Source organism: Castor canadensis, chromosome 9, assembly GCF_047511655.1.
Source record: "Castor canadensis chromosome 9, mCasCan1.hap1v2, whole genome shotgun sequence".
Lineage (NCBI taxonomy): Eukaryota > Metazoa > Chordata > Mammalia > Rodentia > Castoridae > Castor > Castor canadensis.
Window position 1 is genome coordinate 4,320,005 of NC_133394.1, and position 144,179 is coordinate 4,464,183.

Genomic DNA, 144,179 nt, shown 5'->3' on the forward strand with positions numbered 1-144,179 from the left:
AATAAAAAAAAAATCCAAAAAGGTAGAGATATTACATTCCCCCATTTAAAAATATATTATTAAAGTATTGCCATCAAAACAAAATGATACTTACATAAAAATAGACACATCAACCTATGGAATGGGACAGAAGTCCCCCAAATAGATCCAATCATTTATAGGTAATGAATTTGTCAAGAAAACAGAATGGGAATCGGACCATAAAACTTGGTGCTCACAAGCAGAAGAGTGAAGAGGATTGTTGCCTAAAATTACATTCAAAATCACCTGAAAATGAATGAATGCATTTCAGATGTGCATCTGTAACACTACTAGAAAAATGCATTGGATGAGTGCTCCAAGACTCAGGTCTCTACAATTGTTTTGTGGATACCACTCCAAAATCACAGGCACCCAAAGCAAAAATAGACAAAAAGGGACTGTGCTGGATAAACAGCTTCTATACAGCAAAGGAAACAACACATTGGAGGAAAATATTTGCAAATGACCCAATACAAGAAGCTAATATCTAAAATATAACTCAATATGAGAAACAAATATTTCAATTTTTTTAAATATTGGGCAAAGTTTCTGAAATATACTTCATGAAAAGAGATAAGGATGACCAAAATGTGTAAGAAAAAAAGCTCATCGACTTTAGTCATCAGGAAAGTGCAAATTAAAACTATAGTGGGGGTATTTCTCTATGCCTGCTAGAATAGATCTGTCAAGAAGCAGAGGGTGTGGAGCAGAGGGAAGTTTTGCACACTGTAGATGAAAAAGTAAGTTCATAAGACATTCTAGAAATAGTGTGGAAGGTCTTCAATAAACAATAAAAGAACCACTGCGTGATCTGGCAATCCCACTTCAATGAACTGAATGCAGGGTGTTGCATAGATATCTGTGTTCCCATGTTCATTTAAATATTATTCACAATAGTCAGCATATGAAACAAACTCAAGATCCATCAGTGATGAATGAACAAAGAAAATGTATTTTGTCTGTACAATGAAATTTTATATAGTTTTTAAAAAGAAAGAAATTTTGTCACACATGACAGCATTGATGGAAACAGTGGACACTATACTTATGGAAGTAACCCAGACACACAAAGACAAATCTAAAAAAGTCAATCACACAGAATCAGACAGAGGTAGAGAAGGGTGTGGGGGAGAGGAGAGGATGGCAAAAGAAATGGCACTGATTAGCAAGTACAAAGTTTCAGTTAGCCAGGAGTTATATGTTTTAATGACCACAGTTAGTAATGTACATTTATAACTTTCTAAAGTAGGTTTTAACATTCTTCCCACAATTTATCATTTTAAAAAATTGTTAGGTAATGGTATGGTAGTGAGCTCGAGTGATTTTATAATGTATACATAGGTCAAAACATCACATTGTGTCTCATAAATATACACAGTTATAATTTTTCAAGTAAAAATAAATTTTAAAAATTCACACACAACACACACACACACACTCACAAAGAAGTGCAATGTCACAGAGTGGCATGCCACCAACACATGCTATTCAGCACACCCTTCTGTCTATTTCTTAAGCTTGGGGGCTCCCAAGGCATGTTCAGTCACTTTCCCACATCTTGAAATTGCAGCCCGCCATTTAGAGCCCTCACTAGGGAATGGTCCTGTTTCCCCCTTTCCTTTCTCTGTTGCAGTTCCTGCTGCTTTGTTTTTAGGATGTCGGATGGAATGTCATCATGAGCTCTAAGTGTCTTATTTATAAGCCTTGCAATAGCAAGTGCTCAGTAAATATTTTATGAACTATTCAAGTTCAGCTATAATCTCATACAATATATTGTGACTCCCAGGCATCGTGGCACTGACCCAAAATCCCAGCACTGGAGAGATCAAGAAAGGAGAATTGTAAGCCCAAGTTTGGCCTGGCCTCTATAGCAAGACCCTGTCTAAATAAAACAAAGCAGAGCCCAAAACCCCAAATATATATACATGCTTGTTAATATGTATGCATATATAGATACATACATGTATGTATATATGTGTGTATATATATTTACAAATATATATACTTATACCATACCTGAAAGTCACATGTCCATAAAAGACAAGTATATGTCTATAATTTAGACTGTAAATAACCCCGGAAGGTTTGAAGAAGACTAGAATTGTTCAAAATTTTAACTGAATACCTAAGAAATATAAGGTAAACTAAGCTAAATCAAGCTAAGCTATTGTAACACAATTCTATAAGTTAGTATGCTATTTATGTTTCTAACATGTCTATCTGCTAAGTCTTCAGCTCTCAACTCAAGAGATTACTTTTTCTTTTCTTTCTTTTCTTTTGTTATCTTGTTACCCTTCCGTACCCATTTTCCAAGCTCTTCTACTTGGGAGTTTATCTTTTTGCATCAGTGCAAGGACATTTGTGATGATAAAAATCACCGGGTATTTCTTAAGAGAATTTGAATCCTTCAATAATTCTGAGAGGATGGTAGCTATGATTCATTTGTACTTTGTGTAAATATCAATTATAAATTCAAATAATATAATATTCCACCATTAATGATGAAGACTCAATACTTAGAAGCAGCAGTAGATGGTTTTTAAATTGCAAAATATTTATCATGTTTCAAAGATTGAATTCTCATAATAGGTAATAAAAGGATGGCAAACTGCATTGGCATATTTTTATCTATAGGAAGATAAATGTTCGTTTGATGCAAACATTGATTTTTAATTTAGCTTTAGTCACTATGTATACCTGAGTCAAGGAGTCTTGATATTGACCTTAAAAGTAATCAATTCCTATTTCATATTGGCAAACTCATACATCATAGTTATATGACACTCTGTTCTTACTGTTTTCTAATTTCCCACGACATTCTCAGCTCAATACCTCACTATTTACTAAATGAAGAAAACTGTTTATCATGATAACTCATTTGTAGTACACAGCATTGTAAAATCAGGAAACTGATCTGTTAAATTTTATAATCCCTACAAGGCATTTGGAGATAGAATTTGATCAAGTGGACGTATGCTCCTGACATCTTTTCATGTTAGTAATACAGTCTGTAACTGATGATTCAAGCACACTTTTATTTCTGATGGTGAAGCCAACATAAACAAATAGGTAGTACATGATTTTATTCAGAGACATGCCCCTTAAAGCACTATTATAAATGCAAAATACTTGCAACTGAATTATACACGTTAACCGGAGCCAAGAAATTATTTGCTGGAGTGAGGAGTTAGAAGATAATTGTGAGATTTCAGAGTCAGTAGGTACCATTCTCTAAACTTTAGAAGTGTTATGACAGTATTTAAAACATAAAAAGCTGCACCTAGATAAAATTGACTCATCAAAAGAAACACACAGCAAAGACCTGGTGCTCTCCGCCTAAGTCATTGTTACACACTAATTAGTGCTGTGCTCTGATTTGAGGCTTTAAATTTGTTCCTTTGAAGATTTTCTTAAAATTGTATTCAAAGGAAAAGCTTCTCTTTAATAAAACTGTGTAATCCTCCGCTCACTTGGGAAACATCACTTCGCAGCCTAACGCTGGAGAAAACCGGAGCTGACTTCTAACAGAGACGCTAATTACAAGCCTTCCACCATCAGCCAAGGCTGCGTTCTCTCAGATGGAAATAAAATAATAGTGCACAATATTTCTCCTCCATTCCAATAAGCACTTGAAAGATTCAATAATGTTCATTAAATACATAAATGTGAATATTAAAAATAAAGATTTCCCCCCTGTGATTTATTAGGTACTGTCTGAACAGCAGAACTGAAGGAAAGCATCATTACAAGACATCAAAAGGAATTCTTTGAGTTTTAGTTATAATGTAAATTTACCATTATACCTGGAGAAAAATTACTTCATATATAAAATCGTCAGACATAGCTTGGACTCAAAATAGAGACACATTAACCTTCCATAATTCTTACGCTAAGTATGGACAAGGATAATATAAAATAATGAACTGCTTTCAAATGTCGCAAATGAAAATTCTAATAATGGTCTATCAGAAGTGGAAGCTAGACAGAAGAAAAGAGGGTATTTTACATTGTTTCTGTAAGAGACTTTAGTGCCACCATCTGACAAACACCTCATTCGCTACTTTTCTCTGTCACTTTTCTAGCGACATTGACTGGAGTCTTGAGTCCTTTCAAAGCGTACAAAGTTACCATGGCTGAGTTAGAAAGGGAGTTCAAATGATACGTTTGCTTAGACTTTAACTCTGTGCCCTGGGAAATTAACTTACCCTTTTCCAGGACTGTCTTACCGCCTGTGCAGTCTGAGAGTAGAAAAGGTTGATTCTCAAATGTTCACAATCAACACAATTGAAGTCGTAACACAGTTTGGTCTGAAAAGGTGGCAGTTATGGGGGTGGGTGGGTAATTTTGCATAGTGTTAAGTTAGGCTGGAAATGTGTCGTACCTCTCAAGGATTAGTCACAAGAGATATTTCCATGAGAGTGGGGAGAAGAAAAGTGATGCAGTTTTAAAGTCAGTGGGGGACAGGTGCAGGACTGGAGTTTACTCTGTTTCTCCTACTCCAGTCCTGTTCTCAGTGGTTCCTGCTCAGGCTGACCACCCAGAGATGAGAATTCAGAGACCCCGACACAACACGAGCCCACCACACCTGTCGGCTTTGTGGTTCCACTGTAGCAGCTCCCTACAAACTCTGACTTACGTCTACACCAGTGCTGTTTAATAACATTTTCCTTGTTTTTCAGATTCTTTAATGTTTAAATTCCTTCAACAATACTCTCTGACTTAATTTCTGTAAGCTCCTGAAGTCCTACTACCTGTGATGGTCTTGCTCTCCTGGTGGAACTCTAGCTGATGAATGCAGAGAATATGTGTGTTGGAGGAGCTGTGTGTAGAAGCATCATAAATAATGCATGTTAATATTGGAAAAATAAAGAACTGAATTGTTTAATTTTTATAGATAGTAGAAAGACAGAATCCCTACGAATATCTAATCTGAAACTGACTTTAAATCCATGAACTCTGTGTTCTACATTGCTCCACTCTTTGATACTTCATATTTGAATTTCTATACAAATTTATCTGGCCAATATCTTAAGGGAAACTGACAAGGACATAATTTTGACACATATAAGTTAACTATAACTAAAGAAAAACTTTGAAAATAAAAGTTAGAAAACCCAGTTCTGAATGTCTTTATCAGAACTTCCAGGGGATTAATTTGTTGAGAATTTATTTCTCTTGCTTTCTGAACCTCAACTGAAAATTTGTGATTCTGTGCAAAACCATTGTTTGAAGTTTCTTTTGAAGGGCTTTGACTGGTTATTTGAGAGTTTCTTATTCAAACCTTCCCATACTTTAATTCCTTTTCTTTAAAGTGTATTTGAAAAATTCATTTACAGTGAATTGTAATGGGATTCATTCGGTATTTCCCAGGCATTTTGTCAACTATGAAAATTTGGGGACTTATGGAAGCAGTGGGATTGCATGCTGACACACCAGCTTGTGTGTCTGCCTGGACTATGTTTCCATGTCTCCTTTTTAGATGTAAAGTTGCTATTTGCTTTTCATTTGTGACTTGCGGAGAACCTCAAACTCACAAATGAAAATTTCTCAGAGTTAATGTTGGCATAGCAATATGCTGAAATGTTTGAAATGAAGGTGTCACGAGTGCTTATGGTTCATTACCAATCGAGTACAGGTAAGCAGTAGTCAGGAGACTCACTTCAGAGAACAGGATTTTATTGGAACAAATCCCCACAGCGCTCTCCCACGGATCCTAACGTCCCGTCCTCTGCTACCCCAGCCAGCCAGGAACTTACTCGGGCCTTCCCCAAGCCTCGCTCACGTGAGACGTCTTCTTAGCTAATGAGGGGAGGCCAGCCGGCTCCGGGGATCCTTACAGCCGGTCTTCATTGCAGGTCCGGCCTCACGGTCCCCAGCGACACCCGGTCGTCGGGAGAAGCGGTGGTGCTCTACATCACCATGGGCTCTGAGAGCGCGGTCTTGGTGGTGACCTCATAGCTGGTGTTATGGTCCCACCACCTTGGGGTTGGCTCATTTGCATATTGGCCTGTCATTGTCTGGCTTGGTTTCTTAGTCCTAACACACATTAGCTAATGATTCTTATTGCCACAATATTCCATACTGTAACACAATACAATCAATCAATACAACAGCAATCTTATATGTGTTCACCACAGAAGGTCATACCTAGGGGCCTGGATAAATAGAGGAGACAGATAAGTCCAATCAGTACCCTCCCCCAGGAAATGGGGGAAATGAGAGAGGGTGGTTCCCATCCTTTACCATCATAAATGAGAGAAAGGGTACGCAAAAAACTTGAAAGAGTTTTAGACATTCTCAAACTTTATGTGGATTAAACAGAAAATCATTCCAGGAATACAGAAAGTTACACTGGAACTACTTTCTTCCAATAACACTGAAAACTTTTGTGTCCTATCCATTGTGTCAAGTAATCATTTTATTGTCCTTGAATCATGAGCTTACTATGATGCCTAGACTGGGCTCCGACTTGAGAATCTCCTGAGGCCTTCTGAACAGCTGGGATTACAGGCACGTCCCATTGTTCCTGGCTAATAAACTTGTTTTGATTTGATGGGAGATAAAGCAAGCAAGAAAAAAAAAGTTTTTATTAAGTATTTATGATACAAATTTGCCAAATTTTTATAACATACAGCCAAGATGTGGCTAATTATAAAATATTTTATCAAGTTAATTCCTAGTTCAAAATTTTTCCCTAGCCAAGAAGAGAATATTTTATCTATGAATTTTCCAACTCTGATGGGTTATCCAAGGAGTAACCAGCAAAATCAAGGAAAGAGAATGCAAGATAAACAGGGTGAGGGACACTGGGGAAATGAGGAGCCAGAGGTAGGCAGCTTGCTGTGTGGGACTGCTGCTATGCATAGTGAAGTGTGTGGGAACAATCTCTGTGTGGTTAGAATCAGCTTCAACCACAAGTGCTCAGAACACCAGGAGTAAAAATTATTGTTTGTGTACCAGAAACTTAAGTTTTATCAGTCCAGGACCATTCTTCATACCTTGCCCTGTGGTCTCACAAAGTCATGAGTGATATAGCAGAATTCCAGTGTGGCTCTGTGATTCCCACCCTCAGTACACATGCCATACACAGTCCTCAGGTAGGCTGGACTGTGATGTGACTGTAACCTCCCAAATAAGGATAATAATATTTATTAACGAAATTTTGTCAATAAAATTTAGGTATCTAAAATGTTGATTTTGAGTTAGCAAAAGAGAATATAACATTAGTAGGCTGTAATTAATCAGCTGAGATCTTCTAAAGAGATTCCAAATTTACCCCAGATTGGAGCTGTGAAGCATTAGAGTCTGCCCTTGGCTGGGAAGGTAAATTGCCAAGCCTTGGTGAGGGACACAGGCAGGAGACTGCTGGCCAGGCTCTAATAGCTAAGTGCTTTGGTCTGCAACTGCTGGGAGCTGAATTTGGCCTATGATTGCATGAGCCTGACAGAGGACGGTGAGCCCTGCCTGAGCTCACGGCCTCAGTCGACACCCTGACCACAGTCTCATGAAGCTTTGAGCAGAAGTCTACCTAACTCATTTCCAAAGTCCTACCCCCAGAAACTGTGAACAATAAATGGCTTCTATTCCATGATGTAGGTCAACTCCATGAACTTTTACCCTCATTATCTCTTAAGTAAAAAGTAGGATGAAGAAAGAGCTAAAGATGGAAGGTAAGGGAGGGAGAGGAAGGAAGGAGGAGAAGGAAGAGGAGGAGGAGACAGTGCTGCCTTTTCAGAACATATCCTAAATTTCATGCCCGAAATTCTGCTTATATCTCAGTCCCTACAAGATGGTCTCATGAGCGCATTTAGCTGCTGAGTTCTTTGTTCTAGGTAGTTATTGAGAGTTCTGTTACTGATGAAAATGCGAGCATGGAGAGTAGGGGATAACAGAGTTTCTGCCACAAATTTTGAATCATTAAAGTTATTAGGGGAGTAGGCATTGGGATAGATGTGCTCAGTGAGAAGGTTACCAGAAGAGGCGCCCTTCTCTTCCACCAAAGACTTGTGTTCACTGTAGTCTTAAAATAATATGACTTAGAGAAATCGGATATCCTAGGAAATCCTCAATGTCGAATTCTATCTGTGATAATAAATATGACATGAGATGTATAGCTGATTTTCACTTTGAAAGACACATATCTCTGCAACTGCAGTACTTTATTATAACTGTACTCTTGTTCTTATCATTTAAGGCATATATCTTTTTCATGAATTTCAGTAAACTTCGATGGCAACCTGTGGGGCTTATCTTCCTCCACAATCACTTGAGACAATTCCCACAACAAATGGTGGCCTGCTGGTTCTGTTTCTCTAGAGAACCCTAATATACTGTCATTGGCCACTTTTAAAAATTGTCAAATATTAAAAGATTAAATAAATTTGCAATTAGATTTTGAATGCTGCTGTAAGAAATTACCAGAAACTGACGGCTTCAAGGAAAAGACTCGTTTCTCTCACAGTTCTGCTGAAAAATCAAAGATCACGGTGTCGGTGAGGCTGATTCATTCTGTAGGCCCTAAGAGAGAAGATGCTCCTTGTCCCCCTCCCCTGCACAGTGACAGCACAGCCACCTCCATCTCTGTCTCCATTGTCTTATGGCTATCATCCTTCCATGTGTGTATGCATCTAAATCTCTCTCTTTTAAGAACACCCTATTCCAGAATGACATGATTGTAACAGGATTCTATCTGCAAAGATCCTACTTTCAAATATGGTTGCAGTCAGAGGTTTTGGGGGAGACATTACTTTTAGATGGGCACTGTTCACCCAGCATAACATCTTACCAACGAGCACATCAAATGCAGACAAATGACAAAATGTAATGCAGGAGTAAAAGTTGGCAGGAGGATGGCTGGATGGAGAAGTGAGAGAGGCGAGTGTGAAGCACCAAAGAGTGATGGAGGCTGAAGGGATTGAAAGGTGTTTAAATGAATCCTTGAAGAATTATGGGACAATGAAGACCAAATGTGTATCACATTTGGCCTCCTGAATGCGTGGAAAAAGAATGTCCACGCTCTCGGGAGTTGAGTAGTAAGGTAATCTTATGAACATCAACTAAAAACTTTAGCAACTGAAATATTTAAGTGCAGGAAGAGAGAGAGGAGATAAAAATTTGCAGCGGTTTGATAAATGGCGAAAGAACAGGCATTTGTCTAAACCCACTTATTTTCATCATCAGGATTGAAAGCCATTTCAGCTCTTGCAGTTCACAAGAGCTCACTACCCTGAGTTTTTTTCTGGGTATGAGTTTGTTATTTTTATTATACTCCACAATTCTTAGAAAATAATTTGGCTAATTTTTTAAAATAATAGTCGTTATAATGTTCTTGCTTTGCAGAGAAAAGGAAATGTATCCTAAATAGAGGATTTAAGAACCTGCCCAGTTGTATTAAATAGCAAATAAATTAAACAAAGTTTGAGTTTAATTACTTGCTATAAAAATCTCTATGTCAACATTTTTAACCACATCTATACCTCTAAAAGATGTTGTTATCAAATGTAGGTAAGCCATATTTTGACAGAGTTCTATAAAAGCCTGCCAAATATCAATTTATCAGAAATTTGGCAATATGTAATAATTAGAATCATTCACTGGAAGTAACTAAATTTACCAGGAAATTATCAAATATCATCAACATTTTATTGAGAGGAATTTTACTCATAGGATGAAATAGAAAGTTTGGTTTTTATCAGATATTTTACAATGTTTGTAATGAAATGCATCATGGTACTGTAGGAGAGAACTTATAATATTTAAACATTTTATGCATACAACTATCAAGCTCTCTGTTTTTCTTCACTAAATTAGAAAATATTAGATACTTCATCTTTTAACCTCAGAACTACCAGAAATGTTCCCATTGCCATCCACACTCTGTTCATTTTTCACCAAGGTCTTTGATACTTGGTGGTCTGCTACTCATTCAGCCTCCAGGATGAAACAGGGTCCCTAAATAGAGTGACTGTTGAGAGCTCAGATTTCACACTGTAAAACATTCACTCCCTTCCTTTAGATAATATAAGGAAATCCAAATGAAAAACATTTAATGTTTCTTTTTTATATATGGGATCTTCCCTGCCCTCATCATTTCTAACATTTAAAATATCTCCTCTGAGAGACAGTGTGTAGTCTTAGATTGAATCTGTCACTTTATAGTTTCATTACTAATGTGGGTCCACGTTATTTTGTAAATCATATTGTGACTCTTCCTTGAAAGGAAAAGTTACGTGGATTTTTAATGAGATGATATCATACTTGAGAACTGCTACAATTAATTATCTGAAATGTTGAAATGTATTTACTCAGGTATAAAGCATGCACCTGAGACATTGTTTCATTCAGATTTTCCTTATATATGATTCATTCTTGCAACTGTCATGTATGTTGCTCTTTAGTGTTATGTATCCAATACAACGTGCTGTTATCACTTCTGTATATTATAATTATGTTGTTGAGGTGGAAATGTGCATTTGTCTTATATATCAAACATACCTTAGAGTATGTCCTTGGTCCATTTGCATTTATTTTAATTAACGCTGCATATGAAGTTTTTCCTAATATTTTATATCATTTTTATTATTGAGTTTTTAAATTTTTGGTTCTATTAGATACAGTATTTCTATTTATTAGCTTAAAATGGTATTTTTTTTCAATTTTTTCATTTGATTTAACATTAACATTTTATTTTTGGTCAATTGTTCATGTACAAAAGAAATTTGATAGTCATTTTTCTAAATTTGACAGAAACATGAAATTTTACATAGCATTATTAACAAGAGCTTGACACTCAAATATTTTTAATTAAAAAATTAAAGAACCAATGTCAATACATCGTGTTAGAAGAAAAGCTGAGATATTATATTCTATAGGAACAGATATAATAGTATGACCAGAAAAAGATAATCAAGAATTGTTGCCAAGCAAATAAGAAAATAAAACTGCTGGAGTTCAGAAAGCTACACTCAATAAAACTGTAAAGTAAAATATCACATTTTTCAGGTTTTGCACTTAGTGATATTTTTAATTATATGTATTTACTTTAATATCTCATTCGACTTTGTAGTTTTGTGGAAAGAAGGTCCTCAATTTTGAAGAACTCCAACTCCACAGAACATGGATCCATCCCTGATATTCTTGTTGTTTCCGTATTTGAAGGATCCATATTTTGCTTACGCTAATAGGCCTTGTGTAGCAGTTTTTGTTCAAATGATGTATTGCTCTGTCTGTTGGTATTCCTTGTGAAGATGACCCTGCGTGTCCATTTATGGTGATGGTGACATGCAAACTTGCATTACAGTTGGAGTTCCTCAAAACTGCACAGAACCACTGCTGACTGTGCTCTTTTGTTTCTTCAACAGGGCAACATGATAGGGATTCAACCTGTGCTATTAGAGGAAGGATGTGGGGACAGAGCTGTTGACAGCCAGCCTTGGACCTTAAAGGTAAAGTGAGCGGAAGAACCATGCTCAAAACCCCTTCATCCACCTGATCCTCTTCCCTTCCCTCTCCTTCTTGTTCTTTTTTCTCCTCCTCCCTTCCACCTCTTCCTTCTTCTTTCATCTTCTGCTCATTCAGTGTTGCTTTATTTTTAACATTTCCTTTTAAAAGTTTTTAGTATTAGTTTGCTTTGTTTTTGGCAGTACTGGGGTTTGAACTCAGATTCTCATGCTTGCTAGCCAGGCACTCCACCACTAGAGCCACATTCCCAGCCCTTGCTATATTGGTTATTCTTTTAAAAATAAGGTCTTGTTTTATGCCCCAGTTGTCCCAGACTGTGATCCTCCTATTTGTGTTCCCCATAACTGCAGTCACATGCTGCAGAGCCCAGCTACTTGTTTAGATGACATCCTGTGAACTTTTTGCCTAGGTTGGCCTCAAATCACTACCTCCCTAATGTCTGCTTCCTGAGTACCTAGGAATATAGGCATGAGTCACTGTGCCTGGTCTAATTTTATTTCTAACTGAAGAAATAACTTTATATATTTATGGGATGTAGTACAATGTTTCAGATACATGTATGTAACAGTTAATGATTGAATTAGGGAATGGCATATCCATCACCTCAAACATTTATCATTTCTATGTGCTAAGGATATTCAAAATCCTCCTTGTTTGTTTTTTAAGTTTTATTCTTTTTTAATGGTATTGGGTTTGAAATCAGGGTCTCACTCTCGCAATGTAGGTACTGAGCTGGCCTAGAACTGAGATCCTCCCCATTTCTGCCTGGGATCATGTTCATGAATCACTGCATTTGACATGCTTTTTTGTTTGTTTGCTTTTGAGACAGGGTGTCACTATATAGCCCAGGCAGGAAATAGGAGTACAGACTCATAGAATATGTTCTTACCATCAGTGAGACTTGTTTGTTTGTTTGATTGATTTCAATTTGTCAAAATTTCTCTTATGTCTGTTTTTGCTGTTATTATGTACAAGACATTGCTAAGGTAAGAAAGTGTTTGTGTTTAGTAAGATGGAAAATGAACAAGTGAGAGAGTCAAGGAGAAATTAAATTGCCCTAAAATACTTAACCATTTATCTTCCAGTAAATTCAAGAAAAGTCAGATTAAGAGCAGAGTTGTGTCAAAATTTAGATCTATTTTCAAAATTTCATTCTTCTTCAAGTAAAACTTAAACTTAAAAGAAAAAAAAGTCACCCAGTATAGATGTAATAGACATGAAGAATGTGAACTTGGATTCAATGATAATGACAGTTGATAATCATGTGAGTATCAGTAAACTGTTTAATCACTGTGATCCTTTCAATCTTTAAGTGTAAAATATTCATAATTATGTTCATGTGGGGGTTTATAAAATCATAATTGACACTTTAATGCATGGAAATAAGATTGAATAGCTTGAGAAGAGGAAGGCAGGAGATTCCAGGTGTTAGGATAGAATGACATTACATAAAATGATGAGTGGTAAGCCAGGAAAACCACGGAAAAATGTTCCTGTCTGTGCTATTTTTCTCAGAATTTCCAGGGACATTTTCTCAGAATTGAAGAAAGAGAAAGTAAAAATTCTCACCAGTATTTGTGTGGTTGAGATTTGGCCAAAATAATTTCAGTTACATGTAATATGTTTTATATCTTTCCCTTCAGTTTTGATTATAGTGACACCATTAACATTTTTGGACTTGGAACTTGAAGTTTTATATGTGACAGAATTTTTTCTTCAGTCTTTAAGAAAGCCACATTACAACTCTATGGCACATAAATTAGCTATATCAACTGTGAAAATATATTATTCATAGATTTTTAAGTAGTTGATATACACCAAAAAAGCTATCATGGAACTATCAGTTTAAAATGAGTATAATTTGGTATACTGGCTCAATGGATAGAACATTGGTTATTTTTCTGATGTTCTTAAGTTTCCCTGAAGTTTTTCTGATCTAAACAAACTCTTCTCCTTGTTAAAGCTGGAGGACAAAGGGTCACACAGAATGAACTCAATTGGAAAAAAACTAAACTGACTTCAGTTTCAGCTAATATAATGTGGCATGGAGCTGGCATTTAATTCCCATTTGTTTACAAATACCAGACAATATGGAGCTTCTGAAACCTCTGGAGAGACTACTCTTAGAGAAGAGAATAATATTAAAGGGAGAGTAAAAGTCACTTTGATCCTTTTCCATTTCTTTTTTCATACTGTGACATTTGAACTCAAATTCTTAGTGTTGGAAAATAAATTCAAAAGCAAATCATTATTTGACAAATAGGTAACCTGTAGAACTCAGGGACTGTCATTGAGTAAGACTGTATTCATCTGTAATCATTATATGGATATATGGCTGGTATATTGCTCATATTTATTTTAGTAATGAGGCTATCCTTTCCTGAGACAAATGGAAGTGTATATGTGGGACAACAGTTGGAAGAGGGGAAAGATGACCAAAACCCTAAAATGACACTAGCAAACTCTGTTAGGCTGGGCAGAAACAGTTACCCACTGCAAATAAGGAAGAAGCCAGTAATGATGATACCAGTATATTTTGGGTCCTTCTCTGTAGTTCTATGTGGACGTTGAGCAAGCTCGAGCAGTTTCCCGGATAGAATGTTCAGCTTCAAAATTTCCAGATTGGAAAAAGGTTAAATCCTGTGGTGATGGGGTGGCAGGGGGACCATTTCCTAGAGCAGTGAGATAGTTCTGAAATCACTTTGTGACACATCACCACACGACCTTTTGTACTTCAATTTGTCTGTGACAATGTTGGGGAATTTTTTATAACATGCACATTAATAAGCCATAGGATATAATACCAACTTGTAAAGTTAAAATTTAGAAAAAACAGCTTGTCATCTAATTGAGAAAAATAAAACATGTCATGTCACAGAATTTGATTTTTAGCAATGATGCAGATTTATTTTTAGGTATTATTTTAGGAGGCTAGTTTAGTTTAATTTTAGAAAATTTTCTCCTTTGTGACTTTACACAAATCTTACTTTAATCAATAATGATGTTTGTGTCCTGACACTCAAAAACAGTTGTAGTTATTTTGAAACTTCTTTAGAAATTCTTAGGAACCTGAAAAATATTAAAATAATTTTTGATTTTACTTATGTTATCTGGTAAAATACCTCATAAGGAATACTTTTTGATTACCAAAGCTCCCAACGCCTGAAATCTAGACAATGAAAATGTATGAAATCACCAAATTCCATGTACCCCACAAAAGAAGCAATATGTAGAAACCACACACCTTGATTTTGAACTGATGGCAGGTGCTGTTATTCGTCTGGGGACTCTTTTCATTTCACTTTTCACACAATCATTCTTTATATTTGTGCTAAATTTACAATTGAAAGAATTTTCAAATGCAATTTATTTGTCACAATAATAACTGAGATCATCATTATCTCATATACTATAGGAGGAAACTGAGTCAAATCAGGGCTGTGATTTAATCCAGACCCCTTGGGTAGCAAGTACTAGCCGGTGCTCTAAAATGCAGCTCCATCTACTTTTCTGATAGCATGGGTTGGATGCCAAGTCAAAAGAATTGGCCCGTTTCCTTACAACGGTCATCAGACAGGTTGATATTTACAAATAGGGGACCATCCTCCGGAATCCAAAGTCTGGTTGTTGGCCCAGTGCGCTGGGGAGCATCTTTCCAAGAACTCATTGTGTGGTCTTTCAAGCTCCGTTTTATTTCACTACTTGCACTTTGTACAGTGTACGAGGTTGGAGCAATTTGAGTTCACCGTCAGGCACTTAAACTTAATCCTGAAAGCAGGGCATTTTGCAGACAGGTAAGCCTGACACTCTTGCAGGGTTGTCTCTGTGTTGTGGCTGAAACTGTAATGCCCACAAACTCATTGATGCAACTACAGACCACCAGGCTAGCTTACAGCTTCTTTTAGGGGTAGTTTTCCTTTAGGACCCTTGATTTATTTCTATGACAAATGGTCCCTCTATTAGAATCATATTTAGATTTTAAAAAATACCAACTAAATGACTTGTCAGCAGGAAATAGGTCATCATTTCTTTCAATACTTTTTTCTTTATTTCTTTTTTTTTTTTAGTGAGACTGGGGTTTAAACTCAGGGCTTTGTGCTTACAAAGCAGGTATGCTATCTTTTGAGTCACAGCTCTAGGTCGTTTTGCTCTGGTTGTTTTGGAGATTGGGGTCTTGTGAACTATTTGCCTCAAACAGGGATTTGCCCAGTCTCAGCCTCCCAAGTTGCTAGGATTACAGGTGTGAGCCACTGATGCCAGCTCAATAATGTTCGCAATGAAAGTCTCTTAATGCATATCCACATATGTAATTTCTTCCCATATACTAATGCATGCCACAAGGGGAGGGGAGGTGGTGTTAATTTCATCAAATCCTGAAAGATTATGCTATGCAAGACTATTAGCATTTATTGACTTACATTTTGAGAAATGTATGTATTTCCTGCAGTCAACAGAAAAATAAGCTACAGGGACAAGACACCTTGTTTGAGCACTTGCACAGCTATGATTCTACTGCTGCTAATTCAACAGCCTTACACCACTCATTCTTAAAATCCTTTTAAAATTACAAAATCCCTGGCTGTGATAACAAACTGACAACTCATACAAAAATGCTTAATAATTAAATTTCTTACCATATTCTGTTATAAAAATTCAGAGGTGAACAAATTTGACACACATCCTGTATGCGCACCACTTCTACATGTTTCCATTATCATTGCACTGTACATGGTTTATTATACACTTATCCATGCATTCATTCCTTTATTTATCCATTGACCTAACTTATGAGTTTTCTGGTGCATTTCATAGGAAGTTGAGGGAACTTTCTCATTGGGATTCAGGATGTGCATAATTAAATAGACCAGTACTTGCTTGGTTTTCTTTCTCCTTGGATGTAAGTTCCTACAAAATAGAATACATACATTTTAATACATGTTCCCCGATTTGGGCACACACTTACATGGCATAAACCCCAATGATGTGTGGAACGTTATTCTCAGCTCCAGAAACTTGTGTCTTGCCCCTTCCTGCCAACTTTTCTCACACTGGCAAGTAAACATCATCAGGTTATTTTCCTCTATTTATTTCCATAGCATTTTCCAGAAGGTCATTGATCTAATGTTGAGCATGCACAGTGAGCATTTGTGTATAGGCTTCTTTTATCCTGTGGAATATTTTTGAAAATCTTCCCTTTTGTTGTGTGCATGGGCAATGGAACTTATTACTGGATAAAAAATATATCGCTCTGTAAACATACCACTGTTCATTCACACTCTATCCCTGGAATTGTGATTGCTTCCAGTTCTTTGTTCCCAGGGGAAAAAGCTGCTACAAATATTCTTGTGTGACTTTTTCTAGCATGTTATTTCATTTCTCTTAGTAAACACCTAAGATTAGAATTACTGAAACCTAGGGTAGGTATGTTTGTGTAAAACCAAAGTCAAAATGTTTCCCAAGGTAGTTTGGGTATTTTAAAAGTCCTCCAAGAATGGATGCAAGTTCTAGCTGTTTGCCATGTTGGCCAAAGCTTGATTTTGTAGTCTTTCTACTTTCAGTCATCCTGATGGACGTTGTGTGGCTGCTCTTCAGTACTTCAGTTTGCCTTTCTCTGAAGCCAACTAACGTGGCTGATGTTACTCTGATTCGCATATCTATTGGTAACTTGTATATCTCTCCTGATGAAGTGTCTGGTCTAAGCTTTCACCACTCTTTAATATTTCACTGTTTCTCTTTTTCATTATTGAGTTCAGGAGTCTTCATACTATCCTATGATACTTAAATTCTAGTGCCTTGGCAATGATATGTTTTGTGAAGACTTTTAAACAGACTGGGACCTCATTGTTCTCAACGTTTTTCTCCTATGAGCAAGCTTTTAATTTTGATGAACTCTACTTTTTTCTTTTATTTCTGTGACTTGTCTAAGAAATATTTACCAACCTCTTCAGGTCAAGAAAACATCCTCATAAATTTTCCCCTACAAGTATTTTTGTGTTTTACATATAGGCCTCTTTCCATCTCACTTTAGATTTTATATACTAGACATCAGGATATTATTATCATTATTTTCATATACAGTTCCAATTCATCTCTCTGAAGGTGGATGTAGCAGGCTTTACTTGGCCCAAACAGAAGTAGAACTCTCAATATTTTAGAAGCACAAAGTAAACAGATATACAACTATCTGTATTGATAATCTAATTCTCAAGGAAGTATAGTTTTATTTGGAGAAAAATAAAATATACATGGGAAACTTATTCTTAATGAAAACTTTGGTAATCAAACATTTCAGGTATCAAAAGGAAAATAGATATTGTTTAACTATTTAAATGTGACTGAATTAGTCCTTTTCCTTCATGTTTCCTGTGCTTAGAGGATTTTTTTTTAATTTGACAATTTTATACAGAATTACTCAGAACAGGAATTAATAAACTCTGGTCTTGCAGTTAAATCTGACCCAGTAGCTGTATTTGTAAACAAAGTTTAGCCTGAGGACAGATGCACTTATTCGTTTATGTATCTCTATGGGTACATTTTTCTGTATTAGCAGAGCTGAATAGCTGCTTGGAAACTACAGACCTTGCAAAATTCATAAGAAGCCAAAAAATATTTGGTCTTTCTAAAAACTTTGTGTAAAGTAAGTTCTCTGTGCACTTAAGTTCACAGCGTCTTGGATCAGGCTTTCACTGCTTCCTGAGTCTGGCGAGACCAAATTCTCACACACGCAAGTTACATGACACAGGGTTATTCCTTCCCTCTCAGAAGCAGGAGACAACAGAAGCTGAGGATTCAACACAAATCTATCTTCAGGGCTCAGAAATGCATCTATGGAGCAATGGGGCTCTCCTGTACCCATGCCTCATTTACACTATAGGTAAGGGACCCCAAAAAGCACCCATTGGTCACACAGCTTCCTAGGCTGACCCACTGAGGGACATCCTGTTTCTAGGAGGTGCAGGTGTCCAGCCTGGGATATTTCAGAGTATCTTGCTCCTAAAACATTCTATAGAATTTCAGAGAACTAGAATTGAAAACAGAAGTCAGTCAGTCCAAGAACACCAGGAAAAATGCCTTTACTTTATAGGAAAAGTGTGCTACACATAATGTACAACATAGTGAAAACATCCCACGTGTTTCTGTTGGATTTGCTTTGGTTTGTCGTTTGACTGAGAGGTCAGAGCTCATCCAAATTGTTGCATCCTTCTGACTCATGGCATTTAATGCTTTTCTCTCCTTGGAAGACAACTCTTTAAGAATTTATTTGACTTTACGAGCCATTAAATTGTGAGTAGAAGATTGTGGTTATTCTACCAGAATTATTAGCATATTTTGCTGTAATTATTTCTAGTTTTCATAAGATAGGATTGATACCTTCAGCTTCATAGCATGTGTGTGTAAAGGTGTTCAGAATGTATAGCTAGAGAAATTATAACTCAATGTCTTTGTGGTATGGAGTCCATTTATATGAGACAGCAAAGACTTCTGTTTAAATTGTCCTGTATGCATTTATTTTCAGCACGTAACCTTGTTGCCAATATTTCAAAACTGTATGTTTAAAAGTACATCACCTGTAGGTATAAGGAATCCTGCAATGACTTGCTCTTTCTGACAAATGACAAAATCATTGATAAGAATATATCACTCAGACCTAGGTTCTCACGTTTTTCATTAGTCATCAATCAGACAGATGTTCTCAAAACTCCTAGCTATGATTTTATTTTCTTGATAATCCTGTGTCTTTGGGATGAACTGAAGATTTTTTAAGTACAAAGATAATGTAAAGAAGAAGGAAAGGAGAAAATGTATTTTTTATTATCATTATAGTGAAGATTTGGGGTCAACTAGGAAGAAAAAGAAATTTTGAAAATGCATTTGCTCTAGATATCTTGAAGATATTCTAAACTTGGAGAGACAGTCCCTGAAAGCAGGCCTGGTGAGAGCTATGCTGACTGTGGTGAGGGTTGTAGTTTCTCACAGAGGAAACTCACCTTGGCCATTTTCCTTTGGGGCTTTTTATTGTGTCAGTCTATCTTCCTTTTGTCAGGACATGAGGGAATAAGGTGAAAGGCTATCATTCACTTAATATTCTAGTTATTCATGTTTTAGCTTACCTTTGACCTCTCATCTTAAAATACATGTGAATATTAGCGTTTATATGGTCACATTGCTGAATATCTATTTCTTCTGACCAATTTCCTTTCTGAAAAACATTGAATTACCTTTTAGCAGGTCAGCCTAAAAAAAATAAATAAATAACCGAGAATACAAATATCCTTTTAATCTGCCTAGGTCCACCTTTGGTCTTAATCTCTTTGTTCATTTTTTGATACAATATCCAGAACAAAATCTTATTTTCCTCAGAGCAAAGAAACACTTTCTGCAGCTTTCATCTTTAACAACTCAACCAGCTTTGGCTCAAGATTAAACACCTTATTGTGTCTTCAGGCTGCTGCATATTTATTACTCCTGAGGCACTGGGATTTCAAATAGGTGGAATTAGATGACTCTGGGAAACAGTTTTTCAGATCCATATATCTTGAATTTTCCATCTGAAAGGAAAAGAAAGGGCTTCAGATCCCCAAAGAGTAGTCCAAGTGAGATGCACCAAGTTTAGGAAATTGAAGTGCACTCATTGTCATGGCTCAGTTGTGTAGCGCTGCAGTTTTGAATAATAGGAATGGCTCTTTTTGTTTGTTTGTTAGTTTTGTTTTGTTTATTTTTCTTAAAATACAAACATACTCATAAATGGGTGTCTACTCATGTATTTGTGGACATATACTTGACTCATCTATGCTGTTAATGGCTAACCTCCCTCCAAACATGCACACTCCACTCTGTTCTGAGATAAACCCTCGGGTGTTATTACTCTCAATGCCTTTTCTTTTATTCTTCCTCTGCCAAGAATTTTTTGTCATAGGATTTATTTCCTCTTACGGAAAGACTCTGCTGAAATGCCTTCATCAGGAAGCTCGCCTCTGACGGCCCTCCTTCTTGTGTGTTAATAGTCTGCTCACTGCCTACAGACTTCCTTCCCTAGAAAGTTCACCCTGAGAGAACAGGCTACATCTCAGGGGGCGTCAACGTGAGGAACAAAGTTTGTGAGTTGCTCAAATTTCAAACATATCTTGTTTGTTGCATGTTGATCCTCAAATACCCTGACATTGTCTAATCTTATATTTAACTAAATTCATACTTCTAAAAAGTAAACAAATGATAATAATTATTTAAAAAAAACCTTAAAAACCCTTCAATGTGAATTAACTCTCTTTCAAAAAAAGCTTTGAAAGGAATGTCTCAAAAATGAGTCATTGCTGTATGTATGTCTATTGCAACAACTCATGAATCAGGTAATAACTTGTACAACACTACATATCAAATAGTGTACTAATTATGATAATGAGTTCATAGAAATGTTAAATAAAGTCATGGCACGATAAAATGCCAGGGAAGTGGGTACCGTGTATCTAAATGAATAGAGTGAATGAGTAAAATGAATAACCATGTTTTATTGCTAAAATGATGAATTGCCATTATCTGTGAATTTCATGGATATAAATAATAATAACTGATTACTGTTTTGTCTTGTAAGCCAATCAAAAATCCAAGGATAATGGATGTCGGGATAACACTTTACTATGCTCAACTTCCCAAGTCACCACTTTTACTTGTGTTGAGATGCTTTCTCTTTCTCTCAAAGTTATTATTCCTTCACAATGCTAAAATTAAACCGTTTTTAAAAAATGTCCTCTAAGCCAGAACTTCTCAGAGACACTTTTGTTTTAATTGCTGACCATGCTTATTATGGTAACAGTGACTTCTACAATAAAAATGCTTAGCTAATCAGTGGTAAAAATAGAGTGAGAACCATGCTACCTTTCCTGATTTCAGAGGAAATCCTTCTAATTCCACTGCATCTTCCTTTTCGTTTTCACTTGAATCCCACCACACTCAGTGTACGTGTTTCTTAAGCAAACCACATGGCCATTTTACCATGTTCTCAGTGTACCTTTATCTCTGCAACTCCTCCTAATTACGTTTATCTCTTGTGCTGAGAGTGATTTCAACTTCACGTTTTCAGGCTGTTTTCTGGAGATCCTTATACTCTTCATGGATACCTTTCACATTATTTTTTCTTAATCACTGGCTACCACTCCTCTGTTGAATTTTTGTGAGCTGCTATTGACACTGCTCTTTGTGTTTTTGGTAGATTCTTCCATTGGTCTTTTCATCTCTTCCTCTGTGAGTTTGAAATTGAACAAAACAGGATTGGGAAATGAGACTATGGACAAAGTCACCTGGCTATTCCCAACACTTTGGAGTCATGTTGCATCACAAATACTATAATTTTTGACAGCAACTAGAAAAAGATCGCTGGTTTAGTAGTGACTGAAGCAGAATCACTCCGGTAGTGGAGTACAATGTCATATCAATGTGAGTTTGTGTGTGTGTCCAACTTCTGCTATAGTATTACTCATTTGTAATACATGAGTTCAAGTGTGTGTTTTTCTCACCTTTCTTTATTATACATTCACAATACAAAACTGGTTTCCATAACTAGGTTAATTTTTGTATGAGCCTGGTTCTATGCCATATAGTTTTCATTTTATTTTTAATCAGCACACATTAAATTATAACAGTATTTCACTGTGATAATATAACTGTATATATCTGTCAGTGCAACTCAAATGTGCTCAACCCTCCATTATGCTTCCCTTCCCTTCCCTCACCTTCTTTAAGTGTTTGGTGGGTTTCCTCATGCTGTCTTCATTTGTAAATATGCAGCATCCTTCAATCCTCTTCCCCCTCGTGTCCTTTCCTTTCCCACTTCCCATCGTGCTGCTCTCCTTCCCAAAGTCCCCCGTACACATTCAACACCACTATTACTGTTGTTATTACTGTCACCATCATCATCCCTTTAGGTCTAGGTTCCACAAATGATTGAGAACATGCGATGTTTGGCCTTTGAAGCTTGAATGTTCTCACTCATCATGAAGATCTCCAGTTTCATTGTCTTGCAAATGACGTAAATTCATGTAAATTCATTTTTGTTTATGGCTGAGTAATATTCCATGGTGTGTGTGTGTGTGTGTGTGTGTGTGTGTGTGTGTATTTCTTCATCCTTTCTCTGTTGGGCATCTCAGCTATTTCTGCAAGTAGAAAATCCCATTTTTGTGAGTTCTATGGTTTGAACTCAGGACTTTGCACTTGTGAGGTAAGAACTTTACTGCTTGAGCCACACCTCCAGATATGCTATATATTTTCATTTTGACAGTGTATTTTACTTCATTCCATAGGGCATTGCACCATCCACTCAATGCAAAATCCATCTGACACATCTCAGAATGAAAGCTTTAAACTGGATGCTCAGAAGTTGATTTTCCATATGGATATGGTCTTGTTTGCTTGGATGTACTGCATTTCACTAGTATGCATGGCGCAAGAGAACTACTGGTTGGGAACCTTAGCCTTCAAGTCAGTTGTGCCTATTAAGACCTGTCATTTCTAAGTTTAATCCACAATGCTGCAAAAAACAAACAAACAAAAAATCTGCCATTTATCCTCTGTCCTTTGTGAACTTAGCTATTCAGAAAGTGGAGGAAGGAGGATCATGAGTTCAAGGCCAACTCCAGCAAAGTTAACAAGACCCTATCTCAAAAACAAAATAAAAACAAAAGGGTTGGGGAAATAACTCAAGTGTTAGAAGCCTAGCTTGTGTGAGGTACTGGGTTAATCCCCAGTATTGCAAAATAAATAAAAAATAAAAGAAATCCAATGTGGAAAAGATAGTACCTCCTTATTGATGAAGGACATGCTAAATGACTAATATATTTAAATTTTTGCACAGTGAACATTAATAGACGCTAACTTAACATTAGCTATTGTTATTGTAGTTATAACCATTAATTATTATTGTTTTATAGCTCTGAGATTCTGCTGTTACCTGCTGTTTTCCCATTTCCACGAAATGCTCTTCACCCGTTAGCATATGGTATCACTTTGACATCAAAGTCCACGCTATAAAATATGAAAATGAAGTCTTTGAAATCTCTTATGCAGCCACCTGACCATTTCCTAAAACCACCTTATTTCTAAGTTACAGTGTGTCTGTAAGTAACATTGCCTGGATCCCTCATGTTCTTATCTCTGAGCTTTAGAATCTTAAAAGATTTACATTTGCACATCAGAATTTTCAGAGGAGATTCACAAGCCTTTAGTCACAAATTAAAAGAAGATAGAAAGAATGGAAAGAAGAAAGGAAGAAGGGCAAAGAGGGAGGGAGGGAAAAGAAGGAAGAAAATGAAGAGAAGATAGCAAGAGTTATCTAAGGGCTATATGGGTTGTGTGATGATCTCTCCTGTCTTTTTTTTTTTTTGTCATTACTGGGGTTTGAACTCAGAGCCTCATACTTGCTAGGCAGGCGCTCTGCCACCTGAGCAATTATACCAGCTCTGCTTTGTGTTGGGTATTTTTGAGATAGGGTCTCAAGAACTATTTGCCAAGACTGGCTTCGAACTGTGATCTTATTCTCTGCCTTCTGAGTAGCTGGGATTATAGGTGCAAGCATCAACACCCAGAGTGATCTCTTTTCTTATTCATCATAAATATTTTCCAGCTGCTTGGATAGCTTCATGTTTCTTTTATTTTTATTAAAAGAAACATGATTATGAGTCTTTTATCAACAATTGATTCTAAAAGCAGTCTTAGAATGTTTCAACTTTTCATCCATTAGTGAAATTTCAAATTTTATATATTCAAAGAAAAGCTGTTGAATAAATTCAAGTAGCAAAAAAAAAAAAAATGAATGTGCACAACTTGTAAGAACTCTGGGACATGACTGGGAGACTAGATCTAAGAATCCAGGAGTTGCTGAGATATAAACTAAACTCAGAGAAAACCTATTCATGGAAAGTACAGAAGAAAATTTCCCCAAATTTAGAAACAGATATGAACATCAAAATGCAGTAGAAATTTAGAATTCAAGGTAAACATGTCTATAATAAAACCTCCCATGCTCCATTATAGTTAAAAATCTAAGTCTACAGAATAATGAAAGAGTATTAAATCTGCAAGACAGAAGTAACAACATACTTAAAGAGACAAACTTATCAGACTTATTTTAGATCTCTTCACAGAAACCTTATAGCCAGGTAAGCATGGAACAATATATTTCAAGCCCTGAGAGTAAAGAACTGCTAACTGAGGCTACTGTATCCAGCAAAGTTATCCTTTAAAATTGATGGAGAAATAAGAACTTCCAAGACAAACACAAACTAACACAATACATGACAACTAAGTCAGGACTGTAAAAACTACTTAAGAAATCCTTCACATGGATGATGAAGAAAGATAGTCCCAAACACAAGAGTTCAGGAAAGAAGACATTTCACCAGAGGAATAGATCAACAAATGAGTATTAGAAAAGAATAACACATGTTCTACTCAGCAAACCAGCAAACTCCTAAGATGAAAAAGGGAGATAAAAAGAACAAAGAAGATTTAAATCAATGAAGAAAATAAAACATTTATAGGAATTGGAAAATATGTTTCAGTTATAACCCTAAATGTAAATGATCTTAACTTTCCAATTAAAAGACACAGACCAGTTAATTGAATTAAAAATGTGTTCCAATTGTTTATTGTTTGCAAGAAGCACACCTCCTTGGAAAAGAAATACACACAAAACCAAGAGTGAAAGGATACAAAATGATAATACCAAGAAAATGGAAGCTAAAAGCAAATAGCAATGTCTGCATTCATGCCTGACGAAGAACATTTCAAAAAAAAAAATCAAGAAAAGTATTCAGAGTTACACTATATCATTGAATGAATGGACTTAACAGATAATTACAGAATAATCTATCCAACAGCCGAGGAATACCCATTCTTCTCAGCAGCCCATGGAACTTTCTACAAAGTTGATCATATTTGAGGACATAAATCAAGTCTTAAAAATACAAACATTAAAATAAAACAGGGGAACCATTTGTAGGGGAGAGTTGGGTAATGAGAGAGTGGGGAGGAGGATAAGAGGGGTAATGAAGGGTAAGCATGAATGAAGAGCATTGTAGACACATATGGAAATGCTATAGTAAAATCATTTGTATGAGTAATGGATACCAATTGTTAAATTATATGTGAACTCTAAAGAAATTTAACTTCTGAAACTACACAGATCAGCTCTATCAAGGTCAGTACCTTGTTTGGAATGGAGATACCTACATTCAGGTTAAAATCTCAAATCCTAAGTTTCTCTGGAATCTTCTGTGGCTACACAAGACTCTGTCACTTACTGTCTTTAGCTTTTCCTTACTTCCTGAAGACAGTGAATAAGCCTTGCCTCCACTAGACAATACACACCTCCCATGGAGATGTGTCTTCTTAGCCTGTGTAGCAGGGCCAAACCCAGTCTCATAAAACAGGAAACAAGCTGTGTTCAGAGGAGCTTTGTGAACAACTCAGTATATATGGTCAGAATTTGGAAGAGTTTGCATGGCATGAGATTCTGAGTTATGTGACCAAGGGTCAGAACTTATGGTTAAATAAAGGAATTGATTTGGAATCACTATCTGGAGGGAAAGGGTTTAACACCTTGCTACAGCATGAGAGGATGTGTGCTAAAACATAGAAAAATGATGTTTTGGGAGAAGGATGAAGCTTGTTTGTGGAGTGCTTGCTTAGCATGTGCAGGCCCTGGGGTTGATCCCCAGCACAATACACACACAAAAGAAAATTAAATTAAATGTTAAGAAAACATATTCTGCTCAGCATGGTGGCATATGCCTGTAATCTCAGCACTTGGTGACAGATGCAGAACAATTGTGAGTTCAAGATCAGCCTAGGCTAGCTAGAAGGCCCTATCTTGAAAAATAGAGGGGTGGGGAGAGAGAGAGAGAGAGAGACAGAGAAAAGAAGAAGAAAAGAAGAAGAAGAAGAAGAAGAAGAAGAAGAAGAAGAAGAAGAAGAAGAAGAAGAAGAAGAAGAAGAAGAAGAAGAAGGAAGAAGGAAGAAGGAAAAAGGAAGGAAGGAAGAAGAAGAAAGAAGGAAAAAGGAAGGAAGGAAGAAGAAAGAAGGAAAAAGGAAGGAAGGAAGAAGAAGAAAGAAAGAAAGAAAGAAAGAAGAAGAAGAAGAAGAAGAAGAAGAAGAAGAAGAAGAAGAAGAAGAAGAAGAAGAAGAAGAAGAAGAAGAAAAATGATAGTTTAGGGGACACAAAGTGCCAGAATTTTCATAGCAGACAGGTCATTAAAGACTCATGGTTGCATGGCTGTTTAGTGTCCTTGGAAAGGCCAGCAGAGGACTCAATTCCACAGGAGGACACAGAGCATACATCCTTTACCATCTGCAGGTGAGAGGACCACTGAGCATTGGTATGCTCTTAGTTGGATTCACCTTCTACACCAGGGCTGGCAGTAGGAGATGTCTCTATAAAGCTGCCCTTACTCTAAAACTAAAGCCACACAGGTCACACGACAATACATAACTGGCTTTTGTTTTTGTTTTTGTTTTTAACTGAGCTGGGATTTGAACTCAGGGCCTCATGCTTGCTGGGCAGGCAGTCTACCATTGTCTTCCCAACAGCTCTGATAGTGCTTAAGGACTCAAATACAAGGACATCCAGTTTTCATATGCAGGAGTACAATCAGATATAGGCTAGGGAGGCCTGACTTAAAGAGTTACAATGATGGCAAAGAGGCCATGGTGTTTCTAGTATCATAATAGGTTAGCACCCTATATAATTACTATTAATCTAAAATTGAAAATAAAGAAAGAAGAATGAAGGCAGTCTCCCTAAAGAGTCATATTCACCCCCACCATCCTGCCATGTCTCTCTCAGCTCCCACTGGTTTCCCTCCAAAAACATTACCTCCTTTTTGTCATATCATATTATTTCATTAAGTCAAGACTTCACATGAGTGGAAACGTGATATTTGTATTTCTGAACTTGACTTATCTCATTCGACAGAGTGATCTCCATCTATTTTGCTGAAAATGATGCAATTTCATTCTTTGACAATAGCAGAATATTATATATGTATATAAGAAAATAGCAGAAGCACACACACACACACATATCTGTGTGTGTGAAAGTAGCAAAATGAAATCCACTAATGACTATTAAAAAGGTGGAAGAGTGGAAGAGGGGTTAAGCAAGAGTAAAAGGAGATGAATTTGATTAAAATACAATAAATACATGTACGGAAATATCACATTGAGACACCATTGCAGAATTAATTCATGCAAATTTTTTAAGTCATTATTCTTCACTCAGTATCTGGTCTTGAGCAACTTTTCAGACTCTGACATATCAGTTAAACATGAGGTCAGGTTCCCAATGAGAAAACCCTCTCTCTAACACATGGGAAATAAAACTAGTAATTATTTCTCCAGGACCTCTCCAAAGAACGTCTGGTCATATTACTGAATACTTTATGCTGCAAAAGGAGACAATGCAAGCTTTAGAAAAACTGAGATACAGCATCAGACCTGACATTGACACCCTAAGACCTGAAATCTTATTGTGGCTCCTTATTAGAGGGATAGCATATGGAGGCCAGGTAATAAAATACAATCTTTGGACTCATACTAATGATTAATTTGTAAATGTATAATGAGGAATAAAAGATATTTGGCACAAACATGTTCAACTATAGTGAAACATTATCACCTTCAAACAAACACAAGGGAAGATCTTCACGTGTTTTGAGGTCCTAAGAAATGACTGTTAAAATAGAATCTCAAGAGACTATGGAGCCAGACTGGCTCACCGTGAGATGGATTATTTTATAAGGCTGGCCAGGACCAATAGAAATATATTTTATAAGCTGGAATTTCTTGTAATCTTACAGAATCAAATATGGGCAGGGTGTTATAAGTTTTTTTTTTTTTTCATATAGTTGCTGCATCAGCTTTCAATTTTGGGTGTAAGTTCAGTTATTTGAAGCCAGTCATTCCCTATTATCTTCAGTCTAATTAAAATTTCCATTCTGTGTGGTTCCTTTCTCCTCTCCTTGACTCAAAATCTAACAATCTACAACTGGTAATAATGATAAAATCTGATCTACAACCAGTGTTTGAAAGCCTACGTTATACCTATGGACCTTAATAAAGGCAGAGTCTCACAGGGTCTCTCTTTCTTTCTCTTTCTGTTCACTGGGTAAGGGAAACAATGCTTTCTGACATTCTGGGAGAACACCCAGCATCCCTTGTATCTCTGTAATGTGTAAATAATATATTTATTCTGTTTCATGTATTTTGTTTTCACCTCTTCATTGTGCCTCACCTGACTGTCAAACCTCACTGTAGCTCCATTGCCTCCCTTCTGTCAGGAGCCTGTGGCTCTTTAGATTATGACCAATCAATGAACTCAAGATGCAATGAGGAATCATAACAATAGAGATCCCCACACAGGACCAGGAAACATAAGTAAGCTACATAAATAGCTGGCCCCAAACCCATGTCAGAGGTTTGTCTTCAGCTGACACTATGCCTGTGAGGCAGGTGTTTTGATGCAATGATAGTGGGAGAAAATGCTAGAGATTGGTTCACAGGTGGGTTACCAGGACATGGATGGTGAGTACACTGCAGCCCTACTCAGGAGCGGTCATGAAAGACAGAGATGGGGAAAAATTCTCCAGGTGGGCACAGGTTTAGGTGGCATCTCAAGCCAGAAGATTCTGGACTGGCAGAGGTAGTTTGACATGTGCTGGGTTCTGCTGTACATATTAAATCAGTGAACTTTAAATGGCATGAAAAGCCCAATCTGTAGAATCTATTGCTGCCTTTGCATCAAGCGATGTAAACACAAGGAATCTTGCTTCCCAGTGACCCGCTTAGAAAATCCAGCTTTCATATTCCCTCAGCTCCCAAGGGAGAAAATGCTTTTACTGAGAGAAATACCAAGAGTTCCATTGAAATGCAGACTGTAGTGTTTCTGGTGTTTCATCCCAAGGATCTAAGTGAGAGGACATTTACTCTTATAGCTGAGAGAAATGAGTTTTCTATGTTAGGAGGAACTGGGACTCCTGTTATAGAGTAGGACATGGACAAAATATGCTTGGCACAGGGGTAAAGAATTTGTCCTGTGCTTGGTACTCCCTTTCCTTATTTTGGTATTTCCTTATTTCCCAGCCACAGTCTGGGAAGTGTGTGATGGATGTCAGCTCCAGACCCCTTAGAGACTGGGGTATGTGTTCTGACAACAGAAAGCCACCAAATACATGCTGGGGTAAGAGGAATGAGGCAAGGGCAGAGGAGGATAGTGATGGTGAGTTGCATATTGGAAACCAGTTACATAACAGAAGCATTCACTCATCCCACAAACCTAAATGTTCCCCTGAAAAATGGTCACACCCAAATCCTGGAGAAACTACTGTCTGATTGACTCAACATATTATACACACTGAGGAGATGAGAGCATCAAACAGTGGACGTTATGGTGAGTTGGTATGCAATCCCAAATACCCCTAGGGAATGAAGGTCCAAGAATAATGCATCAGGGGACTGAGCTCTCAGCCTCCACTGAGGACAACCTCATTGCTGAAGTTACACTCCCTCCCTGGTGCTGCCACTTATAATTACTGACTGACGTGAGAGTAGAGAGTCCCAGCTTCTCTGAAAGAACACTGCTGCCTGAGAACACAGTGCTGGCTGAGGCTTTCTTTGCAAGTGCTAAACAGCTCAGCTTCCGCCTCTGCCCCATCCTACTTCCTTTTCCCAGGGATGGAGCCCAAAAGAAATCCCTGATAAAAATTCCTGCACATAAAATGTATCCCAAAATGCTTCTGAGAGAATCCAGTGTACCTGCCATTCAACCCATCATCTACTCATGGATGCCTTAAAATCCATCTTCCAATAAAGTTTTTCACAAGCCATAAATTGAAGGATGTAAAAATGTGACTTTCTTCATCTTCCTGCAACTGCCCTTAGTGCATTTTGTTGGAAGGAGGTGGCATGAACCAAAATATCAAAGCACAAAGCTTAATGTAGTCATTTCCATTTAGAAGTCACTGACATTTTTACTAGATTTTCTCCTCCCCTCACTCTTGATATGTTGAATTGATCCTAACTTCCCAGGTTAACAAGAATGGTGCTTTGGGTATTTCTTGAACCCTTCTGGGCGAGTAACTCTTAGTATCATCCTGTTCCCTACAGTGACTTTTGGTTGTATAATACCTGCATATCTGTTGACATTCATCCATTAACTAGAGGTTAGGGATGTGAGGGGTAGGGGTGGGCTGTGTCACCGAAGTCATTGACAACTTTACCTGGCCTCTAGCTCACAGGACTCACTTCAGTATCTTAGGATGTTGTTGCTTTACTACAATCACGAGACCCCTTTGGGCTGCCAGTTTTCTCCTCTAGGGATCATGCTAATTCTTTTCAGGAGCAAGGACCATTTCCATTCTTCTTCTATGTCTTGTACAGGCCCCAGGTCTCAGGCTGGCATGGTGTCCTCCCTGGCACTGATTTCAGATGTACCCTCTCTACTCTCCTTCCATCACCCAGTTCAGGTATCCCTATGTACCAGGTATACCTATGATCACAAGCTAGTCTCCCAGAGCTCCATTCAAAGGGTCGCATTAGTGATGGATATTCAAGGATCCCTAGACTCTGAAGTTTAGGACCATTTAGTTCAGTTGCAGAAGGCACAGGACCTGCTAGGCACAGCTGTAATTCCAGCACTCAGAAGGCTAAGGCAAGAGGATGACAGGTTCAAGGCCAACATGGGCTACACAGATTGCACATAACAGTATCACAAGTGTCTGTTTATTGTCCTGAGTACACAGAAGCTTTATAGAGTTTAGAATGTGAGAATTAGTTCACATTGTCAAGCGTTGTCTCAAATGTATAGTTTATGGCATAAACATCACTTTGGGATTCAAACCCAAATTATGTTTTCTCATAACTTATCATTTCTGTAGAGGGCTTTGAAACATCCTATGTAAAAGTTCAAATTCTTGGCACACAATGCTCCTCTTGAAGGCAATCTGTGCCTTAGCTGCCCCTTGTCCCTCAGGAGACAGCAGGACAAACATGCCAGTGTCTGGCCTTCTCAGTAGATAGTCTCCCCACTGTCCTCACGCTGCTATGAGCAGGAGGATGGCGACTCTGCAGTTATTGGTCTCTGTTGTCTCTAGTTTCCACTTCTGCAGCAGCAGAGGTGCAGGGAAAAGAATTTCCCTAGAATTCTCCCTACAAGGTAAACTGAGGCTGGCTGAGACTAAAGCCACTCTTCTCTCAAGGCCACAAATTCCCCACTAGTCTTCTCTTCCAATTTTTATGAAGAAATTTCTATGTACTTTCTTAGTGCTTGAATTTCTGTCCTAACTGAGCTAAACTCAGGTCCTTGTACCCCGCTGGAAATATTCTCATACCTACTACTCTTCTGTAAAAAATTAGATCTTAACACAAGTACACTCTAAATAATTATTTGTGTATGGTCACAAGGTTCCATGTTATTCATACTGTTTTATATTTATGTGACAGTGTTATAGTGTTGTATCCCATGTATGCTGACAGATACGGAGTGTAGTTGCTGTCTATCATGCCTTGCTTTCTGTTCTAAACCTTCTCTAATTTTCATTCCTCTCCCCTCAGGACATCCTCATCCTTTTTCTTTCTCAGAGGATGGCTGCAGCATTTTGGGAGCAGCCATCGTAGTATTGCGGGTGACACCCATCCCAGCCTAAGATCACTCTGTAGACAGCCCTTCCCAGTGAGGGCAACTGAGGCTGCAGCAGGAACTTACAATTATTGCTCACAGCACTGGGTTCCCTAGGATCCTGTTCAGCACCTTCATTGATCCACATATAACAGGTCTTCACTTTGCACCCCATCCCAATGCAGCAGCTTTCTCTTCTCCCTTTGGTGCTGTCACATAAGATACAGGACAAAGGTAGAAAGAAGAAAAATACAGGAGACAAACTAATTCAGGTTATAATACATATATACATGGAAATCTCACAGGGAAACTTCTTGAATAGTTATCTTAAACAAACAAAAATGTCATTTTTTTTTACACAACAGAGGGCAGAACAGGTCTTGTCTAGGAGTTGGAAGAATGCAGGGAGATGGTGTAAGAGACTGAAGGGTGCAAATAATGTGTACACTGTGTACACATGTACGTAAGTGGAAAAATGAGACCTGTTGAAACTATTTCAGGAATGTGGGGAGGAGGTCTAAAGAAGAATGATGGAGGGAGTGAACTATAATATATTGTAAGAACTTTCATAAATGTCACCATGAACCCCCAGCACAACAATAATAATAAACAGAAGTCACAAGGACTGTTGTTCTCTCCTGTACTTATTGGAACATCAAATTATCTCTGGCTTTTTTAGACCAGCTCTTGCTTTCTCATCTTCTTCCAACAGCCAAGCATGCTTCATCCTTAATTTGTTCTTTCTCAATCCCACTTGGGTTCCTGTTGTTTTCTCTGGGACTTGATACAGGAGAACAACCGCCTCCATTTGCACAAATCTGCCAAATCGTCATTGATTCTGGGAAACATTGTATTTCTCTATGAGCAGTGGTGAGGAAGTATTTTTGCTCAGACATCTTAAAATTTTTCCAGTTCTTAAAGATGGCACATTTCCATACTGGTTTTGCGTTTTCAAAGGGGTCTCTGACTGCTTCCTCCTTGAAATCCTGGAGTGGGAAAAATCAACAACCTCTCCTTTGCTCTGGGACCCAACCTCTTCCAAACATCTGTGAGACCCTTTCAGAGCTGAGGAACACTTGAAGTGTGAATTCTGGAAACACTGTTTCCTCTGCACTGTCAGCCTCTCTAGTGGTAAATCAAATCCTTAGGAGTCTTTTCTTAGCACTTTGCCATCAGAAATCACATCACGTCATCGATCCTGTGTAAAATATCTGAGTGGCTTAGGCTCTGAGGAAACAAAACACATGTACAATATAGATATGTTTAGCTATTGGAAAGGGATTCTTACAGTGAGCTGCATTTGAGCTGTGTCATTAACAAGAAGGGATGGTTGACACATATTCTAATGTTATTTCTTAGGATAATGCAAATAATGATACCATTGTCCAGAAACAGCTCAGGAGCCATGCCATACAACTTGTCATTCTACAAACTTGTAGCCATAGAGAACTTCGTCAGTCCAGTCCAGACATTTCCATTACATCGTGTGAACCCAATTTCTCTGAAGAAGTTATGTCGTTGATGAGATCTTGAAGGCTGACTGACTGACTGGAGTTTTGCCATTGTGAAGAGAGGGAAGGTTGCAGATTGAGAGTCAAAGCAGCCTTGGGGTCTCTTCAGTCCCCTCACACTCTCTGTATCTCATCTGGCATCCTTGTGAGTACTAGGTAAAGCTTTAGGAAAGTACTGGTAAGTTTAGCAGATCACCAGCTTTAAACTCTGACACTGAGGATGCTCACTTTCAGATAGGACAACATCTGAAACTTGTAGAAAAGATTCCCTGCTCTGCTGTAACCCGCCAGCCTGATTTCCCCAACAATGTACTCTTCTGTTCTGTGGTGATAAAGGTTCATGCCACCTCTTCCACAGTGGATCGTGTCATTCAGAGTAACCAATTCCACATTCCCAACACAGGGTCACTCATATTTGGCTCCGGATAAGCTACCTTTTGTTCCCTTTAAAGGAACAGCTGTGGTTTAAGCTGGGTGCAGTGGCTCAGGCCTGTAATCCAAGCTACTCAGGAGGCAGAGAGCAACAAGATCACAGCTAGAATCCAGCCCAGGAAAAGTTAGCGAGAACTCCATCTCCACAAACAATCCAAATGTGTTATAAACCTATAATCCCAGCTATGCAGGAGGCCATAAGGAGGAGGATCTCTATCTGAGTCTGGCCCCAGAAAGAAACAGGAAAAACTACCTGAAAAATAATTAAGTCATAAAAGACCTAGAGGTTTGGGTCAAGTGGTAGAGTGTCTGCCAAACAAGCCCAAGGCCCTGAGTTCAAACCCTCAACCACCAAAAAAACCCCGTAAATATTATGTTGACAGTATTTACTAAACGTGTTACACTCCATGCTCAGGATACTTTGTAGGATGAAGAGAAATATAGAACATATCCTGTGATTTCAAAATGCATGGTTGTACTGATGAAACAATGCAAGCTTTCATTACACAACTGAGGTCTAAAGTTCACAATGCAAAAATACAGAGCTCAGGATGCAGCAATAAAATGTAGGGCTTTAAAAGGCAGATTGATCGCTAGAGGTCAGAAGAGACAAAACAAATCAAGTGCTTTATCCAGGAGAGGACTTGAACTTGTTTCTTAAGCACTGAAAAATATTTGGTACAAAGGAAGAGGAGGATATTGTTCCTGGGTCATACCTACATAATTGTGGTAGACACATGTAAAAATGTCACCTGCAGATGCAGATATGCAAATCCAGGGAAGTTATTTCACCTCGTTGACCCCATTACCCTGCTTTGCATTAAAATTCCAGGTATTGCTTTCTAAAAAAACAAATCAGGATATATTAGAAGAGTAAACGTCATTACGATTGATTGAATCCTATTTCTGTCTCCGACAGCCAGAAGAGAGTACATTATTTATTGATCCCTTACCCACACTCTTCTACTTCACTACTACTAAATAAATTTTGATTTATAAAAAATGACCCTCGGAGTCAAATGTCATCCCATGCTCAATACAGTGCTAGTTCCTGTGACTCAAATGATCTCTTTCTTATCCAAGAAATGTAAAGCACATGTTGCTTATTATGGGATTTCAATAAAATATTAATGTACTAATAATTTACCCACTTACAGGATATGAGGTCAAGAGGTCAGGAAGAAGTGGAGTCTATTCAGAGCTCCATCAAGGAAACTGAAAACGCAGGGCTCTGGGTGGATGGAGGAAGGAATGCCTGCTGTTACCCTGTGTAGGGTTTGGCTGTCCTCAGGTTTGTGCCCTATTGCAGTTCTAGAAGGGGCTCTGTGGGAGCTGGAAGCAACATTTGTAACATTTTGTCGTGATCGCCTTAAATTACTTGAATGTAATTATGTTTTTATGTATATTATAGTATTATTTCTTTAATTTATTCAGTACTTTGTGTGTTCTGGAGTGTAGCACAGTGAGTTTAAAGTCTGCTTTCGATAGCAATTGCTACTTAACTGATTTGCCCTTTGTTAGGTGGGAAAAATCTTTAATTAGAGTGAGACAGAATTCCTTCATCCAAATATCTATGCATAATATTAGCTGAAAGTTAAAATTCATGTAAAAACTGCAAAAGGATTTATTGAAAATGACTGGGTTTGCTATTTGCAATGAGAAAGCCACTCACATCTAACATATTTTTAAAAATGAAGCAGGTGAGTTCTGCAATCATATTCCTGTGTTTCTCCTCACTGTTCTAGAGCACCTGCCCAAATAATTTACTTACTTACTATCTGCTTTTCTTTGTACCATTTCAAGGTCTTGGGCTCTTTCCATGAAGATTCAGGTCAAGTTTGATGCACGGATGACACGCAGGAATTTCAGGTGCTCAGGGTTCTTGAGCCTGCTCTGAGAATGAAAGCACAGACAGACTCTAACAGAAGAAGTTGGAAAGATTTTATTTATAGAGAATTTAGTTGGAGAAAATCGAAGAGAAAGACTGCATATTGGGGAAAGCAGGGGGACCCTGAAACCAGTTATGGGGTGGGAGTGGGGTTTTATAGCCTTTTTGCATTGTCTGATTGTGGAGATGCCTTTCAGATGCAAACAGGCATTTCCTATGGAAGAGAAGTGTCTCCTTGACCTCGTGTGGTCTGTCCTTCAAGTCCTTCCTCTCAGTGACCTCCCTAACTGCTGTTAGGAATAGGGAGGAGGAGTCTGTTCAGTAACTGCTTCCTACTGACAGGGGGCGAGGAAGGGGCCTGCAGCGTCAGGGCTGACCAGGAGAGGGGTTGTCAAGGGGACCACGGTAGTAGGTCATTTTCATCTCTGCCAGAGGCATCTGTAGTTTGATGGATTCTAGGCAAGAAGAAACAAACTTGACAAGTAAATTTAAAATACAAGGCCCAAACACAAGCAAGAGAATAATGGCAACTATAGGCCCCAGAAAGGGAAGGAACCAAGTCCTGGAGGGAAGCCAGGATTTTATTTGTTTCCATACCTGAGTAGAAACCTGAGTTTCAAGAGATTGCTCCCAGAGCCATTTAGCCTGTTGGAGAATGTAACCTGCACATTCCTCTACAATGCCTGAAGTGTTTATATGTGTGCAACAGGAGGTATTGGCAATAGCACATACCCCTCCTTGTTTAGCCAAAAGAAAATCTAGGGCCAGGCGGTGGTCCATGACCATATGGGCAAGGGACGATAAAGACCTTTGCATGTCCTTAATGGCAAGGCCTACCTGGTTTGAGGTGTCCTCTACTCAATCATGCAGTTACATGATTGGCAATTACCCCATAGCTGATTCCAGCAAGGGCTGCAACTTATGCTGTCATCCCTAAAACTATTAAAGTAACCTCTCTTATTTCTCTGGGAAGCTGCTCCTATTGTAGTTAGCATTTTCCTTTCCTTCCAAATGGCTGCATGAGCATGCAGGATCAGGAAGGCATACTTAGAATCTGTATAGATGTTTATTCTCTGTTCTTTTGACAGTTTTAGGGCTTCTGTTAGGGCCACTAATTCTGCCAATTGAGCACTTGTATTAGGAGGAAGAGGACCTGATTTGAGGGTGCCAAATTCTGTCACAACTGCAAACCCTGCATGTCTGACACCATTCTTGACAAAGGAACTGACTGCTATCAGTGTATAATTCTAGATCTAGGTTTTTTAAGGGCCGATCAGTTAAATCAGGTCAGGCAGCAAAACTTTCCATAAGTACCTCCTCACACAAGTGCTCAGGATTTCCCTCTGCTTCTGGTAGAAGGGATGCAGGATTTAGGCTCTGACAGGTCCTTAAAGTTATTTCTGTCCCTCCCAGAAGCTGGGCCTGGTATTTAAGTAGATGGCTGTCAGGTAGCCAAAGTTCTCCTTTTGAGTTTAAAATTCCCCCTAGGTCGTGTGGGGTGTAAACCATTAAGGGGAGGTTTAGGATAAGTTTCTGAGCTTCAGGTACTAGAAGGCTTACTGCGGCCATTGCTCTGAGGCATCCTGGCCATCCCCTGGCTACCGGATCTAACTCTTTGCTTAAGTAACCTACTGGCTGGGGAGTGATGCCCTGGAGCTGAGTCACCACGCCCAAGGCCAGTCCTCCCTTTTCATAGACAAATAATTGAAACTTGTCTTGTATTGGGAGACCCAGGGTGGGAGTTGTCATAAGGGCCTTCTTTAATCTGTGGAATGTATTTTTTGACTTGTCATCCCACTCAATAAAGGGCCAGGTATCCTTTTGTTCTTCCTTAAGGATTTGATATAAGGGCCTGGCTAGGTCTGCATATCCCAGGATCCAAATTCTACAGTATCCAGTGACACCCAAAAAGGCCCTCAATTGCTTTAGAGTTTTAGGTAGAGGAAATGTCAGGATTGGACGGATTCTGTCTTCTCCTAGAGACCTCATTTCTTTCTCCAGGACGAGACATAAATATGTAACCCCAGACTGACACAATTGGGCTTTTCTTTAGAGATTTTATAACCTCTATCTGCTAAGAAGTTTAGTGAGGACTCAGTGGCTCGTGAAATGACAGGCTCATTTGGTCACAGAGCAGGAGGTCATCTACATATTGTAGCAGAGTAGTTTGTGGATATTGCCATTCTGCCAAGTCTTGGGTTAGAGCTAACCCAAAGAGGTGGGGGCTATCTCTGAATCCCTGGGGGAGGACAGTCCAAGTGACCTGTCCAGACTTTCTTGTGGGGTTCTCAAAGGTAAAGATAGCTTGACTTTTATGGTATAAGGGAATGCAAAAGTAGGCATTTTTTAAATGCAGGACAGAGTAGTAAGCAGTACCTGGAAGTATTTGGGCTAAAAGTGTATAGGGATTTGGAACTACAGAGTGGAGAAGCACTACTGCCTCGTTGATCAGGTGGAGATCCTGGACTAGCCTCCATTTGTTAGGTACCTTCCTGACATCAAGGATAGGAGTATTATATGGGCTGGAGCATTCTATTAGTAGTCCCTGTCTCTTTAAGTCTTTGATTATGGGAATTAGCCCTCCTTAACTTCTGGCTTTGAAGGATATTGTTTTTGATGGGGAAACCAGGAGGGGTCCTTGAGATGAATTAGGACTGGGGCAGCTGTTCGTGTCCATCCCACAGTGTGTCCATCCGTCCACACCATGGGGTCTACTTGTTTGTCTATTAGGGGCAAGCGAAAGTACTCTCCTGGGGGTAAAAGGAGCTGTACCCCAATTTGGATAGAAGGTCTCACCCTAACAGAGGAGTAGGAGTTTCTGGGACAATTAAAAAGGAGTGACAGAAATGGAAATCTTGCCAGGAGCAGGCTAAATGCTGAGTGAAATAACGTTCTAGAGGCTGGCCTGATATGCCTAGAGCAGTAATTTTCTTGGAGGACCTGGCCGGGAGAGAAAGGAATAGCTGAGATGCTGGCTCCAGTATTGATAAGGAGGCTGACCTTGTGCTTAACCCAGGGCTCCTCTGCTTTTATGGTGGTTACAGAGCCTGGATGAGAGGCCCCAGGACCCATCATTGGGTGGGAGGCTTTGACCTTGGATCCCCTGGGAACCGGGGACAGTGTGCCTTCCAATGTTTTCCCCGACAAATGGGGCAGGGTCCCAGCGGTAGCTTTCTCCAGGGGCACTCCCTCCTAAAATGGCCTGCCTGTCCACATTGAAAGCATGTCCTTGGTTTGGGCTTTGCCCCAGGGGAGCCTCTCTGAGTGCTGCAATCAAGAGACACCTGCTGTCTACCCTTTCTGTTTTCCTTTTCCAGGTCCTTCCTTTCTTTTTCTAAGTCCCTGTTATAGTATACAGATGTGGCTACACGGACCAGTTGGTCCAGATCTCTGCTCCCTTCAGCCACCAGTTTCTGAAGCTTTTTACAGATATCTGGTGCTGACTGTGTTAGGAATTTATCTTTTAGGACGATTTCCTCTAGCTGTGACTCTGGTGTAATGTTGGTATGCTGTTGTAAAGCATCCTTAAGTCTCTGTAGGAAAGCTACTGGGGTTTCTAAGGGTCCTTGCTGCACAGCTGTGACATGGGAGTAATTAAGAAGTTTTACCTTGGCTCTCCTTAGACCCTCAAGAATGCAGTGGATGAAATGGTTACAACTCCATTCATCTTTGTCATTTTCAGGGTCCCACTTAGGGTGTCATACCTAGGTACTGCCAGATCTTCTGTTGGAACTGGGAATTGAGGCTCCCTCCTAGGTATCCAGTGTCTTTTTCTTTCTTCTATCTCCACCTCCTGTGAGGGCCCAGCCTGAGACATGCTTGTAGGGCCACTTTTATCTAAGTGATAATTGTCTCCAGCTTTGATTGCCTGATCTAGAACCCGCTGTTTCTCCAGAGAAGTGAGGGTCTGAGATAGCAATAGCAGTACATCTTTCCAGCTCAGTTCAAAGTTTTGGCTGACTTCTCTAAATGCCTGGATGTACTGATCTGTGTTTTCTGTGTAATTTCCTAAGTCCTTTTTTATTTCTTTAAGTTCACTCACTCTAAAAGGAATGTGAGCCCTATTCCCTCCAGGAATTAACTGGAGGGGATAGAGTCCTGTGGGACAATGTCTGGTGTGTGAGGTAGCTGGGTAAGGGGGAAGAGGGGGAGCTGATGGAGCATTAGATGGGTTTTTTGGTTCAAGGGAGTTTGGGGGCTTTTTGCAAAAGATTACCATGGTCTGGGTATCTAGCCTGCATTTTTTTAGCCATTCTGGGTGGTCTCTTAGGAAAAAGAGCAGTTGAATGTATGGAACTTTGGTCCACTTTCCCTCCTTTTTACAGAACATATCTAATTAAAGAATGGTATTACAATTAATGCTCCCTCCTTCTGGCCATCTTTCCTCATCTCCCAGAGGATACTGTGGCCAAGGCTGGGTACAATAAAACTTGAGTCACTTTTGCTGAAAGCTTTCTGGATCAAGATCTTTCCAATGTTATAATAAGCAGGCAAGAGGGGATCCTTCCTGGATCCTTGAGGCTTGATTCCCCATGTAAAAAGGGAAACAAGGGGAAAATGGTCACCTTAACAGAGGTTTCTCCTTTTATCTAGGTGTCCCCAGATGGGGAGAAACTCTAGTGGGAGAGGGTGTCCTGCTCTCCCTTGCTCCTTCCATTGCCACTCGTGGGTAGTCATGGAGGATTTACAGATAGATATCTCAGTTGCACCACTCCCCGAGATGATCTTTGACCAATCTCTCATCTATTTTGACTTGCCTGTTTGCCCTGTGACCCAGGTAGGCTTGTTCTCCTCTACCAGCTGAATGCTTGTAATTAAGAAAATAACTCTATCAAAGTAACCAAGAGGGCTTGCATGGCCAGAAGGAGGACGCCTGTAGAGGCATGGATGGGGACTCCTGATGTAGACTTTTGTCCCCCTACACATTCTATGAGGCATATGTGCTTTTTATGAAAAGAGGGAGTGAGAGCATCTGAGGGCTTTTGCTCTGGTAAGGGCAAAAAAACGGAGACCTGAGGTTTTTGCCTTTTAACTGTTTTCTTTTTTTTTTTTTCTTTCCCTGAGGGTAGGCTGTGGAACCTGTTTAACCAGTTAACTTGATGCTTGACAAAGACAGTTAAGGGTAAGTTGGAGATTATCACTTTCTGGTGCTTGTAGGGATTTTTCCCAAACTCCCTGAAGAAAGAAGCTCACTGCTATTTAGAGCAAAGTGGGGAGGGGGACACTCATCCTGAACTGCCTGGGAAAGGGGAAGGAGAGGCTGAGGGTTGGGGAAAAGAGAGTTTCCAGGCTCAATGCATGAGGGATTATTGATCATCCCTGCTGTCCAGGTCGATCCTGCCCAAAGGCAGTACTGGAGCACTGGAAGCAAGAGGTGACCTCCACTCTCGGATCATGGAAACCATGAAAGAAGCATAAGAGATCTGGTTGTCTGTTTGCTGTGGACATGGCTGGAGGAGTCTGAGACTTAGTCACCTTTGGAGCCTCAGGGTGCGTCAGGAAGTTGCGTCTCCAGCCTTTGGGTGACACCAGGGAGTGCCCTGGCCAGAACACCTTTTTTGTCTTAAAGACAAACTTTCCTTTCCACTGGCTGTTTTCGGGCCTCCTCTTAAGCTGGTCAGATCTTGAAAGAGAGAGTTAGACTTTAAGGAGAGGAAAAAAGAAAAAGCTTTGGTGCACTGGAGTTGGGTTCCACCCACATAGCATTGGCAGTGTGGTAAAATCCCCCACCTGGCATCTGAGTGTCCTCAGACTGCTGGCTGTACAACTGTAGTGGGCGCAGAGGTTTTCCTCAGTTTCCCAAGGGAGAAACCCTCCTTAACAAAACAGAGAGAGAGAGAGAGAGAGAGAGAAGGTCGACCTGAGAGTTCCACCATCGGTAGGCCATGGTGGAGGGTCTGTCCTGGAAAACAGACTCCACCGGAGTGCCGGACGCTCACGGTCACATTCCTAGGCAGTCTTTCCCAGTTTGGCACAACCTATACTGACCTCAGGTGATGGCTGGTCCCTTCGTGTGTCACCAAATATGATGCACAGATGACATGCACAGGGATTTCAGGTGCTTAGAGTTCTTGAGCCTGCTCTGAGAATGAAAGCACAGACAGACTCTAACAGAGGTCTGAATGATTTTATTTGTAGAGAATTTAGTTGGAGAAAAGAGAAGAGAAAGACTGCATATTGGGGAATGCAGGGGGACCTGGAATCCAGTGATCCTGTGGGTCGGGGTGGGGAGTGCATTGCCTGATGGTGGAGATGCCTTTCAGATGCAAACAGGCATTTCCTAGGGAGGAGAAATGTCTCCTTGACCTCACGCAGTCTGTCCTTCAAGTTCATGTGCTTTGCTTTTAGGACTGATAACTGCCGCAAGGGTCTTAGACATTGCTTATGCACTGGGTCAAAGCACAGTCTATAAAATACTCCATCTCAATCAATTGCCTTCTGCCCATGATTTTCCTTTTTCTTCGATACATGCTGCACAGTTCTGGCTTCCTGTTGGACTAGGTAATGGTGAGGCTGTGTCCCAGCCTCTGTCTCTATGGCACCTTCTGAATCATTGTTATTGACTCAGTTCTATCTGTTAGCTGCATTCTTACTTCCAAAACTTCCCTTTTTCTTTTTTATGGAAATGAGAGCTGGGAGCAAGTTTTTGTTTAATGTAATAGCTCAAAATAGGACATGCTTTGCAGAATCTCCTTTCCAGTAACTAACCCATCATGGGAAATGGTGGCTATTGGTCCTACTATTTAATCATTTCATGAACATGTTTATATAGGCTGCCTTTTCATGCAAGTCATGTCACTTGATCTTTATCTGATGTGTTAGGAAAAAAGAAAAAATACACACAAAAAAATGCTTATTTTTTTATCTGTTGCCTCCACTCTCTATCAACTATACCTTAAGCCAAGATGTTCAGGGATTATTACCTTAAAGGGGAAATGATGTCTTTAAATACCAAGAATAGAGTCAAATTTTACATTCTTAAGTATTTAAGTACTCTTGCAGGAGCAGGGTTTTGCTTTGCAAGGACAAGTCTTTTTGAGAGAAAAGGTTTTAGAAATCAGAAAACCTATTTTGCATATCAAAAGCAAAATCCAAAGGAATCAAGGCTTAGGGCTTTTTTTTTTCTTTTTAAAGCCAGACTCCTACTTTTTTAGCAAGTAGGACCAGAAAAAAAAAAAAAAAATATATATATATATATATATACAGAGAGAGAGAGACAGAGAGAGAGAGAGACAAAGTAAGGGAAATAAATGAATAATTAGCTGCTATGAGTCTTGGGAAGTGGACCAAGCATATCAGTCATCCTCTTTCTCAAGCAGTAGGGAACAGTGAAACACCAGACAGGAATTGCTTTGTGTAAAAAATTGAGACAACACTGTATCTCACTTGCCACTGGTATTCAGAAAAGGATGAAACTTGTACAAAAATCTGTTATAAGCACCCTGTAGTAGGGAATATCCTTGAAAAAAATGCCAGGAAAAATTTAAGAAGAAAGGGTCAGAAAAAGCTCACAGTCAATGTGGCACAAAAGAACTTCAGGAGAAGTTTCAAATGATATGGTGACCATTTACCATCAAAACTGCAAAAACTTTTAGAGTGAAAAGGTAAATGATTAATTAATACAAACTAGCAGAGCAGGACAAACCAGGGAGACAGAAATATACTCAATATGAAACTGAGTGCATAAAATATAGAGAAATGTGATGCTGGAACCATGGACATCTCATCAGGTGTCAGAAGGAATTGGTAATAGCAATGAAAGAACACTGAGAGAACACAGATGTCTTAACATGTAACATCATTGGACATATTTAGAGCTTTCTATGATTTATGGAAGACTAGAGAATGTAGTAGGTACACACCCAAAGGAAAAAAAATAGAAAAAATATTAGGAAAATAATTTAGAGCCTGGTCTTAAATTATGAGCCAACAGTTGTATGTTGATGGCAAGTTCTAGGAAAATAAAATCTTGTCTTTTGAAATAAAAATTTTGGCTTGAAAATAAATTGCACAAACTAAACAGGTTTAGAAACCTTGCTTCTATTTCTTTAGATGAAGAAATTGGGGCAAACCCAACACCATTTGGCTCTTCATGCAATAATTACTTTAATTTGTCTTTTTTAATCCCTCCTTTGCTAATGTAGAGTTATGGCTTACTCTATACACCTCTCATAAATATATCACCTTTTCCTGGAGAATAGGGTGAGGTTCAGAGGTCAGGGAAGGGTGCTAGGTGGGTGAGGAGGCAGTGCATCATCTTTTGGGCTGTTTTCTACTCTTTTATGTTAGATGTGGTCTAGCAAGGGTTGTCGTGTTGTATTTCCTGCTATTAATGTCCTTTATAATTCTTATCAATCGCCACCAAAAGCTAGTTGTTTTGTACATGTTTATTTATCACATTTTTTCTCACCATTAAAATCTAACTTCCAGGACAATAGGAAAATTGTCTGTTCTGTTCACTTTTATTCTATTGTGGTTAAAAAATTGCCACACACATTGTCTGTGAAACAAATATTTGCTTAAACCACTCAGTAGTGAAGAGATGGAGTCTCATGAAGTATGGCTCTAGAATACCTTGAAAACTGGCTAATGACTTCTAAGTTCCATTTTAATGAGAACCATTAAATCAATTGTTCTACATGAGAAACCCCCTGTAATGACCACTCCAGAGGGTCATTCTCAAACCCTATTATACACCAGAATCACCATCTACTGAACTTGTTCAAAATGCAGGTGGTCAGCTCCCATCATTAACAATTCTCTTCTGCAGGCCTGGAAGAGAGCATCCTCTAACTCACTTAGCCATTGGTTAATGTCTGCCACTCATACTTCACTATTTTATATTCTGCTTTCAACCTCCAGTCTAAGTACTTCTCACATGGTAGACAAAGTTTTGGAAATCAGAGAACCATTTAGTCAATTGAAATGCCTGAGACAGTAATTTTAGTCCCATCAATAACCTTTGGTGACAACATATTTTTAACTCTTAGGTTATACTTTCAACTCAGAATTCTGCCTTTCCACTTGAAAAAAGTTCAGAAAGCAAACTTTGAATAACTGCAAGCATTTTCTTCTCACTACTAAATACTGGTTTTCATAAATATGTACCTCAAAAATATATGCCTATTCCATACTATATTAAAAAATATGGACTATCACACAGTTTTGAGGAAAAAAGTTGCATATTCAAGCCAGACATTGCATGCATGTGAATATGGATCTTCATTTTAAACATGTTCAACTGGTCAACTCATCAGATAGACTTAATAATTTGCTCATAGGACAAGTCTTACACTTTCAAATATAGCATATATTTACAACCAAAAGTCAGGTCTTCGTGGGTATATCTTCTTGCGAGAACTGGTACCTGAAATCTACTTATTAGCATAAAGAAAATAAAGGGTCAGTGATGTTGATTTTGTGTTTAAAATGTGGGGCATTTCATCAAGTGAACATTTTGTATATGAATAGAACAAACTTTTAGTGGATATTTTGATGACTTTATTTGATACAAATAAAGAAAATAAAAGAAAAAATGTGAATTTTTATTGCTTATGAAACATTTACCTTGTGGTCATGGGAAATTTGCTGGGCTGTTACCACTGTCCCAATATCAAGGGACATTCAAAATACATGAGAGTCATAACAAGGCCTGTGGTCTGCCATCTGTTGTCAGGAGGACGTAGCATAATGAATTCTGAACACTAGCTATGGTATGCCTTACATGTCCTTCTTGAATTTAGTCCAACAAATATTTAGATTCCAAGAACATGAAAGGATGTAATTATAATGTTCACACCCATATGGCATAGTGAATCCTGACATCAGTGATTGACTCCCTGCCCTCATTTTACTAAGCCCAGGATGAGCTTCTGTACACAGTAAGTCCTTTAATTATAGCTAGATATTGGCAATACACAAATCTCTGAGTCAGAATTCCTATAATCAACTCCCTATTCGATCTATATATGCAGGTGAAGTCAGATTCCATTGTCTTAATTTGAAGTCCATTTTAAACAGCAAAAATACTTATGTTTTATTTATTTGAAAGATTGTATTCATCTATCACTGATACTTACACAACATTTTAAAAGCAACTGGAAGATAAAATAATGACATGTAATTTGTGTAGAATACGTTATGTGGGTAAGCAACTTGGGGAAATAAAGTTCAAATTTTTTTTAGCTTTTTTATTATTGTCATACTTGGGTTACATTGTGACATTTAGAAAAGTTCTTACAATATATCTTAGTTGAATTCACCCTCTCCATCATTTTCCTTTATTCTCCCATCCCTTATTCTTGGAATAGTTTCAACATGTCTCATTTTTCCATTTGCATACATTTGTACAGAATATTTCCACCATATTCACTTTCCTATACCCTCTCCTTACATCCTCTCCCCTCCTACTAGTACCAACCTCCTAGACAGGACTCCAATTGTTTTGGTGACCTAAATATACCACACAAAATTGAAAAATTTGGTGAGAATTATTTAGAAGTCATACATCAAATCTAACAGTGAAGTAGTAAATGTTAATAATACAAATGCAATGTTTTAAGTTTGCCAATACCTAACAAACATCCTATATAATACCCTCATAAAATAAAATAAAATAGGGAATTTTTTTTCTGCCTAGTCATGGACAACAGGTATCATAGACATGAAACACTTAAATTTGTAACTTTGATTTTTCTTGGGTTGTATTGTGCTGAAAGGATTTGATAATTCAAGAGAATTGAATTATCAAGTTATTAATGGTTTGTATGACACACGTTTAATTAACTGAATTAATAATGAACAGTGACATTACAGAAGCTAGCCAATTAATTTGCTATATAATAATATGCTAGTTAGCACTTAAGAAAAGTGGCCAGTCATTATCAATGTATCATTGTACATGGTGTGAATGCTAAACGGATCAAATTAATGTAGTGTTACTTTTAAGTGAAACAGGCGTTTATGAACACTTCATTATTTTAAGATGTTGCCCTGTTGTATTATCAAAATATCAAAAGCTTCACTTAATGTTTAACATAAAAAAGTTCATTTAGTAGTCATGTTAATGAAAGCTTTGTTTTTTCTTATTATAGATATAAAGATCAGTATTATAAAGGCTTTTGAAAGTTATTTAAATGTGTAACAGGACCAGATAAAAAGTTGCATTTTATGAGGAATAATTCTACATTTTAAAATTCTTTTTCGCCTTCTATTTTTGGCCAGTAGATCAGTTCATTTCTATTAAGAGACAGAAATATGACATCATATTAATGATGGAATCAAAACAGATGGAACTATCTAATGGTTCAGGCAGGAAATTATAGCAGAAATTATAGCTTCTTACCTTTATATCTACCACTGATCCACTGACTGACCTTGGGCAAATTACTTAAGCTGTCAGGTCAAATTTTCTAAGAGCACATCTTTTTTTTTTTTTAATGCCCAGAGCTCATATTAACAGAAAAGGAAATTCTAGAGATATATAAAAAGGAAATGATATAATATAGAGTGGAACAAAAAGCCCCTGGCATAAAAGAGATTAGGCTCACCCAAAGTTTCACAGCTAGTGTGAACTCCAGGGATTCAAAGCCACACATGTGACTGTGACTCCTTGGCCCTCTCTACATCTTTAAAATCAGTGTAACAGCAGTTAACCTGAATATTGTGAAAATAATATGTTAGAATTTGCCTGACAAATTAAAGATATTTAATAAATATGATTATTTTAAGTCTCTTCTGTAATAACAAATGCTACCAACTTCTATTCTTAAACTAACTCAAATATTTAAGTGATTATTTAATCTAATGTCATGATTCTCTTTATTCAGCAGTAGACACTCAGCAATCTAAAATTTGTTCTCAATGATTCCACTGTCTTCCCACATTCATTTCATTCTTGGTGCTTTGTAAGACATATTCCTTGTGTGTGGTTTAGATCACAGAGGCAAAGCATGAGGAAATCAGCTGAGGGGCTCCCTGACCTTCTTCTTTGTAATGTGAATGTTTACTAGTCATGCAAGAATGGATGTTGAGAAGGAGTCAGGCATCCTTCTCGCTGTTCTGCTTTCCTCTATCTTCTCAATGCCCAGATATACAGTGTCAACCCAGAACTCTATTCAAGCAGGCACTCATTTCATTAGGCTTATGCCTAGAAGTTTTTGACCAGTCCCTTGATCTAAATATTTCCTCCTCATATTCCTTGGCTCTTCTACATGATATGTACCTGTGATCCTTTTAATCTCAATTTCAGTCTTGTGTATTAATCTCAAGCAAGTCTGAAGTAATTTCCAGACGGCACATAGCTCCCCTATATCTTTGCCTGTGCTTTCTCCCCTGCTGAGTGGCCACACTCTAAAACTTGACTTCCAGCTTCAGAAAGTCTTTATGTTTTGTTCATAACAATTATTATGCATTTTATAGATCACTACAACTTGATTTATTCCATTGTTGTTCAATGATGAGCTTTTCATGTATATTTTCTGTCACTTTTCACTTTTAGAAACAATACATAACATGTTCTAAAATTCAAAGGAAAATTGTTTCTGATGTACTTAGGTCATAAAGGAAGACCATAGCTCAAGACCAAGCAGTAGGTTTGAGATGGAGCTCAATTTTCAAAATGTGTGAGATTTGTAATCACTGGGCGATATGTTCCCTCACTTTCTCCTTGCTGCCTTCTTTATAGGGCCCAGCTCTTTACTGCCCTGACTTCTTGCCTAGGCTAAATAGACCCATAACTTCTTCATCTGAGTGCCAAACCTATTCTATCAACACAGGTCAGGAGCAATTCTTACTTTAGATTAAATAGAACCTCTTAGTGAAAAGGAGGCCACTACCATGCTAACACCGATCACCACTCATGGTGTAAGTGTGATGACACAGTTTAACCACATGCACAGGTACGGAGACATCCACACATGTGGCACATGACAGGTTAGGATGGGAAGAGCTGGAGAGAAAGGGGGATGTCCTCTCCTGTGACATACATAGATATCAACTAATGAGTGCTTGAATACTGATAGTTGATTGCTTCATAATTGCTTCCACACACTACGTATAATACATAACTTTTCCAAGCATATAGGAAAAATGTTCCAACAACAAATGTCCTAATCTTCTGAAAAGTATCATGGGGAGAATTCTCAATGACTTCTGTGTAACTAATAAAAAGTTCCTTTAGCCACATTTGCAAACTCATAATTCTTTACTTTAGGGATAGGAGGAAAGACAAAAGGTAGAAATATGTAAATACATTCAAGCTTTAAATTACTTATTCATGTAGTAACCTTTGCTCTAAAAAGTGGGTAGGAGGCTCTCTGGTTCATGTTCTCAGGAAAGAGCTTGAAAATCATTACTCTCAATCTTATAGCAAGAAGACACAGAATGGAAGTGAGTAACTTGTCCATCAGGGAATGACGATCACAGGGCTAACTGTGAGGTACAGAAGAATCCAAAGAACGACAACGGGGAGCTGAGAGTCTGGAGAAAAGCTGACAGAGCCACAAAATGGTAGGACAGACCATGCACCTGTGTCTCAGGCCTGTAATCCTAGCTACTCGGGAGGCTGAGGTCAAGGGGATCGCAGTTCGAGGCACATTGTTCCAGAGACCCCATCTCCAAAATAACCAGAGCAAAATGTACTGGAGGAGTGGCTCAAATAGTAGAGAACCTGCTCTGCGAGTGTGAAGCCCTGAGCTCAAACCCCAGTCTCACCAAACAAAAAAAAAAAGAAAGAAAAGTGGAAAACTCAAATGACGTTCTGAGGACTTACTGAAGTCTGAGTTTGAATTATAGTGATGAAATGAGAAATGAGTGGAGGATCAACAATTTTTTGAGTTATGCAACCAGAAACTCTATCATATTATTCTCACAGTGATAAAGAAAACTCCTTCTTGAGTCTGATGAGGGAAAAGTTTAATCATGCTGAAATATGCCCAGTGTGTTTGCCATAAAATAAAAACCATGCTATTTGTTTCTCTCCAGATCCCTCTGACTTTCTTTCTCATCCCACCTGAGAGGGAAAAACTTGTGGGGGCCACAGAAAGGGGATAGAGGAACACTAAAAGACTGAAACTTATCCCTATGATTATGGAAACCTTCTACTCCCCCAAACCTCATGCCCACACCCACAGAGTTCAAGTCAATAAGAGTGGATTACAGTGGAGTGCTGCAAGGCACAGACTCTCTAAAGGACTATACTTATTTTAAAAGCAATAGAGGAGCAAAATCACAGTATAGTATTGCATGAGTTTTCAGGTAACTAGAATTACGGCAAAATAAAATACACTGGACTCCCTGCCAGATTAATTTAAAAAATCCTGAACTAAAGGATTCTATGCTAAAATTTCTATTTACTGATTCAGTATGTCTAACTTCCAGCAGAAAAAAATCCCAAGTCATATGAAAATGCAATAAAAAGCAGTCTGAAGAATGCCTCAGATATGACAGAGATTTTGGAGTTATCAAATAGATATTCAATAACTATGATGATATTAATGGCACCAATGTAAAAGGTAGATAATTTTTTCTATCAAGGACAGATGGGTAATATATATAGAGAGATGGAATCTTTAAGAAAGACTCAAAAGGAAATGCTAGAAATAAAAAACACTTTGATAACAATGATGAATGCCTTCCACAGGCTCATTCTAGTGGACTTGATGCAACCATAAATATCAGTATGATTAAAGACAGGCTAATACACACTTCCCAAATTAAAATGCAAAGGGAAGTAAAGAGTGCAGAGAAAAGCAGAATCAAACATGCACGAACAGTGTGGCATGTCACTTGTAGAGATGGAATGGCACAGTAGAAGAAAGATAGTAACAGAAATGTTAACATAATAATTGCTGATAACTTATTTGTAATAGACATCAAACCAGACACGAGGAAGCCCAGAGAACATGAACCCAGATGATGACGAAAAGTACACCAAGGCATGGAGTATCTGAGTATGAGAAAAAGAGAAATGAGGAAACTTGAAAGGAGCCAGAGGCAGGATGAGAGAACCTTCTCCTTAGAGAAAAAAAGATAAGAAGAGAGTTTTCAAGTATTTAAGTTGGAAAAATTACAACCTAAAATTCTGTATCTAGCAAAAACACCTTTTAGAATGAAAAACATAAAAATGCTATCAGACAAAAATTGACCTCCCCTGTAAGACATGCTGAAAGTTCTTTGATGAAAAGGAGAGTGATGTAGGTGACATTCAGAAATGAAGAGCACTGGGGAAGGAGTGAAGATCAGTGTGAGGGGAGCAATGCACATGGTACCTTTCCCTCTGAAATGCCTTATGAATGACCCCAAATATCTGCTCCTCAGCTATAAAAGGCTGCTAGCCAAACTTTTTACCATAGGACAAGACAGAGCAGCAAAACAAATCTGTTTTTTCAGAAAAAGTAGTGAGTATTCACACTTAGAATTCTGTTTATTTACAAGAGTTGAATCAAAGTAATCCCACAGATGTGGTTACTACAATGAAAACACATGAAATTTGCATAATGTCAATTAATATATGTGTATGTACATGTGTGCATATATATATATATATTTATGTATGTGTATATACATATTTCAAGGCAATTCCTAACCAAAGTAAAATTTCATAACATACAAACACAGAAGATGGTATATGAAGGAGTAGTCACTAAACAAAGGTGGCAAAAAGTTGCTTATCATCACATAGAACCCTTCATAGAATTACAGTATTCTGTGCCAATTACACAATTGTAGTGATAAAGCAACAAATGAGAATTCAGGAAGAGCTTAGCTATCATGTTGTCAAAATGGTTTGTGAATTTACCGATTCTTCCTTTCACTCAATTTAAACACAGACAATTTTCTGTGAACAACTTTTTCCCCAAATTGTATTATCTTCCTGTGTTTATGAAAAGAACAGGAGGAATTAATGCCTAATACTGAGTTTTTATTTTGCATTTCAAGTTGGAGTAATTTCCAATTTTGTCACTTGTTTGTTTTGATGTTATTATTTCCATTTAAGTATGAACAGAGAGGGGTCTACTCATTGAATATTTTATGGCTTAATGTAGGAAATTAGAAAATAATAGAAAGAAAAAAATAAATGCAAAACCATGTTCTTTAAACTGAAAACTGGAATGAATAAAACCCTCAAAAGCCTAACCATAGAAAAATAAAAAATAGGGAAAAATTAGAAAAGAGAAAGTTGGAATGAGATCAAATAAAAGGAAATACAAAATCACAAGAGAAACAGCGTGCAATTCTAACCAAAAAACTGAATAAATTGAATGCACAGTTTTAATACAAATGTGAACTGACGAAATGTCCTTAAAAAGACACAAGCCAGTGTGGTATTTCAACTGTCTTAAAAATTGCATGAGCTGATTCAAGTTAAAAATAATTAAAAAATATTCACAACTGAATGCAATCTTTTTCAAAATATTATATTCTGTACTCTGAATCACTGAAGATCTATAACACTGAAATTTTACCAACTCATTTTATGAAGCTAGCATAATATATTATTGTATCAGTTGAAGAGAAAAGGCATTTAATAAAATTCAAATGTCATTTCTAATAAAAGCGCTAAATAAAATAAGAACAAATGTTATGTTATTTAAATGCAATAAAGTCTATTTAGCAAATCGAATATTAAATATCATTTTAAATAGAGAAACACTAAAATAATTATGTTAGTACAATATTGACCTTTACCGTCTTCATTAGTACTACTTTTTTGGAGATTCTAATAAATGCTTAAGGTAAACAAAATAACTGGAGCAAATAGTAGAAAAAGTAGATAAATTATCTTCCTCTGCCCATATAATTTTATATTTTGAGAGCCCAAGAATTGCTTTAAAATGTATATAAACAATGAGATTTTGTGTAGGCATCTGGATCTATTATTTTTTCTCCATTTATACTAATAAGGACCTAGAAATATGAGAAAAAAATATGTCACTCAACATAGAAACCAAAAACATATATGTATATTACACTTTCAAAAACAATCTTTTAAAAAGACATAGCTTTTGTATAAATAAAATTATATTTGCTGAATACCCTTGTGTTAGTCAGCTTTCTGTTGCCATGACAAAGCACCAGAGATAAATAACTTGCCAAGAAGAAAGATTCTGGCTCATGTCTCAGAGGTTTCATTCTTGGTCTGTTGGCTCTGTGTCTGGGGGCTCAGAACATCATGGTGGGGAGTACATAGCAGAGTCAGGGAGATCCCAAACTCCGATCTAGAGCACACTCACTGACCTATCTTCCTCCCACGAGGCCCCATCTCCTAAAGATTCCACACCTGTCAGGGTGGAACCAAGCCTTTTACCCAGATTGTTAGGGCTATTCAAGATCTAAATCATCATACTTTAAACCTGCTTTTTTTCTATATCTGGTGTCATTAGAGCTCTGTTCTATCTAGTGTAAGTTGTTTACATGCTGTCTAACTTGTCTAGAGGTTATATTCTCTACAGATAGTTAATTGACTCTGGAGTTAGGAGTTTCCTTATCTGGTAAGATGCAAATGGTGAGTGGCTATAGTCTAGGTCCTGTGTTTTAGTTAGGGAGTTAGAGAAGGAAATGATGAAACCAGGCATGGAGAAGGACAGGTAACCCAGAACTACTACTGTGGGCCCTCGTGTGCCACCCTTCACCAGCAACTCCTCTTTTCAAAGTTGATTAAAAATCTCTAGGTTGAGGGAGTGGTTCAAGTGGTAGAGCACCTGACTACCAGGTTCAAGGCTCTGAATTCAAAACCTATGGTGGCCACAAATTAATAAATAAAATTAAACACAAGAATAAAAATCTTTGAAGGGAGTAGTATGGAGTGGAAAAATGACTTTCAGAATACAATCTGTCAGTCCCAAGTGTTTGGTGAGAGAATAAGAAGAGGATGCTTAGGGCAGCTGGCCAAGCCATGTCTTTCATCAACTTACCTGAGCAGGTGTAGAACTGTCATATCATCCCATGGGTGCCCAGTGTTCTGTAGCCTGAATGTTGTTTCATACTTTATAGTGACCAAGGGAACAGACAGTGACTCTCCAGGTCAATGAGGAGATGAGATAAAACAGCCAAAATCACTCCTTAGTATCTGAGTTTTCCCACAGCTGTGACCTACTTCTCCTCTCCCCCCACAAAAGAAGTGCAAACTAGATCCTCACTAGCCAGAGTTTCACTTGCGGTTGGCCAGTATGTATTTGTTTTATACATTTCTTAGGCCACCTTCTCCCTTTCCAGCTTTATATTTTCTTGAGGTTGAGTTTATTTTTCTAAAATAGAAAACAAAATGTAAAATATTCTTATTATGAATATCCAGTGTTTGTAATAAGCACTGAGTGTTTTGAATAATGGGGATAAATTTAGAATGTAGAAAACGCCTTGGTCACTCACTGCAAAACACTTGGACATGAATATCACTCTTGTCAGTTTCAACCACAGATTTGAGTATGGGGTATTGTTTTGATGCTTTGCACAACTGCAGCGTTTGCAAAAGAGAAATAGTCAATGTTTTGTACAGTGGTCATCATTGGTTATCGTTTGAGGTAGCTTTTGTTTTTACCTGGATTTTTATATTGCTTTCATTTTTTTTCTGCTTGTCCCATGTTGATGGACCCCAATGTAGCCCCTTCTGGAATTTTACTCTAAATGCCCAATTTTTGCTCATTCTACTGATGCCACACCAATGTTAGGAATCTCCTATTAGTCTCACTCACCACTTCAGGACAGGCTTTGGCTGTGTCATTTGAGAGACCAGTGTCCACGCACTGGCATTAATGTGTGATGCAGTCTGTTGGATTCACGTCTTTCTGAGGCTGGCTCAGTCTTCTGGGCAGACTTTAACCAAAACAAATCTACTGACTTAGTGCAGAACTTCATTGCCTGAAGCACTGGTGGACTGTCTTTGAACATTTTTATCTGCTAGTGCATTTGTTCATTTTTACTCTTTATATACCTATGGATTTCAGAACATTTTAGTGCCTGTGAATATATCTGGCTATTTAGTGTTCTCATTTATAAAATAGCCTGTATTAAATAAGATTGGAACTTACTGAATGCTATGCTTATCATCTTCCTTTAATGTAGAAACACAGAAACTTTAGTGAGAGTTTGATAAGAGAAGTGAAACACAAACAGAGTAATTATCAAATTATTTAGCAAGAGACCTCTAAAGTTTAGAAAGAGTATGTGGGGAAGGTAATGTGAAAGTACCCAACTGGTGTCCCCTACAAATGTATAGAGGCAATGCTATTTACTTAATAACCTGAAGGTACTGATGTAATTGGTCCTTGGTTCTATGGTTTTGCAAAGTCTTTTAAAGACATTTACATTTTTGAACCTCTAAAAGGACTTTCTAGTGTAATGGTCTCTGCCTAAATAGCAGTCTGAAAATCAGATCTTTCAGAAGGGAAAATAAGACCACTTAAAACCAAAAATCAATTCAGTTTTACTATAAAAGTCAGAGATGGCACAAGTTACAAACTGTTTCCATTAGCAAGTGAAAACATTCCGTTTCATTAGATTCATCTTTGGATCCTCACAGGAGCCAGGTGGACACCACACAAAAAAAGAAAACATTTATACAGCCCCTAAACATGCTAAAACACAGGCAAAATCCCCTTCAGGATGAAGGAGCCTCAGCCTGTGTGAACACTGAGAATGGGTCTGAGGTAAGGTGCTTTGCTAACTAGGATGCTGAGGAGTTGAAAGACAAGAACAGGATAAAATCGTTGAGTAGCAGGTGTCTGGGGAGGACCACTGCTGGGCGAGAGGACAGTGACTTAGACGGAAAAGCAACCCTGTAGCTAGGTGGCAGGATGGAAATAACCACCACATTTTCGTGATGGGTATTTTTTGGGTAAAGTCTCTGTTTTGCCCAGGGCCACTTCATTTCATGACATTCCTACTTATGCCTCCTGTGTAGCTGGGATAGCAGTCATACAACCACCATCCCAGCAACTGGAGAAAGAATGGTAATAATTAATGAATCTACAGTAAAGAGTATGTTACTACACTTAACCGTCTTCTAACAGTTCTGTAAATTTAAAAAACCTCTGTGTGAATCATATAAACATTCTCAAAAATATTTGTCTAGACAAGCTGGACTTGGTGGTGCATGCCTGGACTCCTACCTAATTAGGACGTAGAGATTGGGAGATCACAGTTCAAGGCCAGCTAGGGGAAAAAGTTAGTGAAATCCTATCTCAACAAACAAGCCAAGTGCAGTGGGATGCATATCAAATTCCAGATACACAGCAGGAGGCCTTAGGTAGGTGGATTGCAATTCCAAGCCATTTGGGCAAAAGCAATACCCTATCTGAAAAATAAAGAAAAAGAAAAAAAGAGCTGGGGTGCATGACTCAAGTGGTAGAGCATCTACCTAACAAGCACAGACCCCTCTGAGATGAAATCCTAGTGCCATGAAAAGATATAGGCCTACTTTTGAAGAAACACTTGAGTTCCAGAAAAAATTGTAGAAAATAACTTTTTCTTGTAAATTGGTGAAAAATTAATGCAATCAGTGGGACTGAGAAGCACATTGTCTGAAAGATTTTCAGTCTATCAGTTTTTGGACATTACAGAACTTCACAGTAAATTATACTAACCGTAAGACTGACACATTCAGCTGGGGTTTGAACCCAAAGCCTTGACACTATGCAAGTGTTCTACAATTTGGGCTATACCAGTCCTTTTATTTGTATTATGTTTTTGAACTGGGACCCTGGGATTATAGGCATGTACCATGCTTGGATGACTCCAGCTAGCACTCTTGAATAAACAGTTAATACTGAAAACCAATATTCTTTACATTCCTTGTGAGACAACTTACCATGTGTTCTATCCTAACTTACTCTGCTCCAATTGTGGTTGGGAATAAGAACTATATATTTTAACCAAAAAAGAATTGCAGTTTAGAAAGATAACTAATAAAATACAGATATGAGACTGTACATTGTACTAATTCAATGTAGGATAATGTCACAAATGGAAGGTGTTTGTATTTTGTTGTATCAGTAGGCCCAAGTGATTTGTGAAGCAAAATCTCATATATTTTGAATTTTAGAGTTGCAATTCAAGAAACACAAATTAGCCAGGCACTGGTGACTCACATCTATAATCTTAGCTACTCAGGAAGCAGAGATCTGGAAAATCACAGTTTGAAGCCAGACCCTGCAAATAGTTCATGAGACCCTATCTCGAAAAAAGCCATCACACAAAAGGGATGTGGAGTGGCTCGAGGTGTAGACCCTAAGTTCAAGCCCTAGTACTGCAAAAAAAAAAAAAAAGGGACACAGATTGCAGAAGAAACCCGAACCTGCTCTTAGAGGTTTTGAAGGGCTTTGAGAACCTTTTTAAGAGTAAAAGAAAAAGTTTAAGTGAGTTACATAAGTTTTTTGTCAAGAATTATGATTGGAAGACAAATTTAATTCTAGAATTCATTACTGCAGCATACACTTGCTCTGATCCTATAATTTTTGAGGAGAGTTTAGTTTATTCAGCCCTTGAAATTTTCTTTCTCACACATACCTTTATTTTGGTACATCAGCAAGTCCACAACTCAAGGAGTCTGCGTCACACAGTAGAGTCAGTGTTGGGGTCCAGAGTTGACCACCCCTCAGAGGAACAAAAAGACACTCACGATAATGTAAGCCACAAAGCGAGGTTTATTTCTAGCCAGCTGGGGTCCGGGTATCCACCCGATGCAGTGAGTTTCAACACTGACCCCGAATACAAAATTCAGGCTGCTTTTATATTTTTTTAGACATTAGTCACAGTTACACAGCAATTTTTATGGCCCCTGGGGTCACATATTTCTGATATCTCCCACATCCTGGTGGTGGGGACAGATTACTTGAAGATTATTTATCAGGAACTTGGTAAACACCAGGTGTCTCAACTCATTGACTCACATAGCGTTTTAGCAAGATTAACCAGGAACAGTCCCTGTTCCCAGAAACCGTCCCACCTCCCTTTGTTCCAGTAAGTGGTGGCTTGGGTCATGTTAGCCATGGCCGGTTTCAGGCTGAGTGGGCTGCAAGCCTCAAAGGTACCCTAACGTTTGTACCCTAACATCAGTATTGTCAACTTTCTTGTGCAAATTCAAAAATTTCTAGAACAAGAAGTAGAGATCACAATAACTGAAGTAACAATGTTATGAAGTATTGTTTTAGTCACATTTTTTAAGCTAACATGTCTTTACTGCCTTAAGATTATTTTGTTATTATTTGATTCATTGGGATTTTATGGCAAGACAACAAGATTGGGAGTTACAGGACCAAGTGGCAAGTTCTGGCCCTGAAATGGTATAATTATCAATAGGCACACAGTCATGTGACTTCTTCAGCTTTGCTTACATCTGATAGAATTTAAAGTAGAGGATGATGAAGGAGATTGTATGCACATTTGGTTCCAATAAAAACAATTCAATTATTTCAAAAGAAGTAAATTTTCAGTTAAGGTTAAGGTTTTAAAACATATAAAACACTGGCTAAATATCTAGTGTGTGTGTATAAAATTTGCTAGGAAACTGAATTGCTTACCTTTATGAGTATTTTATAGCTTATTTATGCACTAATTTTGAAAAGGAACAGAAAAGGAAGTAAGACATATAATTTTGGTTATTTCCGTGAATAAAAGGCAAAATTTACAGTGAATGATTACTTACATTGGTAAAATATATGATTTAAAATATAAATTTTTTATTGAATGCTATTATGAAATGGTGAAATTTACTGACTTCATTATCTTGTGATTTATTGGAACAATAAAAAAAGTATCATGTTTAATGGAAGATAAAAGAAAAGGAAGCATAAAACAGAAAGAATAAAAATAAATCCATACATTTTGGTTTAGGAATCGCTGAACTGAATCTTTCTGCCATTTAATTACATCTTTCAAAGGAGCATAACCTCTTAATCACTGTGAGCTTCTCCTTTATCCCCATAATTGGCATCCGAGCCTATAGCATTCATGTTACACTTTTCATGTGAGGAAGCACGGCCGACTGCAGAATTAGAGTCTTTTCAGAAGTAAAGCTTCTGCTCTTTAGTTGGTGATTAGGAACCACTTTGAATATCCCATCAAATATCACCTTTTGATGGGGTTAATATGTGTGTTCATGCTTTCTCTATTTTTTGTGGAATTTCTTGGCCTTATATTTATTGTATACACTGTGTTTGTGCAGTGTATATTGTTTAAGGAGAAAATTTGCAAGTCAGTGAAGAGGGCAGCTCTGATGACAGGGAAATTGCATTCTATTTAAATGACATATTCAAATTAGGTTAAAAGCTCCTTTGAAAAGGATTTGTTTGCAATAGAAAAACTGTGTAGAACTTGCAAACAGATCATGATGGGGGCAGAAGGAAGAAAAGGTGCACTGCAGGAAACTACCTCAGTAAGAATCCTGCAAGCTCTGGTCTAGTTTAGCATCCAGAGAAAGACATGAACTCGAAGATTTTACATGAGATATAGAGCTGGTAGGTTACAATGAGAATAAAATTCAACATCCAAAATACTGAAGCTTCTGGAATTGTCTAAAACCTCCCCACAACTGGACAGAAGCAAAGAAGGTACTCAGGTGTGATTCCTAGTAATAAAACAACAGATAATAATAAAGGGGGTCGAAGGAGATCAACTGAGTCCTAGGACTTCTCAGAAATGCAGTTGTTGTAACATAAACAGCTCTTTATCTTAGAAATAAACAGTGTGCTCTATAAGTTAAATTTAACTTGTATCTACTTAGGTATACTCAGTTGAACTTTTCCAGTTTTCTACCTTCGTTTCCTTATATATAAAAGGAGAATAGTACATGTGTATGCAGTAAACTTTCATGTATGCGAAGAGTAAGTGAGATGATACCTATGAAGTGCTTAACAATTCTTGTAGCATGAATAACATTTGATGTCATCATTATCAAGCTAACTTCTGGGTCAACTACAAGCTTAACAATATGCCAAGAGTGTTGGGTATTGAAACAGCTGGGTGAAATCTCATTTTACTTGCCAAAATTAAATGCACATAACTACAAATATTTGATTGCTTTGGCCTGTTCACAATTTGTAGAATGAGTAGCTAATTCATTCCAGAAGTGTAGTCACCATACTTTTACTTTAAATTTTTCTAGAAGAATACTGTATAATTGACTATATCTTCATTTAATAAGTTAAAACATATTAACCGAGGCTAAGACTCATTTGAATTTGTTCCTTTCTGCTTCTCTGGAAGAGGATCCACCATATTAACCAGATGGATGGCTTCCTTCCAAGATTTTTGCTATACATTTGCATTTAACATGTAGGGGGGTTCTTCACATAAAAATTATCATACTCCTTCAACCATTCTGCTTCCTTTATTGCTTGAAATATTTCTTTATTTGTACATACACATCTACCTCTCTTGAAGTTACTCCAAAATTCTTAGCTCACAATATACCTTTGCTGTGTAGACTAATGTAATGACATTTTACTTTTTTTTCTTCATGTGTGGTCCTGGGACTTGAACTCAGAACCTTGGACTTGCCAGGCAGTTGCTCTACAACTTGAGTGTCAACTCCAGGCTATTTTATTTGATGACTTTCTGATGCTTAAATTGTTCCGTCCAGTCCAAAAGTTAGTCCAAAAATGCCTCTGAAATCATGTTTGGTTTTGTAGACTCAGTCTTTGAGATATCCTGCTACTTACTCCTTGAGTATCTCTTGACAAACTGTGATAGGACCTGGGAATGGATCAAGAAAGGTCATGACCCTTAGGAATCCGTATGATAAAGAATTCTGGTCTCTGGGCATAAAACTTTCTGTGTTCCTCTGACGTCTGCAGCATTGTCCATGTTTATCTGGGTTCTATTTGCCTTGGAGCCACTCAAGCCAAAAACCAAGAAGGAGTTAACTTTTCATGTTTCCTCACCTTGCTCAGAGTCATTAGCACTGTGCCTTTGTACTTTCTTCTGAATGCACCTTGACTGTCCACCTCTTCATTGATTCAGCGTGTTGATGGAGGTATCCAGTGCTTTTTTCTGTAGGTTCACTTCTTCCAGCTGTGAACAGGAGCTATGATGGGTCCACTGACTTTATTTGTGATGTCCACAATTCAAATACACTTAGGGTGCTATATGTGGGAGAAACTTACGACCTTTCCCGGCAGCATCCTGTGGTGCCCAATGCACATAAACACATAGTACATGCTTCCTGCTGTATGACCTACCTCACGTGTGTAGAGGGGGGCAGACCTGGGGAAAATCCTCAACAGTCCCTGGCACTTGCACTTGTCTAATCTTTTTCTTCCTTTCTAAACCAAAGCCCTGAGAAAAAGTGGCTTTTCATTCTACTCTCTCCAGTTTCCCTTTTGCCTCTCTCTTTTTGTCTTTTCCAGATTGTTACTGTCTGTAACAAGACCAGTTTTTCTTTTATCTGCCTCAGGTCTTAACATTAACAGCAACTCAGAACCACCTGGCTGCCATCAGTGGAAGTTGTTTATTCTTCACACTACAGCAGAACTTGGAACAGACACTAGAAACCCCTAACTCACGAAGGGGAGAAAAGGAAGAATGTGATTTCTTTCTCTCAACAAACTCTTGATAGATAATTTTATTCTAATACTTCAGAAGCAATTATTACCTTCATGCTTGAAGTTTGTGTCATTTTCTACTTTTTACCAAAATGATGGAAGCTTTCAATGAGTTAGGGTGATGTGGCCAGAAGAAAAAAGAAAAAATATATATAGTTTTCCAAAGCAGTATTGACTCTTACCACCATTCTCTTAATATTTTAAGAAAATATTTTTATTTTATAATAAACACTCTAGACTAAATATCCTAACAAATGCCTTCTGAATGTATGTGATAGTTTCTTTAAGGTAGACAAATGAGTGACAGAATTGTATTGGAAATGCATTTTTAAATTTTATGAATAAAGCAAAATCCTCCCTAAGAGACTGAGCTCTTCTACAGTCCACTGAGTAAAACTGGAGAGTATCATTTTCCTTGCCTCTTTACAACATTCAATATCAGTAAATTTAAAAAAAAACAAAAGAACCCATTATATTAACATATTTTATCTCATTGGTAGGTTTTCTGTCAAATTTTTGTTTACAAGTAGTAAGCATTACCACTACTCAGCTGAACTAGAGGAATTCTATCACTTAAGTAGCATCAAAAAAAGGGACTTCTTCAAATGTGGGGGGACCAGGGCTGCAGCTGCAGCTCCATGCCTCGGCATCCTCCGCATTTCCCCGAGTTCGATCTGGCCCTGGTGTGGGCTTTGTCCTCCGGCTAGATCTCATCCTGGTCATTTGACAGCACTAGCAATTTCACTTCTTGTGCTTGATACAACATTGTTCAGAGGCAAAACTGTTAAGAGTAAATGCAGAAAGAAGTTTCCAGGAGCCACTCCCGGCCCTCAATGATGTTTCAACAAACAATGGGAAAAATACACTAATGCCTGAACTTGTCACTGGCAAGTAGTTAGTTTATACTTTACAGACACAGGTCTGCTTTCTTTCTATGCAAAAGAAGCAAACTGTCTTGTTCAGGAGTGACTAGCCTCTCTGGAGATGCATGGCCACAAGGAAGACACGGAAAGCTGGACTATGGAAGGACTCCAGGGACAGTTGGTGAATGCTGTCTTGCCATGCAACAATTTTGTTTTTGCATGAAATTAGTCTTCTATTTTAAAGACATCTTGAACAAAGAATAAAAAATATTAAAATGGAAATGTATTTAGTGAGTGTATAAAGAGAACTGAACATAACTTAGGAGAGAGTCCATGAAACTTTCTGACACAGAAATTAAATTTAAAAACTGTTATGTTTTACAAATAGGGCTGTGCACTTAGCAGTACATTTTCTGACCACATTCTCTATAAGGCAGTCACTGAAACAAATATTGATTGCAATAAGATAGGAAAATCAGAATATCAACATTTACTTGCCAATTTCTGGTAACAAAATGGATCATTCAGTAGTTTTTCTTTTCACCACTGAGAACAGACTAGAAGGCAAGTCAAATAATTTCACTCATCATTAGGAGAGATAGTAAATACATATTCGAGTACGTGTATTGTGAACTGAGTGGTGATAAGTACGGATATGAGGGGGTCGAGGTTAGGTACTTATATTTCATATATGATGGTTGGTTAAAGCCCCCACTGAGAGATGAAGGTTGAGCAGAGATCTGGAGGGAGTGACAGAATGAGTCACAAGAAAAACAATCAAGTGACACTTTCTAGATAAGATTTTTAAAAAGGAGAATACCACAATGTTAGAAGTATTCACTTTGGAAATGTTATTTTTACTTTTCCTTAACATTTTTAAGTAAAAATCCAGTTGTAAGAGCATGAAATAACATATAAAACCTCACTACTTATTGGAACTCCAGCTACACTCCTACTGCATTTCCCCAGGATATTGCAGCAATGGAAAAATAATGGATACATCTGGATATACATTTTTATTAAACGCAATTTCTGTCTATATTATGATCACTACCACTAGCTTGTCTTAGGGCCATCTTCAGATTTGCTGCAAACTGTACCATTTTCAATGACAGCTTGTGAACGTTAAATTCTGGAGATACAGGTAAAAATGTGTCAGGGCTTATAAAACATTCTCTAAGGAAAGACATAGTATGTCTGTCATAATTGAGTCACTAGAAACAGAGATCTTACAACAGGCAGAGATAATTATCCAAGTTCTAGTATAATATCTTAGATGTAACTCCTCATATGATTACATTTCCTTTGAATAATTCATAAGGTCAGTTCAATAAGATAATTTGTATTAAGCTTTTATAATATGATATGTGCCGAATCAATGTTGCCACTTTCACTGTGATGTCTTTCATTCTGTTTCACTCTCACCACTTATTTTAAATCACTTTGTTTCCCTTGTAGACTGGGATGCTAAGAATAAGGTTTCCAGAAGTATGCTTATCAACCAGAATTAAAATTTCTTCTAACAATGCCAAGACATAGAAGGTGCAAAGGGCTGGGTTTATTCATACTCTTCTACTCTTGGAACAACATTCTCACAAGTCCAAATGAATTTTCTGTTATTTAAGAAGCACTCTTGATTCCCGTTTTTCTTCTCAAGTATTTCCACCTGCATAGACTTTAACTCTAGTGTGCCTGAGTGAGGTGAATGTGTATTTTTGCCCCGTGGGATATGCATATTTGTGTGTGTGTGTATGTGTGTGTGTATGTGTACATGTATGGCAGTAGCGTTTACAGTTATTCCAATTAAATGTTGCTGTAGATGGTGTAGCAAAGATTCTGACTCTATGCTTTGATGTTTGCAGCAGCTTCTCTAGTCCTCTCTCCACCAATTTACAGTGTAAATTGGTAAAAAGTCATGTGTTCTTTCCATCGTTACTGCTGATGGGAGTTCCAGACCATGCAAGCTCCTCCTGTACATGCTAGTGCTCACTTTTCTGACTACCACAAAAACTCAAAGCTAGGCTCCTTATTTTATCATTTCATCATATTCTTGGGTGAGCTTGTGAGCCACCCTGGTATACCCAGAATGCATTGTTAGTATGCCATCATCTGTGTTCACATTGCACTAGATAGTGGTCAAAACACGTCTCCTTCTGTCTCTTACTTATTCTACTCAGAAAAAAGATTTTTTAAATACATACCCAGCATTGCATAAGTCTTTCTACATTGAGGTTTTTGCATCTAACCAGTATACAGTATTCTACAGTGTGCAGTAAAATTGATCACATTTCTTTTTTTCTGAATCATTGCTGGTGGACACTGGGTTATAACTGATTCTTAACTACTACAAAGAATATTGGATAAATATTTATATGTTCCTTCCAAAAATCTCAATAATGCTCTCTGAAATGTACATCCAGGACTGATGGTGACTGTTTACATCTTTTGAGAGTTTTTCTGTTTTGGTCTCTTGTTTGCATGTGTTAAATATGACATCTTACTTCACTATGTTCATATATCTTCTCCCAGGCTTACTCCTCTATTACCCTTAGCTCTGTACATCTTCTGTGCCAAAGTCTTCATTTTAATGTAAATAAAGTCACACTTTCCTTTCTGTTCAAACTAAATGGGTCTTTTAAAAGAGGTACTTCACCAAGCTTAGTTAATTAAGATATTCTCAAATTTTTTCCCATTTGGAGTCCATATTTTTGCTTAGAAAAGGTTAAGGAGCTAGGTTTGTTTGTGTTCCGAATGATGATCCTAATTTACTAAGATCCTTCATGAACATAAACCATTTTCAATGATCTTGATAACTTCATTATTTGATAACTTCATTATCATATATATCAGGTTACCATGGGTCAGTTATTTTTCTACTCTTAAGTCTTTGCTCTGTAATCTGCGGTTCCACACTGCTTACTAATACTTACTAGAATGTATTTTTTTTAACAATATACTTTCTCCTTTGAGAAACAAATACTAGGAATCTAAATCATTAATATATATTAAATATTTCCTCTTGCTTCAGAATATTTCTCGTATCATGGTGGTTGTAAATATGTACATATGGTCAAGAGTTGTAAAATTTCCATCATGATGACGCCAGTTATTTCCTAAGACCCTAGAGCTCTTACTGATATTTTGAGTAGGATATTTTATTCTGCAATACAAGAAAATCCCCATGCAATCAATGTACCAAAAAAATTGGATGACTGGATGTTTGTTTTTATCAATCTCATCCACAAATCATGATGAGATAAAAAAATTCATGCTTATTATTGCAGGAAGAAGGGAACATGTAGAGATGGGAATGTCTCTGGAGAAATGCTAAGTAACTCAAGAGACCATTCTCCCTATCCTCTTTCCATGAACTTGATGAAATATAGGTAACATGAAGTTGAATGGTCTTTGAGTGATTACTATCTTTCCTTTTGGAAGCCCTGCCCAAGCAGTTGTTCTTGTAAAATTTAAAGTCTGAGCCAACAAAGATCTGCAGGTAATATTTATTGCAGGTAGCAGATTCCTGAAAGACCAGTAGCCTGAAAGTCTGGCCTGCCTGCCAAGATTGGTCAAGCAATTTCATTAACTGGTGATAACACAATACTGAGTTATATGCACTTTACACCCTGCACCTGTTTACTGTATTTTTGTATCTGATAATACTTTCTACATGTTTATTTTGTGCAGAAAATTCTTCCTGTATGTGTGCAAATATTACACAATCTCTGAATCATTTGAGGAGCCTTCAATAAACAAAGGCTTCTTCTATTCCATTCCATTTTTAATTATCTTACATCAGCCAATGTTATCTGAAATAATAGCAGTGAGGTCAAATATCCATGGGCTCTTTTATCTTAAAGTGGATATATCTAAAATTTTCCATTATGTATGATATTTGCTGAATATTTTGTGAACTTGGTCATCCTTAATCTATGACCATTCTTTTCTCTTCCAAGCTTTCTCTTTTCTTCTCCATAAAGGATGTGGGAAATTACGAAGTTTTTTCTGTCTATTACTATCTTCACATTTAAACCCTAAAGCCCTCTCTAATAAGAGATTTTTGGACATCATATCTCTAAATTTTGATAACCAATGAATTTTGTTTCCAAAATATCAAAATTTAAGAAAAATTTTAATTGTAGCAATCAAGCAAAGAGACAGTGTAGGGAACTGGATGAGAAAATCAGCTGTATTTTTCACTACCTTAGTGACCACAGGTAAATTCAAGATGCCTTAGGGCGTACGGATGCACACTGCAAATTTTGTTAAATACATAGCGACTTTTTCTACAAGTCAAGACAATGTAGTACTCTTCACGAAGTCAGTCAAATCACTTGCCACCTCCTTGTGATTACTCATTTATCTGTGACTCATTGCATATATAAAAATTTAATAAAATCCCTTGATAAAGAACATGTCTGAAGTCTTAAAGTCTATTTTTAACTATAAATGCTTATATGGATGTACTTTTAAATGGCCTAACTAGCAGCTTTTATGAATGTCAACTGCAAATGTTCTTGTAAATGTCGATTTCTGAGGTTCATAAAAATAGATTTTGAAATGTTCTTGCAAATATCCCTGTGACTAGTGCTCAGTGATCAGGAGAGTGCAAATGTTTGAACTGCACTTCATTAGGTTTTATCAAATCTTAAATAGGTACAAGCCCTGCTGAGAAAGAAGACCAGTGATTTACGTGGCAAAGAATTTTATATATGACTGTGTGGTTTGTGTTTTCACTCTCCCTGGGAGAAGACATTATTGTGCAATAAATAAAACAAGATAAATATAATAGTATACAATAAATGTAGGTAAATCTGAAGAAGAGACCTGCACACAGAGATCTGGGAGGAAAATGTAGGTGTTGGGTTGAATAGTCAAGGATGTAAAGAATCAGTGAATAGATGAAAGGACAGAATAAATGCACATAATTTTCACAAATTCACACTGCATCAATCCCAGAACATCTTAAAGGCTTAGTAAGTGTTTTTAATCTCTTTCATTTTAGTAATGATATTTTAATTGATACTGATGTTGGAGGAGACAGACATCTCTCTCTTCCTTTCTCTGTTATTTATATGCATAAACATAGATAATCATTTGTTGATATCATTCCATATCAAACATTTGATAAAATCTTAGCTTCATATTCTTCATGTGACTTTTTTATATTCAAATTTAATAGAACCATAACAAAAATATTTAACAACTCCACTTGTGTCAACCCATATTAAGTTAAGCCTTTCATGCTGATTCTGACAGATATCCTTCCGGATTGACTTGTGTTGCTCTGCTTGCCCTCTGATGTGTTTTTCAGATTCATAATGAGTGAGATCTTGACCAATAGAAGACGAGGGATAGCAGAAACAGCACACCTGACTGCTCCTTCAACTGTTCGTCTCTACTTAACACAATGTGTGGCAGTAACAAGACAGAGGGGTTCAAAATTTTCACAAAAACTCAATTTAAGGAATGCTGTTACCACTACCTTTTAAGGAATAATATTTTGTAGCTTATAAATGTTGCAAACACTTAAAAGAAAAGAAAAGCAATGATAGTGAGGGGTGGTGAGTTTGCTCTACACGTCCTGGCACTGCCCTTTACAGCTCATGTTTTAATGTAATGAAATAACACACAGCCTTAATACTGTGATAGGGAAGCTTTTAAGTAGACCTTTCAGACAAAGTAACAAAGTTAACAAGGTCACTTCATCGTCACCAAAGTTTCTAAACTATGGAATCATTAATTGCTTTGGAGGATTTAAAAATAAAGTGATTTATTTTGCTTTCCAGTTTCCTATCTGTTTGTAGTTCAGTTATTAGAAGGTGTGAGCATATTGTTCTCTAATCAAATTTTTTTCAAGCCATCTCTATTAAGAAGTCAGTAAAACAAAGTATTGAAATGCAGATAGCATTGATTTGCTGCAAGTTACTGCAAGGTAAGAGGAAATGGTTATGCTCTGGTGAATCAATATAATCCACATCAAAGTGCATTGTCTCTTTGAGTGCCAGGAAATATTCAGCAATCTCCATTATAAAAGTGGCCATTGTGACCACCTTAAGCTGCCTGTCCTTAAATTCTGAAATTTATATCCCTTGTTCCTCAAAGGAAGCAAGATATGCAAACTATCTCAGAACCTAAATTTAGTTTTCCCCAGATTAGTCTCAGTGCTTATGGATCTGAGAATGTGAATTTAATTTCATCGTAAAGATGAAACAGCCTTCAAAACACTGATGTCTTTATATTACTGTGATCCCAAAGCTTTTACCTTTGTAATTCTGGCTATTGTAAAGTCATGACTTTATCAAGTATTGAGGCAGAAGCAGGTGTAATCAGTCTTGATCAAACTGTGTTCTGGATGATTCTTATGTCAGGATTGGTCAGGAGAGGCCTTGTTACAATAAGAAGAAAATCATCACTGCTTGGTAGGTTTGACTTTTGTCACAAAATGTATATCCATCACCTCTGTCTTTCCCAGAATCCAAGGTGTCTGAAGCAGAGAGTGGCTCAGAGCAAAGGAGAAGATATTGCATGGAGGCAGAGATACCAAGTTTTATCCTGTTTTTAGTTCCCCTTTGTGTATTTGCAGGCCCAAGTGAAGAGTCAGAGCTTTTAGCAGAAGCAGTTCTAAACACCTGTTACACAATGGCAGTAGGAAGATGGGGATCTTTGAGTCACCAGTGTACTAAATATCAACCAATCCCAACTCCCTACCTCCAGTCTTCTGCAATGTGAGGTAAGCAATTGTTTAAAACTACTTTAGTTGTGCACACCAAAGTCTGCAGATGTTTGCCCAAGAATGCCCAACTCTCTGTAACTCTCTGAACCATAAATTCACTGTATTTTCCTAGCTGGCAGCATGAGGGATATTCCTCAAATGACAGTAAAAGCAGCTCAATGTGTTATTCGTTTGCCTCTCTCTTCTTTAAACATTTTCCTTTCACAGTGATTCTCACTTTGAGTCAACCACGTGGATCTTGTGAAGCCACCTACTAATACCTACTAATACATTTTCTTTTGGTTGCTGTGGAGATAAGGCTGTGCCCTGCTGCAAAGTTTCTCCATATTGTACAAATCAGTAGCATTTAAGCTGTGCTTGGACATTTTATAAAATGGCAGTGTGCTCTATTTTGAGTGCAAAGATGCACTGCACATCTTGTCTGCAGGTAAATAGTCACCATCTTTCTAACACACATCATGGATAAAGCTGATAAATAACTTGCTTTTGCAAATAAAAGATGACCACCCATGAACTTAGTGAATTAAATTAAAAACACAAGGACAGGTGGGTTTATCAGAAGCATATCAGAAAAATCAAGCCCATGAGCTTATCAAACACCCAGAGCAAGGAATGATGTGACCCCCTTATCAAGATCATATGAAAGGAATTGCACCAATACTGGGGTGCAGCAACACCCAGCCACCCACTCATCACACCAGCAGGTGGGTAGTGGTGCATGCCTCATGGACTCACAGACTGTGAGCTTCCAGCTCTGTCCCCAGGGCTCCATCTTGGCTCCATCTCCCTGCCTGATGTGACTCACTGGAAGGAATCCCTGTCCATATCAATGCAGTAAGCTGGAAGTACTCTGGGCCTATCTTGGAATAGCTCTGAGGTTTTCTGTTGTTGTTGTTGTAGTTTGTTTGTTTGTTTTTCCATATGGGGGTTTGAACTCAGGACCTACACCTTAAGTCACTCCCCCAGCCTTTTTCTGTGGTGAGTTTTATCGAGATAGGGTCTCAGGAACTATTTGTCCAGCCTGGCTTTGAAACTTGATACTCTTCATCATTGCCTTCTGAGTAGCCAGGATTACAGGCTTGAGCCACCAGAGTCAGGCTTAGCTCTGTGTGTTGAGCTGAACTCAAATTAGGAAGCTGAGGCAAGAGGATGGTGAGTTGAGGCCATCCTGGGCTCCATAGCGAGACTCTGTCTCAAAAACTCCACAAACAGAAAAACAAAACCAAAAAACTCTAGAAAAGGCTTTTTAAAATTGCATTTGTTGTCCTTTTACTTACTTGAAAGAGTACTCAAAGTGAGAACATTTTCTCCCAGTCTCAGACTGGTTTTTCATTGTTATCCTTGTGACCTGTGAGGAACAAAGGTATTTATATTTACATTTGATGACTGTCATTCACCATATAAATTTGAAAAAATTTTCAAAAATTTTCTTTAATATTTTGAGATTTTCTTTTACTTTGTTTCTTTCCCCACCTTTTACTTTGAGGTAGGGTCTCATTGTGCAGATAGCTAGTCAGGTTGGCCTTGAATACCTGGAGATCCACCTCTTTCTCCCAAATGCTGGAATTGTAAGTGTGTACCGCCATGTCAGGTTATGTTTTGTGCTCCTTTTGCCCACCTTAAGCTCACAAAATTTTATTTATGTTTTCTTCTAGAAATATACTTTGGAGTTTTATATTTTAAATATATTCTTTAAAATAATTTCCTTTTTGCATCATATAAACGTTAATATAAGGAGCAAGATACCATTTTTAAAGGTTTTGCCTCTTTTGCTATTCTTTCATAGGTAAAAAACATGATGGAATGGCTAGGTGGATATGAGGAGTCACCATGACCCAGAACCACTGCCTGCCCTGTGAAGTGTAAGAACAGTGACATAGGGTCCATCCTGCTTTTCTCCTTCATGTGAAGATACACGGAAACAGAGGCTGTTCAACCAGAGGCTGTTCATCTCACAGCCACAGAGTCCTTTCAAACAGCAAAATGCCACCTCTCAAATGCATAATTATACCCAATCAGCATTACTTTTACATTTTCCCACTAATTTACAGAAAAAGTATACCTCCAACTTTTGAAGGTCAGCCTTAGACACTCCAATTAAAATATTGTAAAGTTTTTCCTTTGTTAAGCGACTTCCCCATTAAGCTCTTTATTTATTCTGAAGAAGTGAATACACTTATTTTATATTTTGTGTATAATTTTATTTGTGGCAATGTAAATGCAGTATATGTGTTGTTTTAGGTTTTTGCATTATTCTTTCCTTATCTTTTTGAAAGTGTAGCCCTCCAGTGGTGGTCAGGTCTTGTCCTTTCACACTGACCTGGTCCTTTCAGATGGAACTCTGGAGGATGTGAAGAGAACAGTGCAAGTAACCTATTTAAGAAAAGTTTCTCCAAAATTCCCTAGCGATGTACTTACTGTGTTTAAGACAGTTGACTTGTCTCTGTCTTATTTGTGGGACAAATGTCACATATGTATCTGTAAATCCACACATCAGCAGAATTATATATACTCTGTCATTACTCATCCAGTTCTTCTAATTTCCTTGACAGATCACACTGGTTTTGGGGTTTTTCCACTCATTTAAGTGCATTTACATTTATTTTTTCACAATTTCTAGACATGTATCTATACATCTAAGACAAAGATAGATGGAAGTAAAGTAAATGGCTAAGATATATGTCATATAGATCTGAAATGATTTCCATAATAGCATTTTATACTCAAAATAATCTTTAAAACTTTTCTAGGGACTTAGAGGAAATGCTGGAAATATTTTGAAATGTGTTTGCTGAATGGAAAACTTAATAGATTAGCCAAAACAGTGTTCAGTACATATGCACTTGAATATTAGCAATAAAATAACTAGAAATCACCAAGTTATCACATTGAGTTGATAAAGACTGCAGCTCTGGGCCTTGTGTGGGAGCTTACTCCTATAATTCTAGCTACTCAGGAGGCAGAGTTCAGGAAGATCACAGTTCCAGACCAGCCCAGGCAAAAAGTTTGCAGGACCCCATCTCAATCAATGGCTGAATGTAATGGTGCACGCCTGCCATCCCAACTATGCAGGGGAAGCACAAGTAAGATTGTGTCCATGCTGCCCTGGTTATTTTAAAAAGAACCAACACTAAAATGGCTGGGGTGGGACTCCAGTGGTGAAGCTTCTATGTAGCAAGCACAAAGCCCTGAATTCAGTACCCAGTATTGACAAAAACAGAAATAAAATGGGTTTCTGATTATTTCGGGCAAATGAACTAGCCTCTTGTTCTCAATTGACTATTCTATATAAGTAAGGTGGTAGCTTTTGGTTCTCTGAGCAGCACCATGGCAACAGCAAAAACAAGTGCCTTACAAAAGGCTGCAAGAAGGGAGCCAAGAAGAAAATGGTTGACCAATTTTCTAAGAAAGATTGGTAGGATGTGAGAGCACCAGCCATTTCCAAAATAAGGAACCTGGAAAGACACCCATTATGAGGACTCAAGGAGCCAAAATTGATCTGATGGTCCCAAGGGGCGTGTGCTTGAAGTGAGCCTTGTTGAGCTGCAGAATGATGAAGTAACATTTAGAAAATTCAAGCTAATTACTGATGATTTTCAGGGCAAAACCTGTTTGACAAACTTCCATGAAATGGGTCCTACATATGAAAAAATGTGTTCCGTGGTCAAAAAATGGCAGACCATGATTGAAGTTCAAGTTGGTGTTAAGATTACCAATGGTTATTTTCTTCTTCTGTTCTGCTATTTTTACTAAAAAACACAACAATGAGATATGCAAAACCTCCTAGACTGGACACCAGCAAGTCCAGTAATTCCAGAAGAAGATGGTGGAAATGATGACCTGAGAATGCAAATGAATGATTTGAAAGAACTGGTTAATAAATTGATTCCAGACAGCACAGGGAAAGGGATAGAAAGGACTTACCAGTCTATTTTTCCACTTTGTGAGTCTATTAGATAAGTAAAAGTGCTGAAGAAGCCCAAGTTTGAGTTGGGAAAACTCACGGAGCTTCATGGAGAAGGTAGTAGTTTTGGAAAAGCTGCAGGTGAGTACATAGGTGCTAAAGCCAAATGAGCTGATGAATATGGACCCTCAGTCCAAGAATCTGTCTAAAATTCAGGTTTTTAATAGTGGCAATAAAAGAATCCTATTTGTGGAAAAAAGTGGGATAGTAATGAGATGAAACTCACTGGACTGCTGTGATCGTAAATAATTTGCCTATTGAACACTCTAACTAGTATCTGACACATATTAAGGGCTAATTGAATGTTGGCTATTATTTTGATTATAAATTTCACATGTCCTGGAAAAGCAGTAAAAAGCTGTATGTCTTCTTTAGTTAGTACTTATTAACATCACATAGAAGACTGTATGGTCATATTTCATTAGCTCGAAGCATGTTACTTTGCAAATTCCATTTAAAAAAAACCCAAAATTGAAATGCTAGTTCCTAAAATCTTTGCTCAAAAATCAATGACTATTTCTATATATCTGGGTATCTATCTATCTATCTATCTATCTATCTATCTATCTATCTGTTATCTATCCATACCTATCCTCATTATGTCTATCATCTATCATCTATTTGTCTATGTATCTATCATCTATCCATCTATTATCCATCTATCACCTATCTCTCTATCCCTCTACCTATTTCCTATCATCTTTATTACCTATCTATCTAGCATCTATCATCCACACTCTATTTCTCTGTCTTCCAAGTCAGTGTTTCTAAACCATTATCTGACTACAACCACCTGCAGCAAAATCCTCTGGTGGTCAGTTACATGTTGGAAAATCTGAGTTCATAATATTTTCCCACTTGCTTTATGTTTCTTATACAAATGGTTATAATTCAAATTTTGGAATACTGATCTATCATTACTTTACAAATGTTCATTCACCTCAGTTGATATATACCCTATTTAAGAATAAATGACTGTTCCAATAATCATGATCAAATCTCAAAGCACACCATAACCACACTATATTACCTAAATCCAACAGCAGTGCATATATAAAATCGTATTCATCCATCAAATTTTGGTTCACATCTTATCTTTCCATGTCTACTACAACTTCTTCAAACGCCACCCAGTACAACACTGCAGACACGTTTACTACATTACCCAACTTCTTTTTCTTTGAGACCTAAGTCACACTTAGTTAACAAAGTGAAGAAGAGCTGGTCAGACCTGCATGAGAGCTGCAATTACACCATTTACTGCAGGAGGCACTTGCTGCTTGGCTCACTAACCTCACGAGTTCTTCATCTTTGAATATTCACCAATGTCATTCACACACTAAATTGAGTATTATTAAACATAATTTACGTAAGTCACTTTAGTCATGCTTTGCTCATATTAGCAAATGAAATAATAGTTTCTTTCACCACCTTCATTGTTATTTAACAATTGTGTGTGTGAAGATATGTGCATGCTTGTATGTGTGTCCCCAATTAGATGAGACTTTGGCTTGTTAAGTTTGCTTTATCACTTTGCATCTCTAACATATGGCATAAACTTTCTGTAACTACTTTAGTTGTTACTATACTTGTAATATCACTCTGTTAGCATGAGACTTATATGTCCCACACATTAAAACGTATATTGATTACTGGTTTATGTATGTGTTCCCATTATTAACTCAGATGTCTTTGCAGGCTACCACTGTTTTATTTGTGTATCTGGAGGGTTAACTCTAGCACCTGATATAAAATAAGAACTTCTCATGTGCATGTTGAATTAATGAATGAATGAGCTTTGCATTTCTAAAGAAATTAATCTTGGAGCAGAGCGGTCCCTCCATGATTATTAATGCATGCATTGAAAACCACTGAGAACTTTACAGTCTCTGCACTTCAGCTTAGGTCTTGTGGTGTTCACTCTTTGAATGTAGTGCTTGATGCCGAGAACTGCTGGGTTGGTGAATGAATGAACAGGTGACTAAGTTGATGGATGTGTCACAATTTCAACATCCTGGCATTGATTTACAAATTGACATTTACTGTGGGTTTGAAAATAACCAGTTGAAAGGAATTAATTTCCTTTCTTAGAGATGAGACTATTTCAATCCAAGGAGTGAAGACATGTACCCGAGTTACTTGTTTTGAAGAAAAAAATGAAGAAATGACATATATGTGGATAGCTTTTGTCATTTATTAACATGCAAAGATTTCTTATAAGGGGAAGCAGAAATTAAAAGATAAATTACACAATGAATTTGAGTTTGTAAATGCATTTCAAGGAACTATGACAGGAAAGATTATTTTTTTCTCTACAGATGATCATATATAGTTAGTTGTGATCAAGAAAGTGTGAATCAACAGGAAGTAAGATACAAAATGCACAGGAGTTAGCAAAAAGAAGATTCATTAATATTTATTATTCTGGCCAGCAATGTCTCTCACTCTGATTCACAATTGTTGGGTTCTATTTTATGTGACTCTGTAGTAACAGAAATTTCAGTTAAAAGGGTCATGGTGACAACTGAATAGAGATACTGAATTTTGTAAAATTATTTACAAGTAAATCTGGGAACAAAACATATTGATAGTGGTTTAATAGAAGTAAAGAAAAGCAGCTGCCACTCTTTCAGTCAACATAACAATTATTATGTGGAAACCACACACATTAGTAAATTAAAATTTATTAAATCATTTAGATGTGAGAACACCTATCATCACTTCTTTCAATAGTCAAAGAAAATGAGATGATATTTGCCTAACTGAGCTAAGCAAAGACAAGTTTTAGACCTTCAGTGTGACTCACAGGCCATCATGTTTCAAGTATCGTTGCTTGTCTCCTGGGTGCCTTGGGCCCTGACTGTCCTATCCTGAATGAACCTCCAGAGCAGATCCAAAGTTGATTTGAATCCTCACAAGCTCAGAAACACCAGGAATGTTTGTAAATGAATGTTCCTCAAACCCACATACAAAATTTCCAAAGTGTAGGTGCAGAATCATTCCTAAGAATTTGTAGCACAGACCCCCAAAGGGTTCCTACATACATCAAAATTTGAGAATCACTAGAATTGAAAATAGATTATAAATTTTCTTATTATTTCTCATTTAATTAAAGTATTCCATAAGTGGGAATAAACAGCCCCTGCTCTACTTCCTGCTTCCTAAAGTCTGAATATTTTTTTAATTATTGAAGCATAAACATATTTCAAATACTGTACCTTATCTGAGGCAACCAGCTCTACCTTGCTACTAATGGCGCGTATAGTGCCTAAATTACTTGCAAGCTATGAACAGAGATAATTTTGGAGCAGGATACAGGGGCAAATTTCTTCAATTTTTTTTTTGTACTTGAAAGACCAGAAACTTTGTGGAAGTTTTCCTTATTATAAGTATTATCTGATTTTGCTTCTATTGGTTTTGAAAAAAAAAATCAAACAGCACAACTTTGAGAAAAAGAAAAAGAAACGACTTCAAAAAATATTCAAGGGATTTTATTTATTTGTTCCTTTCAAGCCCTCCAATCTGCTGAAAAGCAATGTGGCTGTGCCTCTATGCATAATTCTGGAAGAAAGGTCTGAGGAGCAGGTAACACCATGACTCTTGGTCATCAGTGTTAGAGGCGGTGGTTTTAGCCTTTATTCTAAAGATATGAATAGTTTACACACCATGTTTACAACTTAGAGTACCCTGAACTTGTCTGCATGGCTATTCTTACAGTAACTCTTATAGCTTCTCATGCCATCCTCTTACTCATTCAGGCCTCTTTCCTTCAGTGTAAAGAATGTTCTTTAGTGTTTTTTGTATGACAGTGTTGAAGGAGATTCATTCTTCTATTCTGAGAATGTCTTTAACTTTTTTCTCCTAAAGGGTCACTTTGGGGACAGTATTTCTGGTGGGAAGATTTTTTTTTTTTCTTTTAGTACTATAAAAATCTCATGCTACTCTCTTCTGGCTTGTAAGTTTTCTACTGAGAAGTCTACTGTCAGGCTACTTGGAGCACATTTATACATCAGCTTTTTCTTTTCTGTTAATGTTTTGATAATCCTTATGTCTTTCATCTGGAGAACTTTATTATAAGATTTATTGGGATAGACTTGGTTTAGGTAAACCTCCCTGGTGACATTTCACTTTCCCAGACCTAAATATTTTTATCTTTGCCTAGGGCTCAGGAATTTTCTTTTATGATATCTCTGACTAAACTTTTTACCCACCTGACATGCTTAAGTCCCCCTTGAACCTCTAATCTGAGTGTTTGCTCTAATAATACTGTCTAAAACTTCCTCAGGGTTTTCTTCATTTCTCACTTTCTTTTCTTCTGCAAATGTGTTTTCAACTAGACTATTTTCAAGCTCACTATTTTACTACTTTTCTCTTCTGTTTGTTCTATTTTGCTGTTGATGCATTCCAACATTGTTTTAAATTTGACTAGTGTATTTTTCAGCTTAAGGATTTCTGTTTGATTTTTTAAAAAATGCTTCTATCTCTGCATTAAGTTTCTCTGTTAGAGTGTTGAACTTTTTCTCTGTGTTTGCTTCCACCTTGTTAGGTTTCCTTTAAATAGTTACTTCAACTTCTCTATTTGAATGTTCATCCACACTGGCTACTATCTGGTCAATTTAGGGCACCATGTTTTGACCATGGGGTTAGATAAGAGTTTCCTGAAAGCTCTTGATGCTTGGTATGCAACATTATCTCAGCATCAAAGGAATAGGTAAATATTTATTCTAGGCTTCATAAATTGGGTTTATTTTTGGTGTGTGTGCCTATATGTCCAGAAATTCTAAGCACAGTGATTATTTTCCTCCAAGCTTGTACACGCTTTTTTATTTCATCTCTAGATGATACCTAGAGTCCAGGTTTGCAGTGAATCTATTATGTTATATTGCTACTGTTTCAACAATAGAGGGTAATCCAAGCCCAGGTTTATTTTAAATCTACAGTTGACAGATTGCATGGCATGAACTGGGAGAGTATGAGAAAAGAGAAGTCAATCTCCCCTAAGCCTCTGCTGGAGATTGATAAGGCCCAGGTGACTTCATTCAGTCACTAGCCTTTTGATACTCAGCCCTAGAGACCAGACCAAGGCTTCAATGAATACATGTGATCACCAATGCTATAAAACTATGTCATATCCTGAACATACAATACACACAGAGCAGCACAGTATGCAGAACAGTGCCAAAGCTTACACTGCTTTGTGCTGTCTATAGAGTAGGTGAACCAAGACTGCTGTAACCAGCCATGGTGACAGAAATAGAAATCTGAGAGTGGGGCCCACCTGGCACCAGGGTTCTATCAAAGGTACTAGTTGAGAATGGGGTTGCTATGATCTGCCTGTGGTTAGCTGCAGCCTGCTGCTGTGCTTCAAAGCAAAGTTCTGAGCTAACAACCCTATCTTATCCTCAGTGAAGGTGGCTTGTAGTCTTGCTACCTACAAGCTTGAGTTGGAATTGGTGAAGAATTGCATCATCCCAGGGATACACAGAGTCCATGCTGCAGCTTGTAGTGATGAATCCATCTTAGTAAGATACAGCTCTCTACCTAGTGCTCATTTCAGTTAGAGCCTTCACCTATAAGTACTGGCCTGGTGATAACTGTGCTACCGAAGGTTGGAAGATAAGTGGTAGAGATAGTTCCTGGCTCATCAAACCTATTGCTAAGCTGAGTTACACTTATGTCTCACAGCCACAGGGACTGGCACAGTCATTGTGGGGGCCTTTTACCTTAGATCCACTCAAGGCAATGATGGTGGTAGACGTTCACATTTGTCCAACTGGCCTGCACTTCTCTGAATGGTGCTGGAGTAGGTCTAGGGGCTCCGTCTGCAAGCTCTAGTCTGGGTATAGAGACCTTGGGTTTGTGCCTAATGCCTAGTCTCACCACGGTGTCTGGATCCTAAGTCCTCTGCTAGCTGATTGAGTTTTGCTACTGTCTCTGCTGCTCACAGACTCTACTGACTGCATACACAGCACCCAGTTCAGCCTGGGATTAGGGATCTTGAGGCTGCACTTAGAGCTCAGTTTCTACATTTCAACTCTAAGGCCTGTATAATTCCCTTCCGCTCTTGCAAGGGCAAGGTCAGAGTTAGAAGCATTGCTCTCTAACTTTCTTTCAATGAAAGGAAGCAGTATTGTGCCTAAACATAATTGAAATGATTTTAAAACAAATAAATTTCAAATTTGCACCATAATTATATTTGTATTGCTTTTGAAGAGTTTAAAAGGAAGCAACTTTTTAGTTGTAATATAATTACTAAACAAGCAATTAAATCAATCAATGCACACATAATCATTGTTTGTATTAATTGCCTACAAAGCATTGTTCTTACAGCAATAGAAAATACTAGTCTTGTGAACAATGGAGAATGCAAAGTAAGAATTAGACATAGTTACTACTCCTCGGAGTTTGTACTTAGAGATGGACAAAAATTAAGATGTAAAAATTTGGATTCTTTTTATGGATTAAGAAGTTTCAATGAGTGGAAAGGTGCACTAATTTTAAAAGATAGGGGTGAAAAGAAGAGTCAAGTGACAGGTGAAAGAACCAACAGTGGATAGGATGTCACATGCAAGGACATGTTGAGATCTGAGCACGAGCTCTGAATCATAGCATTAGATGAACTCACAGAGGTCTCCAAATGGACACCTTGATTAGACAACACAAGAATAAGATTCTTGTACATCACTTGGTCACTCACACTCTAAGCTAAATTTCTTTGGTTCTCAAAGGACATAGAAATAATAATCAAATAGTTTAATAAAGTATAGTGTATTAAAAATATACATGACCCTCAGGGGTATCTGTTTCACATGATTTCATCACAAAAAGTGAAAACCTGAGTAAAATTTATTCAAATATGCAGCTAACTTCAATGAAAGCTGAAATATGTAAACCAATATCTATATGGATAAACACATGATCACTCTCCTCTTTTTAAAAAATGCATTCATTTCAAATTGCTCAAAGATTGCATTCTCTAATGGTATTTCTATTTTAGGGAAAACAATAAAAAATTCTGTGGATAATTAAAACTGTATTGCTCCAAAGTCACAGTAAGGATTCAGAAACTTTCGCAAGTGATTTCCCAGTTGCATTTACAAAAGCCTTTAAGATTTGAAAGAGAATTTAGTCACTAAATTATGAATATAATTTAGGACATCAGACATAATACAAATAATCTGTTTATTATTAAAGACACTAATATTGAGCCTAAAAAAGGAATAATTGTCAGCAATAAACTGGTTGGTTTTATCATTTCTGGGCAGAGTTGTGCATCTGGCATGAGTGTAGTTAACATTTTTGCATTTCTCCATAATTTTATTTTGAGTGCTATTGACAGGTTGATCCAGAACCTGTGTAACATTCCTTTAAAAATAGGCTTAACCTGCCTATTCTTTATTCTTTCCTGTGTTTTTAAATCTATGTACAGACAGACACTTTCTTTTCCTTAGTTTATATACATTATGTATATCTTTTAGTGAGAATTTTCATAAACCCCACTTATTTAATATACTCATTTGGATTTTTAGCAGAAATATCAATCTGTTACATAAATTCAGAATAATATTCTTTTAGATAAAAGATATTTTCTCATTATAGTATAAAAACAACTTTGAACAGCTTATTTTCTAAAGAAATATAATGACTTTACTTACATTTTATGGAAATATAAGAAGGGAGACTTTAAAGGAACTTTTTTTGTTAAAATAATTGTTATACTGTAGATAGGATAATTAGCCAGAAATCTAAGCAGATTTTATACAGATACTAATGTTCTTATATGCACTTTAAGCACTTTTACTAGGCAATTATTTGTTTTTTTAATTTGATGATTAATAAAGATAAACTCTTAAAATTAGTATTTCCAATAAAATAAATCAATTCTTTTCACGATTAAGGAAAAACATTTTCAGGGTATCTTGAATGTCTTCAAGAGCAGATCTGTGACCCCAAGCATGATGTCCTGTAAGGAGAGTTCACGAGTAAAGGGAAGAGAGTGGTGGGGACTTTAAAGAGCAGACACTGCTGGGGATGGAATCCTGCAGGTTCACCCTTCGGGATCTGGGGAACATTGAGGACACACCTCAGAGCTGGAGACTTTACTGTCTAAAGCCCCATCGATCACTGTGGGAAGACTGTTGCTGAGGAGGGTAAGTTGGGGTGGAGTGAAGGAGGGAGGACTTAGCTCCACAGCACTTCCAGCCTCCTTTCACATTCCTGTGAGTGAAACTTGTTACGGAGGATGGTAATTGCTAGAAGAAGAAGCCATTTTATCTGTAGGAGGACAGTGAAGGTGAGGAGGTGCAAGAATATCACTGCTTGAGTCTTCTGCACGGGAAAAAGGTGCAATGTCTAGACTGTTAGGCTAAAATCAGAAAAGCTAGGCTAGTCCGTTGTATGCTTGAAATGTCACAAATGTGCAGCAAAGCCCTTTCCTTACATGTCACCTTCTAGATATGAGACCACTGCACTGGCTCTGTGTTAGGCAAATCGATGGAAGTACAAGTGATGTCGGGCAGGAAGTGACTGTGATGCTTAAAATGAAATGAGTAACATGATCTCTTGTTTCTAAAACCTAACAAGGAGCCAGCATCAAGGAAATCTGATCCCAATGACACCAATGACTCCAAGATGGGCACAGGGGCTGAGCAGTCTACCAGCCAGCACTTGCCTCATCTGCTGTTTGTATTACTGGAGTAAAAGTAGGCTTTTACAAATACAAACAGAAATGCTTTGGGGGTTATTCAGTGGTTTTTGTGTTAGAGAGTGCCGGGCATTGTTTTTGCCATAAAGCCAGGATGGCTTTGTAAAGTGAACATTCAAAGTGACATAAATGGAATATTTTGGTGCTACTGAAAAATGTTTGCATTATTTAAAATGGCAAATGGTAATTAAGTGGCTAAGTGATCTGTCATCTGTTTGGGACATAGTCTTGCTGATAGGGGAATCAAACAGAAGCATGACTTACAGAGAGTCATCCTGGAAAAGCCTCTTCTGTATGCACATGACTTTTACTTTGGTTTATGTGAATATTCTAGGAAATGTGTGAGCACTTGGCAGGGACGTGACCATCATTAAGAAGACTTGACCATATCACAGTTACCTCACTAAGGATCAGAAGCAATGGTGCTTGAGGAACCGGCTTGCAGAATAAACATGGAGGGCAATGATTCTTTTCAAGCTTACTATTTCTGCTAGACAGGTCTAATCACAGAGAATTTTCTAACTTATTGCTAGGAATACAGATTTTTGAAGAGCCAGGGTTTCTACATGTGCTAATTATCGGTTTTATTGAAAATTAATTTTTAAATAAGCATAAAACAAAACTATGTTTAAAATAAATGAATAAATTTCATGTATGTTGATTTTTACAAGAACCATTTTTAGTGGTCTTATATTTATCCTAAGTTAATAGCATAATATTATTCTACCGCACAGGTCAGTTTTATAGCTTTTCCTAGGAGTTAGCATGTAGTTCTTATCCATGTGTCAAAAATTTAACATTTCAAGGTATAATTTCAGTTTTTTTAATAATATAAAGGATATGGCATTTCTCAAATTGCCTATTACATGTAATATAATACATCACATGTACATATACATATGTTCATATGATCCTCCAGACTTCAGCCTCTCTCCAGCACTTAAGAGAACAGGCATGTTTAAAAGAATTCTGAGCTTTAGGACTGAAACTCAGAAAGTAAGCATTTCTCAATTTTAAAATTAAAATCCCACTTCCCAATTGCTAATAATAAAACCCTCTTCTGAAAATTTGGTCAAACAGAAAGTTACATAATTGTAGACTAAAATAAAGGTGTAGGCACATGCAAGCACACACACACACACACATACACTCCTAGCATTTTCCTCTGAACTAAAACACCTATCCTCTGAACTATGGAATTAGTTTGAAGTTCTGGAAGTGACTCCAATGCTGCATAGTTACCTCCTTGTTTGATGTGCTCTCATGGTCAAAACAAACCATCATTATCCTTCTTACAGAAAAGTTTATCTCTTGTGTGGGGGTATGCTGAGGTTGTAGGAAAAGAAATACATGATCAAAGGAATCGATAGTGATTCAGCATGACATTAAAAATATAGCCCGCAGCATAAAAATAAATTCCATAGCCATGTTATATTGACATATTTTAAAACACTCAAATTGTTTAACAATGTTGAATTATCACAACTGATAGCCCTTCCTCTGTATAATACAAAATGCTTAAAACCGTGTTTAGCAAAATTACAGAGCAAAATTATTTCATCATTAAACCACCATTTCTAGACACATTTTCCCACTTAAGATTGAAATCCTTTAATATTTTCATTGCCATGGAAACCTTCCCAGCAACCCAGCAGCCTGTCCTACCTAGAATGATACTAATTCACTAACAAGTGGTTTCTCTATTTTATTAGTCATTAAGTCCAGTCAATTTCACTCCAGATTATTTTATTAATCCCATATGTTGGGGTTCTCTGTCCTCTCTTATGTGGATTGCTAACTCTGTCTAGCAGGTGGTCTTTCACCTTTTGCTTATACTGTGTTCTCCAGACTACAGATCAGAATCATGTTTCTGAAATACAAACATGGAAGGCTGCCTGCTTTATGTGGATGGCACACAATCCTCTGATGGCTCCTAGTTTCCTTCATCTTCCCTCTTGCCCTGGTGTCTGTATCCTACCTGCTCTTTCCAACCTCCAGTCCATTGAAGATGCTCTACTTTTAGTCTGGATTAGGTTTTGTTTTCATCATCAAACTGCTATTACATATGTCAGGAATAAATTGTATAACTTTGACAATGTGGCTTATTTATCTCTGCCCTATGTTCTACTCTTTAATTTTGTAAAGGAATAGTGGAAAATTTAAGATGTGTGTTTTTGATGCTAACTTATTTGATTTTTTTAACTTGAAGAGTTCCCAACATAAAATTTCTTTGTCAACAATTATTTTCCAGAATCTTTATCAATTATGAACTTTAATTTAAGATTAATTTGTACATAGAACCATAATCTGAACATTTTTATCCATCTACCACAATGACAATATTTATTTTTGCTTTAGTATATATATATACTGGGTTTGGGATAGGTGGCCAGTTAAAGCATGGGGCAGATTTCAATGAAGAAAAATATCTAGCTCATTCTGTGTTTTCATATCGGTTCCATGCTAGACATTTAATGTAATACATAAATTTATGCTGGGTGGGTTATACTTCTTTACTACAGATGATATATCAAGATATCACTCCAAAACACATGAAAGCCTTCAAGGCAGTAATCATCCCATCTATCTTAAAGTCTAGGAAATTGACATTCATTTGGGGAAGGCTGTTTACCTTGCCCAGTGTCAAACAATAAGTGTGAAAACAGATTGCAAACTCAAGTCTATGGAACTCCAATCCATTGCACCATTCTGTCTTCTGTGATCAATCTAGAATCTTGTCACAAAGTAAACATTCCACTATTAAGCCAAGCTAATTTATTTGTGTCTCAAAAATAATAAGAACTCTCCATTCCGAAGGAAGCTTTGTTTTATCATCCTTCTATCAATATAATACATCAAAAAGAAAAGAGGCAAGGAAGATATTGCTCCATTTCCAATTTATGATTCCAAAGAGCTACCCTTTACAGGGAAGTAATCTCACAATTTTCTAACTAATAAAAATGCCACATCAATAGACAGCTTCAGAAAGAATATCCATAAGGGATTAATGAAAAGAAATGTTTCCTCTGTACACTGTCTATTTTTCCCAGGTATAAAAGTAATTGCAATACAATATAAGCCATATTTGGTGATAACATCATTGAGCATAGACTCACAGTAAAACCTTAGTAAACTAGGAGAAATTGCAATTGATCTGGATGAGCATAACTATTGAAAAAGATGTCAAGAAACTGCCAACTAAAGAAACAGTCATAACTGAAACAACTGTACTTCTAGTTCAGATACACTTTCTTTCTAGACTATGAAGCACTAATCTCTTACAAGTAAGAAAATAATATATTAACTTCCTATTATCAAACAAATTTACCACTAACTTTTCAAGGGTAAAATCATTCTATATGTTTTACAGGTATTTGAAAATGCAGAGCAGTGAAAACTTCTATGCTTAAAGATATTTCCCAATGTTATTGAAATATTTAAGATGGACTTCTGTTTCATTTTGCCCTGATTTCACCCTAAATACCTGATTCTGGAGGATATCCAACTTATCTTTCCTTCCCACCAGCTTTCCCTTTTTCTTTTACCTTTTCTCTGCCTTTTTATTTATTATAAATAGACTCAAGTATTATTCATTTATTAAAAAACTTAGCACACATTAAGAAATGAATAATTTACAATATCTGGTCATAATATATGAAATTCTCACATACTCATCCCAATAACCATTTCTTTACAGTTATTAATCATTTTATTCAGAGATCAAAATTCTCTCTTTGCATCAGAAAAAAAAGATGTATTTTCATCTGACTCACATGGATTGTTTTTGTTTCATTCTTTGTTATAATTCCTCCACAGTATAACACATTGTTTTATTAAATTATTGAAATGAATTTAATCACAGCATGGATAAATAAATAATAATGTAACTGCACAAAGAAGAAAATGTTGGTTTGGGAAAAATAAGATCATTGATGCAGTTTGGTTTTGTAATTTTCCATGTTCTGAAGAATTACAAGGCATTCAGTCCATTAATGGGAAGAAAGAGGCAGCATTTTTGAGCAGCAGGCATGGAATGGCAGCAATTATATGCCTTTGACCTAAGTGGCAGAAATAAATTTGCCAATGCCATAAAATTGGGCATGTTTAAATTAACGTATATAACTAGAAATGCAGGTTCAATATATTTTAGTTTGATGAGACCATTCAACACAAAGCATAAATGAAATTAAGTATGTACATATATCCATGATAGAATTTCTACATGAACACTTACAGAGGGAGGTTAAGGTTTTATTTGCAAACATCCTCAAGTCTGACCTGTTCTTTGCTTAGATTTATCACAAGTCTGCAGGCATAGCTTGCTGCTGGAAATGACTTGAACAATTAAATGTTCAATCTAAAATAAGTGAAAGATTCCACTCCAGCTGCATTTGCTAAGCCAGTTGGTAATGCACTGATAAGGCAAAAAGATGCTGGAGAGTGAGAAATCTGATCTTTAGGGCAGTGGCTGCATTGTTGTCTTAGGATACACAGATCCTCACTGGCCTCAAACCAGCTTCACCAGGAGAGCCAGAAGAACAGAGAAAGAACTTACCATTTATCCTTTCAAAAGTGCCACACATCAGGCTTTTAAATTACACCATGTTACGGTGAAAAGAAATGTATATCATCAGTGTACATTTAAAGTACTTTTGTTTCATAAATTGTTAAAAATAGAGATTGTGAAAATATGCTCCATTTAAATTTCTTGTTGGTGCTCTATGCACAGAGTCACATATCTGTGTCATTTTTCTATGCCTAAGTGGTCTCACATTAGGATTAAACAATCCTTAGACAAATTGGTTGCATAAATGTTGAACTCTATTTTTAAACAAAGTAGGGATATTTTAAAATTTCTGTAATAGTTAGAAACAGCTGATTATTTTAATTTACATGCTGTAAGGATGCTTGGTTCTTAACTAGTATTTATCAAAGTTTAAAAATATACAAATACTCAAAATAGAGCAGGTACTTTTCTGCCAGAGTTGTCATCTGATTCCAGCAGCTTTTTTTCAATAACTGTGCATGGTTACCTTAATATGACCAGACAGACTTCTCGGTGAATTTTAATCTAGCACTTACTCCACTAGGTCAAATGCTGGAACTTCCACCAGTAAGATGAACAATTTAAAAAAATTAAAATATCAGAACAAATATTTTTAAAATTTGAACTTTCTGATCTAAAAAGACATAGCCATAAATGAACAATTGTGTGAGCATATTCAAATCATTTGTGCTTTTTCCCCTATGGATTTGCCTCTATCTTGGTAATATCAACAGGTAATATGGATGTAGAAATAAAGACAAAAGGGCCAGTTCAGTTACTGATTTCTAAGTTTTGCAGTGGGAACACAGTTACATGACATGGAATTTAGAATCTCTTTCCTGAGTAGAACAAGCATATGGGTTGATTGTTTCCATTTGTACAGTGACACCTATCCTAAATCAATAGATGCGTCCTCCATAGTTTTAGGTCTTTTTTAAGTTTGCATGGTAGACTCTGTTTTTCAAAATTAATTTAAATTTATTCTTTCCTTTGTCTTTGACAGCTATTCTTTTTGACAGAAGTAATTTATATGTAAAATGACTAATTAAACAAATGTAATTGAGTTAATTATATATAACATGTACCATCACACATATCTCTGAGCTTAAGAATAAGAATAAAATGCTAAGTGAAATAAAGCATCAGATCTGTTTCTTTGTAATCGTCTCCAAATTATCATCTGGTTTCTTGAGATGGAGTTCTCATCTGAATTTCTTCTTTTTGTTTTTTTTCCCCCTAGTACTGGGGATTGAATCCAGCACAAGCTTAGGAAAGTGCTCCATGTACCAGTTAGCTAACATTCCTAACCTTTTTCACTTATTTTGAGACAGGGTCTTCCTGGGTTCCAAGGCTGACCTTGAACTCTCGGTCTTCCTAGTTGTGCCACCAAGTGTCTGGCATTACAGGCATACAACAATGTACCATCTCTCAATAATTTTCAATACAATATTGTGCCATCTCTCAATAATAAAGTTACAAATGTTTATATTTTCCCTTACTATGTTTTCAGTATGAATTATGTTGCTTTCAATCACTTGGCCTTTTGAAAGAAAGTGCTCTTTTTATGGAAAATTTGCTATTTTAGCATTCTTCAACAAAATATGACTGTTTAAAAGAGGACTACAACTAGCTTTAGTTCTTAAAAACAGTTCCCAATTGCTTTAAGCATATGTTACTTGAGTAAAAACAACTTTATGAGCATTTTCAGCCTCGTACATTATTCTGAGAACAGAAGAAAAAGAAGTGCATACAGTGGTGATCACTAAATATGGATACAATTGGAAGCCAGCAAGTTTATTAGGAAAAGTAAGTACACACATGCACTGAGCACAATAGCACATTTTATACGAAATACTGGGCTGGCAGCGTGACTCAAGTTGTAGAGCACCTGCCTAGCAAGTATAAGGCCCGGAGTTCAAACTCCAGTACTGCAAAAACAAAAAAGGAGAAAGAAAATAAAAGTAATTAGGGCTTCTATAGTGCTTATTGTTGTCCAAAGAAATATTGGGCAAACAGCCAACACTTATAATTCTGTTATATAAGATTATATTTCTCTAAACTCATAATCACAGTGTCATTTTGAAATTAATTTCCTTCTAAGTATGTTTACTAAATAGAGATTGATGACAGGTAGATAGATGGATGGTGTATGGATGGATAGATAGATGCATAGATAGATATATAAATATGAGGTCCAAGTGCAGAATGGCAATAAAGAAAACTCTGTTCCCCAAAGCAATTACACAAAAAAGCCATAGAAAACTTAGATAATAGTTATAAATTTAAGTGCAGAAAACCTTTATAATAATATTTACCTTCATCTATGAATTGCTTCATCTGAAAAGATTTCTCCTTTACTATTCAAAGTTCAGATCAAAGTAAATAGAGTTCCATATTTCCTCCTATTGTTTTCTTAGAGCATTTACTCTTCTTACTACATATGTTGAGACTATAACTAATATGAACGTATTTCTGTAATGATTGTTATTTTCATTCTTTTTGATTCTTCAGATTATAAGAAGTGTGGCACTCTAAAGAGACAGCCAAATAACTGGCATGTAGTAATTACCCTTCAATTTCCTAATGTCCAGTTTGTAGTTTAAAATGAATATTAGCTGAAAGATTGTTTCATAATTTCAAGTGGAAGAAAAATTAAATGGAAATTCTGTTGTGTGGCATTGATTTCAGATTGCATTGACTTCAGATTTAAAAAAATGAAAGGAAATTATATAGACATCTCCAAAAGACAAAATAGAAAAAGAACAAAAATAATCACTGAAAAATTTTGCTGGACTTCAATTATATGCCAGTTTTTACTGATATTTATATCCCAATTCAGATATCACGACTAGTTTCTGAGAGAAAAGTGAAGCTTAGATCTTTGAAGCAATTGACTAAACTTATCAATTCTAAAGCGCTGAACTGAACTCAAAAATTAGGTCAGTGTGGCATCAAAGACTGTCTTCTTGGCTTTATACCTATGGTGTGCTCATTCTGGAAGCTCTCAAAGCAATCTTTTGGGGAATAGAGCGTCATCTTTCTCAATGGCTCACAGGCATTTAGGATGTAGCAAGTACCAATAAACATCTGTTTTTGAAAAGTGTCACAGGTAAACAATAAATACATATATCACAAGTCAAATGATTCCACTAAATACACTTATCACAAGAACAAATGATTTCAGGGAGGCTGCATATCTAATTAATTCATTTATATTTAAGTTGTAATTAAAATATCATTTGTCCTCATCAGGTAAAATGTTAATCAAATCTACGGAATGCAAGGTCTATACAACTTGGTAATTTCAGACCAAATGCTTAAGAAAAGTCATTTTGGTATTGAAATAATATAAACTCTAAGAAGAATTTCTAAATTTTCATATATGGTAACTGACAGAATGCCAGAATCTTTTGTTGACGATATTGCTGTGCACACCAAAAAAACAAATCAACTCTGCACTCAGAAGTGAGCCTACCAAAGAGCTCTCCGTGCCTCTCAGTCAATAAATTGGTGCATTTCCATCCGACAGATTCTGGTGATTATTTAACTCTGTCTCTTAAGGATTCAGTTCTGTGGGGAGGAAAAAAGAAACAATACTTCAGCGTTAATATTGAAATAGTGATGAGGCAGCACGGGCTTGCTCTGTGAACAGGTCTATTAGCTACTTGACTTTTAATTACCTTTTTAAAAAACATATATGTCGTGGGATTTTCCCTTCTTTCATTATACCTGCCAGACCCTGAACTTTTAATTTCAGTCTCTTAATTACAGTGATATCCCCAGGTCTTTTGTACCCTCCATTTTTGCAGCAGTAATATCATTTTAAACATTTACTTTACTGCTCCTGCTCCATTTCCCTAGATGGCCATCTTAACTTTACACAAGCTGAATTCCACATCTCTGTGCTGCTGCCATAACAAATTTCAGTGTCTTTTCTTCTTAACAGTATCCTTCTTAGTGCTAACGATGTTCCCTTCTTTAGCACTAAATTTTATTGTCAGGACATTCTGCTGTGGAAATTCAATTGTCTGTAAATCTGAGCATCAGTAAAGCTGCTAACATCATTGAGAGTCTTATTTAACTGTCTGGCACGTAAATCAGATAAATTTTATTTGATTCCAGTGGGGTGTTTTTCTAGAGCTTAGTACTCTAACACATACAGATATTAACTAACTGCACATTCAAGGGCATATTACGGCTGCAAAGAGGGATTCACCCACTAAGCATAGCCTATCTCTCTAAAAGGCAATCATCAAGAAACATGTCTGGAGTAATGTCGCCCTGGGTCAGTGATATAAAAGGAGCTGGAAATTCAATGCTTTTCATTGCTGTCACTACTGTGCCCTTTCCTTTCGATAGGAGGCTTACCACATTCTTGTTGCACTGTGTCCCAGGCTATCACTCCTTGCATGGATAGTAACATTTTCAAAATGTTATAGTAAGTAATTATTTTTGGCATGTATGTCATCATACGTTACAAGATCCATGTGTAGTAAATATTTTTAACTCATTTCATTTTAAGTGTCTAAAATTGGCATTCTGAATAACAGAAACAACTTCTCTGTAATTGATGTATTCGTATAGGACAGAAGCATGATTTGAACACAGGTCCAAAAATGTCTATGTATGTGTGCTTATGTGTGCATGTATCTGTTTGGGGGTGTATATATATATGGGTGCGTGTATTATTTTAAGATTTCTATTCTAAATGGGCTTCTCTGACTCATTCCTGTAATCCTTGCTACTCAGGAGGCAGAGATCAGGAGAATTATGGTTCAAAGCCATCCTGGGCAAACAGTTCACGAGACCCTATCTTGAAAAGACCCGTGACAAAATGGTCTGGCAGAGTGGCTCCAGGTGAAGGTTCTGAATTCAATCTCCAATAGTGCAAAAACAAACAAAAAGAGATATCTATTTTAATGTATAATAAAACACATGCATATGCATGTACATATTTTAAAGTACTTACTTATATCTTATCAAGGAAAATGCAAATTTAAGTCTCTGCTTAAAAATTTTCACAAAAATGCTACCAGCTCAAGGCAGACATGGTAAAGAAAAATAAATTAACACATACAAACTGGTTTCATTAGAAAAAGGAACTGTATTTAATACTGCAATTCAGATGCCCAGGTAGAGTTTAATAGAGTATTACATCCCCCTCTTTGCTGATTGCTGATTATCTTAGAACGCTATTTAAGAGAGCTATTTCCCAGTGTCCTCCATTTCATAAGCAGCATTCTCTTCCACAGTTAAATTTCACCCTTGCTAACCACACTCAGTCTTCCCCAGCTTTCAGGGCACATGGCTGCCCTCTAAATTGCAGTTACTCTGAATAAGCCAAAGAATAGAACTGAATTAGCTCTCTTCAGTGTTTACTTCCTAAAGGATTGCTTATAATGGCAGCTTGTTTATTTCCATCTATATAAGCATACACACATGTTAATTATGGAAAAGAAATGATCACCTAATGAGGGCTTGTCACCAATAAGGGAAGTCAGTTCTATTACCCAAGTTCTCCTTGTCAGGTTAGAAAGTCAATACCACAGGAAATACTTAACAGATAAATGAATTAAGAGAATAAATAAATTATATTTTTATGTGAAGTGTACATTAAGATTTATTTGAGTCAGACTTGAAGCAGACTTTTATAAAAACAACCTGACAAAAATCTTAAAAGAAAGGTTGTGAGAAGTATTCATACACTTATCCACAGTCATGATCCAAACTACAAATGTGCAATTTAGAAAAGTACCATAAATGAGAGGTCATAGCCACCAGGCTTACACAGTGGATCTAAAATATTGCATATGAAATGATAACATTTCAAATACCTTAATGTAAATAAGAGGAAAATACAAAAAATCATCAAAATTGTTTGGAGGCCTCTGAGCAAGGATTACGTGTAATTTTTAAACATGAAAAATTAGAATTAAACATGTAACTATGTGAAATTAAACATATTACTATATGAAATAGATGAATAATGTCACAGTGAAACCTCTTTGTATGATTAATATTTTAAAAATATGACATAGAAGGAAAGATGAAGAATTTATGAAAAAAGGTAACAGGAATGCCTGTTTTCAGTATTTTTTACCATTTTCTAGATGCCATAGAAAATATTTCAGAAATTAATAAAATTAAGGAAAAATTCTCTTTGTCACCGATGGTATGGTTCCTATTTATTAATCCAGGAAAATTTCTTGAGACATCTAACAGTAGGTGTAAGGTCAGAACAGTGACTCAAAGATTTTAAAATGGCATTTTTGTCTATACAGCTCTTTACAGAATAAGAGTTACAACAGAGATTAATGCATAAAGCAAATGCATGACCACAGATCATTCAACAGAGGTACTATTACACTTGATTTCTCATGTTTTTACACATGAGTGTATATGTGTGTGGACATGTATTTATATATGTATAGATAGGTAGATAGATGAAAGATAGATGATAGATATTCTCCAATATAACCTTACACCATATTGAAATCTATGTCAGGCAAAATTTATAATGAAATACTCAGTGTGAAAATGATAATTAGATTTCACTAAATAAACAGAAAATCTTAGCAATATTTGGGAGAAAAAATATTTTTAAAGTCAGAGTTCATACAAGATTGATTGACACGTTTACAGAATGTTAAAATTTGCAATTCTGTTCATCAAAACAATAAATAGTCAAGAGGCCAACTACAACTACATATTAAAAGAATATTTAGAGATGTATATGTCTAACATAATTTTAAATCCAGAATTTATGCAATATATTTACAAATCAATTATAGAACATAAACCTTAAAGAAGATCTAAAATCTGACTATCTAGTTGGTATCACAAGCTTTAGATAATCTATAAAATTCAGTTATAGTTAGAAACATGTAAATTACAACTCAGCAATGCATTTCATATCAGTAAGAATGTAAAACAATTATAAAATGCATTTAAGTATTAATAAAGATAATCAAAAGAAGTACTTCTATGTGACTTGTGACAAAAATTATTGAAGCAACTTTAGACATTAATTCAACCATATGAAGAAAATTGGACATGTGTGGGGTTACATAACTCAGCAATTGTCCTTCGCCTGTTTGCCAGAGGAACTGCCACAGGTGAACATAACACATGTATAACACAAGTATGCTGCTTCTTACAGAAACATTTTAATTGATTAAAATGGAAACCACCAAATTTTCCATTGAGAAGGTAATAATAAACTAATTTGGGTATAGTCATAAAAATAGAACATGGTAAAGCTGTGGAAAGGAGGTAATTCAACTTACCAATACCAAATGGATGAGCCTCAGAACTTATAGAAGAAAAAAATATCATTGTTGCAGAAAAATACTTAGGTAGGTAGGGCTAGCATTTATATTAATTAAAGTATGAAATAATCTATTATTTGTTTCTTAATAGTATATTCACTTGTAAGAGTGACACTGGTTCTCTGACAGTAGCTTCTTCTGAGATTAAGAAATGTAAAATCTGTGAGGGATACATAGTGCTTTTTAACTACATTATCCCTTCGGAAATTAAGCTGTAGCTGGCTGCAGGAGTATTACTTTTACTATCCTGTGTACACCTGTGTTTGCCAATGAAGTTTTAGACAGATTTACCTATGTAATATGTTTTCATTCCAACTGGCTTCCACAAAGATTTTTCCTTAAAAATCCTATGACATTCCCCTGACTTAGCTTGATTAAGGAAATCTCTTTCTTCTAGCTATGTTTAAATATTAAATTTCGCAATGCTCTACCTCATGTCATTCAATTCTATAAGCTCTTCATGGTCAATTTCCTTGTTTCACACAGATTTTTAAATCTAGCTGTAGTCTTTTGAATCCCGACTTTGTATGAGCAGCACGTATGTTTCTTCTGAGTTCTTGACATAGTATGTAGTTGACTCTACCTAGACATCTCTGTGTAAGTCAACATGCCTGAACCTGGGTTCCGTGTCCTCTGCAACTATCATTATGCCACTAATTCTATAAAAGAGAAAGAAAAGGACTTCTACCTACATCCTGCCTGAAAGAGCTAGATGTCCTGACCTCACAGATTTATAAGTATTGTCCTAGGAAGTTTTAAAATCCATGATTTCTCTTTGTCCTCACAGGCTTCTGCTGTGGGTTTGGTGGTGGTGTCATGCCCGTTGTAATCTATGTGATTGATTCCACTTAGAATTCTGTAAGGCTCTTCTTGTGTAAACTTCTACAACAGTCCTCAACCATGTAAGTCCTCTCCTTGGTCCTCATCTTACCTCTAAATAACACCTCTATTAAGTCAACAGTTCCTGACAGCAACTAGTACAAAATTTGTGACGTTCTCACTATTATGTCACATCTATGCCACCAAAATACTCCCAATTACTCTGACTTTGTGAGAGGTGTGTATTTCTGGGAATGGTGGACCAGGAAGCTGAGGAGGAAGCCAGCACCTGTGATCAACTGCATAACTAGTAGATCTTTTTAACACTGAAGCCAGGGCTAGGGTTAGGGTTAAGGTTGGGGTATAGGTACAAGACCCAAGCTAGGTCTTCCAAAGGCTGTAATTAATAAACTGAGTGCTGAAAGAGATGTTTCAAGAAGTTTGTCAGGCGAGGACAGGAAAGCTAGACACTAGGGCTAACTACAAAGGAAGTTATTCTAGTTAGGCACATTCAAGATACTCAACAAGTCCAATGAATCATAATTATAAAGAAACCTACACACAAAATAAACTCAGTGCTGAAAGTAAGTATAATCTCAGTCTGAGGGAGGCAGAAATGAGAGAATAGCAGTTTAAGGACAGCCCAAGCAGAAAACGTGAGACCTTATCTGAGAAAGACTAAAGGTATGGCCCAAGTGGTCACACTCTCGCCTAGAAAACACAAGAAATTCAAACCCTAATGCCATCAAAGTAAATAAGTTAATTAAATATAAAATTTAAAAACAGGTGGAGTAAAGAACACTGCTTTCAAAGGAGCAATTACAAGCACGACTAATCTTCAAATCCATGATAGCTTCAAAGAATACTAGTGAAACCAATCCTGTTCTAAATTTCAATGAAATTTATTATATAATGAATGAAAAGATGAAAAGGTAAACAGAAACTACAAAGTTTAGGTGCAGCTCGCAAATACTTCATCTTTCACTGTGGAAGCCAGGGTCAGAAAGTAGTGGGTGGACTGGACAGGCAGCAGTCACATGCTGTACATCAGGGATGGCAAGGGCTGTACAGTCAGTGGGGTTGAGAAAACTGATGAAAATAAGAAAAGTGCAGGATCACTTACGGATAAAAAAATCTGCATTGTGCTTTTACCAAGGAAGAAAAATAAGAGCTTTCATTTCTCAATCTAAATACATACTAATTCTGAGTCCTGGCTCCTTTTCTGCTTTGAGGCTGAATATCGAATAGGTGGTGGCTAATTTCACGTGTCCTCTTGGTCTGTTGAGAGCACTGATGTCTCATGACTTATTTAACCGTTCATTCTTACTTCAGCCAGGCAGGAAGTACTTATTGGTGCTGGTATGCTAGACAATGTCCTTATTGTTTTCTTAAAGGAGCTTAAAGTGATAAATAAAGAATCCAAACTTTACTGGGTTTCTAAAAAAGGGATTAATTTGATACAGCTGGCCCTCTGTATCTGCAGGTTCGTACATCTATGAATTCCAAACCAAAAATAGTCAAAAATGTCTCCTTTGAATATGTAGATATTTTTCTTATTGTTTTTCCCTAAACCATATAGCATATATGTTGTATGAAGTATGTAAAATAATCTTAAGAAGGTATGGCAAATGCTTTGTTATTTTATGCGAGACTTGAAGATCTCTGGGTTTTGAAACTCGTCAGGGTTCTGGAACTAGTCCCTTGCAGATATAAATGGACAAAGTATTGATAATCCTGTGAAACTGTGGCTGTAACAAATGCTATTATATGATGGGTACATGGTGCACTGAGCACCAATAATCTACTCATAGACTTAGAGAGATTGAGAAAGTTTTCCTGCAAAGCTTACCCTGAAGCTCATACGTAGTAGATGAGTGGAAGAGAACACTCCCGTGAAGAGAGGAAAGATTAGGATATGCATGGACGAGTATGCATGGAAGGGAAGAGGATGTAGCACCTCTGCATGCAACTAGGGGGGAAACACGGATTACCGAGGATGTTGGGGTGGGTGAAGATTAATCTCTTAAAGGGGTTATAGGCCAAGTTAGCAGTGCTCATAATTCTATTAGAATGGAAAGTTGCTGAAGAATTCTGAATCAACATGTGAAATAACCAGATTTAATTTTTCAGAGAACATCTCTGGAAGTGTTGCAAATAAAGAATTATAGGACAGAAGGAATTACACAATGGGAGGAGGAGATATACCATTCTAGAAGCCTACATTAAGGAGGATATTTCCTGTGACAGTATTGATACAAACCAGGAAAGAGATAATAATAGTTTTAAGAGACGGTTAGAACGATAACTGATAGAATTTGGTGATAAGTGGAGCTAAAGGGGAACCATTGAATCCTGACTTCTTATTTTGTTGCTTAATAAACTTAGTGGGGAATTCTGTGGTTGAACAGGATTAGAGACACGTGGATGACTTTGTTTGTCATTGTGTGTGCGTATGTGTGTGAGAGCGTGTGCCTGTGTACATGTGTGGTGAGCAGCTTGTGCTGCTAGAGGTAGAGGAGGGGGTACATGGTCTAGTCTTTGTCTTTTCCATTTGCATAGACATAAAAAAACCACAAACAGCTGGATGTCTTGTGATCTGTAGAGATTTATTTCTTATGGTCTGGAGGCCAGGAATTCCAAAATCATGCATGAACACATTTAGGATCTTGTTAGAACAACAGAAATTTGTTTTTCATGGTCTGGAGGTCAGGAATTCCAAGATCCTGCATGAGGTATATTCAGTGCCCAGCGAGAACCTGCTTTGCCATAGGCAGTAGTCTCACTGTAACCCTAAGTGGCAGAAAGTGCAGGGATTTCCTGTCTCTCTTATAAGGGTCCTAAAGCCATTTATGAGGACCCCATTCTTTTGACCCAGTCACCTCCTGAGGCCCAACCAATAAGATCATCACTGTGGAATTAGGATTTCAAATATGAGCTTTGGGGAGATATACATAGACCATCTATTGCAAACTTGCATACGCTAAGTTTAAGACATTTGGGTGGTGGGTGATTACATAAGTACACACATCAAAAGAGGAAATTAGGCTTTGTGTGATCCACATATAATTTAAAAACATGGTATGATTGAATTTGTTTGAAGAGCCTGATAAGGAAAGGCATAAATCTGAGTTCTTAAGGAACTCTGAAACTTTGATGGAAGAAGAATAGATTGTGTTTCACTAGACTACATAGGCATAGGTAATGACTTTTTGAACAGAACTCTAATAGCTCAGCAATTAACAGAAAGTATTGACAAAGGAGACTGCATGGCACTGAAAAGCTTCTGCACAGCAAAGGAAATGGTCACCAGAGGGAAGATACAGTGTATAAAATTGGAGAAAATCTTTGTCAGCTCTACATTTGACAAGGGATTAATAACCAGAATATACAGGGAGCTGCAAAAATTAACCTGTCAAAGAACCAACAACCTACTGAAGAAATGGACAAATAAACTGAACTGACAATTCTCAAAAGGACAAGTACAAATGGCCAATGAACATATGAAGAAATGCTCAACAGCTCTGTCCATAAAGGAAATGCAAATCAAAAATACACTGTGATTCCACCTCACCCCAGTCAGAATGGCTGTCAATAACACACACAACAACAAATGCTGGCGAGGATGTGGGGGAAAATGATCCCTTCTACACTGCTGGTGAGAGGGTAAATCAGTGCAACTGCTATGGAAAGCAATATGAAAGTCCCTCAAAAAACTAAAAATAGAACTACCATAAAATTCAGTATACCACTCCTGAGTATATATTCAAAGGAATGTGGTCCAGGATACAATAGAGCCACTTGCACACCCATTTTTATTGCAGCACTATTTAAATAGCCAAGCTTTGGAGGTAGTCCAGATGCCCGACCACTGATGAGTGGATTAAGAACACAGTGGTGTATTATTCAGTCATAAAGAACAATGAAATTATGTTGTTTGCAGATAAATGGATGGAACTGCAGAATATTGTACCCAGCAAAATAAGCCAGCTCAAAAAGTTAAAGTTTGCATGTTTTCCCTCCCATGTGGATGCTAGATTTCTAAGTTAAATGTATATACTGATACACCTTGAACATATATATATATATATATATATATATATATATATATACACACACATACATATATACAGTGAGATAGCAAAGCACTGTATTAGTGAGTCTGTCTGAGGGAACTATGGGAGGCAGGAGAGAGAAACATGTTAGAGAATGAAAAATATTGAAACAGTCCATCTGTATATTAATGTAATGCACTGTACTATAAACTAGTGAATATAAGAGAGCATACTAATAAAGAAGAGTAAGAAACAGAGGGGTTAACTTGATTACTGTGTGATATATACCGACCTGAAGTGCCAAGGTAAAACCTTCTTGGACTATCAATATACAATTAAAAAAATGAGTAGCAGAAGGGTAAAACAGGTCTTTTATGGTTGGATACCAAGGAGAGATGGGTGGGCATAAGGAAAGGATGAATGAGGGCGAACATCACGGATGTATTTTGCATTCATATATGAATATAGAAGAATGAAGGCTGTTGAAATTATTCTAAGGTGGGGGGGTGGCAGAGGGAGAACGATAGAGGGGGTAAATCTAATTATGATTTATTGTAAGCACATATGTAAATATCACAATGTATCCCCTGAACAACTATTATATGCTAACAAAATTTAAAATAAGAAAAGATTGTGCTTGAGAACAAGTGTGCCTAATTGTAACTATGCCTGCACATTTCATTCTGATATGCCCTATTATGAAAAGGAAATGATTAAAAAAGATATTGCTTGTTTTCCACAAGGGGACATAGAAAAAAATCACATAAAGAAAATACGTGTTTCTGCCTTAATTTCATTAGTAAGGGGTAAAATCATGTCATCTAAAACATAGCAAAATAGCTTAAAATTTAATAATGATCATCTTATTCAGGTCATAGTCCTCAACCTTAAAAAGTTAGTGAATATTGTTTTAAAAAGGAACGTGAACTTCTTATCTCTGAGCTCGTCTAAGTTATTTTAAAACCAGCTTAATGTTGTGTAGCTTTTCACTGCCTATCTAGACAACTAGATTTAAATTTAAAGAAAGCATGAAAGCATTAGATTTTTCCAATGAGATGAGTGAGATTTTAAATTAAAAAAGGAAATGCACAATTTAGGTAATTTTTATAAAATCTAATTCAAGATGTGTGTGTGTGTGTGTGTGTGTTACACACATCTGTTTATACCAAATTAACAAGGAAATAAAAAGGTACCATATTCGTGTATGTGCTTCTTCCTGGACTGGTAGACAACACATCTGGCTTTCAAAGAAAAGTAACCAAAAAATATTTAACTAAAACATACATTAAATCAGAAAAGCAGATAATAATTTGATTTATAAAATGCATACATGATTTATAAAATGCATTCAGATATGTTGCAGTCAACCAAAAAATTTCACTTTGTTGAAATACAGAAGTGAACTAAAATTTATTTTTTAAAAACTAATCTACTGAATACCTGTCAAGAACACAGAATATCAATGAATCTATTAGAAAAAGAAGGTAAAGAAGTTTATGTAACACTCTCTAAATATTTTAAAATGCACAATAACTGTTAATCATGTTATGAAATTAAGCACCACAGTGCATCCTCATAATATTTGCTTTTATGACAAAAATAAATAATGGGTTTGGGACTGGTAAATTAGATGCTTAAACTTAGGGTTTGTTTGTTTTTGCAGTGCTGTTGAGCCAACCTCGGGCCTTATACATGCCAGCCAAGTGATCTACCACTGAACTACAGCCCCAGCTAAGGTTAAGGTTTTTATATGAAGATTTAAATAAGTCTGAATTTCAGCTGATTATTATTTTAGTGGCTTTTTTTGCAGCATTTAAATAGAATTCACTCTTCAAAATTATGAGTTCATAAAAAGTACTCCGTGCAATCAACCTGAAATATACAACCTGATTTTGCTTCATTTGTCTTTTATATATACCAAGTATCTTTGCTCTGGACTAAAAATGATATTCTTAGTCCTTATCATGAGTGGGACAAACTCTAACAGCAGGAGAAAATATAAACCAAGTTCAACATTTGACTGTAGTTGAACAACTGGACCAACCCTGTAAAATTAATGATGTTAAATTTCAATCTTGTCCCAGTGTATCTAAAAAGTACTGTACTTCTCCTCTTTTGACAAATGGATCATTGGATGATAGAATAGATGATGCTATAGCTTCCTATCACAAATGAGATATGGACTCTATATTTTTTCTGATATGGTCATAGCACCATTCTCAATTCTGGACTCTTTCCTCTTCCCATGCTTGTGAGCTTGTGTCTTTCCTTATTATATGCTGTTTCTAAGGGTAATTTTGAATTTTACCTCTTGCTGGCTGTAAGATAGTGGCAATCTACTTCTTACCCACTGAATTATGTAGGTGACATGTACTGGAAGACAGAGAAAAAATAGTTTTGAAATTCAGTGTGGTTATAGGGACTAGAATGTTTTCAGAATTTTTATTCAAAATCACTGGGTGGTTCACTCAATGAATTCAATTTTTTTCTATCAATCTGTCCTGCTATTAAAAATTCATCAATTTTCTGTATATTTCTTTCCCTCAAAAGTGTTACTTTGCACTCCTCTAATAATGTTCTATAAGCAGAAGAGTGTCCAAACATATAAATTCCTATTATGAGCATTGGTGTGGTTACTTGTAAATGAAAGAATAAGTAAAATTTAACATTCTGCTCTATTATTAATTTGAATTTAATTGCTTTTTTTGATCAGTGAAAATATTATAAACTCATAGTTTTGATCAGGGAAAATATTAAAAACAGTTTATTTTATATTTTGTGAACATGATATTGATTTGCAAACTTTAATGGACTCACTTTCTTTATAATGGTTAATGATTTGCCTTCAATGAAGAGAGAACAAGTTCATAAGACACAGAGCCTGAATAATCCCAAGGATCAAGAAATTTCTTTTTGTTGTTTCAACAGGTGTGTTGAAGCAAAGTCTACTAGAAAATGCACAGATCTTAAATGTATAGATAAATTAATTTTACATGTACATACTCCAAAGTATGAATCACAGTTATATTCTGCTGTTTGGAATGGGGAGAGCCAGTTGTAAGAGTGGGTCTCCAGCTGAATATCTTATGTTTAACTTTACATCTAAAGTTCATTTTTCTTCTCCGTGGAGGCTATCATCAAATTGATGTGAAGTTTTACATTTGTATTATTGGTTTATTACATTTTACCTTGAAATTCCATCATGTCTGTTTGACCTATACAACATTATTTAAAATAATTAAATAAAAGAAACCAAACACAGTAGAATTCATCTACTCTTTGTCTGAAATGATTCTACTTTTTAAATGCAAACTGCACGGATGAATCCTGATAGTCACATCAGATTCAGACCTGAGAGTTGTTGTATACTTCAGGTGTTTACATGGCAGTCATTCTTTACTTCTTTTTTTTTATGATTTGTGGTATACTTGGAAAAGCAGTCTACTCCTAATTTTTGGTGGACTAGAGCACAAACTAAAGCCAAGATAACTTTAGGAGTCATAATCTTAACAATATATCTGTGAACTTGTAGATTTAAATAAAATGTTGTGTGTTCCAATTGAATTACACACCTTTGTAAGAATCCTGAGTTTTGAGATGTAAATTTAGAGTCCTTTGATTCATAGGCTTTTATACTTGGTCTATCCTTGTTGTCCTTCATACCTGAATTCATCCAATCCCAAAATCACTCTCTTGGGTTTGCTCCTGCATATCACAGGCGGCCTTGTATATCCAAGATCCATCTTCCTAAATGATCAACTGAAAACCAGACCTTAGGCCTCTCTCCAGCCACTCCAGGATGTTATGGTGTCTGGGTCCTCAGGATAAAAGGTGAGAAGAGAAAAGAAACGTGAAAGTAGATTCAGGACAGTTTGGATAGACACTTCTAGTTTCTCAAAATACTTGGAACCAAAAATGGGGGATCGTGTTTCTAATGATAGCTCTTCTCAGCCTAAGTGGGACAAATGAGACTGAATTAGTGTCAAGGCGAGGGTCCAAGGCAGGAGTCTTGATTCCTCAGATCCAGGACTGCATTATAAGTATACATGCTTAAAACATAAATATAAATGAATATAGATGTAAAGGGGTCTGCCAACTTTCCTTCATTATCTAATTGAGTTGTTTGAGACAGGTGAATGTACACACAGAGAACAACCATTTAACAGTATCCATTAATGCTGAACTTACAAATAGGCAATTAATAAGAAGTTCTTTTCTTACATATATATCAACAAAAATGGGCACATATGCACACTGAAAGACATGTACAAGGTTGAGTGCATTACCATGTTTATAAATGCCTATAACTAGAAACAACCAAAATGCACTTAAGTGGAGATGCAAGAGTGTAAGGCAATTGAACAAGCAGAAGAGATGATCTTTGCTGGATATAGTAACATTGATGAGTTGATCCTCGTGCGTGGTATTGATTCAAAGAAGGTAGACACATACACAAAATACATTTTGCATGATTCTATTTATAAAATGCCTCAGATTGGCACTCTAGTCTTTGAAGAAGCAATCAGCATGATGTTTGGTTTTGGGAAGTATAGTAATAGAAGGTGTCTACTAATATTTCAAGCATGGTGCCTGGGTTCCTGGCAATGACTTGCCTCATTTATGAAGCAGTAATGTGGTTATGATAATCTTTTAAAAATTAATCAAGTAGAACATTTGTGATGTGTGCTCTTTTCTCTCATGTGTTTTATTTAAAAGAATTAAAGAAAGTTACTTAGAAACCTGCTTTCGGGACTTGCAAGGTGTTTCAAAAATCTTTTTCATACAATAGAATCAGGAACTTGTAGTGAGTCTCATTAGGGTGTCTTAACAGCAACTTCCGTACCGGGACTTAGACTTTCATGCATACTTTCAGTGGCAGGAGACAATTAACTCCCAAGTTAGTCCATTAGTTTTTGATGGCTGTAGTGGAGAGGCCAGTCTTTTATAAACAGAAACCTGGTCTGCCTTCAATTACCCTCATGTTCACTGTAACCTCTGGAGGTACATGAATTATGAAATCCCCCTTCTACATATTTTGTCACTCTAAATGCATGAAGTGTCAGTGGCTCTTCTGCAAGTCATATATTATCTTGGCTAATAGAACTATTTCTTCCAATTTTCTGTTAAGGTCTATGGTTGCAAAAGATTTTTGGTTACTTCTTGCCAGTTAACTAACTAATAATAATTTAAAGTAGGAGCTTAGTCTCAGTCAAATTCAACTGGTGTGGAGTGTGAGGAACATTCACGTATAATGAAACATTGCCTCCCCTGGTCTGGATGTTGTGGTGACTTCACTTTGCAGTCAATGTGATTTCACTGTGATGTCATTTTCTGAGTCAACAATGACATAGAGCTCCTTACTCTTCTGAAGGTGAACTGTTATTAGAGCTTTTCCATGTGGAGTCTGTTTTCTTAAGTGTGAGTTCAGAGGTTTCCTTCGACTAAAATAAAGCATCCTGTCTTCAACCTGGGACTATCCTTAGATCCTGAGATAATTCACGATCAGATGCTTGCCTCCCAACTTTTCTTCACTGCCTAAAACAATGTAGTATAATTTGTAATGGAAACTGATGTGCAGTCTTTGCAATCTATTCACTCTTTCCCAATGAGTTTGGTTCCAGCCATGTTGAAATATTGCTTCATTAAGTATGTTTTATTAAATGGAATCAGTACTCCCACTGCCTAAAACACTAAACGAACAACAATTGTTTTAAGAGATTCTAGAACATTGAATAACCTATGTGTCTGCAACTAGAATTGTGCAGAACTATAAATATAACTTTATCTAAATATTACAAAAACATTGATGAATTAAAGGTGTGTAGGTCTGATAAAGCAAAACAAGCAGCATGACTCTCTTTTATGAAATATGCATTGTGCCTGGACCTTCAGTGTATAAAAATGATCAGTGAAACTTTTGACATTTCTGCTATTATTCACTTGGGAAAAAAGACATTTGGGCCATTTTGCTGTTTAAAACTTGGTCTATATGCATTTGTTTTGACTAAATGAGAATTTTATTTTTGTATATATGAGATTCACTTGTACATCAGGATATACATAAATTTGTATTGCTATCACAGTATCCTAAACTGGTAAGTGGTTCCAAAAAGGTTGATTTCTGTCATGCTATAGCTGTATTATACAAAGATTCTATTTCACTGCAAAAGTAAAAGCTACAAGAACTTTATTATAGCTGTGAATGCTAATTTTTGCTTGTTCTTTTGTATGTTAAAAGTATTTATGTTCCTTAAATGTTTTGGAATGGATAGTTTATTTACTTAGGGTCTACAGGCTTGCTAGGCAGGTGCTTTACTACTTGACCCACTCTACCAGCCCAGGATGTTCAGTTTAGAATACTTCTCGAAGCTGGTGTCTTTCAAATTGAAATTGTCAGTACTGCTTGCCTTTTACAGGCTTGTCTCATGTGTTCCTAACTATATCATGACTATCATATTTAAGCAAAGATAATTAGATAAGGTCAAATACTGCAACACAAGCAGAGACATGACTCTTAGATAATTAAAAGAATAGAACATGGTTCACCTAAAGAGTATATCTGCAAATAAGTGCACACTACTACTTAAGGGACAAATTCCTTGGGACATATATAAAATTAACCAATTACTTGTGATATATATAAAATGTCATTCTTTACACTAAAAATTTAAGTGTATCTTTGAGGAAATAATGAATGCATGACTATCTGAACACAATGCTGTCAATCACAGTTACTGTAGCACTGCAGCTGATGGAAGTAGACTGTTTCTGTCAATTGCTAAAAAGTTTTATTCAAAATTCCTATCATGACTGTTCTAAGTGTTTTGTCTTTTCCCATTTTGAATCTTCTCTAAAGCATTTGCAATCAAACTCATGGAAAATGACTCTAGTAAATACTTAATTTTCAAATAAATTAATTTTCTTTTACATACTTGCTTTTGTTGTTTTTTTAAATATATTTTCTTATAAAATTTTATGACTGTTGTCCACAGGAGCACAACTTATCTCTATGCAACCTGAGTAGTACTTTGAAATGCTAAGATGTCACCAACAGGACAGACAGAATTAAATTTAAGAATAGACTCCAGGTAAGTTTACCCTAACAGTCATTCCTTCTAAACCTCTTTACAGTGAATTTGGCAAAAAGAACTTGTGGCAGTGACTCCCAGCAATCTGTCACTACTTTCCTAATGAGGGATCTAATCAAATCTGTGGGGGTAAATTTCATCCCACCAACTAGGGGCAATTGAAACCAAACCACAGGATGTCTTCATAGAATTGGTCAGACTTGGGAAGTTGTCAGGGTAAAGTGGGGTGCTGGGTATGAGGAGAATCAGGAGACTAATGCAGGACTACGAGTTGGAGTCACTTGTGCCAACCCTTCCAAAAGTACCTATTCCCAAGAGATTAAGGAAGAAGGATTCTTATGCACACTTACTGGCATTGACAGAAGATGAACTGAGATCTTCTTTGACTCCCTCTCGTGTTTTGTTTTATAATGGTGTGTCTATCTTTCAGGCTTCAACCATGGGTTCTTTTGACTTACATAATTCAACCATGACAGTTTGTCTCCTTTTCATGTAATAGTTTATCATTTACCCAGGAAACCTACTAAGCCAGATTGGAAAACATCCTAATTTCCTCAAAATTGAGAAATGTCCAAACACAAATGGGGAATTACAACAGACACTTAAAACTGCTTTTGCCCACACATTAATTAAAAAGAGGATAAAATCTTTGTATCTTTGCCCCCATGTCACATCCTGTAGTCTTTGATAAGCAAACATATGGTGACCAGAGCTGAATCTCCCTCAGCTAATGGAAACATCACTATTGTGACAAGGTCCTGCCTGACCAGCCTGAGGTGACGGTCAACAGACCACACTTTTGACTGAGACTGCTCAGTTGCACATGCCTCCTGCTCCTTGCAACTAATCTTACTACTAACCTCATTCGAACCTCTAATTTTTTAATATCCTTCTTAAATTCTCTAATTCAGACTCTATAACACCTTTTTGCCCTTAAACACGAAGTCTGCTTCATTTTGTGACAACTACAGTCCTGTTGCAGAAGAAATCATATGGTCAGCATCCCTCACTGTCTGAGCCCAGGCGACTTTCCTGAGTCCTGACAGAGAGCAAGATTCTGTACCTTATCATTCCCACTAACAGGAAGCAGCAAGGTTGATCTCTTTGTCCAAACCCCTGAAAGAATTTAGGGTCCTGAATTCTTCAGGGGAGAATTATAAACATATGCAGATAGGTTGGCATGAGTAGGAAGAAGGAAGTGCTCTGGACTACAAGATTCCATTCTCTACAACCCCAGATGGCTCGCAACCTGGACCGATGATTACAGTAACAGCCTTGTATCCTTATGAAGCCAACTTCCCATATCAAAGTCACACATGTGACTTCTGTATGACCCTCCACTGGAGGCACTAAGCTAGGAAAGGCCAAGAAGTTCAAATGCACCAGTGCCAGCCCTTATCTTTTCAAAAGTTCAGGCATTTGACTTTCTGCACAGTATGGAAAGCATTGGGCGGGAGGCTCTGTTTCTCACCACCTAGTAACCACATCCTATGGACAAGAAGACCTCAAGCCCCAGCCAGATGTGGTAATTCATACCTCTAATTCCATCTGCTTGAGAAGTCAAGATCAGGAAGATCAAGTTTCAAGGCCAGCTCACGCAAAGTTAGTGAAGTCTTATCTCAACAAATAGACTAGGTATGTGTTACATGCCTGTAATCCCAACTATGCTGGAGGAGGTGTAGGTAAGAAAACTGTAGTCTGAAGCTAGCCCTGGGCAAAGACACAAGACTCTATCTAAAAAAATGCAACTAAAGCCAAAAGGGTAGAGGCATGACTCAGGTGGTAAAGCACCTGCCTGCCTAGTTAGCATGAGGCCCTCAATTCAAACCCCAGTGCCAAAAAACAGCACCAAAACACAAGCCCAACAATGTCAATCCATTTGGTCATTATCCAACTACCTGCTCATGTTTCATGGTATACTCACCTAGATAATATATGTCTATTTGGTTTCTTAAAAAAAATACTAAAAAGTATAAATCTAGTCATAGAGACCTATGACAAACATTTGTTGCCAACCAAATGGCTTTTTAAAAAAACTATGTCCTTGATATCACGTTTCTTTTGTTTTTCACCTTCACTCCTTTTACATGTGGCTTATAGGATAACAGCTCTGTGTGGTACCAGTCACCAGGCCCTAGGAAGAAAGAGAAAGACAGAGGAAATAGTGAATTTGCTGACTTTTGCTTACAACTTCTTGTCAATCTCTTATCTGGGATGAGTACTGGAAAGTGCAGTCTTTTCTTGGGTGCTGGAGGTGGTGAGCAAGTCTACCTCCTACGTTATACACAACCCAAGGAGTAAGACAATCTGCAGGAATCCGTGAATCAGACATAGATTTATACCAAATTCTTTATATTCTAGTCATAGTCTATAACTTCCTTTTTTTTTTTAACAAATGAAGTCAATTAGTAAATTCTACTAGTGTTCTCTCCTTAGTAAGGGTGTTGAAATTAATGCTTATCCTAATTTAAGTGCTGGAGGAACACATGTCCTCATCAGAAATTATGCATTTAGCTGGATGCCCATGGCTGATGCCTGTTATCTCCAGCTTTGAGGGAGGCTGAGACTGAGCAAAAAAATTTGTGATACTCCCCTCTCAAGGGAAAAAAAGCTGTGTGTGGCAGCATGTGCTTGTCACCCCAGAGATGGGAGGAAATATAAAGTATTTCCAAAATACCCAGAGCACAAAGGACTTGAGGCATGGCTCAATGGGTAGAACTCTTGCTTAGCAAGTGTGAAGTTCTCAGTTCAAGCCCCAGTACCATCTCCCTTCCCTGCCCCAAATTACATATTTAATTCTAACTGTTCACGCATCTACACCTTCTTCAGAAACATACCTTGCTGGGGTTCGTGGCGATCAAAGGACATTTCCAGGTAGACATGTTAGGAAATTATATGTTAGCAACATGCATATTTCACCATTAAAGAACCTGAAATGAAAAGAATTTCATCATTTCAATGGCCCCAAATATCTGCCTAGGGTACAAAACTGCCTTCCTTTCTGTCAAATTCCTTTGTTTAAATTGCTCTTTTGGGGATTTTATTTTCTATGACAAGAAAATATTGTTGGCAATGAAAACTCTACGAAATGCTTCAGGATGAATTATTTGTAAATCAAGCAAATTGTGTGAGTGACTGAGAAGAAGTTTGTGTTTTATTCTCATTGCATTAATTAAAGCAAAACTTTGAAAAGGAGATGAGTCAAGGCTGTAGCTCTGATGACGACAAAAAGTTTCATCCTGGTATAGAAGACTGCTGGATTAACCCCAAATGTGGATGTACGGGCAGCTTTGTGTGTGTTTTGCCCGTGTGGTAATGTTACTATTTTTGTAGACAGAGCTATGGTAGGTAGAGAGATTTCTGGACTCTCAAAGACTTAGATATGTTTTCAACCTTCAGAAAGAGCCCCATAAATTAGCAATCCTCTTTTTCAATGGGATCTGTATGTGTACAGCAGGAGAAAACCAGAATCCCATAGCCTGGAGGGAAGGCAGGATTTCAATGCACTTGCACAATGACTGGAGATGGCATAGCAGCCATTTTCTTCAAAATATTCATTTCAAATATTGAAGGATATTTCAGTTTCTCTACACCACATAACAAAAATTGGTAGCAGAAATGGCTTTACTTCTCTTTCTTTGCTCTAAGGCTCAAACCAAATCGACCATTCCCAAGTCACATGTGCAAATTAGTGATGTTTCCTGGACAAATGCTTTCATGGGCTTCTCTGCTTCAAGACATTAATAAGCGATATATCAAATCCACTCTATTGAAAAATTTAATGCCCTCCTAGTTGCTTTAATGAGATAAAATATTTAAGATTAAGGGGAAAAACATCCGAGACCACATTGGCATTTTTTTTTTCTTCTTGTCTTTATCCAGGTTTCTATGACAATTTGGTTCACTGAGATTAATCAGGAAGTTCCTGGTTGAAGCATCTACTAAAAACACTCTTCAAAAAATAACCTACTAATTTGAGGTTATTTTGAGAGGGTTTGAGTTGCTTTAAATTTGTTGATTTTGTTTTTTAGGACCTATATGGCAAATATAGGCAAATATATTGCTTCAAATTACAGAAAACTGTGCCCCCAGATTTTCAGAATTGGTTTATTTTATTTTCTTAAAGTTTTCATTTCAGCATGGATTTGGTATCAGAACCACAAAATATACTACTATAAATAAACATAAATACAGTTTTATGTAAATATAAAGAAAATATGAGCTGTAATTTTGTTCTAATTGCATGCTTTAACTTTTTATTTAATGTATTTTATACTAAACTTTACATTATGCTAGTGACCTAACTCATAGCAATTTAACAGTCTCTGATGACAGGCAAGTAGCCAACCAAATAAATACTTCCAGGATATTGGTGTTGAATTCAAGAAAGTTGGTCTGCAGTAGTAATTAATGTGTCTGTCTCCTCATTAACAACAAATGACAATTATGATAACAAAATTGGTTAACTTGATCAACTATCTGTCTTAAGATAACAAATGATTCTTAAGTAAGATGAATCATTTGTTATCTGCATATTCAATCGGATATAAAGAGCAAACTTTCTTTTCTATTGAAAGAGGTCTTCAGTTTAGTAATTTAAAATAGGAAAGTAAATATGAATTCCTCTCATTATGGATGTACACCAATTATACGTTATTTCAACTAGTTAAAAAACATTTCTGTAAATCTACTTGAAACAGACTTAAAATTATATTAACAAAACATACTCATGAGTCAATATAACATTTAATAGATAATATACTCCTTTAAAAATATGTTTGAGAAGAATTTTGGCTTTAAAGTCTCTTTCTATAGCAAATTTATTTTTAGTGGCATTTAGTGTTATTTAACTTAAAGTGAAAAAGTAATTTAAAATGAAATATTTGATGGAGAATAATTGACCAATGTGTTTTATTTGAATTCACTGCATATTTGTCTGTATCATACTGGGGTGTTCCCAATGTGTAATCCCATCAAGGAACTTAGAGTCAAAAAAGAAAAACTGTGCTCATCTTAAAAACAAAGTGGAAGAGTAAACAAAAAATTATCACACAGAGTAAACATGCATAAGTCTTATCTGTACCAGTTGTAACAAGAGTGTCTCAGAGTACAGATGGAGCATGAATCATGTGTCATGGCAAGGTGTGTGTTACTACTGTGTGGAGCAAATACCTGATAGTTCGTATTCATGCCAGCCGGCTGAAACAGGATTTCAGCAGCTTGCTTTGTTGGTCATGTTTATCATTGTGGAACGCACAGCTAATTGCAATAATATTCATGTTTCTCAAGCAATAATTTATGGTCTAATGTTTTCAGATTTATATGTTTGAAATTATCTAGAAAGAAATCCCAGTCATACAAAAACCTCCCCTTTATTAGTTATCTGGCAAAATAAAGATTAAAAATAAATTACATAAACCATAATATAAACAGGTCAAATTTGCTACCTATGGTAATCAGAGTGGGCATCTCCTTAATTGTAGTAATTAAATTTTATTCAATTTTCTTCTAGATTTTTGCAAAATTAATAAAAATAGAAAGTGCATTTGATAGGAGCATTGGGAATCACCAAATAACAATTTCTTTTTTTATATACTTTGTTATTGTTATGCTGGGTGGAGCTACATTGTGGCATTTACAAAAGTTCTTAACAATGTATCAAATATATCATACTTGAATTCACCTCCTCCATCATTATCCTTTGTCTTCCCTTCCCCCCTTCCTGGAACAGTTACAACAGGCATCATTATTGCATTTTCATACATGTGTATACTGTATTTGCACCATATTCACCCTTCGACCCCCTAGAGCAAACTTACTTAGCATATAAACTCTTTGTCATGTGCAAAGTCCTGAGTTCAATTGCCCTCACCAATAATACAAGCAAACACAAGAACTTCTGAGTAGGGCCAAAATCATAATTCTTATGAAGGTAAATAAGGAAAATATTTTTAGGAAATCATTAGCTGCACATACTGTTAGCAACTATGCAAATTATGAAGAGTAATTTGTCAGATGATGGAGAAATTGAAATTAATTTAATTTTTTTCCACAGTTCTGTGAAAGTTGACAGAACTGACTCCATTTTGTGACACAGACTCCTCCTCGTGTTGTGGTTATTTCCTGAAAATGAGCACCCTGATCTGTATATAAATGAAACTCTCTTAAAACAATGATAAGGTCTGAGATGGGCTGGATCCATGATATGTAAAGGTAAATTTATCCTCTACTTGTAATTCTTGACAAACCACCTATGCGGCTCACATAACCTTTGTCTCTTGTATTCTTGAAAGGATCCTCTAAACCCTTCCTGGGGGAACACATTCTGGTTTTTACTGACGTCTGTTCTTCTGGAATTAGAAGTGAGGAAGAAAAATGCCTTTTTGCTTACCACATTGTCTGAGTCTCTTTGGATGGCATGTTATTGTATATTCTGATGAAATAACAAATTCCAAAGTAATGTTGAGAAGGAAAAGACATTTAACAGAATTGCTCTTCCTGTGAAAACCTGGATTCTCCTTAGATAATGTTTTGGGCTCCTGTGAAACCAGAGCCTATGACACAAGCACTAGCTGTTCAGTGATGCTGAGAAACAGGAAAGAGTGAGGAGGGCCTGTAAGATAAATGAAAGAAAGTGCTATGACAGCATGAGCTGCTGACCTTACCAGTGTGAGAAACTGGATTTGGATCTAGCAGAGATCATGGAAGAAAATGTCCATCACCTCAGTCTTATGCTGGTTGAAGGGTTGGGCCATTTTTGCAGTGATTTCTGAATCCTAGTAGACAAAGATTTTGGTGTTAATCTTTGGCATTTTAGCCCCTCACACTTCTGAACTGCTTCAACTTCCCGTAGTTTGGGAGGTAAAACAAATAACAAAAAAAGGCAGGAAATCTGGTAGCAGTCTGAGAATTAAAGTGGATGGGTGCTGAGGTACTGGGGCTGTTTGTCACAGCTTCAGAAGGAGTCAGTAATTTACAAAGATGATGTGGACCCTTGTGCCATAAGCACCTGACACAAACAACTCCTAGTTGCTCTCGCATCTGTTCGTGGACTACATTAAGTGTGCTCCATGTGGTGGCCTGTCACACTCTAAGAACATTTTTTTAAGAGAGGAAGATTACAGTGTGAAATACAGGCCAAACACTGTAGCTTGATTTGAGACGCTGGCTGTTTTAACCCCCTCTACCACGGATACAATATTCATGTAAATCTCAGGCACTTCTCGATCTTCTTTCAGATGCACTCATGGCTTCAACCACTAGATTTCAACTCCAGAGACAACAGAACCTTTAGCGTTTTGCTCTGGTCATGCCATGGTTGCCAAACTTGTCATTCCAATGCTTCACCAGACATGGAAGCAAAGATTCATGCCCTGTGAATTATCTAAGGTCTAGACATGCTCCTATGTGAAGCTAGATAAACACAACCATCAGGAAAGGTGATTCAGTAGGTATACTATGTTGAGTCCAGCTAGTCACTATAAAATAACAACATGTATCACTGTTTTAGTTTATAAACTGCATATAAAAGCACAGCACCCCGGTTGGGACACTGCTCCTACAGTGCTGTTCCAAATTTGCACTTCAGCTAAATGTGTAATGCTCAGTGTCCTGAGAGATTATTCCAGGTCTCATTCTGTCATGCAGGCACTCTGTGTGCTGAGGTCCTCAGGTCATGGCTGTGTCTTATCACAGCCTAACTTCAAGTGATGTACAACTTCACCAACTGTATCAGGACCTTTCAGGACTACACTCCAATTTCTACTTTTTAGACTACACTGTCATTGTCATACATTACACTTACTTATCTGAGAGAAACCCAAAATGTACTGATTTTTTTGTTTGTTTCTTTAAGTGATAAAATATATTTCAAAAGTATATGAAATAAAAAATGTTTACCTGCGGTAGGAGAATAGGGAACTACAATTTGATCAAGTAGGGGTGGAGACTGACCATAAAATGTCATAAAAGTGCAGCCAGGACATGACAAGTCTCATCTGGATTATCTTCTTTAGGAAACATCTTTTTGGGAATTTCTTTGAGACCCCCTTTTTGCAGTTAACTGAATAGCCACTATCTCATGATCAAAGAAGGTGTTTGCACAGAAAGTTCTGGAGCTAGCACATGCACTGAGGGATAAGGACCCTGTCCTCTGATGACCTTTTGAGACACCCCTCCCTACTCGAAGCTCCATACATATGAACTCTATCTCATGCATACAATTATAACAGAATGCATTGTGTGCAGTCAGAAATAAATTATATATATAACATCCTCCTGTCGACTAAACCTGTCAAGCACTCTAGCCCCTCCTGTAAAGACCACCCAGAATTTTGTCCACCGTTTGAACTTACAACCTATAAATTGGCCACAGAGAGCTGTGGCAAGGTGCCACCTTGAGAGAGAACCTCCTGATCAAAGCTGGTGGGGGGTGTCTTTCTTGAAAATAAGGAGCAATTGCTGCTCAGGGTATCTTGACATACAGTGTATGAGAGGGGACAGTCACAGAGGCTCATGGAGAAGGAGAGGTGTTGACCTAGTGAAGCTGAGATGATAAAAGATGCTAGGAAAGGGAAAGACACAGTACTGGTGGCCCAGCCTTACGCAGGTAGAAAATTCCCAAAACAAAGAACTTACCCTTTTCTGGCAGATAATTCAGAACTCTGAGGCTCCTTGCAGACAGGTGAATTTTGGAACTGAACAACTCAGGAGATTTGAAAAAGTCACAGCTCAGAGAGTTCTGGGACTCCAGCCACAGTATCCAGTCCTGCCACAACAGCTCCATTGAATAAGGAAAATCAAAACAGCACTGACTGAGAGAGCAGGTTAGAACAGCTGCCTCCAACCCATCGACAGGCACCCAAGCTTTGAAGCTGAGCAACCCTGGGAATTGAAAAGGTCACAACTTGAGGAGTCCCAAGTCTCTGAACCACAGTGTCTGTGTGGAAGGCTGCCTGCCGAGGCAGGGGTAAAGCGGGAGAGGTTTTGACCCGGGCAGTCTGAAAAGCAGCAAAAGGCCCAGAGGTCAGTAGCCTCACCTTTTTCCTCAACAGTAACTCCATTAACCAAGGCCCTACTCACTAAAGCCCTACTCACAGAATAAGTGGTTTTACCTGCTCAGATCTCTCCATATTTCAACTGAAAGTCTCACCCTCCTATCTACAGAGACCCATCATCCCAAAAAGCTCGAAGGGAATTGCCCTGGGACAGCCACATAGCCCCAGTTGCCTAACATCCCCACCTGCACCTTAAGCTAAAGGCAGCTCTGCTCCCTGAAGCCGTTCCCATAATAACTGAGGCAAGAAGGACTGACTTGCACAAAACAAAGGATTGCCAACACCTCCCCAATGAAAAATATAAACCTTTTCCTCCCTTTTATCTTTTTTTCCTCTTTATCTAATTTGTTTTTCCTTTGTCTTTCACTCTTTCTTTTTCTTTTTGTTTTTTAATTTGGTTTCTGATTGGCAAAATCTTTTTTTTTATATTATTCCTTTTTTCTCTTTGTCTCACAAGTCATTCTCTAGTTCTCTGTAATAACAATATAGTGCTCTCTCATACTGTTATCTCCTATACTATACTTCCCTTCCCTTCATCCTATCCTCCTTCTCCCCCTCCTTCCTCATTCCCATCCCCTATATTACTCAATTTCCAATCCTCATGCCTTTCCTCCAGGGTTAAGCTCCTAGATCATCCTTCCTAGGAACTACAGTTTTGTTAGCATAGAACCTTAGTAGAGTACAGATAAAGGTTCCAATTGTTTCTTACTCATTCAAATTATTGATTTATTGCTGAATTGTTAACCTTATTTCTGCAGTAAGTTCTCTGCTTATGCAAGGAAGGAAAAGAAAAACTTAGCTCAACATAAACACAAATCTCAGTATAGAAATTCAAATATGAAAAATCAAGGCTATGTCTCCCCTCCAAAACTCTGCAAAACAGCATCTGAATCCAAAGATAATTAACATATCTGGGAAGGAATTCTCAACTCTACTGTCAAAAATTATCGGTGACCTTTAAAAGGATACAAATAAGCAGATAAATGAAGCTAAGAAATAATCAATCCATAACCTAGATAAGAAACTCAAAATCATGGAAATAGGTATTATATAACCAAAGCAAACTGGACTGGAGGTGTGGGCCAAGTTGCAGAGTGCCTCCTTTGCAAGCATGAAACCCTGAGTTCAAACCTGAGCCGCACAAACAAAAAAGGTATACATATAGTTACATCATACAAGAAATCTGGGACCCCATCAAATGACAAAACCTAGGACTTCACAAGGTGGAGGAAGGAGCTGAAATACAAATTAAATGCATGGAAAACCTATTCAGTGAAATCATAGCAGAAAATATCACCTTTGTATGTAATACTGTAGATACCCATGCACAGGAGGCATTTCAAACTCCAAATAGACCTAGCTAGGAAAGAACATCTCCATATCATATCATAAGTAAAATACCAAAACTAGAGAAGAAAGGATAGTGTAAACTGCAAGAGAAAAATGTCAGCTTACATGCAAAGGTAAATATATCAGAATCACCTCAGAGCTTTTAGCACAAACCCTAAAATCCAGAAAAGCTTAGAGCAATACAATTCAAGCTGTGAGAGAAAATAACTGACAAACAAAAGGTAAAAATGCTATATTCACAAAGGCTGTCATTCAATCTTGATGGAGATATATGGAGCTTTCAGATAAGGATGAGCTAAAGTGGTTTGTATCCACTGTGTCTTCATTGCAAAGAATTTTCAGGGGATAATTCACATGGAAGAGTATGAAAAATAATCACAAACAAATGAGAAAGAATAAAGCTCATTGATGAATTCATGAGAGCTAGCAAAGTACAAAGCATGATAAAGCCTATAAACCAACAAAACCTGAGAAAAACAGTGCCAAATGTAGAGAACAATCAACAAGATAACTAACCTTGGAAAAAAAAGCAATAGACACACACGAATCATTAAATACCTCTCAATCATAACCTCACAAATAAAACTACACACAAACTAAAAACAAAAGTTTTGAAAATAGGCCAGGTATGTGGAAATTGAAAGAAAGCAGTAGTAGCTATTCTCATATCGGAAGAATCTGATTTTAAGCCAGAATCAGTCAGAAGAGATAAAGAAGGTCATTATATACTAAAAAAGATAGAATAAATCAGCAAGAACATAAAACAATTCTAAATATACATGCACCAAACATCAGACCCCCACATTCCTTAAAACAAAACAAAAAAACAAAAAAAACTTCTGACCACAAAGGAACAAAAACGTCCAGTTACCTTTATAATGGGAAATGTCAACACCCCTCTCTCTTCATAGACAGGACATTCTACATTATACATTTTTAGTATAAAAATTAACAAGATATCCTAGAACTAAACAATAAAGTGAATGAAATGGACTTAAAGATGTTTACAGAATATTTCAACCTATGACAGCAGATTACACATTTTTCTCAGCAGGCCATTGAACTTTCTCCAAAATACATAGCATACTGGATCATAAAGCAAATCTTAACAAATATAAAAAAGTACAAATAGGAGCTACCAGCTTCTGGGCTCTGCTGCATTTCTCTAGCTGTAGCCTTTCCTTTCTCTCTAATAAATCCTACTTCATATACAAAAAAAGTAGAAATAATGCCCTGTGTCCTAACAAACCATAATGAGAATAAAATTAGAGATTGATAACCAGGAAAACCCCAGAAAACATTCAAACTCATGGAGATTGAACAACACATTGTGAACTATCAATGGGTTATTTAAGAAATTAAATTCCTAGAGTCAAACAAAAATGAGAAAACAGTGTCACTAGAACTTGTGGGACACAACACAAGCAGTCTTAAAGAGATGATGGTAGCCATAAACACACACATCAGGAAATCGGAGAGATCTCAAATAAGCAATCTGATGATGCATCTCAAACTCTTATAAAAATATGAACAAGCCAATACCAAAATCAGCAATTGAAAATAAATGGTAAAAATTAGGGCAGAAATCAATGAATTGAGGACCAAAAAGAATGATACAATGAATCAAAAAAACCAAAAAGTTGATTCCTTAAAAAAGTAAACAAGATCAATAAACCTTTAGCTAAATTAAAAATGGGAGGACTCAAATTAATAAAATCAGAGGTGGTAAAGGGGTATTACAACAGGCATCAGTGAAGATCAGAAGATCATATAGGAAAATTTGGAAAACTATATTTTAGCAAACTGGAAAATCAAGAAGAAATAGATAAATATCTTATCATATAAGACCCACAAACATTGAATACAGATTGTTTATGAGGACATAAACAACTTAAACAGATCTGTAGCAATTAATGAGATTGAGACAGTTCTGAAGAACCTCTCAACAAAGAGAAGGTCAGGACTGGATGGATTCACGGTTGAATTCTATCAGAACTTTAACACCAAAGTTCCTCACACTCTTCTGTAAAATAAAAAGGAAGGAATACTGCCAAACTCATTCTGTGAAGCCACTATTACCCTACTACCACAAAAAGATGCATCCAAAAAGAGAGTCTTACGCCAATATCCCGGATGAACATAGATGCAAAAATCCTCAATAGAATATTTTCTATCGAGAATCCAACAACATATTTAAAAGATCTAATACCTTGATCAGTGAGTTTCATTCCTGAAATGCAAGGATTGTATGCAATGATCAAGAAATGCAATACAATGCAAATCAAGAAAGAAAATGCAACATATAATAGAATCAAGGACAAAAACTACATCATCATCTCCATAGATGAAGAATAAAGCCTTCAACAAAATTCAACATCCTTTCATGATAAAGGGTCTGAAGAAACTAGAAATAGAAGGCATATTGCTCCACATTATAAAGGCTATATATGACAAACCTATAGCCAGCATCACACTAAATGAGGAAAAACTGAAACCCTTTTGTCTAAATCTAGAATAAGTTAAGGGTGCCACTTTGACCACTCTTATTCAAAATAGTACTGCAATTCCTTGTGAGGGGAATAAAATAGGAGAAAAAAATATAAGAAACTCAAATAGGAATTTAAGAAGTCCAATTGTCCTTATTTTTAGATGATGTGATCCTATGCCTGAAAGACCCTAAAAACGCAACCATAAAACACTGAGATCATATAAGCACGTTCAACAAAGTAGCAATATTTAACATAAATACACAAAAGTAAGCAGCTTTTCTATTCATGAACAATGAACAGTCTGAGAAAGAAATCAGGAAGACAATCTCATTCACAATAACATCAAAAATTAAATCACTTACGAATGAATTTGATGAAGGAAGTGACAGACCTGTACAATGAAAATTGTATATCACTGAAGAAAAAAAATCAAAATATGGAAGGAGACCCCATGCTCATGGAGCAGCAGAATCAATATTGCAAAAATGACTATATGACCAAAAGCAATCTGTATGTTCAAAGCAATACTCATCAGAATTCCAAAGACATTTTTCACAGAGATAGAAAAATCAGTCCTAAAGTTCATATAGAATCACAAAAGACCTCAAGTAGCCAGATTAAAACAAGCAAAAAGAACAACTGTGGAAGTATCACTACGTCTGACTTCAAAGTACACTACAGAACCATAGTAATAAAAACAGTATGGTACTGGCACAAAAGTAGACTAGACCAATGGACCCAGACAAAACCCATGCAGCATGGTTATTTGATTTCCAACAAAGGAGTCCCAAATTTGTACATATTTATATGTATATGTATGTACGGAAAGAAAGAGAGAACATGGTTATAGTAGTAGTCCTTTCTGAATGGACTTCAGGGACACAGGAAAGGAAAGGAGAATGATAGTCAAGAATATGGAAATATTAGTGTGCTGCATCTAGTTATGAAGATGAAATCCACTGACAGCTATTGAGTGACAGGGGAGCAGGGTGACAGAAGAAGAGTAAGTAGCAGAAGGGGTAAATCTGATTAAAGCAAGGTATATACACATGTGAAACACCAAGGTGCACCCCCCCTTGAAGAATCATTATTCAAAGGTAAAGCAGGTCCTGTCTGGGGTGGGTACCGGTGGGAGGGTGTAGGGTAGACAGAGAGGGTGAAAATAGCACAGTGAAATCTACTGAAATTGTTCGAAGAAGGAGTGGGGGGAGGGAATGAGCAAGAATGATGGAGGGGTGATTTGAATTAAGATACACTGTAAGCACATAATGTAAAACTCACAATAAATCCCTCTGTACAATTACTATATGCTAGTAAACAAAAAAAATAAAATCAATTTGTCTGCTTCTTGGCTATTGGGTTGTACATGTTTTATAAACTTTGAGTATTAACCACTTATCAGATCTTTGGTTTGCAATTAGTTTTCCTCTTTTGTGAATCAACTTTCATCATTTTTTATGGCTTTCTTTGCTATGCAGAAGATTTTCTACAAGAAAAAGTTACTTCTGTACTGTCCTGGGGCAGGACATGAAGAAAAATGGGAGGGATAAAAGATTTTACAGAGACATAAAGAGTTTTTGAACAGTAATTTTACACTTGAATGCAGTGATTTTTCTACGATGGGCTCATGTTGTGAATTTATTAAGTTGTAAACTTTAAAAGTACTGTTTATGACATGTTAATTATACCTAAGTCACACTGTTAAAATTTATTTTATAGGTCTTTGTGAGTTATTTGCCGAGTGAAAATATAAATATTAAAGATGTCTTTACGTAATTTTAAATACCAAATTTTGTATGTACAAGGTTCCAAAAATCTCTCATTAAAATAGCCAGTTTTCTACAAATTTTTCAAACAAAAACTTTTGAAATCAGTAAGCGATGTCCACATTGGTACTTATGGAAGCAGTTTATTTCTGTGATCTTTCTCTTTGCCTTGCTGATCAGTTCATGACGTGATCTAGACCTAGATTCAAAGTCTTGCAGCTCTCCTGCCATCTCTCACCTCACAAACCACAGGAAATGAAACCATTTTGTGCTCTTTTTAAAAATAAACTAACATTATGTTTTTCTCCATAAGCTTGGTTTTGCCTTGAAATTCTATTCTTTTTACCTATTCTGATTAACTCTTAGTTTGTTCATTTAAAGGAACTGAAATGTAAACCATTAGTTATATGCATTACCATTAGTGCTTAGTACAGTAAACACACAAATGTTTGCTGATCGACTGATGATTTCTGTCCATCTATAAATACCCTACTTGCACCTATCATTTTATTAAGCAAACTGAAAAAGTATGTTTAATTCAATTAACAACCACCTTTAAAGTTTCTACTGTAAGCCGTTCATCTCTAGAGACTCAAGGAGAAATTGAAGGAATGTCTTTTGGAGCCGCTTGTCTGATGTCCTCTGACAGTTCTGAGCCTAAGCTTTAATATATTTTAAAAATAGCTAAGTTTGTTATATACATCATTATGTCTTCTATTTACCCATTATGCATAATCTCATGAGATACTTTCATATCCTGTCAAGCCCAAGAGAGTTTTCTGTACAATTAATGACTTCCTTGAATAAGACTAATAAAAAAATAGCTGAATTTTCAGTTTTTAAGACATTGAATATTTCAAAGTTGGTTGTTTTGCAAAACAAGCAGTAAAATTTGTGAACATTAGAGAAATTAGTCAGACCACTTGAATATAGGCATTGTCTTTTAACACACTATCTCATTCTTTTGATATCTGGTATTTGACACTAATTTGAAATTACTACACTACCTCAAGCAAACTTTCTGAACAAAATTTTCATGAATGCTGTTGTCACCTTCTCAGGAGAGTCTTATTTTGTTCTAGTTCTGGAGATAATTACAACAAAATGAAGGCAAAAAAGATGACTGTGAGGAAATTCTTCAGCACATTTGCTCCCAACAGGACATTTTGACATCAAGACTTTTCAGTTGCCTGAGGCAGGCTCAGGCTTGAATTCACTCCACTACAACCCTCAAGGACTATAATTGTTTCTGCAGTAAATGGAAGTGGAGCAACTCTGCATTTTTATCTCAACAGAAAAATGTTTAACAGCTCAAAATGAAATGTCACACCATGTGGTATAAACCCAGTTCAGGTCTGTAAAGATTTAACACATGAAGGACCACGATAGCTTAAATTTCTCAGACGCGGAGGCTGGAACCCTACGTATGACATACATTTCACCAGTGACAGTCACGCATAGAAACACATCATCAGGGTAGCTAAATGTCAGCGGAAGTCAAAATTGTAAGTCACATTGTGACTTCCTGTTTCAGCCTTGATTTTAAATCCGTGTTGGAAGACCCTCTGTTTTGTGCAGTGGATTTGTTGACTCACAGGTAGATCTTAAATGAGAAGCCAAGTTACTTTCCACACACTCACCATGCTTTTATAAGAAATTGACTGTGTAGTGATGTATCTTTTATCTACGATATGATTAGTTTTGAATGAATACAAATCATCTACTTCTTTTATAAGAAAATTATCACATTAGGTCTGTCTAATCTAGATTTGTAAGAAGAAATAAGTTGTTTTTCTGTTCTTAGATTTTCATCAATTACTTGATCCTCAATAATATATTATTTGAATCATCATTGTCACTTCAAGTTGTTGTGACAGGTATGCTTTTTTTTCAATACCTATGGTATATTTATGCAACTTGCACCTGTTTTTTCATGTTGAAAACAGTGACTGGGCTCAATGCTGCCTTAGTTGGATGGTCGAGGTCAACATCAATTCTTAAAAACATGTAAATGTAAGTGTAAATTTCCTGTGTTCTTGAACATACAACTATTTTTCCTTTTATTGATTTTTTACCTTTATTTGTATGACTCAACTGATTGAAATGAATTCTCATAGTTATTAAATATAGGAAGGAAATTTGCTTAAAAGTGAAACTCTCAATACATATTTCTTGTGGGTAGAATCAGAAAGAGTTCAGCAATAATTCAGGAATTCAGGTTTTTTTCATTTTGGAATTTACTTAAATAAATATATGGAAATGCTTTTATAATAAACAGTATATATAAGCTGCTTATTATATCTGTAGCATTATTGAAGGAGTATTATTCAAATATTCTCTCTGCTTATGTGTCAATACAGACATGGAAAATAATAGCTAACTAGCAATAACAACACTGGAAAACTCTATCGTCTTTTTCACCCTTCTGACAGTGTTAGAAACCATCAGACTTACAGTCCAAATCAGAAATGTGTAAGCTAAACTCTTTTTTTTCTGAAAAAAAAAAGAGTCAAATAGGATTAATTCTTTGTAAGAAAAAAGTCTGACATTTTAATTTAAATACAGATTTAAAGACAACTAACTCAAGTGAAGCTTTCCTTTTCTTAATTATAATTTGAGAGAATAGATAAGACAAGATAGTATTGTCTTCATGATTCTCTATAGACCTTTTGTTTGTTTATTTCACTAGAAAGAGATGAGGCAAAATCACTAAAAAGCAGGTGCCATAAATCCTGCTCCGTCCTGTAGGATATACAGATACAGAGTGTCCCAGCATGGGTCAGATGAACGTGCTTCTGCATAACTGCTTCCTGAACCAAGACTTGTGTCAAGTAGAGGAGGCAAATCTTCCATAGGTGACCCAATTAGTGGTGCTCCTCAATATCCCTGGCATCATTTTGCTTGGCATCCAAGTACAGCAAGCTACCAAGATGAAATCTGTCCCTTTATGTTGTGTATGGGAAAAGAGAGAAAGGGCAACAGAGAGGGAAAAGAAAACAGTCAGAACATTCCCATCTCAGCATGTTTTTAGTCAGACAGATTCAGGACAGAGTTCCTATGGAAGCAGAGGTTCTGGAGAGTGATGTTGTACAGACCTTGTGTGTTGACAGAGCCTTTAAAGCAAACTTACAGTTTCCTCAGTAGCTTTATCAGAAGTGGGAAACACCACGACCTTTATTACAGAGACACATGGAAACAGGTTGCCAAGCTTTCTTGTCTATTTTTTCCACATTAAAAAAATGTACGCTTAAAAAAAATGTGCGCTTTTTCTACCCCAAAGAATGTTTGGGTGCATTGAACATTTGCAGAAGCTGTTAAAGCATGAGTATTTTTGATGGTGGGACTGTGGTACCATGTTGAAGCAAGCTGAAGAAGTGAAAGGTCATTAAAGGTCATTATTGCCTGTTGAATTAAAGGCCTAACTTAAATGTATTTCTAAATGTTGACCGGAAATTAAAATTAAGTTTACATCTCATTTTATCTAACAGCAAAAAATTCAGAGAAAGGACATTTTTTCTTCCAGTTGTAACATTTCTCACTGAAGAAAAATAAGTGATGTTTGTTCAAAGTATGTAGTACAAAACATTAACTTTTTCCTGCTAATACATTTTAAGCTTTTAGTTGAAAAAAAATATCAAACTTGTCACCATCCACTCACTGAATATCAGCAGTCTTTTAATTTGAAACCACAAGGCACTTAATTATTTTTGTCAAATTTTCTACTTATGAACATCTAGTACTGTGCAAAACACACAGAAAACTTCTTGCAGTTTTTTCTTATTTAGAACATTGTGGATTATTTTCCTTTCTACTTTAAAAAGAAAAGCTCTCATCAAGCTGTCATGTCAATCTTGGTCCTATTTCATCATTCGCAAATTGCAAACTTGGTAAAAAGTTGTCCCATCTTTTTCCATTGATTTTAAGAGCGATTGAGTTTGAGAATTCTATTGTAGATAATCAAATCCCACTACAGAAAAACTTGTATTTATATTCAATTGTTTCCACTGCTTCTTCCATAATTCAATCCCTTTTTATTTAACTCAGCCATAGGTTAGATTTAATTTGAGAATAAACAAGGCAATTTTCATTTGAGGAATTTGGCCGAAGTGTATGTTTATATGAAACATAATGGATCTGTATAAGGAATTATCTTGATGTCAGCATGAAAACTATTGGTGCTTGATTAAAATTTAGCACAAAATCTAATAAGGAAACAGTGACTGCTGTGGGTTGTATTAAACATTTTCCTTTGTGTATCTATCTAGGAATTAATCTGTTAGTTCTTTTAAGAAAACTCCTGAAGATTAACAGCACAACTTTCTAATATAATGATGGTCTTTGTTGAAGTATGAGTTCATTCAAAAACATTTAGGGTTCTTGTTACTTGTGGTAACTCAAGAGAAACAGAAATGCTGTGTGTGTGTGTGCATATGTGTTTGCACAGATGTGTATTGTGTGCGGGTGTTTGTGTGTGTGTACATGATTGTGTACATTAACAGTGATAGACAGTGATTTCTTTCCAGGGTTTGGCTAATGTAATTATGGGGGGCTGCCATACCCAAACTCTGCAGAGTGAAATAGCAGATGAGTGAGTCAGGGAAGAGTGGAGGCTGAAGTTCACATCAGAAGGCAGTTTGCTGACAGCCTTTCCTCATCAGGTGGGGAGGTTAGTCTTTTCCTTAAGACCTACAACAGATTAAATGAGGCCCACCAACATTAGGAAAAGCAATCTACTTCACTGTCTACTGAATTAAATGTCAGTCCTACCAAAAATACTCACAGAAGCATCTAGACCAATGTTTGGGCACATACCTGGGTACCATGCTTCAGCAAACCTGAAACACATTCACAGCATTTTGTAGAGGTGCTAGTTGCTGCAGTAGTTTATACACATTTTCTCCTTAATAATGAGGCTAGCAAATGTTTGGATTTTTTACTCATTTATTTACTTACTTATTGTGTTGGATAGGGGTACATTGTGGCATTTACAAAATTTCTTATAAGATCAAATATACTATACTTGAAGTACTTGAATTCACCCCCTCCATCCTCTCCCCTCTTTCCTGGAATCTTTTCAACAGGTCTCATTTTTCCATTTACAGACATGTGTACACAGAATGTACATCATATTCACCCTCCTTCACATTTTCCCCATCTCCCCCACCCTTACATGGTACCAGCCCTGTTTGTGTGTATTACACCCTGATTTGGTTCATCTCCTCTATTTTTTTTTCTTTATACCTCAGTCCTTTTCTTATGGTGATTTCAACAGATTTAAAAATTCTGTATTTATTCTTGTACAGAGAGTTCATCAACTATATTCATCTTAACTTCCTTCTTTTACTCTCCCCCTCTCCTAGGTGACCACCCCTTAGAGTGACTGGTTTTTCATAATATTGCTATATTTGTATTAGGTCTATATGTCACATATGAAAGAAAATGTTGCATTTGGCCTTCTGATCCTGGCTGGCTTCACTTAAGATGACGTTCTCCAGTTCCATCCACTTACTTGCAAATGACAAAATTTCATTCTTCTTTGTGGCTGAATAAAATTCCATCGTATATAAATACCACATTTTCTTAATCCATTCGTCAGTTGTGGAGCATTTTGGTTGTTTCCATACTTGGCTATTCTGAATAGTGCTGCAATAAACATGGGTGTGCAGGTGCCTCTGGAGTAACCTGAGTCTCATTCCTTAGGGTATATCACTAAGAGTGGCATTGCTGGATCATATGGCAGATCTATTTTTAGTTTTTTAAGAAGTCTCCTTATTGTTTTCCAGAGTGGTTGTACTAGCTTACGTTCCCACCAGCAGTGTATGAGGGTTCTTTTTCTCCTGCATCCTCACCAACATTTGTTGTTGTTTGTGTTCTTGATGGTAACTATTTTAGCAGGAGGGATGTGGAATTTTATGTGGTTTTGATTTCCATTTTCTTTCTGGCCTGGGATGTTGAGCATTTCATCTTGTGGTTTTTTTAGCTTTTTTGACTTCTTCCTTTGAGAGTGCTTTGTTCAGTTCTTTTTCCCATTTCTTCATTGGGTCATTGAACTTTTTGAAGCTTAGTTTTTTGAGCTGCCTATATATTCTGGTTATCAATCCTTTGTCAGATTTATAGCTGGCAAAGATTTTCTCCCATTCTATGCGAAGCCTCTTCAATTTAGAAGCCATTTCTTTCGTTGTACAGAAGCTTTTAAATTTCATGTAGTCCCATTGGTCAATCCTTTCTCATAGTTGTTGAGCCATTTGAGTTCTGTTGAGGAAATCTTTGCCTATGCCTATTGCTTCCAGTGTATTCCCTGATCTTTCCTGTAAGTACTGGTTTCAAAGTTTCAGGTCTTATATTAATGCATTTAATCCACTTTGAGTTGGTACTTGTACAGGGTGGCAAACATGGATCCAGTTTCAATTTTCTGCAGGCAGATAACCACTTTTCCCTATATTTGTTGAAGAGGCTGTCTTTTCCCCATTGTAAGTTTTTGCCACCTTTTCAAAAACCAGGTGAGCATAGCTACATGGATTAATATCTGGGTCCTCTATTTTGATCCACTGGTCTTCACATCTGTTTTTGTGTCAGTACCATGCTGTTTTTATTGCTATGGCTCTGTAGTACAGTTTGAAGTCGGGTATTGTGATACCTCCAGCATTGATCTTTTTACTCAGCATTGCCTTGGCTATTCACATTCTTTAGTGCTGTGAAATGATTTTAGGGTTGATTTTTCAATCTCTCTAATGAATGTCATTGGGATTTTGATGGGAATTGCATTAAACATGTAGATTGCTTTTGGTAGGATAGCCATTTTTACTATGTTGATTCTGACAATCCGTGAGCATGGGAGGTCTTTCCACCTTCTGTAGTCTTCTTCAATAGTTTATAGTTTTCCTTGTAGATATCATTCGCATCCTTTGTTAAATTTATTCCTAGGTGTTTTTTTTAGTCTATCGTAAGTGGAATTATTTTCCTTTATTCTTTCTCAATCTGTCATTGTTGGTATATAGAGAGGCTATTGATTTGTGTAGATTGAATTGCTGAAGCTATTTACCATGTCGAGCAGTTTTTGGTGGAGTTTTTCGTATCTTTTAGGTATGAGATAATGTCATCTGCAAACAGGGATAGGTTTGCTACTTCTTTTCCAGTTTGTATTCTTTTATTTCTTCTTCCTGTCTTAGTGCTCTGTCTAGAAATTCTAAAACTATGTTGGATAGAAGTGGGGAGAGTGGGCATCCTTATCTTGTTTCTGACTTTAGGGAAAATGGCTTCAGTTTTTCCCAATTTAGTATGATGTTGTCTATAGGTTTGTCACATATAACCTTTATTATGTTGAGATATGTTTCTTCTATTCCTAGTTTCACTAAAGCCTTTACCATGAAAGTCTTTTTCTGAATTTCATCAAAATCTTTTCCTGTATCTGTTGAGATGTTCATATGGTTTTTTGTCTTTGCTTCTGTTAATATGCTATATACATTTAATACTTATGTATGTTGAACCATCCCTGTATCCCTGGTATGAAACCAACTTGGTCATGGTGTATGATATTTCTGATATGCTGTTGAATTTGGTTTGCCAATATTTTATTGAGGAGTTTTGCATCTATGTTCATTAAAGATATCAGCCCACAATTCCCTTTTTTGTTGTGTCCTTTTCCAGTTTTGGGATGAGTATAATGCTGGCTTCATAGAAAAAGTTTGGCAGTGTTCCTTTCCTTTCTATTTCATGGAGAAGTTTGAGATGTGTTTTTCTTAGTTTTTCTTTAAAGATCTGATAGAATTCAGCAGATAATTTGTCAGGTCCTGGACTTTTATTTTTTGAGAGATTTATTATGGTTACTTCAATTTTATTGGGTGCTATAGATCTATTTATGTAGTTAATATCCTCTTGGTTCAGTTTTGGATGGTTGTGTATATCTAGAAATTTGTTTATTTTTTCTAGATTTTCCAATTTATTTGAATATAGGTTTTCCTTTTACAGTAGTCTCTGATGATTCTCTGGATTTCCTTGGTATTTGTTGTTATCTCCCCCTTTTTCTTTTCTAATTTTATTAATTTAAGTCTTTCCCCTCTTCATTCTAGTCAGCTTTGCAGGGGTTTGTGTATCTCATTTATCTTTTCAAAGAACTATCTTTTTGTTTCATTCATTCTTTGTACTTTTTTTTTATTTTGGTCTCTTCTTCATCCCTTTCTTTCCATTATTTCTTTCCTTGTGCTAATTTTGGGTTTAACTTGTTCTTGTTTTTCTAGGAGTTTGAGAAGCAGGATTAAGTGATTTATCTGAGATCTTTCTGTGTTTTTAATATATTCACTCATGGCTATAAACTTTCCCCTTAGGACTGGTTTCTCTTGTCCCATCGTTTCTGTGATTTCATTCTCATTAAGTTCCAGGAACTTTTTAATTTCTTCCCTTATTTCTTCAATGACCCACTCATCATAGAGCAATGTGTTGTTCAGCCTCCAGTTGTGTGAGTATTTTGTGCTGTTTCTTTTATTGTTGAGTTCTAGTTTTATTACATTGTGGACAGGCAGTATGCAGTGGATTATTTCAATTTTCTTTTATTTGTTAAGACTTGCTTTGTGACCTAAAATGTGGTCTGTTTTGGAGAAGGTTCCATGGGCTGCTGAGAACAGCTCATATTGTGCTGTTGCAGGATGGAATACTCTGTAGACATCTGTCAAGTCCACTAGATCTATGATGTCAACTTATTCTAGAATTTCATTATTGATTTTTTGCCTGGATAATCTATCTATTGATAATAAAGGAGTATTGAAGACTCCTACCACCACTGTGTTGAAAATAAAGACATTTATTAAGATGTTAATCTCATGCTGAGATGACCCATGTAACTTTAACCAAGAGATGGCTTCTAGGTTTAGGCACAGGGAGTGAAAAATAGCCTGGACCTCTGGATGAGGTCACTTGTATTTATGGAGCACAGTTGACCTGGTTGTCCTCCCTTGTTGCCTTGTCAGTTCAGAGATGCCAGCCAATGAATCCGAACCCTTAGCTATGCCCACCATGACAGTTATTTCACTGGGACCTGGTTGTTATGTTCCATCATTTTTCTTACTACCCATGCAGGAGAGAGGAAAATGCCCTTCTCTACTCCTGTTCTGTGTTTCAGGATTAGCTATGTGCTCAGAAAGCACAATTTCCTTCATCCAAGCACACCTCCTTGTGAAAAATGAAACTTTGGGGACCAGTAAATGTCAGGAACATCTTCCAACCCAGAGATGAAAAGAAGAATAGAATGTAGTCATGTGCCTCCTTCCCATCCTGTTACTGGGTTGCATGATAGTCCTTGTCACACTATTCTGTCTGTCTAATTGCTCTCTTTATAGGACTAAGAAAAGCAGACTCCACTCTGTCCAGACCTTTCCAACTTAATAAGTCATTCTCTTCTCAGTGGAGATGAGGACACCACCATAATGTATAGGTGGATCTATGGAGAGATTATAGGCAAAGTAAAGCTAATATTTAATAAATTTCATGTCAACCATCTCTACAGTTATCTATAAAATTAAGGCCATAGAAACTGACTTCTGATTGCTACTGCTCTGTGCCCATGTTGTTACAATGCACTAAAGATGTGGTAAACCAATAAGCAGCATGTGACCCATCCCTGAATTCCCTCACTCAGCAGCTGAGATGTACCCAACTATGGGCAATTATTTCCGCACATCTTTCATTTTGGTGAGTGTATGCATAATTAGCTTACACACAGAGTTGAATTTCTTTAAAAATACTTACTTTTGTAAACATTTTCTGTATTTCCTGTATAAGATTAGATATCACTTTATCTTTTCTAAACCTTTTCTCAAACTCATTCTTTCTTTAAACCCCTACATATTATCTGCTAAACTTCTATCAGTCTCAAAGCCAGCATCACAAAGTATCACTGTTCTGTCTGTTGTTATGTTTGCAAGGGGTTCATAGTCTCCTGATTGAGAAACTTAATTCTCAGTTATTTACATTTTACACTCATTTGTATGACATGCTGATCTGTGTTGCTGTTTTTACTTGTGTGCTCTGAGATTTTAGATCTATTTTCCTCTTTCAGCTACTTTTCACCTTTTCTCTTCTTGTTATTTTCTCTCATTTCATGTATTTCTAATTTTTCTCCTTCTCTTCATTTGAGACACAATCAAGCTTTGAAATTCCTCATTTTCATACCCCTCATTTATCTGCTTTCATTTCACACATTAGAAAAACACATTAGTTTTTCTTCAGAAACCAGTTTATTGGACTGGGAAATATCTCACAGCTGGCTAAGCTATCTTCTGGAAGATAATGCTAAATAAAAGACATGATGCAACTTAAACCTTTCAGTTGGTTCCATTAAAAAAGGAAGCTATGGGTTCATTCATGTGAAAGATACTCGGTTTGTACTTGAACACTTGAAAGAATTTGGTACATTTGGATAGGACAAAATACAGGATTAGCTATTCAGGGTTTAGAATTATGATAGCTGAGAACAGAATAGGGAAAATGGAGGGCAGTTTGAGGGGAGGCAAAATAATATTTGCCAAATAGAACTAAGACTTTGAAAAATGCATATTTCAACATAAATTCATTATGAAGGTAATTAAGGAACCCTAACAATTTGCTTTTCCCTTACACTTGCCCATTTTTTTCCACCATTTACCTGTGGTGTACAGGCTAAGACCACTAACATGATGGTTTTCTACTCTTCTCTCCCCTTCAGTGTGATGAGCAGACTGCTGATGACCTCTGCTGACACCCCTGGGTTCAGGGACAAGCAATGTTGGAAGTCATGAGCCAGCGAAGGGAGCAAGGCAGAATACAGACCCTAATACATAAAACATAGTTTAAGGATAGGGTGTCAAGTTTGCAATTCATAATAATATTTAGGAAATTGCTTCAAATTATTTTATAAATGACCCAAAAAGTACAGTCTTTAATAGGGAGAAGAACATTTGTTTTATGTGACAGATTATAAATTTATATGTGTAAAATATAAAAGATAAGAAATGTATTATATGCAATAATATTAATATATTTTGTAATGTTAATAAAATTCTTATGAAAAATGAGAACTGAATAAAATTGAAAAAAGTCTGCTTACTATTATGCATAACTACAAATTAAAAGAGTACATACATTATTCTGTTTTTATACATCTAATTCTAAAAATCATATATATGTATATATTTATGTGCTTGTGCCTGTATTTGTGTGTGTCAGTAAGTATAGTGCAATTATTATCTAAAAATCTTCCAGAATATTATATTAATCTTTTAATTGAAAGCCATCCTTTGGACTGTATGCAAAAGGAAAGTTTCTTCCATAAAAGAGAATGTAAATAGTTTTGTAAGATTTTCTGTGTATCCTTGAAGTCTAGAGTTCATCTGTGGAGGAAATTTGAGTTTTTTATGCTTCTAATGTTGTGTAACAAATTGCACCCCATATGCTTTTCAATGTGCTCATTTATAAAGCAGCTGATTGGATGCTCTTGTCGAATGGAAGCCAGCCAGTGTTTCAATGTAGGAAACAATTCAGTTCTAAACATAGCTCAAATCTAAACAAGATTTCTATATCAAAAAGCCACGGTTGTCCTTAGCAAACCACTGAAGTGAACTTAGTCGCTGGGAAAAGTGCCAAACAGAAATACACACTGAATTCCCTCAAACCTAGAATTATGTCATCAAAGTCAGCACCACTAACACTCCTCTATTCTGTCCTGCTGGCAACTCTGTCACCTGGACAGAAACTAAGTTTTAAATGTGACAAATCCAGGCTGAATTTTGGTTTGAACAAAGTTCAATTTTTTGAATATTTATATCTGGAAATTGAACATCCCACTTACATGACAGTACATTTTTGTGTCATGAAAATGATACTTTAAAAATTGTCACCATCTGGGCACATTTATCACAAGCATATACAAATAAGGAATTGCAAATCAATAAAATTACAAACAGTCATGTCCTCAGGGTGAAAACCTAAAGATATTGAAGTAAAAATTAGAATACTAAGAAGACCTGTCTTTACTAATAATTTTAATATACAGATGAACATAGAAATGCAGGTAAGAAAACATAACACTATGCTGTAGATTAGAAAAGAAGAAGAAGGTTTTATTTTACTTTGTGTTGCTAGAGATGGAACTCAGAGTCTCATGCATGCTAGGCAAGCACTCTACCAGTGAGCTACAAAAACAGTCCTGAAGGGTTTCTTTATCAAAAGAACATAAACATAAAATGATATGCTTAACTGGAATATAAATATTAAATTTTATTAGATAATTAGTAAGTTTTTAAGTTGCAAGCAACAAATCAATGGTTTTCAAATATAAAACATATAAAATATATTTTAAAAACAATGAAATCTCAATGACTTGTGTGTCTCCTGCTTTTTCTCTGCATGCATATGTAAATAATTTGTAATAAGTGTGAAGTGTACAGGGTCTGTAAGAAGAGGAGTAAAAGCTGCTGTTAAAACAGCTGAAATAATGAGTTTGTTTAAATAAAGAGACTGGTGATGGATTACACTATTTGATTTTGTAAGGATATTAATTATCCTTATAATAACAATCATTCATTATAAGATCAAACTCACTCATATTTCTCAACTTTTGGGACAGATTTGTGCACCTGTAGACTATAACTCAAAACTTTATTGCACATAAGATTTGCATGAATATGTGACTTGTTACACGAATATAGGTAGCAATTACCTAAAAGTTATGTGTTAAAAATGTAGATTTTGTTACTTTAATTTATACTATTCCCTTTCACTTATTTTTGTTTCTTTATGTTTTAAAGTAATTTCTCATGGATGTTATAAATAGTGAAATTAGTCATAAAACACACAAAATATCTTCAAAAAGTTTTGATGTGCCAAAGATTAAACTCAATGTTGGTTTCTATGTTTGTGTTTGCATTTCTGAAATCAACAAAGAATAACAGTCTATTAAATAATTGGTATTTTCATATGTGTTGAATTAGTGAACTATAAATTCAGACAAGAAAAAATGTTCTACTTGGCAAAAAATTACAAAAGTAAATGAATTAGGCAAGCAGAAGACTCTTAATTCAAACCCCAGTGATACCAAAATAAATGGATCATTTATGCAATTATAAGTTATTTTGCCTACAAATTTTGAAAATATTCCCAAGTGCTTTAGCCACCCCCTCACTGCTATTGCGTCCTTGAAAGTAGAAAAACCTGTTACACCTCATATTGTACCCAAATTTTACCAAAGGGAAATGAGTTTTTTCAATTACTTTCACTTTATATCAGAAATATACAGGAAACACCTCCCGTGTTTTCTTGTTACCAAATTTTATGATTTTTCATAATCTCAAATACCAAGAATGCCGACCCAAGTGAGTGTTCATTTTATTTTTGTTGGATTTAGCATGAGATGTGATAATCCTCAAACAAATTATATTCTGCACCTACCAAACAGATATTAAAATATTTGCATCATGTTCTGTGAATATGAGAAGTTGCACTTAAAACTAGAGTAATTAAAATTTTATCTATTTCTTTTCTGAAAATTTCTTATAAAACCATTCCTATTATATCACATATATTCATTGTATGATTCTGTTCTCTAGATTTATCTTTGCTCTTTTATTAGAAAAAAGTCATTTTACATTGCTTGCAAGGCAAAATGTGTTACAAATAAGCCATGACACCTTTCATGGTTATTTCATTATTAAAATGTTTAGGATATCTAACTTTTCTCACTTCATTTTGATATGAAATATTTAATTTGACTGGTGCAGATAATATTATCAATACTTCAGACAAGAAGCAGGGTATTTGTAGAGCAGGGTCACAGAAGCTGCTTCTGCACAATACACCATTTTGGCCTAAGGACAGTGTGTGGAAGACCGTGGAAGAAGCAGATACAAGGAAAGGTCTCTGCCCTCCCTCTATTTGCCTAAAAGCAGGACATAAATTTTCAATGTTGTCCTGCCTCCTCTATCTGGAAGGGCAAACATTATTCACTAGAGACAATTAGACCCTTATTAACCTGGAGACAGCACAGAAGAATCTATGTGACAAATTCTTCTACAGGCCCTGCCTTCCCTTGTTACACACACATGTACACGCGCGCACACACAAAGCCTTTTCACAATCTGTCCCCTAGAAACTTAAATTCCTTTCCACTTCTTTTACCATTCCTCTAACAATTTATTATCCCTTGGTTAAAATATTATACAAGCCCAAATTCTAACCAACTTTTCCAATAACATATCTCCAGTTACCTCTGCGTGTGTACCCTATGCACCAACTTCTGTTTATTTTTCTCTTGTCAGGCTGTTTCTTTTTTTCAGCCTAATTTACAAAACCCCAGCCAGAAACCTGGGAGCATAGGAAGAAAAAAAATTTCTACTCTAGCATGGAAAAATAAGGTATTGCTTTCCTCATAGTAGCTCCTCCAAAAAATAGTCTCCTTTTCTATCTGTTTTAGCACACGCCTCTAAAAGAAAGAACAGGTCCTGCACACACAGGTTGCTGTGTTCAGATGGAAGGAAGCACAAATTGAAAATTTCTCCGATCAAAATTAATTTAGTTGTGTAACAGCCAATTTGTAAGCAGGACAATAAATAACTGCTGATGTGAAGTTTGGAAGGGACATAATTTATCAGATAAAAACCATAGGTCAGGATGCATTACAGAGAGCTATTTGCAGAACTGAATTGTCTTGCAAAATAATTTAGCTAGGATTCTTGAAGCAATTAATTCATTAAAGGGTACCATTTATCAACTTAAACAAGACATTTCTCTTCCCCTCAAATAAGAAATAGAACAGTCCCAACTATTAGATGCTCCAAGTATTTCACAGTTTGTAATTTAAGAACAACAACTATGTCAAACACACCCTTGAAAAGGTTTTTAAGAGCTATTTACTGCCTACATCCTTTACCAAAACCGTAGAAAACAAAATTTTAAACTTGAATTAGTCACAAATATATAAGATGTACCTATCTCTACAGAGATTCATGCTTCAGGAAACAAGAATCTTCAGGGTGAGCTTAGTGGTACACACCGTTACTGTCATTACTTGGGAGCCTGAAGCAGGAGGATCTAGAATTCAAGACCAGCCTGCACTATATTGCAAGACCCTGTCTTAAAAAGGAATGAACAAACCAAACCGAACAAAAAACCTTGACAGGTTACTGTGTTTTTCTTTATGAGTCAATTTTAGAAAAATGACTGTTCAGCAAAAAGTAAAATGGATCTTTAAAAAAATTTTTTATTATTTTGGGTGGTCCTGGGGTGGTTTGAACTCAGCATGGAGGCACACGGGGCTTTTTTTTTTTTTTTGCTTTTGTTCTTTTTCAGATAGGGGATCACACTTCTTGGCCAGGCAGTTCATGGAATGTGATTCTCCTGCCTGCATAGCTGGGATTGTATAGTCATTTGTGACCAAATCCTGGTTGTTTGCTGGATGGGGAACTTGCAAATTTTTTGCCTGGGCTGCCCTCAAGCTGCTATCCTCTTGATCTCTACTTCTGGGCATCTGGGATTACAGGTGTGACCATCTGCCCCCAGTTGGATCTTTTAAACTAAATTTACACAGCTTTCTTTAACGTATAGTATTTGCTATATTAATCATTTCTTAGTGACCAGTGTCTACCCCACTATGATGGATTGTTGTCTTTCATAGAAAGTCTACCTGCAAATATGAACTGTGGGTGTGAGTATTAGAGACTGCATAGTATTTTTTAATGTTAGTTGTCTTAAAAATTAATCAATCATTGAAATTTTATAAAATTTAGTAGTAATAGCAATAATAAAAAGGTGTAATTTTAATTAGAAGACAATTAAAAAAATAAAAATAAGTTATAATTTATTATGACTTGAAGTCAGTTATGTCTAAACCTTTGCCTTTCTGGTGACGTTTTATTCGTGCTATAAGTTGTGGTATATATTTGTGGATATTATTATTGATATGAGTGAAGGCTGCTGCAAAGAGGCCGTGGCTCTCCTGTAGTGGAACTGATCTTTTATTTGGAAAAGAAAAAAAAAGCAAATGAACAAACGTGGAAGGAAACATACTAGTGACAAGTGTGCAGGAAAAGGGACTTCCTTCAACTGGTGGGCAAGCAGGCTATTTCTGAGGAGGAGATCGTTGAAGTGATCAAAGAGATGAGATTAACCTGTTCTCAAAATGAGAAAAAAGAAATTCAATTGTAGAGGAAAGAACACAAGAAAGATTCATGAGAGACACAGCTGTGGTGTCACAGGGATTGAAAGCAACTTTGTGGTCGTAGAAGCTGTACATGGGGCAGGGGAAAATGGAGAGGAAGTGGAAAGGAGGCGTCGAACCATCCTGGGTCTTATAGACCATGGTGCTCCTCCTTTTGTATATTGTTTTCTGCTTCAGGTTAACTCTGAAACATGCAGAGTGCACATCCCTTTATTATGGGAAAACTGATGGCATCCTGTGAAATCCTATTCGGTTGTAAAGATGACATTTTTACATACACACAGAAAAACAATTTCCTCAAGCTGTAACTAACACATGACTCTAAACACAATGAGATGTAATGAAGTCCAACGTTTCGTGTGGTAGGATTAAATAAAATGCCCACAGAAGGACTGAGCCACTTCTGTACTTCCTCAAAAAGTTGTTCAAATCCTAAATAGCACATCGTGTGGTGTGTTCACTAAGATCCTTCTCGCAGAGAACAGCAGGTGGAAAACTATTTACTGTCAGAATAAGAGATTCATTATATTGCTTAACATGCAGTATGAAAATATTCCACTAAAGCAAACATATTACAAAGTGGTAAAAAAAAGCAAAATATATATTGGTGGCATTTTTTTACAACTCAGATTATTTTCAAATAAGTCAAAATTTTATTCCTCAGGATCTAGATTGGTTGTCAATAGCACCGAATACAAACAAATTCCCAAATGCAGTTACTTAAGCTTTTTCTATGTAAAATTTGTCCGACAAATGTAGTTCAGGAACAGAATAATAGTTCGGTATTATTTTATCTACCACCACAAAATAAAAATATGAGACATTAAAAAATATAATGTTTGGCATAGTTCAGAACAGTCCATAGAGGCAATGTAACTCGAGGTGGTTCTTGTGTGCAGATCATGCTTAAAACAGAAGTAAACAAATTAAATAATGAAAATGAGAGGATGTGTAAAAGCCTTTGTTTTGACTGCCTGATGCAATGAAGTACAATACTTTTTGAACAGTCTCCAAAAGTTCAATATAAAATATTTCAAAATAGCTTATTGCTATTACATTTTATAGATATGTATACTAGCTAAAAAGTTTTGTGACTTGAAAATTTCTGTTAACAGACATTCCAGATTATGGACATCTATGCATTTCTTTAAACTGAAAAGCCTTTTGTCTTTGTGAAAAACATCAGGTGCTATAAAGTACATGTTATTTAAAAATATAAATATAATTTATCATGAGGTGGCACTGCAGAAATGTGCTGTTGCTTTTGTCTTGATTGTAGTGAGAAAATATGGAATTTCCTTTTTTTGAAAAGCAGTATAGATTGTACTAAGTAGCTCACAGAAATAATGAGAGAATAATTTAAACATCAATTATTCATTGGAAAGGAAGAAAAAAAGAAAATCTGAGTATGTTTCTGAATACAGATCCTTTGCTGTAATTTGGAAAGTTCTGTTTGATATTCTAAATGCACCAACTGGTCCTTCAAGTGACACCAAATCAGTGAAAACTGCTGAGCCAGGGACATGCAATTTCTGAACTTTGCCATTGAAAAGACTCGTAAAATGATGGAAATCAAAATGGTTGAGGTAATTTCAAGAAAAATAACTTATTTCATTTGTTATCTACTTGTAACATATGGTTTTAAAAACATTAAAATGTTTGGCTTAGTTTGTTTCCTTTTTCAATGTCTGACTTACCACTAACAATAAATATTTCATTCCTTAACTTTTTCTCCTTTCATTTGAATTGGCTGGAAGTCTGTCTTGACCTCATTTGTTATTTTTATTTCAATACTATTCTATTAGCACAGGTTTTCCTCGTCTCCTGATATATTTTCCCTCCCTGCGCCTTCCCAGAGAACCCCAAGGCAGTGCTCTGAAGACAAGCCCTTTTGTCTTCTAAAGAGCCAGGCCTTGTTACAGGAAAGAGTAGGAAATACTCTGGAGTTAGTAGGTATAGGTAAGAACTTTCTCAACGAAACCCCAGCAGCACAGCAACTAAGAGATAGCATAGATAAATGGGACCTCATAAAGCTAAAAAGCTTCTGCTCAACAAAAGAAGTGGTCTCTAAACTGAAGAGAACACCCACAGAGTGGGAGAAAATATTTGCCAGCTACACATCAGACAAAGGACTGATAACCAGAATATATAGGGAACTTAAAAAACTAAATTCACCAAAACTAATGAACCAATAAAGAAATGGGCACGTGAACTAAACAGAACTTTCTCAAAAGAAGCAAATGGCCAAAAAACACATGAAAAAATGCTCACCATCTCTAGCAATAAAGGAAATGCAAATTAAAACCACACTAAGATTCCACCTCACCCCTGTTAGAATAGCCATCATCAGCAACACCACCAACAACAGGTGTTGGCGAGGATGCGGGAAAAAGGAACCCTCTTACACTGTTGGTGGGAATGTAGACTAGTACAACCACTCTGGAAAAAAATTTGGAGGCTACTTAAAAAGCTAGACATTGATCTACCATTTGATCCAGCAATACCACTCTTGGGGATATACCCAAAAGACTGTTACTCCAGAGGCACCTGCACACCCATGTTTATTGCGGCACTATTCACAATAGCCAAGTTATGGAAACAGCCAAGATGCCCCACCACTGACGAATGGATTAAGAAAATGTGGTATCTATACACAATGGAATTTTATGCAGCCATGAAGAAGAACGAAATGTTATCATTCGCTGGTAAATGGGGGGGGAGAGGGAGGGGGCAGAGTGGGTGGTTAGGGAGGGGGTGGGGGCAGGGGGGAGAAATGAACTAAACATTGTATGCACATATGAATAATAAAAAAATAAAAATTAAAAAAATAAATAAATAAAATAAAGAGTCAGGCCTGGCCTTTCATCCTAGCAGCCCTCATCTACCACAAAAACATAGAGAAAAGATGGAACTCTCAATTTAAATACAAAACTACTCCAACCCTTCAGAAACTCCTGCCTCCCTTATTTCTGGATCCTTTTAGGCACACTCAGGACAGGCTGCCTAACATTTTTTTTTGTTCAGTTTCCTTTCTGATTGAAGTTGGTATTGAGACATCACTTGTGCTTTCCATGTCTGCAGAGCTTCTTATCTGATGGTGAAACTTGGTCTTGTTATTGTGCTAAAGAAATTGGTTGTAGTGCCACATTTAAAAGGAAGGTGATAGATAACTTGGGGTTAAGGGTATTAACAGATGTAAAATTTAGTTAGATTTCATACTTTTTTGTGTTGCTTTTTCTTGGTAAGGGGAGTAATCAGAATTTCTTCAATACTTCCCCATCACTCTCAGTCTTTTACTGTTTTTCCTCTTTTGCTCAGTCTCTGATTTTTTAGGTTTTTGGAGAACAATGCAAACATGTGATTAAATGTTATTGTTGTGTAAGATATGGAGAATAATACATGTCAAATATTCACTTAACACTGGAGCAAAGGTAAACAAAACCACAATCACTGATTAAAACCTCACATGACCCTAAACCTTCACTTGTTGGGATGTACTTAAGGAGATATCTATGCATTTAATCTAAACATGGACAGGAATAATGTAATTGTAACATAGGCAACCAAACTGTTTTAATGGTCCTAATCAACCCATCACTAAAGTTGAGATAGCGAAAGATGAAGGTACTGTAGTGCCCTTGACTTTGTGTAACACCGTGTTTAGCAGCACAGACGCTGCAGGTGAGTTGGTGTGTAATATTTGTGGTCATCTGGCCCACTGGCAGTCACTCCTGCCCACAATTTCAAGACAGCATTTGCTACTTACCACCAGCCTACAGAAAAACCACAATTCAAATTCAAGGTTCAGCTTCTGCCACTCGCCCATCACGTTCACATCACAGTAAAGTAAAAAAGACCCTATGTTGTATCACCCTACACTGGAGACCACCTGCACTATTAAATACTTTGTGTAATACTTAAACTCATTTTGCTTTAGCTTCTTAATCTATGAAATACAGGCAAGGAATTTTAACTCCCATGCTCAGCTGCAATGCAGATTAACTGAGATAATCACACCGGAGGAATTAAAAAGCAATAGTCATTACAAACTTCATTACTACTATCAGAATAATATTTCTAACTTAGAATGTTTATCCAAACTGCTTAGAAGAATGCCTGGCACACAATAGTAATCAATTTAGCCTAGTGTCTATTATTATCAGAGGTTCTAGTTTTTAATGCGATAACATGGGAACCAACATAGGTTGGACCTCCTGGATCGAGTACAGGTGGGTTATCAAGGAGATGTGGCTAGAGAGAAAGCTAAATAGGAGTGAGAACTGCATGACAGGGAGGAACAAGAACCAAGTAAGAATGTGGGTTCTGGTGCCATGTAGACTGAGCCCTCCCATGAGAGCTCCAGAACACAGCTTGAACTTCTGAGTTCATCCTCATTCTCTCTCTTTTTTTTCCTAAAAGAGCTGAGTTCTTGTTGCTAAGCCTGTTCACCATTAGCTGTGCCATTGAAGAAGAAGAAGAGAAATTCAATGAAAGATGATTTTCATGGACACTCTGGGCACTGCACTCAACTCCCTCATGGGCAGCCTCTCCAGGAAAGTTTCAGTTGTTAGCAGCAATTGGGGTTGCAGCTCTCGTAGTGGTCACTGTATCCCAGGAGAACTAAAGCAAGGACCAACAGAGTCAGCTATGAGGACTCTTTGTTTCTCCTTCCACTGATGTCTGAGCAACTCATTAAGTCTTTATTCTTTTATTTCATTTTAATTATTATGCAATTAAGCAACAATGCCAAGAATATTGCACTTTTTTATTGTGATGAGTAAAGGGAATAACCGTAAGACATGAATAAATGAGTAGCAAATTAATGATAGAAATAAAGGAAAACATTTTGCCCCAAAATAGGGAAAATACTACATGTGTGTGGGATATAATAGCACGTGGATCATATTCAGAAGCTTTATGAGTACTTTGGAATATTTTCTAATGTTTGCTTTTCATATGAATGTACTTCCTATAGAGAAAGTGACACTCTGAAATGTACTTCTCACATGCAGTGTTAGAGAATTCCTGATGCAGAGTTTGAAAATGTTATGGTTCTAATAGCGTGACAATATCCCTGATGAAGCCCTGACTCCTCTCCTTTGGCTCAATGGTAATTAATATTTGTCTGTGAGAAAAGGAGGTTTGATTGACTAATTGCAAAATAATTTAATTATAGGTCTTTTAGTAATTCATTTTACCTGGTTTTCCTATTTGGCATTATCAACCAGTATCTTGAAAATTCAGAATTTAGGGTATGATTTATCTTCTTATTTGATACCATTTTTTAAAACTATTTCAGCCTTCCTTGGGTAGGATATAGTCTTTTGGCTGTCCAAATAACAATAATGTTTTATATCTGAAAAGGAGAAGGATTAAAGTATCAGGACAGAGAAGAAAACCATCATTCTTGAAATTTTTCTCCAGTTGTCTAAATAATGAGTTATTTATAATTGCAATCAATATATTTATAATATTAAGGGGACTTTTTCATTTTAAGAGACAATACAGTATAGGGAGTAAGGATAGATTACTTCCCTTTGCTGTGTCTGCTTCTTGTTCTGTCACATGGCAACAGCAACACTCCTCTCTCAAGTTTCTTGTGAAGTTTAAGATAGTAAATAACCCTACAGCACTTCAGTAAAGATTAGCACACAGGAATAGTCAACAACCATTAGGTATTATTTATCATCTACAGATTCTCCCTGAATTCTTTAAGAAGATCCTATTTAAAAATAATTTGATAAACCCAGAGCAAATTGAAGATGGAAATAATCTAAACCAGTCATTTTAATTTGTGGGCTCATTTAGAAAAATCTTGGAGTAGAGGAGTTGAATGTCAGTGTGAGATCTGCCTTCATCAGCTCAGTGAAGCATACCTTCCCGACAAACATTTTTCACTTCCTTATTCCTGTTTGACTATCAGCCACCAGAACCAACTATGCCTAAACAGTAGCAGGAAACACAGGAGATGTCTGTCATTATTGCTAATGACTGGAAAATTCATTGTACATAATGATTTCAGATTTGGATACTAATTATGAAAGCACTTGGTCACCTTCCACCAATTACAGTTAAATATTCTGAAAATCAAACAATTGTATTATTCAACTAATCTCTGAATTAATTGTAATTGTTTTTGTCACTTATTAAAGACAATCAAGTACTTTTCTCCTGTAATTTAGACTTAGCCTGGATTCATTTAGAATTTTTAGGATAAGAAAATGCAAAAGAAGAAAGACACAAAAAGCAACAAGCAATTAGTTAAATAAATTAAAAAAATATTCTTTAGGAGCATAAAATAAAAATTACAAAATAATAGAAAAGAACATGATAGTTTCTATAGAAACCAATATTTAGAAATATTAGTCCATATAAATATGACCCTGGAATTGCTTTTGGATAAGACTGATTGCAATTTTAGAAGAAATTAATTATTTCTATTTCTATTAAACCATATGAGCACCCAAAATGCAGTAATCAAATGTTCTTGATTACTCCTACAAATAAAATGCAATTGAAATATGGGAATCAAAGTAATTAAAGAAGTATATTTCAGGGTCTTCATAGATATATTTGCTTTAATATTACTCTTTCTGATAAAATGATATGAATATCTTGCTAGAGTTTTAAAAGAAGAAAAGTCTTTAAGATCATGCTTTTAAGATTCTGAGTTAGCCTTCTCATGACAGGTAATACTCTAAAATTCAATTTTATTAGCTATCCGTCTGTATATCTTTACAAATTTATAGTCCTATATACTTTTCTTTAAGTTTAAGAAGTTATCTCCTGTGCAGTATTCTTAAACCCCTTTTGTAAGACGTTAGGCTTCTTTGTTATTTTCCTTCTGGACTAAACTCAGGCCATAGCAGTTAGATTCCTGAAGGGGTCACCCAGACGAGAGGGGTTGCTAGAAAACCAACTTTTCCCTTACTGTTTAGTTATATTGATTGTCATATCAAAACCGAATTACTGGGCTCATTCTCCCAGGGTGACTGAGATCCACATTCAAAAGAATCAACACAATGCTCTCTGAAGCTGTGTAAAACATATGATTTACCTAAATCTCCTTTATTCTTATCATAATCCTCCCAAATCAATGAGAATTATAATCATAAATTTATGATTTTCTAATTATCATGTTAAAACAGCAACAAAACACATATAATATTGTTAAGATTATCATCCAAAACAAGAGCCTAAAAATCTAAAATTACCTCACTATTTCATCCATCCTAGAATTTTCTAAAGGAAAGAAGATACTTTTTCTTGTTGCTCTGTAATGTTTATACAGATTGTTCTCATCTACAATTTTGTGTTACAAAATATTTTAATCAAGATAACTACTATCTTTAAAATGAACATTTTTCTTTATATTTTCTCTAAAATTTCTAGTTTTCATAGCATCAGTAGTCTTGTAATACTCGCAGGAGATATGGTCTAAGACTGACAAGTGGTTTTCTGAAACGGTGAAGAACAAAATCCTTATATGGTCTTTCCTACGTGACACATACATTGCCAAATTTAATGCCTTTTCAATCTTAACTAAACAGTTATCACGCACTGTGGAAATAGCTTCTATGCCTTTTTCAGGTGTGACAGAAAACTAGTTCAAATTTCCTTTTCCTTCCTTATCACTTCACAAGCATATTTGAATCACCAGCATCATGACTCTTGCATTTTGATGCTATTATTAATAAAATAGAACTACTTGAACCTAAGCAGTGCCATA

The 144,179-nt window shown here is 36.6% G+C and overlaps 1 pseudogene; it reads left to right on the forward strand.

Annotated features, from left to right (window-relative positions):
* The first annotated feature begins 5,823 nt into the window (after positions 1 to 5,823).
* On the forward strand, positions 5,824 to 73,221 carry LOC109679220 (small ribosomal subunit protein eS1-like; annotated as a pseudogene).
* The last annotated feature ends 70,958 nt before the right edge of the window (positions 73,222 to 144,179 follow it).